The 123,772-nt window shown below is 42.6% G+C and overlaps 1 protein-coding gene across 1 annotated transcript; it reads left to right on the plus strand.

The window, feature by feature from the left end:
• Positions 1–40,977: 40,977 nt before the first annotated feature.
• Positions 40,978–114,029, plus strand: LOC126248464 (uncharacterized). Its single transcript, XM_049949469.1, has 3 exons — positions 40,978–41,241; positions 110,954–111,136; positions 113,625–114,029. The coding sequence occupies exons 1-3, from the start codon at positions 41,062–41,064 to the stop codon at positions 113,772–113,774; spliced, it is 513 nt and encodes a 170-aa protein (XP_049805426.1). The 5' UTR covers positions 40,978–41,061; the 3' UTR covers positions 113,775–114,029.
• The last annotated feature ends 9,743 nt before the right edge of the window (positions 114,030–123,772 follow it).

The raw sequence follows: 123,772 nt of genomic DNA on the forward strand, positions 1-123,772 counted from the left end.
TATTGCGTACTCTTCACGATAATCATCGCTTCTGCTTCCTCTACCTTGAGGTTTCTTGCAGCATCGACTGTGAGTCCTTTCAAGACAAATTTAAGCTGCATGTCTGTCAGGAGGATTAATAATTGTAATAAGCTGTAGTAAGCGACAACTGACGTGACAGAAATGACGACCTTTTAAAGACTACGTGGCATTAACAATATTTTCTTTTAATTGATTATGACAATTTTAAGCACTTTTACATTTAAAAATGGGTGTAATTTAAAAGAACTGATACAGCTAAACCTACCAACTAGTTTCATTATTGAAACTTCCAGGCAGATTAAAACTGTGCGCTCGACCAAGACTCGAACTCGGGACCTTTGCCTGTGAGGACCGGGCATGAGTCGTGCTTCGGTAGCTCAGATGGTAGAGCACTTGCCCGCGAAAGGCAAAGATCCCGAGTTCGAATCTCGGTCGGGCACACAGTTTTAATCTGCCAGGAAGTTTCATATCAGCGCACACTCCGCTGCAGAGTGAAAATCTCATTCTAGTTTCATTATTGGTGCATAATTTCTGTAAGTCAGTCTCAGTTCTGTGTTCATTTTCTGGCGTCATATTTCTCTGCTATTAAAGCAAGCAATTAACTGCAGTAAACTGTGGTTAACATTATTGGTGCATAATTTCTGTAAGTCAGTCTCAGTTCTGTGTTCATTTTCTGGCGTCATATTTCTCTGCTATTAAAGCAAGCAATTAACTGCAGTAAACTGTGGTTAACAACTGCTCCACGGAATTTCCCCGATGTATGGCCGGTATTATTCACGTTATTATTTAAATCTCGTGTAAAGAGCAACACTATTATTTATCCGAGCAGAAACCTTACTTTAAGGTAGGTGCTCTTAGAACAGACTTTGCAAATCGCAAAACTTATTCCACTCGCAACAGGTTGACATGAGTATAATGTAGCATCTTTCAGAAATACAGAGGCATTATTTTGCACAGATTTCTTGAAATTCAGAGTTCCTTCCTGAAGAAAGGAAGGTTAGAGTCTGTAGTTTTGCCGACATCGAGGTCGAAGGCACTGACGATGGACAGTAATCACAAGATGGTCAGCGAGAGGGAAGGAGATCAGCCTTCACTTTATTTAACCCTTTGCCTCCCCACAATATGAAAAAACAATAATTTTAAAATTTTTCGGAAAATTAACCTTTATTATGATAATAAGAAACGAATAACAGAAGAAATTGGTCAAAAGTAAACGTTAAATTGCTTTAAAGAGATGGTTCCACTTTGGCTCCATTATGACATACAGTTTTCAGCCACCCGTCGATTCATGCGTTATATTTGAAAGGAAATTCAATTTTTCCTAGACACATTCGCACATCCCGAAACTTCCATGAACTCATAATGCCTAAAACAAATTTTAGTTCTAAACAACAAACAAAAATGGACCTAAATTTTAATAAATTTTGTATCGAAACTACCCCACTACCTTCATTTCGAAACCACTCATAAAGGCATTAGTACAAACCCTATTTAAGTTACAGTAACTGGTAGAAGCCGACCTCGGAGAAGATCAGTTTGGATTCCGTATAAATGTTGAAGTACGTGAGGCAATACTGACGCTACGACTTATCTTAGAAAATAGATTAAGGAAAGGCAAACCTACGTTTCTAGCATTTGTAGTCTTACAGAAAGCTTTTGACAATGTTGACTGTAATACTCTCTTTCAAATTCTGAAGGAAGGGAGCGAAAGGGTACTTACAATCTGTACTGAAACCAGGTGGCAATTATAAGAGTCGAAGGGCATGAAAGAGAAGCAGTGGTTGGGAAGGGAGAGAGACAGGGTTGTAGCCTCTCCCCGATGTTATTCAATTTGTATAATAAGCAAGCAGTAAGGGAAACAAAAGAAAAATTTGGTGTAGGAATTAAAAATCCATGGAGAAGAAATAAAAACTTTGAGGTTTGCCGATAACATTGTAATTCAGTCAGAGATAGCAAAGGACCGACGAGAGCAGTTGAACGGAATGGACAGTGTCTTGAAAGGAGGATATAAGATGAACATCAACAAAAACAAAACGAGAATAATGGAATGTAGTCGAATTAAATCAGGTGATGCTGTGAAAATTAGATTACGAAATGAGACACTTAAAGTAGTAAATGAGTTTTACTATTTGGGAAGCAAAATAACTGATGATGGTCGAAGTAGAGAGGATATAAAATGCAGACTGGCAATGGCAAGGAAAGCGTTTCTGAAGAAGAGAAATTTGTTGACATCGAGTGTAGATTGAAGTGCCAGGAAGTCTTTTCTGAAAGAATTTGTATGGAGTGTAGCCCTGTATCCAAGTGAAACATGGACGATAAATAGTTTAGACAAGAAGAGAATACAAGCTTTCGAAACGTGGTGTTACATAAGAATACTGAAGATGAGATGGGTAGATCACGTAAGTAATGAGGAGGTACTGAATAGAATTGGGGAGAAGAGAAATTTGTGGCACAACTTCACTAGTAGAAGGGATTGGTTGATAGGACATGTTCTGAGGCATCAAGGTATCACCAATTTAGTATCAGAGGGCAGCGTGGAGGGTAAAAATCGTAGAGGGAGACCAAAAGATGAATACACTCAACAGATTCAGAAGGTCATAGGTTGCACTAGGTACTTGGAGATGAAGAAGCTTGCACAGGATAGAGTAGCATGGAGAGCTGCATCAAACCAGTCTCTGGGCTGAAGACCACAACAAACAGTAATATTAGGCATACTTACACTAATGGCCATTAAAATTGCTACACCACGAAGATGACGTGCTACAGACTCGAAATTTAACCGACAGGAAGAAGATGCTGTGATATGCAAATGATTAGCTTTTCAGAGCATTCACACAAGGTTGGCGCTGGTGGCAACAGCTACAACGTGCTGACATGAGGAACGTTTCCAACCGATTTTTCATACACAAAACAGCAGTTGACAGGCGTTGCCTGGGGAAACGTTGTTGTGATGCCTCGTGTAAGCAGGAGAGATGCGTACTTTGATAAAGGTCGGATTGTAGCCTATCGCGATTGGGGTTTATCGTATCGCGACATTGCTGCTCGCGTTGGTCGAGATCCAATGACTGTTGGCAGAATATGGAATCGGTGGGTTCAGGAGGGTAATACGGAACGCCGTGCTGGATCCCCACGGCCTCGTATCGCTAACAGTCGAGATGATAGGCATCATATCCGCATGGCTGTAACGTATCGTGCAGCCACCTCTCGATCCCTGAGTCAACAGATGGGGACGTTTGCAAGACAACAACCATCTGCACGAACAGTTCGACGACGTTTGCAGCAGCAAGGACTCTCAGCTCGGAGACCATGGCTGCGGTTACCCTTGACGCTGCACCACAGACAGGAGCGCCTGCGATGATGTACTCAACAAAGAACCTGGGTGCACGAATTGCAAAACGTCATTTTTTCGGATGAATCCAGGTTCTGTTTACAGCATCGTGATGTTCGCATCCGTGTTTAGCGACATCGCTGTGAACGCACACTGGAAGCGTGTATTCCTCATCGCCATACTGGCGTATCACCCGGCATGATGTTATGGATTGCCATTGGTTACACGTCTCGGTCACCTCTTGTTCGCATTGACGGCACTTTGAACAGTGGACGTTACATTTCAGATGTGTTACGACCCGTGGCTCTACCCTTCATTCGATCCCTGCGAAACCCTACATTTCAGCAGGATAATGCACGACCGCATGCTGCAGGTCCTGTACGGGCCTTTCTGCATACAGAAAATGTTCGACTGCTGCCCTGGCCAGCACGTTCTCCAGATCTCTCACCAATTGAAAACGTCTGGTCAATGGTAGCCGAGCAACTGGCTCGTCACAATACACCAGTCACTACTCTTGATGAACTGTGGTATCGTGTTGAAGCTGCATGGGCAGCTGTACCTGTACACGCCATCCAAGCTCTGTTTGACTCAATGCCCAGGCGTATCAAGGCCGTTATTACGGCCAGAGAAGGTTGTTCTGGGTACTGATTTCTCAGGATCTATGCACCCAAATTGCGTGAAAATGTAATCACATGTCGGTTCTAGTATAATATATTTGTCCAATGAATACCCGTTTATTATCTGTATTTCTTCTTGGTGTAGCAATTTTAATGGTCAGTAGTGTGCTTTCACTTTCAATTATGTCCTCAATATGGCCACTATAAAAAAACCGCGTATCACAATCTCCTGCAGTCGCGTAACACAATCTCCGAGCCAACTGTTGCTTTGAACGCTATAAGTGATTGCTACAATGCAATACATTTGTAGAAGTACTTCAGTGTAGACCTAGATATCTCTGTCTTACAACAGTATCGGAGGTTTCATGCTAGAGGCGCTGGTACTTCAAAAATAAAGTTAATAAAATGATGGTTTTGGGAAGAAACCACTGGTACTCGAGAGTGCTAAGGAACCATCCGAACATTCGTCTCAAGTGAGTGTACGCTTTCGAAAGGACGGGGATTCAAATACCTGTCCGGTCTTTCAGACATAGGTTTTTTATTTCCCTAAATCACAGAAGCCCAATTCCGGATGGTTCTTTAGAAAATGACGGGAGTGATATCATTCTCCAGTCAGCGCTTGAGTTCCGTCACTAATGACCTCGTTATTGATTGAGCATGAAACTCTAACCTATCTTCCCTCAAGTGATTCTGAAGAAACCACGCAAAACCGAGAGTAGGAATTTAATTAAACTTCGCTTCAATCGAATGCTAGTCCAGTGCCTTGATCTTTACGCCACCTCGTTACAGACTGTAGCACTATTATCTCTGACTTTATCGTTAGTTTTGCGCATAAGACATATAGGCTATCTGTTAGAGTTTTCTACGGTATGTAACGGCTAACAAACAATAGTTCTCCAACGAGGTAAAATGCAAGAAACGTAGTGGAACTGAATAACGACACAGTTGTGTATTGTACCTAGGCCTATACTACTTTTACTGACTGCATGATTTCAATTTTTTTTCTCACTGCCTCAGGCTACAGCCTCTGCTGGTACCTCTACGTAGTCGGCGATGATGTAATTATCCAACGTCTAACTAGTGTACTATTTCTTTCGGTTATAGTATCATGTGTCAGATTCTTACGTCAAATATGATGCTATCGCGAAGACTATTTGGGTGCTGGAATTAGGGCAAAAAACGGAATAACGATCTAATTCTTCGTCAGAGACAGTATCTCTAACTAAATAGTGTAACACTCAAGTAGAATTTAAAAATAATAATAATATGACTGCTAAGCTCCAGAGATGGAATTAATACTAAGCGTGTTCCAACTCTCTTTACATAACACAGCCTTTTTGTTCAGAAGCAAGTCCCAAAAAGCAAAATGACAGCGTACACACCTGTCGAAATATCGTTGTTTGCAGGCCTTGTTTGTTTATAATTTGTGTCTGTGCATAAGGGCGGTCACTTTGTGTTAAAAGCGCAGTTAAGACACTTTACAGTCCGAAATGGAAGGATGATGAGTTTAGAATTGCACACAATTAATTTCATTAACCAAATTGGAGTTCACCAAACTGCAGTGGTATAATGAATTAAACCGTGACAAGTCTATGCTACATGGCAACACATCTGTTATAAATCAACCCAAGAAATAATCACTCAGCACCAGATTCGGAGCAGTACTTCATTAACGTGAAACTGATACTAAATACGGTATTGAATTCATACATACACCCCATCCTAAATCGAATTCACAGTGACCTGCAACTAATTGAGAAATAACAAAAATAGAAAACTGACACAACCGTGACTCTCGGCAGACTGGTGACTATTTATCCAGTACATATTTGAGATAACTCTCGTTTACTCTTCCGTGTCAGCTGCACATTTTTCATTAGATTATATGTTTCGATCACTCGGGATCATCTTCAGATCGAAAAAAAGTAAAACTAAATATGTACCATCTAATATTTCACCAAAGTAGTAACGAACAGAATGACAGTATTATGAAAAGGTTAGATTGCTACTTACCATATAGCAGAGACGTTGAGTCGTAGATAGGCACAACAAAAACACTGTCAAACAAGTAAGCTTTCAGCCAAGAGGTCTTATTATGAATTAGACAAAACAAACATACACACACTCACGCAATCGCAACTCAAGCACACATTACCACTGTGTCTTGCTGCTGGTCTGGCCTCGGTTATCTACGACTCATCATATCCGCTATATGATGAGTAGCAGTCTATCCTTTTCGTAACATTGTCATTAAACCATCCTGGATTTTCCATTGTTTGAAAATGTACACAAATGTAGAATTTACTTGAGTAATTGCACCGGCAACCCGTCTTGTCCGCTCAGAACAACATATCAGAATACTGTATTTTGCAACAGCAGTCATTGTTTAAATAGGTATATGTTGGATGTAGGGAGAAGAAGGGGAAGGGTAAATGGAGTTAAGCTGATTGAAGAGGGGAAAGGAAGCGGGGAGGAAGTGGTGGGATGTCATGAGTTTAACAAGAGAGGTCGTGCTAAAATTGTAGAACTTATGCTCGTAATTATGCAAAAATTCTCGTTGAAGCACTAATAGTACAGAACAATGCGTATATAATATGTAAACGGCATCAAATAGTAAAAATTGGAAATTTGTGGTAAGGTCTTATGGGACCAAACTTCTGAGGTCATCGGTCCCTAAGCTTACGCATTACTTAATCAAACTTTAACTTACGCTAAGGCACACACGCATGCCCGAGGGAGGATTCGAACCTCCGACGGGAGGCATCAAATAGTGAAATTATAAAATGGAACAAGGCAGGAGGGCGGATTTAAGGGTCTTAAACTGTTTATCCGACTGCGGTGGCGGTCGACGTGGGGGTAAGCCGATTAGATTCCCGTTGACGGGAAAAATTTTCACTGCCAGTATTTGGCCGGTAAGGGGGACAGAGTTGGTGACGTGAAGTTCCTAATCACCAGACTTTGCGCCAATATCCTGGTTTAAATGCCAAAACTCGCCGCATTGTCTCATGAAGTGACTGCATGTGACACTGTTGATGATGATGCGTCCATCGGATAGGGACGTTGTTAAGCTTGGCGGCCCCGTGGTGCTATTCGTGAGGAGTAGGCTATGTGTCGGCACCGGGTTTCACCCTCTCCCTTCTCCCATCATCGTCATCAGCAGCAGCATCATACAACAAAAACGCTATAGCCGGCCGTTGTGGCCGAGCGGTTCTAGGCACTTCAGTCTGGAACCGCGCGACCGCTATGGTCGCAGGTTCGAATCCTGCCTCGAGCATGGACGTGTGTGATGTCCTTAGGTTAGTTAGGTTTAAGAAGTTCTAAGTTCTAGGGGACTGATGACCTCAGATGTTAAGTCCCATAGTGCTCAGAGCCATGTGAACCATTTGAACACAGATACATCTAGAGCAGTGGTTCCAAACCTGGGGGTAATTAACTCCTGACGCCTAAAATGAATATTTTTGATGGACAAAAACTCAACGATTCGATTCTGTTACAGTCATGAAGCTAAATTACACTGATCGCCTCGCCTGGGCCCGTCAACACTTTCATTGGACTGATGATGACTGGAAATATGTGGCCTGATCGGACGAGTCTCGTCTCAAATTGTATCGAGCGGATGGACATGTATGGGTATGGAGACAACCTCATGAATCCATGGACCCTGAATGTCAGCAGAGGACTGTTCAAGCCGGTGGAGACTCTGTAATGGTGTGGGGCGCTTGTAGTTGGAGTGATATGGGACCCCTGATAGGTCTAGATGCGACTCTGACAGATGACACGTACGTAAACATCCTGTCTGGTCACCTGCATCCATTCATGTCCACTGTGCAATCCGACGGACTTAGGCAATTCCAGCAGGACAATGAACACCCCACACGTGAAGAACTTTTACAGAGTGGCTCCAAGAACACTCTTCTGAGTTTAAACACCAGCCATCAACTCCCCAGTCACGAACATTATTGAGCATATCTGGGATGCCTCGCAACGTGCTGTTCAAAAGAGATCTCCATCCCCGCGCACTCTTACAGAGTTATGGACAGCGCTGCAGGATTCAAGATGTCAGTTCCCTCCATCACTACTTCAGACATTAGTCGAGTCCATGCCACGTCGTGTTGCGGCATTTCTGCGTGGTCTCCGGGGCCCTACACGATGTTAGAAATACTAAATATGTCAAGAAAAGTCTTCTATAAGTCGTAGATAGTACCTGCATTAGCCCACAAAAAAAACAGATAAATGAATTAATTGATAGCACGACACAGCAGTAACTACAGAAGGTCTATTATTGTGCTGTACACGGTATTATTGTTATTATCATTTTACTACTATTATTTTTAGTGGCTGTGGTCAGACACAAATTTTTACAGCTTGAAGACTCTCAATTTGTGCCAGTTAAGAAGTAAGGAGTGCAGCAATCAAGTTATTTACGAAAGTTGGGTAGTGCGCACATTTTAACTTGGTTGGTTTTAAATAGGGCTGCAGTGTGCAGGTCAAGCAAGTACAACAATGGAGAGAAGTAACGCAAGAGAAGTATATTTTGTAACAAGTGTCTACACTCAATGTGGATAGTTAGCTTTCTTATCTGAGAAGGAATTGCAGTAACATTTGCGATACGCCACGAATTCCTTCCTCATTCATTCTAACACACACACGAACACACACACACACACACACACACACACACACACACACACACACACACACACACACACACACACACACAAACTAAATATCATTCATCTTTCATCATTTTAAAAATAAAAGTGTTCCAAGAAAAGTCTTTCATCGTACAGTTTAGTTAGGTGCTAAAGTTGGTGATAATGTGGAGGAGGAGGGGGGCAACAGACATAATTTGGGGGGGGGGGGGGGAGGGAGAGAGCGGAGCTACTACCTAATGTCTAATTGCACTCAGTTGTAATGGTCTAAGAACGGTTTCGTAACGGTGATCTAGCGCATAGACAACAGACGACGAGGCCATTTTCAGTGGAGCCCAATCTCGGAAGGGATAATGATCGGGAAACATATACCTGTTTTCAATCCCGTTTTCCTACTCACTGCATTCTCCCCAAATCTTATTTATAGCGCAATAAGGGAAACGTGTCGTACATCGTCCAACATAGGAGCTGTAACCGAAAATCGTAACGTGCGCGTAGTCCGTCAGTCGCCCCATAAACAATGTTCCTTCCAGATTGACTATCACGACGTTGGCCTAATTCATTTATGGAAACCATGGAAAACGTAAATTTGGATGGCTAGACAGGAATTTAAACCGCACCCATTCCGCATGTTAGCCCAGTCCCTTAGCTGTTTCAACGCCACCCTTGACTATTTATGGCTTACTCCATTTAACTGTAAACCGTGCTGCATCATTATCAAAATGGTTCAAATGGCTCTGAGCACTATGGGACTTAACAGCTGAGGTCATCAGTCCCCTAGAACTTAGAACTACTTAAACCTAACTAACCTAAGGACATCACACACATCCATGCCCGAGGCAGGATTCGAACCTGCGTCGTAGCGGTCGCGCGGTTCCCGACTGTAGCGCCTAGAACCGCTCGGCCACACCGGCCGGCTGTATCATTATCGTTGAGTAATGTGTATGGTTTCATTTACGGCTCCCGCTAGTTTAAAAGCGGACCACATACCTGTTACACCACGATTTCTTAACGCAGTATGAGCGCGACCTGCACCGACATAATTTCGGAGGTTTTGTAGGGGTATTTTTTGTGAATTTTGGTATGAGGCATCAGTGATCATCGGCAGCTTCTTACACAGTAATTACATTTCTTCACTTTCTTCCCCCTTTACCTTTATTTGTATTGTCCAGAAAATGACAATACAACAGTGCAAATCTGCACGTCTCGACTGTATGCTCTGTGTGTCTTGTTTGGAAACAAACATGTTCCGTTCACTCACAGTACATGTTGTTGACAATAATTATGTGCACTTTACTCCTCGTCCTCAGGCTTGTATTCAGCACTATTGGGCTTCTTCATCTTCTTCTTTTCTTTTCTTTTTTTTTTTTTTTCGCCGCACTGTTAGTTGTGCGCTAACAGTGATACACAGGAGTACAGATAGTATGGATAGGTTAACTGATAAGGAGTTGACGGTGGTGTTCATCTCGTGTGTGTGCTCACCGACAAGTAAACCTACTCAAGTGATACACTTCGATTTTGATCGGCATTGAATCTGTTGTAGTGTAGACCAAAATAAATGAACCATATTTTTTAAACGTGCCCATACGGCTGTGAATGGGGTTATTTAATAAGTCTTTCCTAATTAAATATATTCTAAATATATATTCTACATACATTCTTTTAATTTTATGGTGTGCAAAATCAAAGTGAATTCAGCATTTTTTTACTTGAACAATTCTGTGCTTGCTCATTATTGTACAGGTGTAGCATAATGTTACAACAATGATCTACAAATAATTTCAAATATGACATAACAAAACTGAAGAGGACACAACTTGAAGACAAGAAAAAGTATACTAAATGAAAAAAGAAAACTCAAATACGACACAAGATATTTCATATTTCATAAGATTAAAAGAAAATATTTATAGAACGATATATCTAGAACATATATCTAAAACATATTTATATGGGAAAGACTTATTAAACAACCCAACATGATAATAGGTATTAAAGTGGACACATATCGGGTGCGCATACTGTGATACAGAGAAAATTCTAGCTTATTTCTGACAAATGTGTCTTTGGAATACCACTTCATCATGTATGATTGAATTTGGTCTTAACGGTGCGACACAATACTGAGCTGATCCCGCAGCGACGGCAAACAAATCACTGTACCAAAACGCGGCGGTTGTGATTACCTTACCCGGCTACATTCCCGTAAGTTATTTGAACACATCACTGTCCTTTTGCATCTGTATGTATGTTCATATGCTTGTGTTGCTCGTCTTAGTGACGGCACTATTACAGACTTTTTCATTATTTTGAAAGTATAAGGGGCGATCAAAAAGTTTCCGTTCGAAGGCCACACAGTCCGTAATCAGTATGCCAAACAGGCAAAATCGCCCTGAGCATTGAGGCAATTATCCCACCGAAGCACTATGTTGAAGATACCCGTTTGGTAAAACACCGTGTCCGGCTGTGTGAAAAAGTCTGTAACTGTCTGTCGAACATCCTCGTCTGATAGGAATCGTCGACCCTTCGAGGCATTATTTAAGGAAACCAAGGCGTGATAATCCCATGGTGAGAGATCAGGCCTACAGGGCGGATGCTCGAGCGTCTTTCCTTTGATGTGGAGTAGCTTCTGCCTTACGACACTTGCGATATGGGTGCCCATGTTATCACGAATGAACAGCAACACTTGTCGCAGTTTTCCACAACGGTAGTTTTCAACAGATATTATGCCCCACAAACATTCTTCATCCTCCAGTGGATATTTGTTTGTCCTTCCGCAGTCAAGAAAAGAATAACAGCACTTTGGTCTTGTTTGGACGCATGTAGTAACAACGTCGCCATAGTTCACGTTGCAGCATTTACCCCGCACGCACGTCGGCAAGACACGAATGCCACACTAATCCCTCGCTTTATGTCGGTGCTTCCATACATGTACTGGAGTAGCGCTACATTGCATACACGCTACAGCAACGCCCTCAAACGGAAACGTTTTGATCGTCCCTTATACAGGGTGTTACAAAAAGGTACGGCCAAACTTTCAGGAAACATTCCTCACACACAAACAAAGAAAATATGTTATGTGGACATGTGTCCGGGAACGCTTAATTTCCATGTTAGAGCTCATTTTAGTTTCGTCAGTATGTACTGTACTTCCTCGATTCACCGCCATGATTTCATACGGGATACTCTACCTGTGCTGCTACAACATGTGCCTTTACAAGTACGACACAACATGTGGTTCATGCACGATGGAGCTCCTGCACATTTCAGTCGAAGTGTTCGTACGCTTCTCAACAATAGATTCGGTGACCGATGGATTGGTAGAGGCGGACCAATTCCATGGCCTCCACGCTCTCCTGACCTCAACCCTCTTGACTTTCATTTATGGGGGCATTTGAAAGCGGTACCAAATGTAGAGACTCTTCGTGCTCGTATTGCGGACGGCTGTGATACAATACGCCATTCTCCAGGGCTGCATCAGCGCATCAGAGATTCCATGCGACGGAGGGTGGATGCATGTATCCTCGCTAACGGAGGACATTTTGAACATTTCCTGTAACAAAGTGTTTGAAGTCACGCTGGTACGTTCAGTTGCTGTGTGTTTCCATTCCATGATAAATGTGATTTGAAGAGAAGTAATAAAATGAGCTCTAACATGGAAAGTAAGCGTTTCCGGACACATGTCCACATAACATATTTTCTTTCTTTGTGTGTGAGGAATGTTTCCCGAAAGTTTGGCCGTACCTTTTTGTAACACCCTGTATATTCACGGAAACAAATGTAATTGGGGTAACAAACCGAATAAATCAAAATCACATTTTTGCTCTGTAACGAGCCACCAGAGACCACGTGTCTCTTGTATCAAAATACTTGGAAAATATTCCTGAACAACCTCCGAAGTTTTGATGTTGAAGTTCGGGTTCAATCTGTATTCTTAAGTTATCAACTCTTCTGTGGAAGTGTACTGATATTGACTTGCTGAGCAAAAAACCTAGTTACATTGAAGTCGTTTTATGTATCTGTATGTGATGTGGAACAAGCCAGAGCCTGGAAAACTTCATCTGGAGGATTAGATTAAGTTTCGGAGTGTTTACGGAGTTAATACAGTTGCCTGTCACTTTCGCCGTGTGTAGCATGAGGCGCAAGGTCGATGTGCCAGAGTGGCAAAAAGCGTTGATTGCCTTCGGGAGTATCAAAGGTCATTCCGTGGAGGAAGTGGTGCACTTCACGGTCTGACACCGTCCTACAGGTTTACTGCTTGTAAGGAACTCACATCAGAATTGCGGTCGAGAGGCGATCTTAGTCCACTGGGGCCACCGCCATCTTTCGTGGCTCTTAGTTATCCAATACTCCTGCTGCGAGGCAGGAATTTCTGCAAGACATCAACGCTTCTCTGTCCTGACCGATTTATGAAACAGATGTCTAGAGATAATCACATAAGATGGACAATACAGCAGAACTGCACACAGTAGACCATTGCTCGCTTCGTCCTAAAATTCGTTGTGTTACGGTGGACGAAGAGAAGCTTCAGTCCGTAAGGACAGGAAACATAGTTATAAAATAGATGGTTAGTCATGTACATCAATGATACACAGAATAGGGTTCATAATAGGAGTCAGGAACATTCTTGGAGGACTAGACGTGTTTTAATTACACGGAAATTTATTCTTCGTTTTGAGTGACTTGTACATTTATTACAACTGCAGTTCACCGGAGCATTAGCAGTACTAGCTCTGTCCTTGGAGTAGACACTCGTAGTAGTTTTAACAGTAGAACTAAAAATAAGAGAAAAAAATTACGAAAAACTCAATCTTAATTTCTCCATTTACCTTATGATTCACGACATGCCACTACCTAAATTTAGAATTTTTCGCCCTTTTAGAAGCACGTCACAGATTTTGTTATACGTGCATGTGCACTAAAACGTTTATAAAGTCCACAAAAATCGCAAATAGCGATCTAAACAACGAACATACTTTTTCTTTATTTTAAATACTATCCTCTTCGTAGATGTAGAAAATTTTGTGTTGGTCTGCTTGCATGCACTATACTTTTTAGTAGGCAATCACGCTGCCAAAATTGCAACAAAATTTTCTATAGCGTTTCGGTCATTAAAAATCGAGAGCTTGAAAACAGCTAAAAATTTACAGCTGTGTCTAAATTTACATTTAGTACCTATAGGTCCGCAAACAAAATAGTGAAAGGCTTTTTATTAACAAATAAGTATCACAAGAAAGCCTGAAACTGAAACACGATTAACAGAACATAATAACTTCATAGAACACATAAAAACCACATTTCTTTAAATTTTATAGTGATAATAAGCTTCTGCTGATCTCACTTTTGGCAAGTATTTACCTATTAGTAAGACTAATCGGTGTTGCAACTGTTCAAATATAATTATTCACGCAGGAACTTTAATTCAAAGCCAAGGATGTCACTTTGATCACCGCACTCGTAGACATCGTGGTTAATGAATAACTATGGAGTTTATTATACAGAATTTCTTCATGGTACTGGTCGAAGCTTGCGACGTATTAACCTTTAAATAGTCGGGCTGTTGTACTGCATTCACCACATCTCCATGTTTGCTTATTCCTTGAAGAAATTGTGTTGCTCAACCTTGACCACTCACCTGTCGTATCACTTAAGCTAGCATCTTTCCCGGTATGTGTAGTTTAGATTTATATTTCTTGGTTTTTATTATGTTTAATTACTGAACTTTTTTTGCTGAACCTTCTTTTCTTACAAGCTAAACTCACTGTATGCCTACAATAACCATAAATGGCCGCAACTACGTAATTTTAGGACCTAAAATGTCAATCAGGAGGATGATGTACTCAGTACACCACGCGAGCGATTCTAAACCTGTGTTGTTCTATACTGGGTCCACTCAGAGTGCGCCAAACCGATTTAATGTTGGAAAACTTTAATCTTATGTGCGAGAACGTATCTCCTTCAATAACCAAGTACTTTACTGTCTTTTATGTCACATTTCGCGCTCGCTGATATCACCGTAGTAAAGTTGTACATCATTACCTGTGGTAATGTAACTGAACTGAGCGCAGCTCAACAGCAATAATGTCACATTTGTTGTGGACAAGTGAAGGATAAGCTGTGTACAGAAATTTAGATGCGTGCAAAATATACTTGCTTCAGTTCATGCCCTACCACTGTATTTAGACCTCGTACGTAGAGACATTCTCGCGTGACAAGTTAAACGAGCCTTCTTTACACTTCTTGGATAACTTTCACAGAAGAAAATATCGGACGAAGATGAGGAAACAAACAAATATTCCGTGTTAGATTGTACTCTGTTTCTCTTAAGTAACCTTCTTCCAGTACTACAATAAGATGTTACTTTTTTCTCTGAAGATAGTGAGTGATACGCAGAAGCCTCCATTAGATACAACTTCATCAAAAATATTAAGAAGCTTCATCAATAATTTAAAACAAATGTAAGAATATACACCAATGCATCTTCTAAAATGTCGAAAGTGTCATTACGAATACTGCAACTTGTGTTACTGTCTTACCACCATGATCGAGCTTCCCATTGTTTCTTAAATCAATATACGAAATCTCTTCAAATTTCTCCATAAAATATTTCTCTTCGATTGTCAAAATCATCTCAGTTACGTAGGTAATTCAGGAAGTAAGTTGTACATACCCTCCCACGCTAAAACCGATGTGCAACAAGAATAACGCGTTGCCAAAAGAGAGTACATGTTTCTATCTCCTGCAGAGACAGTTCTGCTGATGGTGCCAATAATTTGACCAAGCCCGTAAAGATGTGTGTGATGCTGATCAGGAAATCCAGATTTCGCACCATGCGTTTTTCCATCTTTTCGGCAAGCTGAAAGACCGTCTGGGGGAAAGAGATTTTCCAACGATGAAAAAATTCACACAGCGGTTATCGAATGGCTACGTCGCCAATAAGCGGATTTTTATCGTCGAGGAATTGAGCGACTGATGGAGAATTTCGATTTGATGACTGTGATGAAAAATAGTGTCATGTATCCGTGTTACATTGCAGTGTAGTGCAACATTTAATAAAAGTTACTTGGCCTGCCACTACTTTAAGCCCCTGGTAGATAGCCTCTCAACAAGCAAAACTGTTAAAATGAGGTTGTACTTTGCCATAGATGACAGAACTAAATTTCAGCGAAGCCGCATCTCCAGCCTTAAACACACAGCAAAATCGCGCTATTTCCTTTCTTTCTAAAAGTTGCCACTCCAGCAAAAATGTCATCAAGGTCAGTCTCAGAATCATCTACTGCAAACAATGGCGTTTTTACGGTATATCAGTCGCTTTTGCAACATAAGCTATTCTCGCCAGACAGTAACAGCCGATACGCAGTGTGGTTTCGCTCGTAAGAGGATAGCCTCTCCCCAAGCACCGTGCATGTAATTTCATACTGCGCCCGTCTCACATCTCGTGCTGATTCTTTTTTACCCTGTCTTTGCTTTAGGCCTTGACACGTGTTCTGGCGATGCAAGGAATGGAAAAGAACTGGAGTAAAAATATCCTTGCGAGATAATGTAACATTATAGGCTTTCGACTTTTATATGTTGTTTCGTGATGTTATTCAGTAGTTTTTTGGACTGACTACAATTATGTTTATAAGTGACGATAGTCTATGTTGTTGTTGTTACGGTCTTCAGTCCGAAGACGAGTTTGATGGAGCTCTCCATGCTAGTCTATCCTGTGCCAGCATCTTCATCTCCGAATAACTACTGCAACCCACATCCATTTGAACCTGCTTACTATCCTCGCCTCTTGGTCTTCCTCTGCAGTAAACTGACGATTCCTTGATTTTAGTCAAGTTATGCCACTTTTTTTTTCATTAACGTTCATCTACCGTCCTCTTTTCAAGACAATGTCCATTCCGTTCAGTTTCAATTTCAAGTACTGAGAACGATACTGTTATCTGTGGCTTAATTACATTACTGAAATTCTGCATACGAATTTGTGATAAAGGGCTAACAAAAAAGCAAAAATCACACAAATATCAATAAAAAAAGAACTCTGTTGTACATTCATGAGCAACTGACCCAAATCACCAAACTAGTAACGTGTTTCATCTATTTTCGCCCTGATGATGGTGATTACGATGTGTCTTGCCACGAGACACTGAAAGCGGTGGGGAGCCATCATGATCCATGACCGCTCAACCTCCGCCCGTAACTCACAGAGATTGGTCGGAGCTTTCCCGAAGGCGACTGCATCTCGCTCAGTGGTTTCTCAAAAGTACTCAACAGGAATCAGGTAAGGTGAACGTGGAGAGGGCGGTTTGCAAGCATTCACGTGTCCTTGGTGTGGTTCTCAAACCATTTGAGCACAATTCGGCAGCAATGGGGAGGGGCAGCAGGGATGGGGTGAGGAGCGGGGAGTACCGCTATGCTCAAGGTACAGACCGCTTGAGGGCTGCAGAAGATGAACAAATGGATGCACATGGTATCTCTGTCGTCCGCCAAAGTAGGTGATTTCAGTCGTATCAAGCGTCCGATTTAGGACTATGTACGAATAAACTTCCCTACATTAGAATACCACCAGTCTCCACAACCGACCTAAAGGGTGCCCTACTCGGGAACGTGTTGCATCGACGTTTGTTGTTTCCGAAGTATTCGTATCCAGCCTCCAGAATGTACCAACGTGTATCACGTCTCATCAGTGCAAGCAACGCTTACTCATGCTGCAAGCAATGGCGACGTTTCTGCGTCCATTTGCCTTGTGATGTACGATGGGAAGGTCACGTGATCATAAGTATCGGGATACCTGGCTGAAAATGACTTACAAGTTCCTGGCGCCCTCCATCGGTAATTCTGGAATTCAATATGGTGTAGACCCATATTTAGCCTTGATGACAGCTTCCACTCTCGCAGGCATACGTTCAGTTAGGTGCTGGAAGGTTTCTTGGGGAATGGCAGCCCATTCTTCACGGAGTGCTGCACTGAGGAGAGGTATCAATATCTGTCGGTGAGGCCTAGCACAAAGTTAGCATTCCAAAACATCCCAAAGGTTTTCTATAGGATTCAGGTCAGGACTCTGTGCAGGCCAGTCCATTACAGGAATGTTATTGCCATGTAACCACTCCATCACAGGCCGTGCATTATGAACAGGCGTTCGATGGTGTTAAAAGATGCAATCGCCATCCCCGAATCGCTCTTCAACAGTGGGAAGCAAGAAGGTGCTTAAAACATCAATGTAGGCCTGTGCGGTGATAGTGCCACGCAAAAGAATAAGGGTCTAAGCCACCTCCATGAAAAACACGACCATAGCATAACACCACCGCCTCCGAATTTTACTGTTGGCACTACACACGCTGACAGATGATGTTCACCGGGCATTCGCCATACCCACACCCTGCCATCGGATCGCTACATTGTGTACCGTGATTCGTCACTCCACACAGCGTTTTTCCACTGTTCAATCGTCCAATGCTTACGTTCCTTACACCAAGCGAGGCGTCGTTTGGCATTTACCGGTGTGATGCGTGGCTTATGGGCAGCCGCTCGACCATAAACTCCAAGTGTTTTCATCTCCCGCCTAACTCTCATAGTACTTGCAGTGATCCAGATGCAGTTTTGAATTCCTGTGTGTTGGTCTGGATAAATGTCTGCCTATTAAACATTACTACCCTCTTCAACTGTTGGCGGTCTGTGTCATTCAACAGACAAGGTCGGCCTGTACGCTTTTGCGCTGTACGTGTCCCTTCACGTTTCCACTTCCCTATCACATCGGAAACAGTAGACCTATGGATGTTTAGGTGTGCGGAAATCTCGCGTACAGACGTATGACACAAGTGACACCCAATCACCTGACCACGTTCGAAGTCCGTGAGTTCCGCGGAGCGCCCCATTCTGCTCTCTCACGGCGCCTAATGACTACTGAGGTCGCTGATATGGAGTACCTGGCAGTGTTTTCATCTCCCGCCTAACGTGAAAAACGTATGTTTTTGGGGGTGTCCGGATACTTCTGATCACATCGTGTACATCTGAAGCACCACGACTTGTATACGCTACAGTGATGTCTAGTACTAATTACATTTTTGCTCATGTACTTGACTCTGGCAGTAGTGGTATTTTTCAATCAGAAGTGCTGATGGTACACCCTTGACTCGACGTCATGAGTGAAACCCTGTGCCTGCAAGGCCTTAGACACAGAGTTCCATGCATAAGGCACTTCAGTCTGACTGTGGTAAAAAACACTGATTTTCTGAGACTTGCTCATCCAGCGCGCGAGTGTCGCGTTAATTGGCGATACAAGACTGACGACATCCCATTCAAATAACAATTGGAACAATTCTATTCACTGTGGTACAAGAGCGCCGTTTCCAACACAACAGCTATCTCTAATGGAATTGCTCATGAATCTACATTCAAATATGTGGCACCCACCACTTTACATCACAATTGCCTCCATTATTGGCGTTTGTTGCGAGCTGAGCTGGTTAGCCAATCCAGTTAAACAGCGAGTACGTCGGAGTTTCCGGCCACTGCGCTCCCTCCAGTTATCTCCGGTGCTATCGTAGGAAGCGATGAGAAAATGGATGCCTCAGGCGGCCAGAGAATACGTACTTACCGACTAGCGTGCTCGCAACTGGTATTTACTGTGTTGTCGTGGTAGGTGTTAAGAAAATGGAGGAAGCGCTCATTTGACGGAAACGATCTAACGGACTTTCACACTGTGTGTTGTGGTATGCTTTACATTCTCTATACAGCAGCATTTTTCTCTCAAAATGCTATTGTATTTGTAATTATGAAACATATTCCGTTTAGGCAGTACCAAATGGTGTGGCTCGATTTCTCAGAAAGGCCAGACTTCATAGCCATAGTCAGCCTCAGACTAGTTTCCTCAATCACATATCGCTTTCATCTCCGGAAATGATTTTTTAAAATGAAATATGCGAAGTTGCACCATGGCAGAGGGGGGCTTAAATCGCGCAAGTAAACACACGAACTGTGCCTGAGCTACGTGTTTTCTTACGTTTGGTACAGTAGACAGTACGATAAAATGCAAAATGGTTAAGGCAAATGCAGGACTGTAGAAGCATGTATGATTAGGTGACACCACCTGTACAAATACAGTTTCATGAGCACAGATCGCTAACCGGTACTATGCAAGGAAGAAAAAGCTGAAAGATGGGTGGAATATATAGAAAGACTATACAAGGGAAGCGAACTTGAAGACATTATAGAAGAAAAAGAGGAAGTAAATAAAACTAAGATGGGAGATATGGAATTGTGAGAAGAATTTGACAGAATATTGGAAGACATAAATCAAAACAACGCGCTTGGAATAGACGAGATTCCTTCAGAATTATTCAGATCCTTAGGGCAGCCAACCAGGACAAAATTTTCCACCTGTTATGCAAGATACGAGTATGAAACACGCCATATATCCTCAGACTTCGAGAGGAATCTAATAATAGCAATTCCAAAAGAAAGTGGGTGCTGATAGGTGTGAATATTACTGAATTATCAGTTTAATAAATCATGGTTTCAAAATACTAATTCAAATTGTTTGCAGAATTATGGAAAAACTGGCAGAGGTAAACCTCAGGGAAAATCAATTTAGGTTCCAGAGAAATGTGCGAACGCACAAGGGCATACAGACCCTGCGACTTATCTTAGTTGACAGATTAAAGAAAATAAAATACGTTTATATCATTTGTAGATTTAAAGAAACTTTTTGGCAATTCTGACTGGAATACACGCTTTGAAATTCCGAAGGTAGGCAAGGTAAAATACACAAAGCGAAAATTTATCTATAACTTGTACAGAAGGGAGTGGGAAGTGGTTGTAGCCTCTCCACAATGTTATTCAATCCCTCCATTGAGCAAGCTCTGAAGGAAACCAAGGAGAAATTTGGAGAGAGAGTGAAGTTCAGCAAGAAGAAATAAGAACTTTGAGGCTTACTAATAACACTGTAATTCTATCAGAGACGGCAAAGGACTTGGAAGAGCCTCTTGAAAAGAGGTTATAAGATTAACACAAAGAAAATAAAACAAGGGTAATGGAAATTAGTCGAATTAAATCAGGTGATCCTGAGGGAATTAGATTAGGAAGTGAGACACTAAAACTAGTAGATGAATTTTGCTATTTGGACATTAAAATAACTGATGATGGCAAAGCAGAGAGGATGTGAAATGTAGACTAGGAATAGCAAGAAAAGAATTTCTGAAAAAGAAAAATTTTGTAATATCTAATATAAATTTATATGTTAGGGACGCTTTTCTGAAGGTATTTGTCTTCTGTGTAGCCTCCTAAGGAAGTGAAACGTGAACGATACACACTAAGAGAATTTAAAGTTTCGACATACAGTGCTACAGAAGAATGTTGAGAATTATATGGGTAAATTGAATACCTAATGAGGGGTTGCTGAATCGAATTGAGATAAAAAGAAGGCTTCGATTGACAGGGCATATCCAGAGTAATCAAGAAATAGTTGATTTGATAATGGAAGGAAGTGTGAGGGAGAGAAAGTTGTAGGTAGAGACCAAGGCTTGAATACAGCAAGCTAATTCAAATGGATATAGATTGCGGTAGTCATGCAGAGATTAAGGAAGCTGCACAGGATACATTACTGTAGAGAGCTGCATCAAAACATTCCTGAGACTTAAGACCATAACAACGTAAGACAGTAGTACGGACGATTGTCAGCTCTCTTCCCCTGACGATGGGACAGTAAAATGGTTCAGATGGCTCTGAGCACTATGGGACTTAACATCTGAGGTCATCAGTCCCCTAGAAATTAGGACTACTTGAACCTAACTAACCTAAGGACATCATACACATCCATGCCCGAGGCAGGATTCGAGCCTGCGACCGTAGCGGTAGCGCGGTTCCAGACTAAAGCGCCTACAACCGCTCGGCCACACCGGCCGGCACGATGGGACAGTAGTTAGCGGTGTTGTCTTGTTACTCTATGATCAAGTTCCACACACGTTATATCATTAAAGTCTTCTTCGAAGGCTATATCCAATGCCACAGAAAAAAATTAAGGTCCGTTAAGAAACAAAGTCGCTGTCATATTTCGGCCGTTCCAAGTGTTAAAAATTACTTGAGTGCGCCAGGGAATTCGCCACATTGTTCACTACAACTGAGCAATAATAGTACCTCGCTATATTTCTTCCTTCTGGATATTATTGAGGTGGCCTGTCTTAGCTGCATCGCCCCGCATAAGATACTTCACCACAATCACGCTACAGGCTAAACTATGTCGTGATCGTCGGTCCCTCGAAACACAAGAACTTTCATTGTCGCACCTAAAGGTTGTCGCTGAATCAGGGTCAAAATTTATGGTAACAGAGGACTAGCAATGCCGACTAGTCCTCCCAAGCCAACTCCATAGTCAGTCATCAATGTCTCGACTCCTTTGTCACACTCGCAGTTAAACGCCACGAATAGCTTATGAATATAACGATGGATGCTTTGTGATTGTTGGTGTGAGGTGTGATAACGATGGTGATGGCGAATGTTACGTTCATAAACATGGAACGACCCTTCAGTGGTTACAAAATCGTTTCAAGTTTACAAAGACCTTGGTACTATGAGCTCATTGATCAGTATGACGTTGCATCCCTCTGGCATGGATGCATCCTCTGACTCGCTTGGAAAGGGTATAACAAAGCTGCTGAATCTTCTCCTGAGGCAAGCTACCCCACAACTATTTTAATTTGTGCTTGATATCCCGGATACTGGCACTAGGACGAGGTTAACGTCCGAGCTGGTTACACACACGTTCTGTCAGGGTCGTATCTGGCGTACTACCTCTACATCATGAAGACAGTTCATAGAGATACGTACCGTGTGTGGAGCAAGCATTGTCCTACTGAAAAATTTTAAGACGATACTGTCGCTTGGGAGGTAACACATGAGGACTGAAGATATCCGTGACGTACCATTGTACCGTCAGAGTTCCCTGAAGTCATAACAGATGGTTTCGCACACCATGATGCCATGAGCACCACCGCTATGCCTATGCTGTGTACGGAACTACGATTCATCGCTAAACTCAATGTGACTGAGCCCTTTTTTTGTGGTGTTGACGGCAGCCTTAGAATAGGACGGTAGTTCCCTAGTCCATCTGCTGATAGTGTCCGACCAATGATACGGAATGGCACATAATGTTGCAGGGAGAATCCATTACTTGTTCTCGGATGGCAGGCGCAGATATGAAGGGGTTAAAATGTTCCTGATGCACAATACGACTATCTCCACTTGTGGTGGTCAGACCTGGTCGACGAGAACATTGACGACGAGTATACTAGTCCCCACGACCTCACGCAGTTCAACGTCTGGCCACTGTCACATTGGACTGCCCCATAAATCTTGATATTGCTCGACTCGACCAGCATGCCAAATGGAAACCCACAATGAGGCTCGTTTCAAACTCCGTCAGATATCGATAACGTTGCACGCATCATCCCCGTGTCTTGCACAGCGAACACTCAACAAGGCCCACGAGAAATACGAGCCTCACAATGAACTTGTGACGTCACACTAGCCAGCTCGAGGCCCACGAGAAAGACAGGCCGTGGCGTGTACGTTACAGCACGGGACACTGCAGGTCTTACGAGTGCCAGCAGACGTCTCTGGCGGGGACTGAGTAAATACCTCAGAGGAGTTAAATAATTCTTGCCTGCGTGTTCAAATGGATGTGCTTGATATGCGACAAAATGAAGAGTTTCAGCGGGAACCTTTCCAATAAATACTGATTTCCCGTGGGCCCCTGCACGGCCCCAATAGTTCGCGAAATGTGGCGGACAAGCCGCCTAGTGTGACATAACAAGTTCGTTGCAAGACCCGTATGTCTCGTTGCCCACTAGTCGGCTTGCTCACCATACATCGAGAACGCTCGGATCCGGGCAGGACACATGGGAAATCAGTGTCTCATCCGAAAGGTACACGCTAAAGATCTTAACTCTGTAGTGTGTTATGGACAGGTTGCACGCATTTCAACGCTCAGTCAAGAATTATTATACTCGTTTGAAATAGTTATTCGCTCCTCGCCAGAGACAGTTGCTGGCATTCGTAAGACCTGCAGTGTCACGTGCTGTGACGTACGAGCCACGACCTATCTTTCTCGCGGCCATCGATCACTAAAGATCTGACGCTGTACGCGGCTCCTACACTGAAGCTCCAAAGAAACTGGTATACGCATGTGTATTCAAATACAGAGATATGTAAACAGGTAGAATACGGCACTGCGGTCGGCAATGCCTATATAAGACAACACGTGTGTGGCGCAGTTGTTAGAACGGTTACTGCTGCTACAATGGCAGGTTATCAAGATTTATGTGTGTTTGAACGTGATGTTATAGTCGGCACACGAGCGATGGGACGCAGCATCTGCGACGTAGCGATGAAGTGCGGATTTTCCAGTGCGACCATTTCACGAGTGTACCGTGAATATCAGGAATCCGCTAAGACATCAAATCTCAACATCGCTGCGGCCGGAAAAGATCCTGGAAGAACGGGACGAGCGACGACTGAAGAGAATCGTTCAACGTGACGGAAGTGCAACCCTTCCGCAAATTGCTGCAGATTTCGATGCTGGGCCATCAACAAGTGTCACCGTGCGAACCATTCAACGAAACATCATCGATATGGGTTTTCAGAGCCGAAGGTCCATTCGTGTGCCATTGATGACTGCATGACATAAAGCTTTACGCCTCGCCTGGGCCCGTCAACACCGGCATGGGACTGTTTATGACTGGAAACATGTTGCCTGGTCGGACGAGGGTCTCGTTTCAAATTGTAACGAGAGGATGGACGTGTACGGGTATGGAGACAACCTAATGAATCCACGGACCCTGCATGTCAGCAGGGGACTGTTCAAGCTGGTGGGAACTCCATAATGGTGTGGGGCGTGTGCAGCTGGAGTGATATGGGACCCCTGATACGTCTAGATACGACTCTGACAGGTGACATGTACGTAAGCATCCGACTGATCACCTGCATCCATTCATGTCCATTTAGCATTCCAGCAGGACAATGCGACACCCCACACGTCCAGAATTGCTACAGAGTGGCTCCATTAACACTCTTCTGAGTTTAAACACTTCCACTGGACATCAAACTCCCGAGACATGAACATTATTGATGCCTCGCAAAGTGCTGTTCAGGAGGGATCTCCAGCCCCTCGTACTCTTGCGGATTAATGGACAGCCCTGCAGAATTCATGGGGTCATGCACTCTGATAGTCGTTCTACCTGCCACAGAGAATTGCAATTAGAAATCATTCAGATGCTTATCAGTGGTCTGTACTTGACGAAATTACGTTGTCATCCGACCATGTCGTTCAAATGGTTCAAATGGCTCTAAGCACTATGAGACTTAACATCTGAGGTCATCAGTCCCCTAGACTTACAACTACTTAAAGCTAACTAACCTAAGGACGTCTCACACATCCACCCCCGAGGCAGGATTCGAACCTGCGACCGCAGGAGCAGCGCGGTTCCGGACTGAAGCGCCTAGAACCGGTAGGCCACAGCGGCCGGCGACCACGTCGTCTGACTGCTTCATTCTTTTTTTTTGTGTGTGTGTGTGACAATGTAGTAAAGCTCTGATGTCACAGCCACTGCTATGTAATTTAATGACGTACACTTGCCAATAGGTCACTGACTCTTCTCTTGACGATAGTGGTCAGCTATGTAACGATGAGAATACCGCATTTGCTATGTTATTTTACTATCCGATGTAATACAGGTAGCACATTAGGATGATCAGACTGCAGAACTGTAAACTGCAGCTGTGGCTGATAAAAGTTAATGTAATTCACATATTTCGACCAAGTATTAAATTTTCTTGTGACTTTTTCTTCCTAGTCTTACTCAAGGCCTGACTACCGCATTGGGCAAGCCTACTCTCACAGCTGAGAGGGCTGTTGCATGTTGCGATCGGTTGGCTGTTTTCATTAAGGAATTATTCAAGCGGTCTTATTCCATGATAAATATACCATGCAAAAATTTGTAGGATGTCGTACCAAAAGTGGAAACAAAGTTCCATAAAAAAAACTGTTATAATTACCAAAGTAGAGATTCATTTGTCAAAATTATCAAAGGCACTTAGACTGTGCTGGTGCTAGTAGGGGGTCATAAAGTTAACTATTATTATTGTTCTTCGATCATGGCAGATAACTAAACGTTGGTCGTATCAGTTTCAAGGCAAAACGCTTCGAACAAACCTGCATGGTTCACAAACGCAATTATCCTCTTATATCCATTTAACTGCAGGTGAACTTGCGTTATGAATAACTTTGTTTCCAACATCTTTGTGACACTTTTTTTACTTATTTATCCAGGATATACCGTGAATGAAACTTTTATCTCACTGATATTCAGCCCAGCTTACGATGCAGTAATAGACGTCTTTCTTCAGTTACCGTTCAACACTGCATTTTAACTAATTCAGAGCGTTGATACACACACACGCCATCTCCAAAGAAGGCCCACTGGTTTTAAATACAGTACATACATACAGAGAGAAGGAGAGTTGTGGTACCTTCTAGCAGCATGAATGAGACAAGTGCAATAATTCTACGTATTTCCTGATCTCCCTACTGTATCCCAGACATATTGCGACAACTGCAATAATTCTATGTATTTCCTGATCTCCCTACAGTGCCCCAGACATATTTCAAGGCATTCGCATCGCACAAACCTACCAATATTTGATTAGTACCCCCATCCCACCAGTCTAGTGACATTTTTGGTGCCAAATATCAATCATGGAAAAGATTTAGAACTGTTTTGGTACCGTAGTCTCCGTGATGAAAATCAATCTTTCGCTGAAACGCAGTTATCGGTTCGCAGAGAATCGTAAAGACTGGTCGCACGGACCCTGGTTTAAAATCCAGATGGAACTATTCACGTCATCTTAACACATTGTATCCACTGGATATTTTTCTGTGGGTGCAGGAAAAGCAACACTGAGAGAGGTAGTTCATGCATTCGCTGGATCATCTACTACATCCTGAATGCAACCTGTAGTATTAGCAATACGATACACCTCCTCGTCGATCCCCAACTGTGTCCAGATCGTTCGAGGAATATTCAACGTCCATGAGGTTGCTTGCCTGCCCCCTTGAGTTTTCCTGACCACAATCCTATTGAGTATTTTAGGGACGTCATCGACCGAGATATGCTCTCAGTAGACACAATTCACTGTTCGCATCAATCTCAGTGTGTTTGGAGGGAAAAGTGGAGGATGGGGCGTGGAGGGGGGGGGGGAGGAAGGTGGCGCAAATATATACACATACAACACAAGCCACCGTACAGTGCGTGGTGGAGGGTACCCTATGCCACTTCTAGTCATTCTCTTTCCCATTCCACCCGCAAATAGAGCGAGGGAAAAACGGCTGTCTGTATGCTTCTGTATGAGCCCTAATTTCTCGTATCTTATCTTCGCGCTCCTTACACGAATCGTATGTATGCGGCACTACAATCATTCTGCAGTCAGTTTGAAATGATGGTTCTCTAACTTTTCTCAATAATATTCCTTTAAAAGAACGTTACCCTCCCTCCACTGTTTCACATTTGTGTTCAACAAGCATTGCCTTAATACCTGAGTGTTGTTCGAACCTACCGGCAACAAACCTAGAAGCCCGCCTGTAAATTGTCTCGATGCCTTCCTTTAATCCGACATGGTGCGTATCACAAACATTAGAGAAGTATTCAAGAATAGGCCACACTAGCGTCCCATATGGCGTCTCTTTTACAGATAAACCACACTTACCCGAAAATTCTCCCAATAAACCACCATTCACCTTCCCCACCACAATCCTCAGATGCTTGTTCCATTTCATATCGCTCTGCAGCGCTACGCACAAATATTTAAACAACGTGACTGTGTCAAGCAGGACACTATTAATGCTGTATCCTTATATTACGGGTTTGTTTTTTCTACTTATCCGCATTAACTTACATTTTCTGCATTTACAGCTAGCTGTCATTCATCACACCAACTAGAAATTTTATCTAAGTCATATTGTATCCTCCTACACTCACCCAACTTCGACACCTTCCCGTACACCACAGCATCATCAGCAAACAACCACAGATTCCTGCCCACCCTGATCCACTCAAGGAATGCCACGAAAACATTCCTCAGACCATAACGCTCCGACGATTGTTGCAGGGTGTTTGCTTTCCAAAGTTATACGCCGTACGCGCCAATGGCCATCTGTCAGCATAACATAAACCACGACTCATCTGAAAAGGACAGCTGTCGTCACACAGTGGACATCCATTGTCGGTACTAGCGTGAAATTTCCAACCTTCGTCGGCGATGAACAGCAGTCGGCATAAGTGCATGAACCAGGCACCTGCTGCTGACAAGGGAACCTCCCCATCGCACCCCCCTCAGATTTAGTTATAAGTTGGCACATTCGATAGGCCTTGAAAAACTAAACACAGATCAATCGAGGAAACAGGAAGAAGTTGTGTGGAACTATGAAAAAATAAGCAAAATATACAAACTGAGTAGTCCATGTGCAAGATAGGCAACATCAAGGATAACGTGACGTCAGGAGCGCCGTGGTCTCGTGGTAAGCGTGAGCAGCTGCGGAATGAGAAGTCCTTGGTTCAAGTCTTCCCTCGGGTGAAAAGTTTACGTTATTTATTTTCGCAAAGTTATGATCTGTCCGTTCGTTCATTGACGTCTCTGTTCACTGTAATAAGTTTAGTGTCTGTGTTTTGCGACCGCACCGAAAAACCGTGCAGTTAGTAGACGAAAGGACGTGCCTCTCCAATGGGAACCGAAAACATTTGATCGCAAGGTCATAGGTCAACCGATTCCTCCGCAGGAAAACACGTCTGATATATTCTATACGACACTGGTCACGGCATGTGCGTCACATGACAGGAATATGTTGTCGACTCACCTAACTTGTACACTTGGCGAATGGGTAAAAAGATTCTTCTACCTTGCCCGATTTAGGTTTTCCTGTGGATGTGATAATCAATTCCAAAAAAGTGATGAAAACATAAGCGTTTGTCATATAAACTGATAAAAACTTTTCACCCGAGGGAAGGCTTGAAGCAAAGAGCTCTCGTTCCGCAGCTGCTCACGCTAACCACGGGACCACGGCACTCCTGATCTTGCTTCTTCCTTGTTGTTGCTTATCTTGCGCATGGACTACTCAGTTTGTATATTTTGCTTATTTTTTCATAGTTTGAAACGTCCCCTTAGAAAAATTATACAAGACTGTGCTTAAACTGACGCACAATATTTTTAGCGCAACTCAATCTGACTTTCAAAAAACCCCTACAAAAGAATGGCCCTGACTAACATTAACCTATACCTTTCACAAATCACTTACCTCACCAAAAATCGTTACTCGAACTACTGCAATACAGCGAGCGCCACTACTGCCAGCTAAATAAAAGATTCAAACTACGGAAGGCACTAACTACTGATAGGCATAGTTAGCAAATGAAAGATTTTAATACAGAACAAACAATGTATTTACCTTAATAGTCATAATTGACATCCAGTCTTACAAATTTCAAAACTCCGCCATCTCTCTCCCCACATCCACCACTGCTGGCGGCTCACCTCCAACTGCGCAACGCTACGCGCTGTTAACATCCAGCTGCCGCTGCCCAACACTACAATGGCAGACAACAATGCAAACTAGCCACAGACTGCACACAGCACAGCCAGTGATTCTCATACAGAGCGCTACGTAACGTTGCCAATAAGAAAACATAAACAGCCTACTTACATAGCCCCCATGCTCCCCACAAGAAAATTTTACAAATTTTTTGGGCACTGGCCAATACAGATTTGAAAAAATTTTTCATAATTACAGTAAGAAAGATATCAAATGCACACACTTCTTGATACAATGTTGGTCAAAAGCTAAAATTTTCTCACAGTCCATAAAGACAGTCCTGATCATTCATCACAGTAACATTGCAGTGTTTTTCTCAAAGTCTGAGCAGTAAAAGAAAATGCACACGGAAGTAGTGGATTTCCATGCAATCTTGAAGAAGTAGTGTTGTCCTTCCAACGGAAAGACAGTGCTGACTCTTGACATGCAGACAGGTATTGGTCCACAACAGAGCAAACCCACAGCAGAGTCAGTCGAAATTTGGAAGAGTATTGGTAGGTAGGTCATCACAGAGCAGACCCACTGTAGTCCTGGTAGAGATTACGGTATTGGTGGGCCACCAGAGGTGCAGACCCACTGCAGTCCTTGTAGAAATAATGGTACTGGTGAGTCTGCAAAGACGCAGACCCACTGTAGTCCTTGTAGAAATAATGGTATTGGTGGGTCATCAAAGGTGCAGACCCACTGTAGTCCTTGTAGAGACGGCCAGCATCCATCTGTTGCAAATGTGCAGGTGCACAATCACCATCGAAGAGTCTTGCGGACAATATAGCAAGTCCATAAACCACCACTTGTGCACTCACAAAGTTTTTTAATTGTCCTTAGAACCAGCAATGCTGTTATCCAGTCCCTTGCTGAATTATTAACACACGTGCAAACACTAACAGTCCCTACTTCTCACATATTGTCCATATACTATGACCAACAGAAGCGTGTGCAGTGAAATGGAACTTACAAGTTACTTAATTTGATGACCTGGTGTCAATTACAATTTTATAACATAAGAATACAATTACAAAGGTACAAAATACATCATTAAATAACATAACAATAGAGAAAACATTTGTAGTACAGGCTTTACAAAAGAATCGAAATAACATATACGTCAGTGTTACAGGAATTATGACATGAGTACATACATAAAAGATCAGAATAACTTTCGAAACATCAACTTCACACATGCGCATTAAAACAAAACAGAATAAATAATGTCTAAACATCTTAACAAAGAAAATAACATAGTATTTGAAAAATTCTACAACATATCTCTTATCAGATAAACACATAAAGACAGGAAAAACACAAATACACAAGAGTGCACAAACACATACCAGAATAACACAGGAGGAAAGGACAGGGTTTGTTTTCAGTGTAACATTTGGTACTGCAGTCCAACCCAAAACTTCATTCCATAGATCTTTCGTCTTATTTCAACATTTGTTTCCACCAAAAAAATCCTATCCAATCATGCTTTCTGTATTCTGTTCATATCCTCTTTCAGAAATAGTTTTTCTCCACTGTACACTACTTTTTTGGCCAAACCATTTTCTTATAGCTTCTCAATGCATTTCTTCCAATCCATCATAGTTAGTTTCTTATATAGTCTACCCTCTCTTAAGCTAACTTAAATCTACTGAGCTCAGATACTAAACTAAGGGACGAGGCAATGCAGCAGCATAAAACAATTAATACAAACAGCAATAAAAAAATGGAAGTTGTCAAAGCAAGCTGCAGTAAATCTAAATTACCAAGCAATGCAACATTATAACTAATATGAGCCAATGTGCAGCAACAAGAAAAATAAATCAGTAGTAAAACTAGATTAACAGAGCAATACAAAGTGAAATTTAGTAGCACTATGCCTGGCAAACAGCAGCAGCGCTGTGTCTAGACAAGACAGTCAAGACACAAGGGAGGTAGCCGAAAGGGCACGCATCAACTCAAGCCGTCTTGCGTTAAGTCTGGAACAGGATACGTTATGAATGCTATAAAGAAAATAACGGAGTTTCTCGTATACTTAACTTTAATTCTTTGTGGTACATTTCTCTTGATAATACAAGTGAGACTCTCTCCAGATATGGTTAATGGCGCCTTGTTAGGTCGTAGCCATGGACTTAGCTGAAGGCTATTCTAACTGTCTCTCGGCAAATGAGAGAAACGCTTAGTACGTGTAGTCGCTAGCAATGTCGTCCGTACAACTGGGGCGAGTGCTAGTACGTCTCTCGAGACCTGCCTTGTGGTGGCGCTCGGTCTGCGATCCTGACAGTGGCGACACGCGGGTCCGATATGTACTAATGGACCGCGGCCGATTTAAGCTACCACCTAGCAAGTGTGGTGTCTGGCGGTGACACCACAAGCAGAAAATACAGTAACTTATACCTAAACATGACATAGGTCAAGCAGAAAAAATATTACACTAAAGACAACAATGCAGATAAGGGAAATGTCTATTCACATCTTAATGTCTATGTAATTAGAGTGGTGCATCACAACCTTTCTTACTGTAATTATGAAAAATTTTTTCAAATCTGCATTGGCCAGTGCCCAAAACAATTTGTAAAATTTTTTTGTGGGGAGCATGGGGGATATGTAAGTAGGCTGTTTATGTTTCCTTATTGGCAACGTTACGTAGCGCTCTGTATGAAAATCACTGGCTGTGCTGTGTGCAGTCTGTGGCTAGTTTGCATTGTTGTCTGCCATTGTAGTGTTGGGCAGCGGCAGCTGCATGTTAACAGCGCGTAGCGTTGCGCAGTTGGAGGTGAGCCGCCAGCAGTGGTGGATGTGGGGAGAGAGATGGCGGAGTTTTAAAGTTTGTAAGACTGGATGTCATGAACTGCTATATATATTATGACTATTAAGGTAAATGCATTGTTTGTTCTCTATTAAAATCTTCCATTTGCTAACTATGCCTATCAGTGGTTGGTACCTTCCGTAGTTTGAATCTTTTATTTGGCTGGCAGTGGTGGCGCTCGCTGTGTTGCGGTGGTTCGAGTAACGAGGATTTTTGTGAGGTAAGTGATTTGTGAAAGGTATAGGTTAATGTTAGTCAGGGCCATTCTTTTGTAGGGATTATTGAAGGTCAGATTGCGTTGCGCTAAAAAAATGTTGTGTGTCAGTTTAAGCACAGTCATGTACAATTGTTCAAGGGGGACGTTTCAAGTTCCACACAACTTCTTCCTGTTTTCTCGATTGATCTGTGTTCAGTTTTTCAAGGCCTATCCACTGTGGCAGCTTATAACTAAATCTGAGGAGGGTGCGATGGGGAGGTTCCCTTGTGAGACCCATACGTAGCAATGTTCGTTGACGGTCGTTGGCGTGACAATGCTGGTAGCCCCTTGGTTCATCTGGGCGATCAGATGCTCAACAGTTGCACGTCTGTTCGCCCCTACACATCTCCGCAGCCATCATTCATCTCTGTCACCTATGGTCCGCAGTGCACGACAGCTGCCTCGGCGTCGGTTTTGGTTCAAATGGTTCTAAGCACCATGGGACTTAACATCTGAGGTCATCAGTCCCCTAGACTTAGAACTGCTCAAACCTAACCAACCTAAGAACATGACACACATCCATGGCCGAGGCAGGATTCGAAACTGCGACCGTAGCAGCAGCGCGGTTCCAAACTGAAGGGCCTAGAACCGCTCGGCCACAGCGGCCGGCGTAGGTTTTGGATAGTGCCATTTCGCCATTCACGGTATACTTTAACCACGACGGCACGCGAACAGTTCACAAACTTAGCAGTTTTTGGAAATGCTTCTGTGGTGTCACCGCTAGACACCACACTTGCTAGGTGGTAACTTAAATCGGCCGCGGTCCTGTAGTACATGTCGGACCCGCGTGTCGCCACTGTGTACTCGCAATCCTAGCGCCACCACATGGCAGGTCACAAGACACGGACATGACCTCGCCCCAGTTGTACGGACGACATAGCTTGCGACTAGACCTATCAAGTATTCCTCTCATTTGCCGAGAGACAGATTAAATAGCCTTCAGCTAGTCCATCGCTACTACCTAGCAAGGCGCCATGTGTATCATTGCTAATTGCTTACTACTATGCAAGAGATGTATTTCAACAAGAACAAGACTACATTAAAGTTAAGTATATTAAAATCTCTCTTCTTTTCTTTATAGTTTTCATCCAGTCTCCTGTTTCAGAATTTACGCCCGTCTGCGTTAGTTTCGCGTGCACCTAGCCACTCATTGTGTCGAGACCTTAGGGAATCGACACAACAATATTTTGGCGCCGAGGAGTGGTGCCGCGCCCACGTTGCAGTCTTTGTGTTCTATTTGCTCTAATTTGCTTGTGTCATGGCTTCGCCGCATTCTCCAGATGTACTGTCCGAATTTTTTCGCTTGCAGAATCAGCAGACGCAGGCGTTATTGGAAGCCCTTGGACAGCTCGTCCAGGGTCAACGTGCGCTGCAAACCGATGCGGCGGCAGCCGCTTCTTCGCTACCGCAGCCACACAACGCTGTCGCACCGCCATTTAGGCCCTATGAGGCCACAACCGAAAGCTGGACTGAGTGGGCCGATCAGTTCAGCTTTCACCTTGCAGCCTATGGAATTCAAGGTAAAGAGCGGCAGCCGTTTTTGCTTTCTTGTGTCGGTGTGTCTACCTACCGTGTGATAGTGAAATTATTTCCCCGACGCGACGTAGCAACTCTGTCCTACGAAGAAATTTTGTCTGCTTTGGATGCCTATTTCAAAGAAACAGTAAATGTAGTTGCCAAACGGTATACGTTTTTTCGTACAAAACGTACGGCCGGTCAGACTAATAGGGAGTGGGTAGCAACTTTGCAAGGCCTTACTAGAGACTGCGCGTTTGCCTGTGAATGTGGCCTCCCATATTCAGATACTATGGTGCGTGATGCAATTGCACAGAACGTTTCTGATGTTCGCATAAGGGAACAGATTTTGAAACTCGTTAATCCCTCCCTGCAACAAGTGATAGACATATTGGACAGGCAAGACACACTTGACTTTGCTCAGGCATCATTTGAAACTTCGCCAGCAGTGTGTCACATTAATCGGCCCGCCGGGCCCGCTGCACGGGACGCTAAGCGGCCCTCGCGCCCGACTTCGCAGCGGCCGCCTAGCTTGCAACCACGTGCGCCGCGTAAGCAAGCAAATGCAGTGAAATCTTGCCCGCGGTGTGCAACTAGACATTCGCGTGAAAATTGCCCGTCACGCCAAGCTATTTGCTTTTACTGTCAAATGAAAGGACATGTACAAAGTGTTTGCCAGAAAAAGCTTAGGTCAGACAATCACACAAATTCCAGGCCCTTTGCTTCGCGCCGGAATCGAACCCAGGACAATCAGGCTCGGGGACCTTCGCCCATGGACATTCATGTCGTTCATTCCCACCCGTCCAGTGACACTTTAGCTAACGGTGACTGTGTTCGTCCCACCCAAAGTGTGCGTCGACGTCGCCGGAAATCCCGTAAAGTTGCAAGTGCTTCTGGACCTGTATCAGTTCAAATTGCACGAGACAGTCGCTCTTGTCGTCGACAAGACAATAAACTTTTTGTGGACTTAGACTTTGCAGGAAAAGTGATACCATTCCAGCTCGATACCGGAGCTGCAGTTTCCTTGCTCAATCACGACACGTACAAACAACTGGGCGCCCCGCCATTGCGTGCCGCAAATGTTAAGTTAACTAGTTACTCAGGACAGCCGATCCCTGTGTTAGGACAGTGCAGCCTTCTTGCCACATACAAGGGACAGACAAAACTTGTGTCATTTTATGTTCTTCGTTCCTCTAGTGCAGTGAACTTGTTTGGTTTAGATTTGTTTCAATTGTTTAATATGTCTATTGTAAATCAGGTCCTATCAGTGAATCAGACTGTGCCTTCCGCCAGTGTTTCTAGTCTTTGTGAAGAATTTGCAGACATTTTTGCACCGGGCCTTGGTTGCGCTAAGAACTATGAAGCGCATTTGGAACTGAAAGACAACGCGCACCCGAAATTTTTCAGAGCGCGCAATGTTCCCCACGCATTGCGTGATGAGGTCGCACGAACATTGCACGATTTAGAATCTCAAGGTGTAATTGAACGTGTGCAGGCTTCTCTCTGGGCCTCACCCTTAGTAATTTTGCCAAAACCGTCCGGAAAATTGAGACTTTGCGTGGACTTCAAAGCAACTGTGAATCCACAACTAGTGACTGCTACTTTTCCTTTGCCCCGCCCGGAAGATCTTTTTGACAAACTGTGCCCGGGAAAATATTTTTCAAAATTGGACCTAGCAGATGCGTACTTGCAAATACCTGTGGACGAAGAATCCCAGCGCGTCTTGGTGGTAAACACGCATCTTGGCTTGTATCGCTTCAAAAGACTGCCATTCGGGTGTGCATCCGCCCCTGCTTTATTTCAGCAATATTTACAAACTATTTGTGCGTCGGTCCCTACTGCTGCGAACTATCTGGACGATATTGTGCTCTCAGGAAAGACAGAAGCCGAACATTTGCAGAATCTCCGGACGTTATTTCAGGTCTTGCGTCGGAATGGTCTTCGCTTGAGGAAGGACAAATGTGTGTTTTTGCTCGTGACTTACCGTACCTGGGCCATGTCATAAACGCCCAAGGTATACATCCGAGTCCAGAGCACCTTCGTGCCATTCAGGACTTGCCGTCACCGCAGAACTTAAAACAGCTACAGGGTGTGCTGGGTCAGGTAAATTATTATCACCGATTTGTGCGCAATGCTTCTTCCATTTCAGCTCCGCTTCATCGCTTACGCCGTAAAGGTGTTCCGTTCGTCTGGACGACGGAATGCGAACACGCATTTCGCCAGTTGAAATCGGCGTTACTTTCAAATACTTGCCTTACGCCATTCGATCCCCGAAAACCCCTTTTGTTGATGGTCGATGCATCGGATTTCGGGATCGGTGCTGTGCTTGCGCACAAGGATGGCTCGCATGATCGCCCTATTGCCTTTGCGTCCAAATTGCTCTCATCTGCGCAAAGAACTTATTCACAAATAGAGAAGGAAGCTTTGGCTCTTGTGTTTGGTGTTACCAAGTTTCATGACTTCTTGTATGGTCGTCACTTTACAATCATCACCGACCACAAACCTTTGACATCGCTTTTTCATCCGAACAAGCCTGTGCCTCCACGTACAGCGCAGAAATTCATTCGCTGGTCACTTTTTCTCTCGCAGTACCGCTACGATATCTTGTATCGGTCCACTGCTAAGCACGGAAACGCTGATGCGTTGTCCCGTTTGCCTGTTGCTGAGGATAAAGCATTCGATTCTTCCGAACTTGCTTGCATGTTCATTGATTCGGAAGCCGATGACGTGGTCGCATCGTTTCCGATTGATTTTCGTCGTGTAGCTACTGCCACAGCTGCTGACCCTGTCCTTGCTTCCGTTTTGCGTTTTGTTGCTTCGCAATGGCCCTTGTCAAAGTCACGGATCGAGGATCCTTTGGTTCGCCGTTTTTTTGCTCACAAGGAGAGACTTTTTGTCCGACGTGGTGTTTTGTTGTTGCGTTCCGATAATGATCAATCCCGAGTCGTGGTCCCACGTTCGTTACAGTCCTCTGTCTTACGGCTTCTTCACCAAGGACGTTGGGGTATAGTGCGAACGAAACAACTTGCTCGACAGCACTGTACTTGGTTCGGAATCGATGCTGCGATTGCGAATATGTGCTCCTCTTGCGTGGCGTGTGCCGAACAACAATCCGCACCGCCGCGGAAATTCTTTGCTTGGCCGAAAGCCACTTCCCCTTGGCAACGCTTGCACATCGATTTTGCTGGTCCATTCTGGAATGCTCGATGGTTGGTTGTGGTCGATGCTTTCAGTAATTTTCCTTTTGTTGTCCGGATGTCTTCCACGACGTCTTCTGCCACAATCCAAGCCTTGTCTGCTATCTTTTGCATTGAGGGTCTTCCGCAGACTATTGTTTCCGACAATGGCCCACAATTCATGTCCGCAGAATTTCAGTCGTTCTGCAAGGCCAATGGTATTCAACATCTGACATCCGCGCCGTTTTCGCCTCAGTCAAACGGTGCCGCTGAACGATTGGTCCGGACTTTCAAGTCACAGATGTTGAAGTTGAAAGAGTCGCATTCTCGGGAGGACGCTTTGTTGCTCTTTTTGTCCTCATATCGCTCTCAGCCCCGCGATGGTCGCTCGCCGGCTGAATTGCTCCATGGTCGTCCTCATCGAACTCTGATGTCTTTGCTGCATCCGCCACATCAGGTTCCTGTGCAGCGGCAGACTCCTGCTTTTGCTCCTGGCGACGTTGTCTATTATCGCAACTATCGCGGTTCACAGCGTTGGCTCGCAGGGCGCATTCTTCGCTGCCTCGGCCGCGCGATGTATTTGGTTTTGGGGGCCTCTGGTGAGGTGCGTCGGCATCTCAATCAGCTGCGCCTCTGTCGTCGCCTGGGTTCTGCCGCTCCCCGTCTGCTTTCAGCGACGGAGCCGTCAGGTCAGCGCCCTGGGGACCCATCTACTGGCTCGCCTCATCCCCAGGTGTTACCGACGATGCCTTCCATTTTGCCTCATGGCGTCGCGCCGCCGCAGCCGCCGCCGGCGCCGCCAGCAGCGGACGCTTCGCTGCAGCCGCCTCGCGCCTCCCTGGGTCACGCGCCGCCGCTTGCTTCCCGTGACCAGCCGTCCTCCGCCATGGACCTCTTGCCCGCTCCGGACCAGATGTCGTCTTCGCCCGTCGGGTGCTCCGACCACATGGAGGTCGACCCCGCGGCTCCTCTTATATCATTACGTGCGCATACACCTCATGTTGACGTGCACCCTGGACTAGGTTTGCAGGCGTTTCCTAGCTCCCCTCGGACCGAATGGCCGGGTGCGGGTGGCACAGCCTCGCCTGTTGTTAGGCTCCCCACCTCATCGCATACGTCAACATGGGGTCCTCCCCACGGCGGGCGGAAGCCTTATCTCACGACCGTTCGCCGATTTGCGGGGGAGGAATGTGGTGTCACCGCTAGACACCACACTTGCTAGGTGGTAACTTAAATCGGCCGCGGTCCTGTAGTACATGTCGGACCCGCGTGTCGCCACTGTGTACTCGCAATCCTAGCGCCACCACATGGCAGGTCACAAGACACGGACATGACCTCGCCCCAGTTGTACGGACGACATAGCTTGCGACTAGACCTATCAAGTATTCCTCTCATTTGCCGAGAGACAGATTAAATAGCCTTCAGCTAGTCCATCGCTACTACCTAGCAAGGCGCCATGTGTATCATTGCTAATTGCTTACTACTATGCAAGAGATGTATTTCAACAAGAACAAGACTACATTAAAGTTAAGTATATTAAAATCTCTCTTCTTTTCTTTATAGTTTTCATCCAGTCTCCTGTTTCAGAATTTACGCCCGTCTGCGTTAGTTTCGCGTGCACCTAGCCACTCATTGTGTCGAGACCTTAGGGAATCGACACAACAGCTTCCACCTTTCGCCCGAAAGCCCATGATTATACCGTTTTGGACGACGGATAAATTGCTCCGTTTCCGCATTATGACAACGATCGCACTATCATCCGCGTCCCGCCAGCACTCTTTATACAGGGTGTCGGAAATTCCTGTTACAAACTTCTAAAAGTTGAGTGCACAATATTTTGAATAGCAGCCCATGTTAGGAACCGTACAGTTTCCATTCTATGACAGTTTCAATTCAGATGTTTAACTCATTCATTTCTGCCTGAGGAATTAACTTAGGGGTGACGGAGTACAGTTATTATGTAACAATTCGAAAAGAGAGACAAAGAAACATTCTTTTATCACTTAAGCACATTTGTTTGTATTAACATTAGAACATTACATGTTGACGTTTTTCCGAAACAAAAAGACTCCAGCATACCGCACGTACAGAAGAATACTGATGCATTACGTCTACAACATCGGGTCGATGTTGTGACCGCCGAGGTTGATACAGACGTTGTACCTACGAAGCATGCTCTGGTACACACTCTCTATCCCACGTGGTGTCTCTTCAATTTCTAGTGAAGCAGCCAGAACAGGTGCCTGCAGATCTTCCTCTGTCTCTACAGAGTCTCTTAAATTAAACTTTGTAAGGCAGACGTTGAGTGACATCAGGTGACCGTCTGACGTAGTACGCGTCGTTCTGTGTACTCTATTGCATACGAGCACAAGCAGATCTGAGACTTTTCTCTTTCCCTCAGCAGACATGGTCGGCATTCAAAATATTTAGTACTCACTTCCCTCTTCAAGTCCTAGAATTCTGGAACAGGAATTTTCGAACGCCCTATACGGGGTGTTACAAAAATGTACGGCCAAACTCTCAGGAAACATTCCTCAAACACAAAGAAAGAAAATATGTTATGTGGACATGTGTCCGGAAACGCTTACTTTCCATGTTAGAGCTCATTTTATTACTTCTCTTCAAATCACATTTATCATGGAATGGAAACACACAGCAACTGAACGTACCAGCGTGACTTCAAACACTTTGTTACAGGAAATGTTCAAAATGTCCTCCGTTAGCGAGGATACATGCATCCACCCTCCGTCGCATGGAATCCCTGATGCGCTGATGCAGCCCTGGAGAATGGCGTATTGTATCACAGCCGTCCACAATACGAGCACGAAGGGTCTCTACATTTGGTACCGCTTTCAAATGCCCCCATAAATGAAAGTCAAGAGGGTTGAGGTCAGGAGAGCGTGGAGGCCATGGAATTGGTCCGCTTCTACCAATCCATCGGTCACCGAATCTGTTGTTGAGAAGCGTACGAACACTTCGACTGAAATGTGCAGGAGCTCCATCGTGCATTAACCACAAAAAAAATGGTTCAAATGGCTCTGAGCACTATGGGACTCAACTGCTGAGGTCATTAGTCCCCTAGAACTTAGAACTAGTTAAACCTAACTAACCTAAGGACATCACACACATCCATGCCCGAGGCAGGATTCGAACCTGCGACCGTAGCGGTCTCGCGGTTCATTAACCACATGTTGTGTCGTACTTGTAAAGGCACATGTTCTAGCAGCACAGGTAGAATATCCCCTATGAAATCATGATAACGTGCTCCATTGAGCGTAGGTGGAAGAATATGGGGCCCAATCAAGACATCACGAACAATGCCTGCCCAAACGTTCACAGAAAATCTGTGTTGATGACGTGATTGCACAATTGTGTGCGGATTCTCGTCAGCCCACACATGTGGCGATGAATCGAGGAAGTACAGTACATACAGACGAAACTAAAATGAGCTCTAACATGTAAATTAAGTGTTTCCAGACACATGTCCACATAACATCTTTTCTTTATTTGTGTGTGAGGAATGTTTCCTGAAAGTTTGGCCGTACCTTTTTGTAACACCCTGTATACGCCCCACTGCTAGTGCTCCCACCTGCCACCTGCAGTTTGACGTAGAGCATATGCCGTGCTCCCATTAACGTGACCGACCGTTTATTACACATCAGTGATCCTTGTAGACTGTCATCGTAATTGTTCTCCAAGCGGAAACAAAAGGTTTACGGCGTTCGATAAAGATCGTGTAGTTGTTTGTACACAGATAAAGTATGTGGCCTGCGGTTGCGGCACAGATAAGATACTCGGTGTGTCGGTTGCTACAATGGTAATATTGGTGTCGACTGACGGTGATTTTAGCACAGATGCGGAGCGGCAGTGGTCGCTATGCGGGTGTGCTGCGCGGAGACCCCGCAAGTGCGGCGGCGGGCCGGCTTTTTGTACGGCAAGGTCGCGGAAACCTCACGTTTTCCCTTTCTCCGCGGCGGCGGCGGCGGCGGCGGCAGCGGCGGCGCCGGAGCAGGGTCTGCGGCAGCGGCGCTTTCACTGCCAGTTGACATGCGGCCACGCGCGCTCGCACCTGCCATGGGCTGATGGCTGCTGCCGCCGCCGTCCAGGACCCGGAGCTCGCCTTCCGCTTCTACGACAGGTGGAGGAGGCGCAACGAGGCGCTGGCCCGCCGCTGGCTCAACGAGCCTCTCTGCCAGGAGGGGCAGCCGCCTGCCATCTTCCACAGCCTGCACTGCAAGATCCAGCTGCTGCGACAGGAGATTGTGCGTACACCTCTCATCTGCTCTCCTCCTAAGATAAGTGAACTGTGTTCGAACCCAGTTTAAAAGTTCCGAGCTTCGCTTTTTTGTGTTGTCGCTGTATGTGGTACTAGCCCGGTGCTACCAATGTAGGTCGGTAGGGAAGCGGCTTCGTGCAGTAAGCAGCCTCGCCTGTCCTGTTGAATCTAGATCGTAACACGGAAACGTTAGTGTGTAAGACACAGTGCATATCGCATCTTTTTTTAGCTATACGTCACTTCTCAGTCAGTCATCAAAATGATAATGAGCGTTTTCTGTGACCTCTACATTCTTTTTTATATGCGTTAACGAATTACCTATCGAAAATGCTGCTTCTATGGCACACGACACTGGCTTTTGTACGTTAATGCAGCAGCAACTGTCATTTCGAAAACCGTGTCTGATAAGGACGAATGTATTGCCTTAGCAGTATATTTCCAATATTAATAACTTTGTTTTCCCCGAGGTAAGCTAGACAAATAGCAATAACGAAGAATGCAAAGCAAACGTAATGTTTTAATTCCTAAGACTCAAGATGAGCAGCGAGTCTACAATTCTAAATGACGCCGACGGTTTTATCATAATGCTTTTTGCTTGAATCTTCATCATCCTAGTGTACTTGTCTCTGTCATCGGCACGCCCTCTTGTTCAGTTGAAGTGGACTGTGTGGGGTGTCTAGGGACACACACAATGAATTCTAATCTAGGTCAGCCTAGCTTGCGAGAAGATGCCAAGGTCTGAGGAAGTGCGCGAAACAGCCTTCACGCGGCTGGATTGCTGTTGCTTGCAGGCTCCCACACACTAACTTCATGCAATATAGGCTCTATTTGCAAGGCGGGATATTGTCCTCACGGAAATATTTCACATCGTTGCCTGTATTAGTTACGGTAGTAAGCAACCTTTCCGTCTCAATTCGAGCGTGGTCAGCCAACTGAAAGGAGTGTGTGTAACCACCATCTGGCAGTAGGAAAAAACAACAGATATTAATAATGTTGTCCTTAAGTACACGACATCGATCGAAAATGCGATAATTGGAGTGGCTCATGTCCCAGAAAACTGATCTTCTTTTTCAGTGTTAATATGTTTATGGGAAGTATCCCTCCCACCACATTTACAATATTACTGCAAAGAGAGACGTAAATCTGTATGCGAACGTCTATTCTTTGTATACACTACTGGAAAGCAAACTCTCTATAAGGGTTTCTTCTTTTATCGCGATATAATGCTGCAGCTGTAGCTGGGGTATGCGCCTGTTTTCTATGCGAATGGAGGAATAAATCGGTTGTAAACTGTTCGAGAAACCACATCGGCACCGTGATGAGCTTACGGGAAAACACGTTAGTCGGAGCAGGATTCGGACCACATATCTCCCAATTAGGGGAGCAGCCCTTTAGCGCTGCGCCATGTCGCTTTGTTGCCCGCCATTTACTCGGCCTTGCCAGCCAGATCTGAAAATGTTACTTCTGGGTCGCCTTTGGCGGCAGACAGTGACGTAGCGTTTCCGCATTCTCCGGACAGTCTGCACTGCGCAACAGGAGCCGCCGCTACGCAACGTCTCAGCGGATCACTGCCGCTGACACGGTTCCCAGTCCTGTCTCAGCTGCGCTTCGGTACTATTGTCGTAACCTGGCACAAAATTTTACAATTGTCTGTCTGTCTCTTCCATTATTGAAATGTGCCCGACATGACTTATCACAGATAAATCTGCTTTAGTAGTTGTCAACGAAATTGCAGTAGGTAGCTCTTATTACATTCCCTGTACGATTCGTAAGCGCTGTGTTTGCACACTGCTTGGCAGACCAGTTCAGATTACTGTCTCGAGGAAACGGCATAAGCAGAGTCAGGAAACAATTCTAAGGACGTTGAAAGTTCGTCTCTGAAGCAAATGAGAAAGCAGACTGAAAAATATGCTAACAAATTTGTTTCTAAAATGACAAATACACTTCGTCTACACGGAAAACAAAGAAATTAGTCAGAAAAATCTAGTCTGATGATCATCCGTAATCATCTTTCATGAATCTCTAATACGATTTTAAGTATATTAACGGCTTGTGTACAAAACATTTGTTCAGTCATGACTCCATCATTTGCGATACGACCGAGTGCGAGAACAATAATTTTTTTTTTTTTTTGCTCAGATCGTGCACTTCAAGACGCATGGACAGAAAGGTTTATTTTCAGTGCACTTATTGTATTTTAACATGAAACAGGATTCATTGAACGATACACTGTGAAAATACATTACATGCACTGATGATAAGGCGGTAAACCCTCGATAGCTGACTAGTCTAATAAAACTAATGACAAGCGATTGTGGTGCAACAAAAAAATCAAATGGCTCTGAGCACTATGGGACTTAACTTCTCAGGTCATCAGTCCCCTAGAACTTAGAATTACTTAAACCTAACTAACCTAAGGACAGCACACACATCCATGCCCGAGGTAGGATTCGAACCTGCGACCGTAGCGGTCGCGCGGTTCCAGACTGTAGCGCCTAGAACCGCTCGGCCACCCCGACCGGCCCGTGGTACAACAGTTCTGGTTTAATGAAAAACTTGTATATATGACTTGTTAATGAGACAAGGAAGTCTCCACCCTGGCACCGAGAGAGAAGTTACAGTGGCTAAGACTATGATTGGGCTGCCTACAACCAGCGATCCCGATTTCAGTTTCTGTGGGTCCCTACATCCTTTCAGAAGAATACTGTGATGGTTCAAATGGCTCTGAGCACTATGGGACTTAACTTCTCAGGTCATCAGCCCCCTAGAACTTAGAATTACTTAAACCTAACTAACCTAAGGACATCAAACACATCCATGCCCGAGGCAGGATTCGAACCTGCGACCGTAGCGGTCGTGCGGTTCCAGACTGTAGCGCCTAGAGCCGCTAGGCCACTCCGGCCGGCAATACTGTGATGATACCTTCCGAAATATCGCGGCTGATTTGCTACTCATACATGTCCTATCTGAGTTCGTGCTCCATCTCTAATAACATTGACATCGATGAACTTTAAACTCTACTCTTCCTTCCTTTGAAGCATATTTTGTAGATCAGCTTGTCACAAGCAAGTGCTAGTAGGTCATAAACGCTACTGTTTTGAAATTTGTGTTACGTTCCTATGGGAGCAAACTGCTTAGGTCATCGGCCCCTATAAACGCTACTGTTCCAAAGGTTGTGGCGGAAATGAATATACTCGAATAGTTCTGAATAGCAATGTCTATAAATAAAGCACTAAGAGAGAGAAACATTACTGCTACCGTAACAAACTGTTCCGGTTGCCGGCCGGAGTGGCCGAGCTGTTCTAGGCGCTTCAGTCTGGAACCACGCGACCGCTACGGTCGCAGGTTCAAATCCTGCCTCGGGCGTGGATGTGTGTGATGTCCTTAGGTTAGTTAGGTTTAAACAGTTCTATATTCTAGGGGAGTGATGACCTCAGATGTTAAGTCCCATAGCGCTCAGAGCCATTTTGATCCGTTCCGGTTCGGAAAGTTGTTTACTGCGTTATTTTTTCAATCTTTAGTAAGTTTAAGACCACCATAAAATGTTTAACAGTCAGCATGGTTCATTTTAACAGCAAACTAATCTTGGTAAGCCACCTTCTTCGGCAGAGAAATTTAAAACTCAAAAATGGATGCGCGTACTGTCCTTCTTTCTATTGTTAAGTCTATGAATTCTTCGTTGTTGCATGTTCTTATCTGGAAATAACCAGCAAAAATTGTTAATGTAAATTTTTGTTATTCACAGGATCACGATATTTACGGAACGTGGTACTGATTGCTTTAATCGGTATGAAAACAGAAAAAAGCAATTAGAAATTATTCGGATTTTAGTCACTATTTAATTTATTAGTTTCTCGTATTTGGAAAGATGCTTGGAGTTTAGGATCTCGTCGGCGTTGAGGTTTTTTGAGAACAGAGAATTTGCGCATATGAATAAGGATGAGTATTGAAGTGATTTTCACCTGTTTCAGAAAAATTCGCAGCATTTACCTGAATTAATTTAGGGGAAATCACAGATAACCTGAATTTGGACTGCCGGATTGTTCGATAACTCGAGTGTAGCGATCTCAGCGTAGTATGTTCCTAAGCGTGCTAAATGTCTCCCGATACTGTAAGCACCTTATCACCACAGACGCGGAAGCATATAAAGGATATTGCCTCACACGGCGGAAGTCTTATCTTAGCTCTTTGAAGCATGGTGTTCTGTTAACAATGGAACCTAAATCGGTGAAAGCTGCGTAAAAAATGAAATTTTGATGGAAATCAGACTAATTAGTTCTTATGCTTTCCGTTATTTTGCTACGGAGCTGAACCGTAACAGCTGAGGCGGCTGTCGTTTGTTCTCAGGCGTTGCACAAGTCAGCTGTGACCTTTCCAAACACCGGGAACACTGTTGGAACGGAACCCAAGACGCATACGCTGCTATTCCTTTGCTGGAAAAGTCAGCATAGCTCTGTCTCCTTGCTTGTACAAACTCTTGTAGTCGGAATTACGTCTTTAAATAATGAACTTGTCACAGCCATAATGAATAGTCGGTGACTTTCTTTTAGATGTGCGTTTACTATTCGCAGAATATTTATCTCTTTTGCGTTAGTTCGAAAAATGCGCCATAAATATATGCCAAAGGATTCATGATAAAATCTCACAAAGAGCAAAAATTTGCAAAAACGCATAATTTCTTATTTCTTTACATTACAAAAAGTATATGGCTAATGCAGCACAAAGCGCATCACACAGACCTGAACTAACGATCAGTTCGTTACACTGCAACTCGAAAAACTGTATAAAGACAGTAACTGACGTAGAGTTGCGCTATTTTAATATTTCGATTATCAGTGTGAGAAAATGAGAAGTCGATGTCTTTATTTTCGAGAACTTGCAGAGCTCTGCACTATTACTAATTTCTCTGATTTTTGCTGTTGGGAAGAACATTTTGAAGGTGCAATAAATCTACTAAAGAGACTGCCTACACTATGCTTGTCCGTCTTCTTCTGAGTATTGCTGCACGGTATGGATTTTACGAGTACCAGATAAAATTGACGGAGGACTCGAAAAAGTTCAAGGAAGGGTAGCTCGTTTTATATCACCACAGAATATGGGGCAGTGTGTCAGAGATATGATAAGCGAGTTTGGTGGCAATCATTAAAACGAAAGCGTTTTTCGTTGCGGCGAAATATTTTTCCATAAATTTTAATCAATTATTTTCTCTTCCGAATGTCAAAATATTTTGTTGACTTCCACCTGCAGAGGGATAAAATAAGAGTAACCAGAGCTCTTAAGGAAACATTCAGTTTTCCCTCGTGCCGTTCGAGAGTGGAACGGTACAGAAATAATCTGAAAGTGGTTCCATGCACCTTCTGCCAAACACTTAAGTGTGAACTGCAGGGTAATCATATTGTTATATATGTAAATGAAGGGAGAAGGCATGTAAGAACTCTGGAATGTATGACAATGTGTAATTTCCATGACATTTGGTCTAATATAGGAACGATTGGTCTTTCGATAACAACGTACTCCCTAGATTTATACTATCGCAAACATCTTTTTGTTAAAAAATCAAACAGATGTCTTTAAACATCCAGTACGTATTAGGCGAATAACAAGTTTCCTCTAGCGTACGACAAGAATGCTACCAGATACTGACACTGTAAGCTACTAAGCTTGCTCTTCTGTATGGTTGAGTCAGCTGACTTTCCTCAGCCTGATACGGCAGGGTATGCTTCAAGTCTCATCGAATGCTGAGAACTGCAGGCCACCACGTGTTTTTTTTTTTTTCACACGTCCCTCTTGTGACATTTTATTCGGCGTTCGACTCAACAGGCTCTTCAGAGGAGCACCATAGACACACGACGACACAAGCTAACTCTTCTTTCACAAGCATTAAAAATCACACACACTCACAGACCAAATTTTACTAAAACATGTTATCGTTGTCCTCTCTCATTATGCGGTAAGCTCACAAGACTCCACATACTCATTGTTGGTCTGCACACTTAAAACAACCATGAATAGATGATTTTGTCACGTTCCCCAACAGATGAATATACGAAATGATTTTGCTAAATGGGAACAAACGGCGGAGGTTCGAAGTCTCCCTCGGGCATGTGTGTGTGTGTGTGTGTGTGTGTGTGTGTGTGTGTGTGTGTGTGTGTGTGTTGTTCTTAGCATAAGTTAGTTGAAGTTAGTTTAAGTAGTGTGTAAGTCTAGGGACCGATGACCTCAGCAGTTTGGTCCCTTAGGAATTCACACACATTTGAATATCTTCTCAACGACGGTTTCCTGCAGTTTGTCCCCATTTAGCAAAATCATCCTGTAGAGTTAGTTAATTGATGTAGAACGACTACGTTTGCGGGCTACTGATACGTGAATTGTTTGTATGTTTGTTTACACTTCGCAACCCAGTGTACAGTGTGTGCCGGGTGTTATAGTATTATCACCATCCATTTCCTGTTCGATTCGCGGATGACACGCGCTATGAGAGACTGTCCATACCCCGCTCTATGAGCTCGGATGTCTATATTTTTTTAGCGTCGTCGTCATTAAGCAAGATTTATGGTGAAGAAAATAGACTATCTCTTGACTCGTTTTAGATTTTGTAAATCTCTCTGCGTTGCTCGTCGACGTACTTGCGGCGCCTCCTATTAGAAGTTTGTTGAGCACGCATGTGACAATCCCACACTGACTAAACAAATCTGTGACGAATCATGCAGCCCTTCTTTGAATCTGTTCTATCTCTTCCATTAACCCAACTTGGTAAGTGACTCATACCGACAAACTATACTCGTGAACTGGTTGAATGTTGGTTTTCCATCACTTTTCTCTCATCCATGAATTATACTTCCTCATAATTCTCCCAATAAATCTGAGTCTGACTATTGTCTTTCTCATGGATAAATTTAAGTGGTAGTTTCACGTCATATTGTTTCTGACTGATGCTTCTAGATAAACTATCTGATCAAAAGTATCCGGGCACTCCTATTTAATTTAGAATTGACCACTAGATGTCACGAGAGACGGGCCAGCCAGCAGAAAAAGAGGCAGCGAGTATTTCATTGTCAGTAGAGAAGCAATAACAGCGGAATCGGTCTTCTAGGAGAGCTCAGTGACTTAGAACGTGGATTGCTGATTGGATTTCACCTGAGTAACAAATCTATCAGGAACATTTCAAACCTTCTAAAGCTGCCCAGTTCGATTGTTGGTAATGTTACTATGAAGTGGAAACCCGATGCAACGACCACAGCTGAACCAAGACCAGGAAGACTTCATATACTGTGGAACACGGATTGTCGAGCATTGCAGAGAGTGACTGTAAAAAATCGGATGACATCAGCGGAATGAATCACTCGTGAGTCCCACAGCGCTACCAGCTAGCAAGATGACTGTGCGTAGTTAAAAATAATTGGCTACAATGCTCGAGCAGTTCCTCATAAGCCACACATTTCTCATGTCAGTGCTAAGCAACGCTTGAGGTGGTGTAAAGAGCTGCCTCACTGGACAGTGGGCACCTAGCAACGTGTGATTTGGAGCTATGAATCACACTATACACTGTAGCAATCATGTGGAAGGGTCTGGATTTGGTGAATGCCTGGAGATCACACGTAGACCTGTGGTCATGTGTAGTGGCAGCAGTCAAATATGAGGATGTGATTTCATTTTTGTTCTTAATAAAACTCTAAATGCTCAGAGATATGAATACTTTTTTACAGCATTGTGTACTGTGTACACTAGAGGAACAGTTCGGAGACGATGATTGTATCAGCAGTGCAATGCACCCTGTCATAAAGCGGCATATGTGAGGCAATGGTCTATGGACATTAAAATTCCTGAATTGGTCTGCCCTGACCAGAGTCCAGATCTGAACTCAGTGTAACACTAATTTTAATTTTAATAATCAACAGCCTCAGTTGCAGCGTACCTAGAACCTACCTAGCTTTCATTCGGGATAACCCAACCTTCTTCAGAATAACAGTAACTACCGTTTATCCGTAGTGGACATCGTCAAGCTAAAACTACATATCCATTAACTTTCGTCAGACTGTAAAAACTTATCTGAAACTGCCTCGGCCCCACTTCGCAGTTTCAGATAAGTTTTTACAGTCTGACGAAAGTTAATGGTTTTGTAGTTTTAGTTTGACGATGTGCACTATGGATAAACGGTAGTTACTGTTATTCTGAAGAAGGTTTTATTATCCCGACTGAAACCTAGGTAAATTCTAAATAAACGGTGCAACTGAGGCTGTTAATTATTAAAATTAAAATTAATATTTATGCAGTTGCTGACAGGGCCGCGAAATGTTGAAAATATTCAGTGTAACACCTTTGGGATGAGTTAGAACGTCGACTTCTTTCCAGATCCCAGCGTCCAACATCAGTATTATCTGTAGTTTCCGCTCTTATGGAAGAATGTGCTACCATTCCTACACAGACATTCAGACATCTCATGGAAAGTGTCCCCAGCAAAGTTCAAGCCATCATAAAGATGGAGGGTGGACACGCCCCATGTTAATGTGTCCCAATACTTTTGATAATATAGTGTACTTAACGTTTGTGGCTGACTCAAGTCAGTTACTACTACAAGTGGTCAAACGATATAGTACCTTTTCGTCTGTTTATACGCATTATATTTTATTTGTTTGTGTTTAGCGTCAGCTGCCAATATTTACACCAGATGTTAATAATTTGCAAGTCTATATTTTGTAAAAAGTTCTGACTCTGTCACATCTACGTACACAACTGCGTCCTCCGCAAAGAGCCTCAGTGCTACAGACGTTACTCGCCGGGCCACTGACATAAACAAAGTGATCAGCAGCGTTCTTGTCCATCTGTCTTCAGGTACGCCGGACGCCACATACCTTTCTGACGATGTTTCCCTTGGTTCGGGGACAGACATTTGAACCTCAGCATATATAAGTGTAACATAGTCGTCGTGCTTGTGGGAACTCTTGTGCCTCTGTCCCGTATCGGCGCAGGGTCGACATGGCTATTCACGGATTTGGCATGGTTACTTTAAGGAGTGGTCGGGCGCGCTTCCCATTGCTACCCCATGACCATTCAGGACGGAATTCGTGATCCTCAACTGTCTGCAAGTAGTGTTCTTCGTTTAAAACTGAGCGAAACTGTTCTAAATGTTTGCAATCGTGTAACTGGAGTAGGACTTACGTACCAGGCTAGTATTCACGTAGTGGGATGTAGGAAACAGTCTAAAAACCACATCTAGGTAGGCCGTTACACCGACCCTTGTCATTAATCCAACCAGCGGATTCGATTAGGGGCAGGCGCACCTTCCCATGCCGGAAACAGTGCTTTAACACGCCCAGCTATCCGGACGGTTCAACCAACCCCACCTGTAACAACTGTATAATATCTGGGGGTACTGTCCAGAGCTAACTAACATGGAACGACCACATTAAGCTAATTGTAGGAAAAGAACATTCCAGATTGAGATTCATTAGAAAGATCCTAAGGAAATGCAATTGACAAGCTCACAAAATTGTTATTCGATCGATTTTTTAGTGTTACCCTGCAATCTGGAACACTTACCAGGCATAATTAATAGAGGAAATCGAGAAAGTGGAAAGAAGAGCGGCACGTTTTGTCACGGATTCGTGTAATAAGCATGAGAACATGACGTTGATGCTCATCAAACTCCTGTGCGAGACGTTACAAGACGGACGCTATACATCACCGAGAGATTTACTGCAAAAATTCAGTGAGGGATCGTTGCAATAAGAGTCAGACATCATCTATTTCCTTCTGCGCTCGTGTCGTGAAATGACTACGACGGGAAAATCAGATCAATCGTTCTTCGTGTGCATCATTTGTAAGTGGAAGAGGGAATAACGTAAACCATAGTGGTACCAGAAGTACCCTCTGCCACACACAATAAGATGGCTTATGGGATACAGATAAGCTGTAGATTTCCTTCCAGGCGGAACTCAACACGTCGTTCTTAACGAAACAAGATCGATAGATAGGAAGGTAACGTGAGGAGTATACCAAGGAAGTGCGACAGGGCCGTAAGTGTTTACAAAATTTACAAATAATAATACGGTCGTGTGGATGAATGGCCAGGTGTAAGTCTTTCAATTGAACACCACTTCGGCAAATTGTGTATACCTAATCTGCCCATTTAACCAACCGAGGAAAGTGGACCTACCGTTTAATGTGGAATCCAACCCTCATGTCGTTTCTGGCGACTGCACACGTCGTCGAGAGACGAAGACTAGATTAAGGGCAGACTGAAAATTTTCGTAGTCCGGCCGGGAATCGAGCCCGTGGCCTGTCGGTTTCCCGATACAAGCTTCACCACTATACCGCCGGGCTCAACGGTATATATAAATGATCTAGTGGATAACGTCGGAAGCTCTATAAGGCTGTCCGCAGATCATGCTATTGTCTCTAAGGAGGTAGCAGCGCCAGAGGACTGTAACGAATAGCTGGAAGACTTGTAGAGGATCAATGATGGGTGCAAGGGCTGGCAATTCACCCTCAAAGTAAATAACTGTATTTCTAACACACTGCGCACAAAGAGGCGAAGAAATTCACGACTTTTCGAGTACGTTCTTGGCAACAAATCACTGTAAGCAGTATCTACCGTAAAGCACTTAGGGGCGACCATCCGGAACAACCTAAAATGGACTACATAAAACAAATTGTAAGAAAAGTAGATACCAAGCCTAGATTCATTAAGATAACCTTAAGAAAATGTAATTTATCCACGAAGAAAGTGGATTATGAAACACTTACTCGACAGATTTTTGAGCACTGCCGATCAGTCTTGTAAACTGACAGGTTTGGATTAATGGAAGAGATAGAGGAAGTCAAACAAAGAGAGATGCGTTTCGTCACGGGATCGTTTAGTGGGCGCAAGAGCATTACGGAAACGCTCAACAAACTATAGTGGCAGATGGTACAAGAGAGGCGTTGTGGATCACAGAGAGGTTCACTGTTGAAATTCCGAGAGATAACGTTCTGGGAAGAGACAGACAGCATATTACTTCCTCCCACGTTTATCTCACGAAATGACCATATCGAGAAAATACAATAAATTAGAGCTAGTACGGAGGTTTATCAACAATCATTCCTCTCAAACTCCTTTCGCAAATGGAACAGGAAAGGGGTAAACAGATATCGGTGCAACAAGTAACCTGTCCCACGCACCGCAAGGTGGTTTGTGTGTGTAGATGTAGATATAGATGCAAAGAGGCCTATTTGAGTGGGTACTAGAATTAAATCGATCTAAAACTGTTTAGTCTGATACTCTAAGTACCTAAGTCAGTAACATGGACTTAAGCTGGCTGAACTACACTCCTGGAAATGGAAAAAAGAACACATTGACACCGGTGTGTCAGACCCACCATACTTGCTCCGGACACTGCGAGAGGGCTGTATAAGCAATGATCACACGCACGCCACAGCGGACACACCAGGAACCGCGGTGTTGGCCGTCGAATGGCGCTAGCTGCGCAGCATTTGTGCACCGCCGCCGTCAGTGTCAGCCAGTTTGCCGTGGCATACGGAGCTCCATCGCAGTCTTTAACACTGGTAGCATGCCGCGACAGCGTGGACGTGAACCGTATGTGCAGTTGACGGACTTTGAGCGAGGGCGTATAGTGGGCATGCGGGAGGCCGGGTGGACGTACCGCCGAATTGCTCAACACGTGGGGCGTGAGGTCTCCACAGTACATCGATGTTGTCGCCAGTGGTCGGCGGAAGGTGCACGTGCCCGTCGACCTGGGACCGGACCGCAGCGACGCACGGATGCACGCCAAGACCGTAGGATCCTACGCAGTGCCGTAGGGGACCGCACCGCCACTTCCCAGCAGATTAGGGACACTGTTGCTCCTGGGGTATCGGCGAGGACCATTCGCAACCGTCTCCATGAAGCTGGGCTACGGTCCCGCACACCGTTAGGCCGTCTTCCGCTCACGCCCCAACATCGTGCAGCCCGCCTCCAGTGGTGTCGCGACAGGCGTGAATGGAGGGACGAATGGAGACGTGTCGTCTTCAGCGATGAGAGTCGCTTCTGCCTTGGTGCCAATGATGGTCGTATGCGTGTTTGGCGCCGTGCAGGTGAGCGCCACAATCAGGACTGCATACGACCGAGGCACACAGGGCCAACACCCGGCATCATGGTGTGGGGAGCGATCTCCTACACTGGCCGTACACCACTGGTGATCGTCGAGGGGACACTGAATAGTGCACGGTACATCCAAACCGTCATCGAACCCATCGTTCTACCATTCCTAGACCGGCAAGGGAACTTGCTGTTCCAACAGGACAATGCACGTCCGCATGTATCCCGTGCCACCCAACGTGCTCTTGAAGGTGTAAGTCAACTACCCTGGCCAGCAAGATCTCCGGATCTGTCCCCCATTGAGCATGTTTGGGACTGGATGAAGCGTCGTCTCACGCGGTCTGCACGTCCGGCACGAACGCTGGTCCAACTGAGGCGCCAGGTGGAAATGGCATGGCAAGCCGTTCCACAGGACTACATCCAGCATCTCTACGATCGTCTCCATGGGAGAATAGCAGCCTGCATTGCTGCGAAAGGTGGATATACACTGTACTAGTGCCGACATTGTGCATGCTCTGTTGCCTGTGTCTATGTGCCTGTGGTTCTGTCAGTGTGATCATGTGATGTATCTGACCCCAGGAATGTGTCAATAAAGTTTCCCCTTCCTGGGACAATGAATTCACGGTGTTCTTATTTCAATTTCCAGGAGTGTATTATACACGATTTTTATCACGCGACATTAACGTTCTTAAAGTAGACGTACGATAAGAAATACTAAAAAGTATTACTCAATATACATTTAAAAACAGTTTCTATTCACTTGCATACGATTAAAATGACTGAACTAAAGCTCTATACAAACTAAACACAGCCGCTGCTCTGCCGTTGACTGGCGATCATTCGTCAGTGACTGAAGCACTACTTATGGGTACATCTTTGACGGTTACAGATTACTAAATAGCACAGTGGTTCAAACTTAATAAAAGTGAACATGATACATTTCCCAGAAATATCTTTCGCTACTAACGTCTCTCTTGGTAGCTGTACACACCTCTGTCGTCTCCAATCTTTAATCATGGCGAACAAACAGGAAGAAATCAATACGTAAGACGACAATGCTCGTTCACACAGACCGTGTCTGGTCAATATTTGGAGGAAAACTGGGATGTCCAGCACGATCCTTATTATTATTTTACTTAAGATGTTTCAGACACACTTGGCCGAGAGTTTGCTACGCTTACCGCCATTTCTCGCAGCGAATTTAAAGTGGGAATGCGAATGTTTATCCCGGTAACAAAAGTCGTATTCTATGCAATTATCTGATATGCTGTAGGAATCACTCTCACTTATTGATTTTTATTTTAATCTGCAGAATCTTTTGACAACGATTAGTCCGTGATTTTGGAAATCTGCAACTCGATCTCGCCACAATTAAATTTGGCAAACCATTTTAAGTCTCGTATTACATAAAAGAACATTTACTACAAATATAAAATGTCTTGTGTGTCACAGAGATTATTCTGTCCTTTTTGAACCAAGATATCAAGATATCAGTGCCAAGCACGCCGCAACGAAATTGATGTCTGTGAAATGCATTCTTAACCGAAGCGCAAGCAATTTCTCGCCTTTCAGATAATAACAGAAACATGAAACAAGAGCCTATAGTAGCTTGAATAATGGCACGAGCTACTTTCCTACGTCACAGTAATTCACTGGCGGGATTAGTGATTGACATGAACCAGCAGGTTTCGTGAGAATTTTAGCTTGAAAGGAAATACAGGACGAAAGCAGCTAAAACAAGGAGGAACATGAGCAACTGTCAACTACATTACACACACTGGGGAGCGAAAATTGCCTTATTCTGGGATTCAGCATTAAATCCTGAAGATAGGGGGTGACCTTACCAGTCACGTCGTTTATTTTTTTCAAATGTGTTTTCTTTTAATTCCTTAAGTAAATCATAAGTTTCACGAGTTCCTTAGAAGTATAGTGCGTTGGGTTACGCATTACACAAGTAACTGTGGTGGCTTCCACAGCTCAGGAACCGCAGTCAGCTTGTTGCTGCCTACATCACGCTTTTACATTCAGCCGGGGGCATGGGAAAGCTGTCACCCGCGTGGATGTTTGCTCACCCATTGGCATGTAGTACAGCGTAGTACCTCAAATTTGGAGCCTAATTACTTTCGTCTTAATAAAGATTTATCATTGTTCGCAAATGGCCCCTAACTGGAAAGTAAGAGAGAATCGCTGACTGCCTTACCTACTGTATGTATTGCTTACATTTTCGTGGAATTTAATTTTAAATTTATCAAAAATTGAATAAATTCTGTGCTTCAAAAACGGTCGAGTGTAACAGGAAACGCATGACGAGCTTGTCTGAGAGCTGGAGTAAGTCTGTGAGCGTCTAGAGCTCAACGAAGCCGAGGTAGCGCGTCGTGCATAGCGTATTACCTTGTAAATTATAAGTTTGTTGAAAGAAGGGAGGAAATTTTTTTCAGATGTCGCAGCACTCGTGTGTGGTTTGGCATTGTCTTGCTGAAGGAGTGGGTGCTCCATATGTGGAGGAACTCTACGAATTCGAAACTCAGTTACAGCAAGCTGTTTCTCACTTCTCGAGGAGGAGGAGATTAGTGTTTAACGTCCCATCGACAACGAGGTCATTAGAGACGGAGCACAAGCTCGGGTTAGGGAAGGATGGGGAAGGAAATCGGCCGTGCCCTTTCAAAGTAACCATCCCGGCATTTGCCTGAAGTGATATAGGGAAATCACGGAAAACCTAAATCAGGATGGCCGGACGCGGGATTGAACCGTCGTCCTTCCGAATGCGAGTCCAGTGTGCTAACCACTGCGCCACCTCGCTCGGTCACTTCTCGACATAGTTACGTTACACACCGCTATGTTACACACTACAGTTCGGAACCATCTACTAGCAGAGTGCTGTAGATATGTAGTCATGAAGAATAAAGATGCAGAATGTTAATAACCTATGTTTTATTTAAAAAACTTTAAGAGTTTTCACTAAAGAAATTTGGAGGCATTACTTTCCAGCACGCACCATATTATTTTAGCTTTGGGATGCGACTGGTGGACGGATTTACAAATTTTCCAGTGTATCACAGATATTTGAGAGTGTGCATTAGAAGCAGCTCCACTTTAGTAAAAAATGTGATGATAGCTTCCCGAATTTTCGTGAGGAACTTTGCCTGACTGTAAGTTATTGAAGTCATATTTATGAAAGGTATATTGTCGATGTGGTGTCCTCTTTGTAAGAAACTGAGGGACAAAGATCCAGGAAGGAGGTCGAGATGAACGCGTCGCTGATTGGCGAGATTCGTACGTGATGAATGTTTCGCCTGACAGAATGCTGTCATACGTATCCGCGAGACTTAATTTCATAGCACAGCCTACATATGGGTAACGATCAGTTTCATCTGTGAGAAGCAGACTGATCAAGTTAATTACTGCACTGACAGACACAGGACAAGAAAAACACTCGCAAAATGAATGCGACCACTGCTGACAAAATTTTCGTTTACATTGCATATTTGGAACATGGGATGTACTCAAGTATGACTACTTTTTGATGATCGAGCACCACTTCTGTAAGAATCAGCATGGATTCTGCGAGCACCGGTCGTGAATCTAAGCTATTTATTTTCCCTAACTAGATATACAAAGCTGTAGATGTCATAATCAAGTGGTGCTGTGTTAATTCACTTCCACAAAACCTTTGATAGAGTTCCCCTTTACTGCCTAATAAGGAAAATACGCTGCACGTAATACCAGAGAACTGCATGCAGGAAGAACCGATCTGTAGGAAACTGGGGCAAAGACCAACAGCTGTTCGTCAACATAAGCAGATTTAATGTAATGCAAATAAATGGCGCCAAAGGCCCACTACTGATTAACTGCACAATAAAAGTCAGGTACATTCCAGAGGAAGTTTAACAGTAAAATTATGATGATATTTCACAGAACGGATGTTTGCAAGTTTCTAAGGACCATTATTTCAATCTCCATTGTCACAAATTAGTGTGTCATTACAAAATCTGCTCTTAAAGTATGCTTTTTATTTTCATGCTACCAATAATATGAACTTCACAGTAACATCATGCAGTTCTTGTGCAGTTCCTTCAGACATCCTTAGCCAAAAGAGTGAACAGATCTGAGGGCGCTGTAGGTTGCTGATAATGAAGCTAAGCCAGCACCGCAGCCCTGTATTTAAGGTCACTTTAGATTGGTTCTGTTAAATTACAGTTTGGCGGATTGCATCTTACTTGAAAGAGATGATACCGTTTGTGACAGTTACAACGAAAGTCTCAGTAACGAAATCAGCTACGTAAAATTTTGTCCCACGTCACTTTACACCATCTCACATGTGTCCTGTGTTCGCATGAATCCCAAAAATAGGTAATCTTCTGACGAGAATTCCTCATTCTAGACTATTTTGGGCAGTTGTTAGTTAGAAACAAACTTGTAAGGAAGTGATTTCAATTCTGAAGGTATTGACAAGTTTCCTTTTGCAGGCATGCTAAAAAAAAAACAGGCAAAGGAACATAAATAAAATATTAACTCGAAGACGGAGTTAATGTTCCTTTCTTCGTAAAGATTTTGTCTATAGAGTAATCACTGGAAATGATTACCCTCAGGTCAGAACAAGTTCTGCGTTCATTAGGTGTATCTAGTGACAACTTTCAACATTTTAACATTTTCTCTACACATACATCACGACTAGAACATGGCTGCAGATAAAGTACGATGGCTGTTCGTTTATTAAGGTCCAATCGGTCACGAAATGGAAACCACACTAAAAATGCAATGAAACTTTGCACAGATGTATTGGGCAGTGTCTACAGCGTGCCCGTCGATCGCGTCACGTCGCTCTTTTCAGTTCTGAGCGCACAGTAAGCACGTAAAGATGTCTAGAAAATAGTTTCTCCCTCCAAGTATGAGTACCTGCTGAGAGATTTCTCCTGATTTCTTGAAGCCCAAATGTCGTCATGGATTTCCTTCAACATGGCAACCCTCGGTCGCACAATGCAGGAACAATGAAGACGCTCCTGCAACGTTTTCAATGAGAAGCGTTTGATCACCCGCCATACAGCTCGTACTTAGCTCCCTCTGATTTTCAGCTCCGCTCACATGAACCACTGGCTATGAAGACAGTATTTTGGAACAAATAACAAACTGCGGATCAGTGTAGAGAACTGGCGGAAAGCACAGACGGCTACCTTCTATAACGAGAGTATTGGAAAGTTGATACAATACTACGATAAATGTCTAAGTCGGAGCGGCGACTATCTAGAGAAGTATCTGGAAGGTGTAGCAAACTGCTGTAAATAAAACATTTTTTATTTTCACTGTGATTTCAGTTCACGACCGACCGGACCTTAATAAATGAATAGCCCTCATACTTACAAGAAACTAACGCCGTCTTCATATAGGTCTTACCTAAATATCGTCATAAATACTCTCAGAAATAACAACTGCGCGTTTCATTTTAAAGCTAGCAGATCTACATTTTGTGTTTTCCAGAATGCAGCGAAACATGGGTCACAATGTGGCCAACTCTTGTTGAAATAGCGCGTATTAAACTTTCACTTTTACGTCACACGCTAAAAGAGAAATGTCTATTCATCCTTGATTCCATGACGAAATTATATGTATTCCTTAGCATCGACAATTAGGAAATCTCTGTTTGTTTCTGTAAGTGACTTATAAAGCTCGTACAATGTTTTGGGAAGCATTTTGTAGAATGACTAAATTAATGTACAGCTGCTAAACAAACATGCAGACCTCTCATTCCTAAGACAAGCAGACGTGAATTATTGTCTCATTAGTCGACGCGACAAATATTGCTATTGTCGTTGTTATTTTCTTTCTTACAGAGAGAGTAGTTGCACGACAAAAGTTTTGAAAAAACTCTTCCTCGTTAGGTGTACTTGAATCTTCGATCTTTTGTTTCGAATTCTACCGATGCACTGACAACAAAGTCGTTAAATGTTGGTTTAAGGATACAGAGTGTCCAGCAGCTTAGATTTTGATTCTCTTAAAAAGACAGTTCAGAATTAATGGGTTCTTAAAACCTTTGTAATGATAATGGTATCTTACCATTCAATGTAAGCTTCCACGACCGGTAATTACATTCTTGTTAATTTTACTTATACGAACGTTAGGCTGTGGTCTAAGTCATAGCTCTGTGCCTAAAGTTTCGTCTCCTAATGTTGAAGACATCCTCAAAAACTGTAAGGACTTCATTAGATGCTTTTCGAAAGCAAACAAGCTTCTTCTTCTTCTCTGGCTTGCGCCTTGTCCGGCAGTTTTCGCAGGGTCGGCATTGTTACAATCGGAGTTGGCATGGTTAATTTGAAGAGGTGGCCGGATGCCCTTCCTGCCGCCACCTCATACCCCCCGGGATGGAATCAGCGTACGCCAGCTGTCTGCGTTTGGTGTAAATCATGAAATAGTACGATAGTACGAACGTGTTGCAAATGTCTGCGAGTCGTGTAACTGAGGCGGAACGTGGGGACCAGCTCGGTATTCACCTAGTGGAATGTGGAAAACCGCCTGAAAACCACATCCAGGCTGGCCAGGACACCGGTCCTCGTCGTTAATCCGCCGGGCGGATTCGATCCGGGGCCGGCGCGCCTACCCGAGTCCAGGAAGCAGCGCATTAGTGCTCTCCGAAAGCAAATAAACTCATTTATACGTATAAAGAGTTTCTCTTGCATATGATGTTACAATGTTAGCCATTAAGTCTCATGTAAAACAATACATATACACACATGATAAAAGTTTTGCATCATCCCGACATGTCGCCGTAGCCGAGCGGTTCTAGGGGCTTCAGTCTGGAACCGAGCGACCGCTACGGTCACAGGTTCGAATCCTGCCTCGGGCATTGATGTGTGTGATGTCCTCAGGTTAGTTAGGTTTAAATAGCTCTAAGTTCTAGGGGACTGATGACCTCAAATGTTAAGTCCCATAGTGTTCAGAGCCGTTTGAACCATTCTGGACCGACATGTCGTGAAGGTGTTTTGCTATTGAGACTGTTCCTGTGCCGACTGGAAGGTCACCCCTGAAGTTCTTTGTAAACATACACACACTTATCGGAGCGTTACCTACAGGTAAAACGGTGCATTCGAAGGGACTGCAGCATTTCAGTTGAAACTGAAGCACCAAACTTCTGCGAAACAGCATAGTGAACATCCATCAAATCATGAAGGACAACTGTGACCAATGATCGGGTTCGCATCATCACGTTACGCGCGGAAAACTTGTCAACCAGGGAAGTTGCTCGACATGTGCACAAGAGTCAAAGTGATGTGGTGCGAACATTGAGTTGGTTCCAATTGACAGATAGTGTTAAGGACTTACACCACACAGGCCGTCCACGTTCGACAGGTGAACAGGATGATCGATATTTACGACTTCTGAATCAAATAAACTGTGGGTTGCGTGCTCCAGAACCTAATTTGGCGTTCGAAGAGGCTGCAGGACGTCTTGTATCAAGCTGTTAGAAGACGATTGCATGATGCGAATCTTTATTGCCGAAGACCATGGAGAGTATGACGTCGTACATCACTGCAACATGGACTCCGTTGCAGATGGCCAAGAAATCATGCAGAATGGACACACCAGGATTGACGTCGGGTGTTATTTACGGACGGAACTCCGATGTGTTTGTAACCTGATATTCGCAGAAAATGTGTTTGGAGATAACCCGGTAATATCGAACGCTTCCAACACTGTGTCTCACATGTGCAACAAAGTGGTAGTGGAGTGATGTTCTCGGGTGGCATCACATGTGGCAACCGTACATCTCTCGTGGTTGTTTATGGCAATCTCACTGCACTACTTTACAAGGAAGATATTCTGCAACCAACATTTCGGTGAAGATTTCATCTTGATGGATCATAACTCAAGTGCTCATCGAGCTGTTCTCGTGAACAAATTCCTTCAGCATGCTAGGATCGCCAGAATGGAGTGACCTGCCTGTTCCCCAGACATGAACCCAATAGAACATGTGAGGGCTCGATTAAAACTAGCTATTTTTGGATATCGTCAATGACCAAGCGTCGTTGAAGTGTGGGACTGTTTGGACCTTTATGATCTCATCGATGGTATGACACGGCAGATTCAAGCCTGCATCCGAGCAAGGGGACCACGTTTTGACGTTGCTCTGGAGTGCTGTGAAAATTCCCCCATGGGAAACAGACGATTTTGTCAATGTAAAAAGTTTTTTTTTTTTCATTTGGTAATCTGAACACATTGCAAATAAATATATGCACATGCTTCAAAGCCAATTTTTGTCTTCTGTTCAATGAATTTCGAAATGAAAGTTAGCCAGTTCTTCTAAGGAGTGAACTCTGTAAGATACTACCTAGCACGTATGGCACCATCGATATTGTCTTTATTGTACTGGGTTGTTGAACGAACTTTCGATGTTCGAACTGAATTGCCTACAAGCTATTCTGTAGGAATAAGAGCAGGTCAGACGATAAGATGTCAACAACCTAATCATAATGACTACAAAAACGACAAAATTTCGTCTACCTGCCAGGAAGAACGAAAGGAAAAACATTGACGTGGACATAACCGCCACAGTAAAACTAAAGTGAGATTGAAAACCGAATTTACTAAAGATGTTAGCTATGCTCTTGACTCTTCCTTACCAAAGCTGCCACATTGTTCTTCGTATTTCTGGAATTTTTGTGCCTGTACACCCGTCCTGTAGTTACGACGTCACCGTAATTGACGTGGAGTACTTTCGTTTGCGCCGCCAACCTGAAAATTATGTATGCCACGTTCTGTCTATTTTCATATGAATCTTTTGATATATTTTGGTTTTGAGGATGGCATGGCAATCAGTCCGACGTTAATAAATGCAGGTGTGACCCACGACCAGAAAAACACGCCTAGGCTGGCGAACGAACCAAAGCAACGGTCACTAATCCGGCTGTGCACTTTCTCTTAGTCAAAGCTAACGCTACACTCATTACGCTGTGGCATCAGGCGTGTCATCATTATTGGTTTGTTGCACACGAAATATCAGATACCTGGTTAAAGCTTCAGAAAGTCGGATGGTACTAGCCAATGTGAAAGTTACGTGAACAAGAAACCGGTTGCGTGTAGTATTCCACGTGACCGTACGGCCACGTGGAGGCAAGCTGAATTAATTAACTTCCTTCTAAAAACTGTTAGAATGCCGCTGCAACGTAGCAGAGGCAGCAGACGTTTCAAGAAAACGTAAGAGCTTTATCCACTAAATACGTCAATAAGGCGGTGATTGCTCAGAAAACTTCTGACCAGACTAAATGATCCTTTAACGAAGTACATTCTTGCATTGCCAGTTATCCTCGACGATAAATTGAAAATATTAATATCGTCTAACAAAAAAAATGGTTCAAATGGCTCTGAGCACTATGGGACTCAACTGCTGTGGTCATCAGTCCCCTAGAACTTAGAACTACTTAAACCTAACTAACCTAAGGACATCACACACATCCATGCCCGAGGCAGGATTCGAACCTGCGACCGTAGCAGTCTCACGGTTCCGGACTGCGCGCCTAGAACCGCGAGACCACCGCGGCCGGCTATCGTCTAACATATACCAAACTGTGAAGGATATAGGGACCTTAGATGGACTTACAATAAGGTGTTCGTAGTGTGACTTTCTGTATGTAACAGATGTAAAATGCTCAGTTATTATAAATGGCAGCGACAGTGCTACGAAAATTGATTACTGTATGATCACTCTGTGACAACTGTTTCTCTGGGCTCTAACTATGTTTTCTTCATACGAGGAACACAATGGCGAAAGATTCGTGGTATGCCTCTGGTATTGCCTAGCTATTGTGAAATGGATTAGTTTCATTTAAATTAAATTAACTGAAGATGGAGATCAAATCAGTGAAGATGCAATGACATAAGTGACAATAGAAGTTTGAGTCACACCAGGAGGTGTGCTGAAGTGGCTAAATGGGTAATGCGACTGCTCATGAAAACCAAAGTCTCATGTTCGATTCCCTTTGTAGAACAAATTTTCCCGTTTCACAACATATTCTTTACGCTGCTAGCCATTCGTTCGAAATAGAACGCTGAGACCCATTTTCACCTATTGTCGTGGTACATACTCAAAAACTAAAATGGAGTCACACTTCCTTCCTCGCTGCAGTGCGACAGATATGTATCTCTGACGTCTGATGTGTGTTTGTGTGTTGTAATGTAGTGTTGCGTTCGTGTTGCGATGATAACTGAATTGGAAATAAGGGAAGCGCGTGGCCCCGTGCTACCACGCAACATAATGTCAGTTTTTCTTTTCTTCTTCATTGTTGTTTTCGTTTTTATTGTTGTTGTTGCTATCATTTGAATTCCCGAAACTACGTACTCCTCACGAACAACACCAAGGCACCAATGACACCAGTGCGACAGGCGATTTCAGAATTAATCCACTTCACAGGTACACAATCAAGCGATCAGAAAGTGTACACCACCTCTCCTCCGCTTTCTGGGCATACTCTGACAATGGGGATCTTTTTCACCACCTAGATTCGAAACTTGTACCTCCAGACTTCAGATTTAAACTACTTCACTGGTGATCAGAAACTACAGACCACCTCTCCTCCGCTTTCTGAGCGTACTCTGACAGTGAGGACCTTTTTCGCCATCTACATTCGAAACTTGTACCTCCGGATCCGTCACCACCACATTGCCGTAGCCACCGAAGCGGAAAAGAGTGTTTCTGGAATTTTTCGGCATAATTTCTTGAAACAATGGATACTGACGAGCGCTGCATAATACTTGAAGAAATGCTGCGCGTTGTTCGTCCTAAATTTCTTACTAGAAATGAGGTTAACATATTCTAGGCAACGGCCGAGTCTCTCTCGGGCACTTGCATAGCTAGTGCCCGAGTGAGACTCGGGCGCCATCTCAAAGGGTTAACGATGTGACAACAGGAATCATTCACAAGAACAGAATCACCTTAATGGCTGTTGTCGACATCACTTGAAAACGCTACCACCTTACGCTTCTTTACAGTTCTATTGGTGTCACTGTCACTGGAATCGTCCTCAGAATCATAAAAACATTCACTCACACAGTTTTCCGGACCTTCAGTCTCACTAGGAACATTTGAATAATCTTCGTCAAAAACCTCTCACACAATGTCAGATTCGTTCATTTCCTTCCGTTTTCTCAACAGACCATCTCTGGAAGCAGGAGGACCTTCAAGACGAAAATAATAACTATTCGAAATATCAAAAAGTACATGAAGCCAATCAAGTTTGATACATTAACTATTGGTGCAAATTCTTAAATGGGCAAAATACTTACAATGTATCACAGCAGATGAAATCTACAGACAGCGTGTAGGAAACTCGAGGTATCTTTAGATCCGCCCGTCACGAATGGCGTTCGAAACACGAGTAAAATCGGGCTCCGCCCGCAATGTGTTAACTAGATAAAAAAAATGATCTTCAGGGGAAGCATCGATTATCTAAGTAAGCTTTAGTTAATATCTTTTTGCGAGTAGTACCTATTTGAGAAGAAAATAATTCCTTTCCACCTCGTTATGTCTCGCTTAAACTCGAAATTTCATGGACAACAACCTAATAGTATTACATTAATCGATAGTTAGCGCATCCCCTTATTTAGCTGAAAATTCAAGATGACAGAGTGCCTGAGGCCGATGGCGTCAGCTTCTTTGGCAATAAACCATGTGCACTTAAATGGCCATCAGACATTTGTTGCCGTAGGGGTGACGTCATGGGTGCGGGGAGGCTGAGGCGCGGGCGTCTGGAACGTGAGGCAACCTTGGCCGGCATGTCGCCTGGCGCCCACAGCGCACGTTCTCTCGTACACCCGGTCACGTCGCCATAATTCCGCGAATCACGTGCCGCTTCACTCACGAGAAATTTTTCTCTAACAACCAGATGCATACTCCGAAAAACGTCCTTACAGAGCACATTCCTGTTAGCTTTCACGAATCTTTCACCGCCGCGAGTAATTAATACCTGGAGACATTAGCCACATGCAGCAGTTCGTTTTCAGATACACTACACAGATTCGATAAGGCAAAAAAAGACACATCACGAAGGAATTACCCGAGTGGGACGGAAATCGGTAGATGTGATGTACACGTACAGACAAACAAATGATCACAATTTCAGAAAAATTCTGTGATTTATTCAAGAGAAAGCGATTCACAAATTGAGCAAGTTAATAACGTGCTGCTCCACCTCTCAGTTATTCAGCTTGACACTGATTGACAAAGCTGTTAGATGTCCTCCAGAGGGTTGAGTTGTTTTGGGGTAGGAGGCCAGACAGCGAGGTCATCGGTATCATCGGATTAGGGAAGGACGGGGAAGTAAGTCGGCCGTGCCCTTTGAAAGGAACCATCCCGGCATTTGCCTGGAGCGAATTAGGGAAATCACGGAAAACCTAAATCAGGATGGCCGGACGCGGGATTGAACCGTCGTCCTCCCGAATGCGAGTGCAGTGTTTAACCACTGCGCCACCTCGCTCGGTGTCCTCCTGAGTGATATTGTGCCAAATTCTGTCCAACTGACATGTTAGATCGTCAAAATTCCCAGATGGTTGGAAAGCCCTGCCCATAATGCCCCAAACGTTGTCAATTGAGGATAGATCCTGTGACCTTACTGACCAAAGTAGGGTATGGAAACTACGAAGACAAGCAGTAGAAACTCTCGCACTGTGGGTGCAGGCATTATCTTGCTGAAACGTAAGCCCAGGATGGCTTGCCATGAAGGGCCTCAAAACAGGGCTAAGAATATCGTAGACGTATCGCTTTGCTGCAAGGATGTCGCGATTGACAACCAAAGGCGTCCTGCTATGAAATGAAATAGCACCCCATACCGTCACTCCTGGCTGGCTCCGGGCCGGGCGACAGTCAGGTAGCTGTCCCACTACTGTCCGTTACGTCTGCAGACACATCTTCGACATGGAATCTCTCTGCGTGGAGTAGAATTGTTTACAGTGGCTAGCTCCACTTCGAACTGAACCTCTATGACCACAGAAGACATGTCTAGAGACGACCCGGAGAGCAGTGGAATACCAACCTGATTAACTGCTCCCGCCTTACGACCCGCAAACCGGGAGTGATGATTTAGAGTGCCATTTCTGTTCATAGTAGAACCCGTTTGATTGTCATACGCAGCACCCTAACAGCACAGCGGTACGTGGATGCTATTCTGCGCCCCGTTTTGTTGCCCATCAGGGCAGGCCATCCTGAGCTTACATTTCAGCAAGATAATGCCAGCCCCACACAGCGAGAGTTTCTACTGCTTGTCTTTGTGCATGCCAAACCCTACCTTGGCCGTCAAGGTCGGCACATCTCTCCACAATTGAGGACGTTTGGAGCATTATGGGCAGGGATTTCCAACCATCTCGGGATTTTGACGATATAACACGCCAATTGGACAGAATTTGGCACAATATCCCTCAGGAGGACTTCTAACAACTATGTCAGAGTCCTTACAGCAAAGCGGTACGTCTACGATATTTTACACCCTGTTTTGAGGCCCTTCACGGCAAGCCATCCTGGGCTTACATTTCAGCAGTGCTTGCTTAAGGGCCAGAGGTGGAGCAGCACATTATTAACTTGCTCAATTTGTGAAGCTCTTTCTACTAAATAAATCATTCAGTTTTTCTGAGACTGTAATATTTGTTTATCTGTAAGTGTACAGCAACTGAGTACGTTTGGAGCATTATGGGCAGGGCCCTCAAACTATCTTGGAATTTTGACTATCTAACGCCCCAGTTGGACTGAATTTGGCACGATATCCGTGAGGAGGCCAGCCAATAACTCTGTCAATCAATACCAAGCCGAATAACTGCTTGCGTAAAGACCGGAGATGGACCAACATGTCACTGACTTACTCAATTTGTGAAACTCTTTTTCTTGAATAAATCTTCCAGTTGTTCTGAAATTGGCCGGCCAGTGTGGTCGAGCGGTCGCAGGTTCGAGTTCTGCCTTGGGCATGGATGTGTGTGATGTCCTTAGGTTAGTTAGGTTTAAGTAGTTCTAAGTTCTAGGGGACTGATGACCTCAGCTGTTAAGTCCCATAGTGCTCAGAGCCATTTGAACCATTTTTGTTCTGAGATTGTAATTATTTCTTTGTCTGTACATATACATCAAATCTACCGATTTCCGTCCCATTTAGATAATTTCTTCGTGGTGCGTCTTTTTTCACCTTCTTAGATAGTATAAAAGAAAGAGGGCAACCATTTCAAGCAGTTCGAAAGCAATTTTGTAGTTAGAAAGTGTGAAACGACAATCTTCTACTGCCACTTACTTTCACTGTTTCACACCATGTATGAAACGTTTCACAAGAAATCAGAAATATACACAGGGGGGCTCACCGGTAATAGTACATTTTCAATTGACCATCCTGCTATGATGTAGACGGGCTCGTGGCATACACCGCATCTGATCGAACCCACATAGTATGCCATTCAGTTCAGCATCGAACGTTGGCAAGTGCAGGTGCGTACTGAGGCAGTCGAGGAGTTCTGTTGCGTGCACAGCGTTACGACTGTCCAACGCGCAATGCGCCCTGAAATACACTGCCATTTCCGAGTTTCGGAGAGAAGGACAATATCCAGGCGGATAAAATAATGGTGTGAGGTGATTCTGTAACCAGCGTGAACCATAAGAGACCTGGAACGATAATTCGAACGACGGAAAATATCCAGCGAATTCGAGCAGCACTGCAAAGTTTTTGGAAATTTGTGGTAAGGACTATGGGACCAAACTGATGAGGTCATCGGTCCCTAGGCTTACACACTACTTAATGTAACTTAAACCAACTTACGCTAAGGACAACACACACACCCACGCCCGTGGGAGGACTCGATCTCCGACGTGGGGAGCCGCGCCAACCGTGACAAGACGCCTGAGACCGGACGGCTACCCCACGCGGCTGCAGCACTGCAACGAAGCCCACAGCGATCTGTCATTCACCATTACAGAACATTATAAATTCGTCGCACGTCTTTTCAGAGATCTGTGAAACAGGATTTAAATTTTCATCATTATAAGATGCAAATGGCTCTATAGTTACAGCTGGGAGATAAAGTGAGTAGGCGCAATTTCTGCACAACGTAACTGGGCAGAATTGACCAGAATGACGTATTTCTGGCAAATCCTTTGGTATCTGATGATGCAAACTTTCATCTGAATGGGTTTGAAATAAACAAAACTTCCGATCTTACACTATCAGAAACGCGCAGCTTATTCGTAAAAAATCTGATGGTAGCCCAAAGATCGTCGTCTGGTGTGCTATTGGACAGTCCATTGGACTCGGTGGGCCGTATTTTGTTGAAGACAACAATGGCCGGGCAGTAAGTGTCAATTCCAAGCGATATGCGGTCATGATTATCAACTTCTTCATTACCCCTACATGGGGGATGATTACACTGAGGCACCACATCGATAACTCTAACGACTCGGCGACATTCCAAGGCCAGATGTTTCAGCCCTTGATGTTTTTCCTGTGGGGTTATGTAAGGAACAAAGTTTTTTTCACGGCAACTCCAAAATACTTATGAGATGAGCCGCATTCGGAAAGAGGTAGAGACCTTTCCTCAAGAAAGTATTAAGAACGTAATGACGAGCTTCCTCCAGCGCCTTCAGAAATGCGTCGACAATGATGGAAGCCATTTGTCTAACGTATTTTTAGGATTGGTTGTTCAGTAATGGCAATGTGCGTAGAACGGTTATCTATAAGTTATATTGGTGTAAATACACTGAAGAGCCAAAGAAATTGGTACACCTGCCTAATATCGTGCAGGGACCCCGCGAGCACGGAGAAATGCCGCAGTACGACGCGGCATGGACTCGACTAACGTCTGAAGTAGTGCTGGAGAGAATTGGCACCATGAATCCTGGAGGGCTCTCCATAAATCGGCAAGCGTACGAGAAGGTGGGGATCTCTTCTGATCAGCACGTTGCAAGGCATCCCTGTGCAGTCATCAAGTGTATACGAGTTAGCCTTCGGCTCCGAGAGCCCATATCGATGCTGTTTCGCCCAGTATAGAAATCTGCAGCAATTCGCGAAAGGGTTGCACTCTGTCACGTTGAATGATTCTCTTCAATCGTTGTTGGTCCCGTTCTTGCAGGATCTTTTTCCGGCCACAACGATGTCGGAGATGTGATGTTTTACCGGACTCTTGATATTCACGGTACACTCGTGAAATGGTCGTATTGGAAAATCCCCACTTCATCGCTACCTCGGAGACGATGCGTCCCATCGCTCGTGCGCGGACTATAACACCACGTCCAAACTCACTTAAATCTTGATAACCTGCCATTGTAGTAGCAGTAACCGATCCAACAACTGTGTCAGACACTTGTTGTCTTATACAGGCGTTGCCGACCGCACCGCCGTATTCTGACAGTTTACATATCTCTGTATTTCAATATGCATGTCGGTATCAGCTCCTTTGGCGCTTCAGTGTATATGCCAGACCTCATAGTAACCAGGTTAAAATGTGCTGTTTACACTGCGCCAACATACTTATTTTTGATGTCTCCGTCATCTTTTGTAAGGACACAATATGTTTAGGAGACACACAGCACATTAACTTAGAAACCAGCTCTTTCCATGAACCTCATTCTGCTTTACACAGGACATAAAAAGCAACGACACATTTAAACTGCCAATTGGCCTCTGTCTCGGGTTCTTCGGCCGACGTTCATCTAATGATTTTTCTGACGTTTCGCCAGCACGAGTGGCTGGCATTGTCAAAGCTTCACCCTCCATTGCCGGCAATGGAGGGTGAAGCTTTGACAATGCCAGCCACTCGTGCTGGCGAAACGTCAGAAAAATCATTAGATGAACGTCGGCCGAAGAACCCGAGACAGAGGCCAATTGGCAGTTTGTCAACAAGCGGCCACGAAAGCCTTAACAATTTTGTGACACATTTAAAGCTCATACTCGTGCATGTGGAAGGAACCGAAGCCACGAACTCCGCTTTACAAGGCAGTGTCGTTACCTAAAAACAGTCTGAAGGAAAGGCAAAGTTAAAGGGCGTCGCCGTCGATATCATTAGAGACTTAATAAAGTTACCTTCCAAATACTATTTCAATGGTTTAACCGGTAGACAACATTCTTTGGTAAGTATGTCGAGAAATAACTCAAGATTTCAGTTGATTCTTGCCTTTTTTAAAAGGACGTAATATAGTTCCCGTTCGCAATACTGAGTTTCCATCTTTCCACCGATCTTTCATGTTTAATATAAGACTTATTGTATGGTTTGCGCAGTCAGGCTCTCCATTTTATCTACCCGCGAGCTGATAAGCTTTGTCTTTACCGTTGAATATTGACTTTATCTTGCCTTCTGTTAAGATATGCGAAGTACAGTCATGGAAAAGAACTTATTCTACGACACACAGTTTCCTTCTCTGAGGTTAACTATGTACACGAAATACTCGTCTCAGTATTAGTATTTTGGTTCAATTTGGCTCTGAGCACTATGGGACTCAACTTCTGAGGTCATCAGTCCCTTAGAACTTAGAACTACTTAAACCTAACTAACCTAAGGACAACACACACATCCATGCCCGAGGCAGGATTCGAACCTGCGACCGTAGCGGTCGCGCGGGTCCAGACTGTAGCGCCTTGAACCGCTCGGCCACCCCGGCCGGCAGAGCATTTTGGGATCATTAATTGTGTTTATATCTGACCTATCAATCCACCAAGCCTCAGCTGCTCCAGTTGTTAGCTCACATATAGAGTGTCCCAAGAGCAATAGTCAGTATCCATGGATATGAGAGGAACGATCATTCGAAGCAAAAAAGCCTAGCAAACGTGGCTTCCGAAATGCTTACCTTAAGAGCTATGAGCACTTCGTCATCTTCGATACTGTGAAACGCATCTCTTCTACTGAACAAGTGCTCTCTCTTAAGCTATGCATTTTAGAGCCGATATTTACTAGACAGTTTTTTCTTGTTTTGGTCTACACTACCTCCTCCTAAAACGTGCACTAGAATAGATTTGTTTCAAAGTATCGAAGATAAAGAAGTACTCGTTGCTCTTAACGTATACATTTTACAATCCACGTTTACTAGACTTTTTTGCTTTGAATGATGCTTCCTGTCATATCCATGAATACTGACCATTTCTCCTGGAGCACCCTGTATATCTTTCTCAGCTGTATCCTTTCAAATACACTGAAGAGCCGAAGAAACTCGTACACCTGCCCAATATCGTGTAGGGCTTTCGCGAGCGCGCAGAAGTGCCGCAACACGACGTGGCATGGACTCCACTAACGTCTGAAGTAGTGCTGGAGAGAACTGGCACCATGAATCCTGCAGGGCTGTCCATAAATCCGCAAGCGTACGAAGAGGTGGTGATCTCCTCTGAACAGCACGTTGCAAGTCATCCCAGATATGCTCAATAATGTTCATGTCTGGGGAGTTTGGTGGCCGGCGGAAGTGTTTAAACTCAGAAGAGTGTTCCTGGAGCCATTCTGTAATTTCTCCTGGGGCACCCAGTATATCTTTCTCAGTTGTATCCTTTCAAATACACTGAAGAGCTGAAGAAACTTGTACACCTGCCTAATATCGAGTAGGGCCTCCGCGAGCACGCAGAAGTGCCGCAACACGACGTGGCATGGACTCCACTAACTTCTGAGATGGTGCTGGAGCAGCGCAGTATTCTGCCTGCTTACATATCTCTGTATTTGAATACGCATGCCTATACAAGTTTGTTTGGCTCTTCATTGTATGTTTGAGAGGCTCTGTACATATCTCATCTGATCAAAAGTATCCGGACACCAATTAGCTGACGTTAATATAGGGTGTGCCCACCGTTCGCTTTTATGACGACTTGATATCAGCTGAGGACATTTTCTGTGAGGTGTCTGAATGTCTGTGAAGGAAAAGCTGTCCATTCCTCCTCAAGAGACGAAACCAGAGTAGGTAGTGTTATTGGACGTCGGCGTGTTACACTAGGTTCAGATGGGGACTGTGGACAGGCCAGTCCATTTCAGGTAAGTTATTTTCCTCAAACCACTGTCTCAAATACGCTACCTTGTGACACGGTGTATTGTTATAGCTGATACAATCATCGTCTCTAAAGAGTGCCTCTGTTGTACGCGGTACATAATGCTGTAAAATGTATCCATATCCTTCGACATTTAGCGTTATCTTATGTGCAATAAGAGGACTGTACCATAACCACGAAAAACACTCCCGTACAGTAACACCACGTATTTAACTGTTGGCATTACGTATGATGACAAGCAACGTTCTCCAGGCATTCTCAAAATCAATTCCTTCCATCGGATTTCCACATGGTATGGCCTGATTTATCACTACGGATCACTCGTACCCTGTCATCCACGATCCAGTGGCATCGCTCTTTACATCACCTCAAGCGTTGTTTAGCACTGACGACAGAAATGTGTGGCTGACAAGGAGCTATTCTTTTTAATTCCCCACGCTCAGTCATGATGCTATCTGGACTGGTGGTAGCCCTTTGGAACTCACGAGTGATTCCTTCCTCCGATCATGCCGTTTCTTGCAACCATCCTCCACAACGCTTGATGGTTCCCGTCTTTCAGTACATGAGGCCTGTCTGCTTGGTCTTGATTTAGCTGTGGTCGTTCCTTTTCGTTCCCACTTCACAGTCACATCACTGACAGTCGACTTGACTAATTTTACTCTGGCCAAAATATCCCTGATGGATATGTTACTCAGGCGACATCCCAGGACTGGTGCACTTTCGAAGTCACTAAGCTCTTCTGATCAACCTGTTCTGCTGTTATTACTTCTCTTGTGGCAATACAATTCTTCCCACCTCCTTTTACAATGTCGGGTCCGCCTCTCGCGACAGCTAGTGGTCAATTCCTCATACACAGGGTGTCTTGGTACTATTGATCAGTAGTATAAGTAGGCTTCATTATTGTGGAATGAACAACTACAGTCATCTTTGATTTGTGTTACCTTCCGTCCAGTAAAAATTGCAGTAGATTCAGGGAATCACAGTAGTCTGCTTTGTTTCTAGCTATTAACTGCTGGACAAATTTCTGATGTAATTTCCTATTTTCCTTGGTTTTGCCCCAGTTTATCGCTTCTCATTGCTAAATATAGTTTCTTTTTCGTATATCATTTGAAGCTTTACTTCGTAAGAAACTGCTGTGAACTAAAGTCCGCCTAGCCTATATTGCTCATTGTCTTCCTACGACAGAAGAAACGATTGCACCACACTTATAATCATTATTTTCATACACGAGATAGTAAAGGGTCGCTTTCTGCATCTACATACATTTTTACTCCACAAGTCACCTTACGGTGTGTAGTCCTTTTTGTACTAATGTCACTTACCCACTTCCTGTTCCAGGCCCGAATGGTTCGCGTAAAGAACGATTGTTTTCGCTAGATATGCGTGGGAGTAAGGAATATAATGGTCCACTCTCATAATTTTAACAGTAAACCACAAACAGAACGCCTAACTTACAGCGTCTGCCACTGGAGCTGGCAGGTCATCTCCGTAACGCTTCAAATTCTGTCTAACACTGTTATTTATGTCATTGTGTAGGATTTCCGGCCATAGTAGCTCATTGTACGTTTGTCGAGTTCGCAGTGACAGAAACTCAAAATGGCAAATTATTTCTACGTTCCAGCTGCCCACCATCTTCTGATGTTCAGCTGAACTGCCGCGATGCCAGAGCCGTCGCCCCTGTAGAGGGTATTTCGAGAGGAATACTTAAGTTTTAGGACAAACTCGAATAAAACATTCCATGTAACATGTATCAAATTCGTATTGGTTACCGAGATGCAGCTGTTAGGAAGTGGCCAAAAAACATACTAACATAAGGTGTTAAGCAATGGCAAGTAATTAAATTCAAAATCGATATTCATAAATCATTAAGTATATAGTAAGTCAGTTTATAATACATTTCGTTGAGAGAGAAAAGCTTCTGTCCACAAATCAGCATTGATTTAGAAAGCATCGCTCGTGTGAAACTCGACTTCCGTTTTCTCGCACGACATCCTGCAAATCATGAATGAACACATAGATTCCATATTCCTAGATTTCCATAAAGCTTTTGACATAATGCCACGCTACAGACTGTAAACGATACGTGAGTGGAGAAGACTTTATAAGTAATAGAACCCAGTACGTTTGCGGCGTGGCGGGGTCAGTCGTCTGCATCCTCTCTTTCACTTATCGAAAGTCCACCTACCTCGATATGCTTCTTTCCAACGACCCTTCACTCTGTGGTAGCAGATACGTGCTAGGCAGTGTAAAGCAGCGTTGATGAAACCACTACCTAATACCTACCACACAGAGGCCGCGTAACTCGAGTTGAAAGTCCTGAAAGTTCATATTTAAAAAATCGATAATTTGGAGGATGCATTCTACTTGCAGAAATCCTTTAAAATTACAACTGAATCTGCTTTTTATTCATATGGAAACACTTGAAATAGCTGTCAAGTCCGTATTTAATATGGTAATGCTCAATCATTCAAAGTTCACTGTCTGTTCAACATAGTTTCACTCGAAAAGCAGCCAGAATTTTTGCCAGTCCGACCCGACTAATTTTCACGTTCTACCAGGTACCGACCCACAACTATTCGCGAGTTAAACATCCGGTCGTTCCAGTGGTCTTCTCCGAAAGAAGTGCTCGCCAAAGTATTCCGTACAGAGCACGAAACATGCCACATGGAATTCTTACTACGACCAGAAAGTTCATACGCTCATAACTCTCAAACTATTTAATTTAGAAACACCAAACTTTCATCAAAATGTTCGTAACACCAGTCGCTTCAGTCTCGAGGTATTCGAACCGCAATTAACTCCCTATTTCTTCATTTTTCGGAATATTTTTACGGAGTTATCTAACATGGTGTTATCCGTAGAGCGGTTAGCAAGCAACTATCTCGAACTGTTCTACTCATTGCCACTCCACTATATTCGCTCGGGAACAGCTTAATTCTGATTGGCTGTTGATCTAAACGACCAATCAGAATGTTCTTTCAAGATCATTCTCGCGGCAAAACTTGCCTTATCCAATCAATAATCTGATAATAATTAACGTCATTAAAATTTCAATTTCTGGTATATTGTTTAATCAAAATAAGCGAAGTACGAATTATTCTTCAAATTGATAAATAAACTTATTCCGCCTCTAAATTTCACTCTGGCTGCTTTCATACAAAAGCAACCTCACACCGACATACGACATCTGAGTCATGGTTGTACCATAACTTTCCCACGGTCTATTTGAACAAGGTTTTATGAAAAATGACATATTAAGTTTTAACGTATGTCCCACATACACTCTCTCAATCAATCTCACGCACTCACACAACAAAATATAATCAAATAATAATTTTGACCGATTTTTATATAATGCGTAATGCACAGTGACTAACGTGTTAGAAAAGAAAATTTTAACTAATTGATTTTTATGCAGTGATAACTTGGTAATGATTCAAATGATAATGAAAGTCAATCTGTATTTGTTCCTAACTTGGTTTTAAAAAACAAGCATTGGTTTTAGGACTTTTAGGTAATTTTTGTCTATCTCCGGAACTATAATAAATGAAAATCTGAAATTTTGACAGCATCATTCCATTAATAACAAAAGGCTGTGTTCCAGATTTGAACGAAATCGGATAATAACTATTATGGATTATTTGGATTCGTAGAGGGTATGAATCTTCGTCTTGGGTATGAATCTTCGTATTGACTGACTGTTACACTATGCAGTTCTCAAGGCAGGCAGCGTCAGCCGAGCTGTGAGCAAAGCGAAAAAACCGTAACCATCCTACAGCCACCGTACCAAACGGCTCCGTGCCTTACTGCAACGAATGTCATCTCGTAATAACTTGCTATGTTACTCGTTGTCATGGACGGCGACTATCCATTGGAGACAAGGATGTCGTCAGGAGTCCCCAGGGAAGTTTGATAGGACTGCTCTTGTTCGCTATATACATAAACGATCGGACATATAGGTGAGTCACAATCTGCGACTGTTTACTGATGACTGTAATGTACGGGAATGCGACGTCGAGTGACTACAGAAGGATGCGGGATGACGTGTACAGAATTTCTATTTGGTGTGATGAAGGGCAGCTTGCCCTAATTGTTGAGACATGAAAGATAATGCAGATGAGTAGGAAAAATAATCCCGTAATGTTCGAATCAGTATTAGGGGTGTGCTGCTTGACACGGGAGCGTCGATTAAATATCTTGACGTAACTAGCGAAAGAGACCTGAAATGAAACGAGCACGTAAGGTCGGAATATTCGACTTTGGCTTATTGGGAGAACTCTAGGAAAATGTAAGACACCTATAAAGAAGACAGGGTACAGTACACTTGCGTGACCCATTCTTAAGTACTCCATAAGTGTTTGGGATCCCCATCAGGTCAGATTAAACGAAAACATCGAAGCAATTCAGAGGCGTGCTGCTAAATTTGTCATTGGTAGGTTCCATCAATACGCAAGTATTAAGTAAACGCTCCGTGAACTGAAATGGAGACCCCTGGAGCGAAGAAGACGTTCTTTTCGCAAAAAACTATGGAGAAAGTTTAGCGAACCGGCATTTGTGACAGGTTATAAAAGGATTCTGCTCCCATCAACATACATCTCGTGTAAGAACCACGAAGATAAGATGAGAGAAACCAAGACTTGTTTTTCTGTCGCTCATTTTATGAGTGGAATAGGAAAGGGAATGACTAGCATTGGTACAAAATACCCTCCCCATGCATCTTATGGTTGCATGGGAAGTATTTATGTAGATGTAAATGTAAATTTCGTGCACTTTCGAATTCTCTTGACAAGTCTATGCGTAGCTCTCTTCTGACAGCGTCATGGCCTTCTTTAACCGAGAGTAGCGCTATTCATTACCCGGACGATCAATTGTCTGTTGTGTTTAACTTTTCTTTGAAGATTTCCCCTTTCAACCATCGTCACAGGCAAAAATCTATATTGGTAAGGTCTGGCGAGCTTGGTGGTCAAGAAACGTGAACATTTTTTCCGATTCATCATCCGAGTAACGTTAGATTTAGTTGATGTGTCACCTAACAAATGGAATGCGGGAGGGGGGGATCATGACAGAAGAACATACCCATCCTTACAAACAAAGGAACCTCTTCCAATAACGTTTGAAGCTCATTTTCAAAAAATTCTAGATAACAAATCCCTGTGGCGCGATGCAGTAAGACGACAGGCCCAGTCAGCTGGTAATTTATCACACCACGCCAAATAGCAACAGAGAAGCGTTCTTGAAAATGTTTTTCCATAAGGCATGTGGGTTTTCTTTGGACCACAGATGTGACTTAAGAGTAAAATTTCAAGAGAAAAATGGCTTTCCCAATAAACAGTGTTCATTGGATCACTCAGCGATTTGCAATTAGCCAAAGAATTCCAATCGTCCATCTTAGCTACTTCTCGGGGGCGCAGAATGAGCAGTAAATGATAAGGATAGCGGCAGTGCATACGTAACGTAATGACCACCAAATTCTTGTGTGTGGAACACGGAGACGTAGAAATTCTACGTGTGTTTGTTGAAAGACTGCGTTCTGCCAGCTGAGTAATTTCTTCAACATCATCCACACTTTGTTTATCTGCACGTTGAGATGAGATATGACTGCTGGGCACTGCACCAGTATCACGCAGTTTAGTAAAAACACGAGTAAACACTCTTGAGTCTGGTACTCTGAGGCTATGAAATCGTCCACCGTATTCTCTTCCAACAGCAGCAGCGTTCCCATTATAAGACACGTACACAAATGCTATATCGGCATCCTCAGCATTTGTAAATATTTGCGGTACGCTTAAATAATGCATTACAAATGGTTCAAATAGCTCTGAGCACTATGGGACTTAACATCTGAGGTCATCAGTCCCCTAGAACTTAGAACTACTTAAACCTAACTAACTTAAGGACATCACACACATCCATGCCCGAGGCAGGATTTGAACCTGCGACCGTAGCAGTCGCGCGGTTCCTTACTGAAGCGCCTAGAACCGCTCGGCCACCGCGGCCGGCAATAATGCATTACAACTGGCCAAAAATTCACAGATAGAGTTGAAACGTTGACTGTATGTAACTGCAAACACAACTTCACAAGTTGAACTCCAAAACAAAAATGACAATCGATAAATAAACCCATACCATCTGAAGTACCAATGTAAGAAAACATTCTCCAGACCATAACGCTCCGACGATCGTTACAGGGTGATTGCTTTCAGTTGTTTCACACGTACACGCCAAAGGCCATCTATCTGATGGAACATAATACGTGATTCGTCTGAAACGGCCACCCGTCGCCGCACAGTGGACATCCAGTTGCGGTACCGGCTTGTAAATTCGAGCCTTCGTCGCTGATGAACAGCATTAAGTATGAGTGCATGAACAAGCGCCTGCTATGGAGGCCCATATGCAGCAACGTTCGCTGAACGGTCGCTGAAGACACTCTGTTGGTAGCCCATTGGTTCATCTGTGCGGTTAGTTGCTCGAAAGTTGCTCATCTATTTGCCCGTACACATCTCCGCAGCCGTCGTTCACCCGTGCCATCTATGGCCTGTGGTGCGCCACAGTTGCTTCGGCGCCGGTTTTGGATAGCGCTATTTTGCCGTGCATGGTACACTTTAACGACGGCGGCACGTGGACAGTTTGCAAATTAGCCATTTCTGAAATGCTTCCACTCTTGTCCCGAAAGCCAATGATCATGCCCTTATGGACGTCACTTAAATCGCCGCACGGGATTAGCCGAGCGGTCTAAGGCGCTGCAGTCATGGACTGTGCGGCTGGTCCCGGCGGAGGTTCGAGTCCTCCCTCGGGCATGGGTGTGTGTGTTTGTCCTTAGGATAATTTAGGTTAAGTAGTGTGTAAGCTTAGGGACTGATGACAGCAGTTAAGCCCCATTAGAGCTCAAATGGCTCTGAGCACTATGGGACTTAACATCTGTGGTCATCAGTCCCCTAGAACTTTAGAACTACTTAAAACTAACTAACCTAAGGACATCAGACACATCCATGCCCGAGGCAGGATTCGAACCTGCGACCGTAGCAGTCCCGCGGTTCCGGACTGAGCGCCTGGAACCGCTAGACCACCGCGGCCGGCAGTCCCATAAGATTTCACACACATGTACACATATAGTCACTTAAATCGCTCCGTTTCCGCATTACGACAACGACTTCACTGTTTTATGCATACCCCCGAAACGATTTATATACCCTCCACTCGTAGTGCTTCCACCTATCGTCTGCGAGTGATTATTGGATGTTGACGTCGGACTTAGGCTGTGGTCACATTATTGTTATTGGGCTGTGTCCACCGCAATCAGGATTAAACCTGCTGCCGACTACGTCAGAAGCGTTGTGGGGCGATACATTTTAAAACGAAGTTCCATGTCGCCCTTAATAGAGGCCTTTGTCTGGGTTAATGAGATTATCTGATAATCTAATCTCCATCGCCTCCCTAAGGCCAATGTCCCAATTTCGAGTCGCACCAGATAGTTCTGACGGACGGCTCTGACGTCTCAGCAGTTCAGCTTAGCATTTGGCAGCCAGTTGAAACACAGATATATCATGTCAACCTGATTTTGAGATCAGACTGCAAATCCGATAAAGGTGTTATTTTGTTTTCTCTTGCTCAGTTTACAGGATTTAGAAACAGCACTACTGAAGATTCTGAGGTACTCCACCTCTTCCATTTCTTCCTGCATGTTAATCTATTTTACGAACTATAATATTTTTAATAAAAAAACCCTACATTCAGTCTCATGTCTGAGTTCTCTTTGTCAGTTAAATCACAAAATTTAATGAGCTTTCGTCTGTTCCTTCACCACCAACGAAACTTGCCTATTCATCCAATTATTGTGGCAGGAGAATAAAATACGCAATTATGTTAAATGTGCTATAAAAACCATAATCGTATCAGCAAAACGAATTACGGTAACTGTTCTGTACACACTACTTTCAGCACATGTAGAGACAAAGACAGATTAACATTAATGACTTGTCCATACCCTGTTGCCACAGTATGTGTTCCCGTTAGAGCGGATTCCTTGGACCTGTAATTCCTCTGATTGCTTGTGCGACTCTTGCATTAACTCTGTAATCTTCAGCACTATCCAATCCCCTGTTTAAATGCAGTTTAATTTGCAACTGCTTAAAACAGTTATCTATGTTCTTCTGTGTGGGGTCCTATTTTTACTCGGAGCTGCATCACTTCTCGCACGGAAAATTCCGGCCAACTAGAAGATTAACTTTTTTGCTTTATTAATAAAGAAAGTCAGAAACATATCATATTATTTATTTTCATTACTTTTTGGTTGGGAATGAACCCATATGGGCTTAGACCCGTAGACTGGCTTTCCTTTGTGAGCATTTTACTTACATTCTCTTGCGATGAGCTTTGTCCTTTCTTATATCGTTTTCTTAGGTTTTTCGTTCTACATCTACATCCATACTCCGCAAGCCACCTGACGGTGTGTGGCGGAGGGTACTTTGAGTACCTGTATCGGTTCTCCCTTCTATTCCAGCCTCATATTGTTCGAGGAAAGAAAGAAAGATTGTCGCTATGCCTCTGTGTGGGCTCTAATCTCTCTGGTTTTATCCTCATGGTCTCTTCGCGAGATATACGTAGGAGGGAGCAATATACTGCTTGACTCCTCGTTGAAGGTATGTCTCGAAACTTCAACAAAAGCCCGTACCGAGCTACTGAGCGTCTCTCCTGCAGAGTCTCCCACTGGAATTTATCTATCATCTCCGTAACGCTTTCGCGATTACTAAATGATCCTGTAACGAAGCGCGTTGGATCTTCTCTATCTCTTCTATCAACCCTATCTGGTACGGATCCCACACTGGTGAGCAATATTCAAGCAGTGGGCGAACAAGTGTACCGTAACCTTCTTCCTTTGTTTTCGGATTGCATTTCCTTAGGATTCTTCCAATGAATCTCAGTCTGTCATCCGCTTTACCGACGATCAACTTTATATGATCATTCCATTTTAAATCACTCCTCATGCCTACTCCCAGATAATTCATGGAATTAACTGCTTCCAGTTACTGACCTGCTATATTGTAGCTAAATGATAAAGGATTTTTCTATGTATTCGCAGCACATTACACTTGTCTACATTGAGATTCAATTGCCATTCCCTGCACCAGGCGTCAATTCGTTGCAGATCCTCCTGCATTTCAGAACAATTTTCCATTGTTACAACCTCTCGATATACCACAGAATCATCTGCAAAAATCCTCAGTGAACTTCCGATGTCATCCACCAGGTCATTTATGTATATTGTGAATAGCAACGTTCCTACGACACTCCCCTGCGGCACACCTGAAATCACTCTTACTTCGGAGAACTTCTCTCCATTGAGAATGACATGCTGCGTTCTGTTATCTAGGAACTCTTCAATCCAATCACACAATTGGTCTGATAGTCCATATGCTCTTACTTTGTTCATTAAACTACTGTGGGGAATTGTATCGAACGCGTTGCGGAAGTCGAGAAACACGGCATCTACCTGGGAACCCGTGTCTATGGCCCTCTGAGTCATCTCAACTAGTCATTTCTACATCTGCTCTTATATATGGGGTGGTCAGTGTGGTGTGCGTACTGTAAGACCTTCGGTACACACACCATCAGATTATTTGACTTGTCGCTCTAACGAAGTAGGCGAGTGTCAGCAGTATGTCTCGTGGTCTTATCGTGGCGTGTTTATCTTCTGCCTTTAGGTCAGACGATAGAAATGCCACTTGCACACTTAGAGTAGCAGATTGACGGTGACCAACTTTAAACAGAACTTGATTAATTTTCACACACATTTATTAAAATAATAAAAAGCATAGACATTACGCAACTTGATTCTGGATGTTGTTTACAATTGACAATCTGAAGTTCCTTTGGTCTTGGTACGTTAAGGCCGGCCGCGGTGGTCTAGCGGTTCTGGCGCTGCAGTTCGGATCCGCGGGACTGCTGCGGTCGCAGGTTCGAATCCTGCCTTGGGCATGGGTGTGTGTGATGTCCTTAGGTTAGTTAGGTTTAAGTAGTTCTAAGTTATAGGGGACTTATGACCTAAGATGTTGAGTCCCATAGTGCTCAGAGCCATTTGAACCATTTGGTACGTTAATCTTATTCTCACATATCTGTGATACTTGACAAAGTGTCTATACATTTCATGGCTATGTACAGGAATATGATAATCTTATTAGGCGCAGACTGAATCTTGACTATAGACTGTACAGACTAATGCAGACTGGTACAGACCAATGCAGACTGTTACAGACTGGTGCAGACAAATGCAGACTGACTAATCAGAGGTCTGTACACTCGTTATAATACCTCGCACGTTCAGGTATCACTGCGTGAGTGTGATCTGCGAGGAGAAAAGGTTCTACGTTTGCAGCAATCTCACTGGCTGCGTTAGATATTAATACGCTGATCAGCGGAAGCAGAATTTGGTCCGTCTCTAAGGCAGCGCCATCTCGTAGTGCGGAGACGGACGAGCGCTGCGCCTGCGCTGTTGTGCTTAGCGGGGCGCGCTCTAGTGGGAAAGTTGTGTACGCGCTGACTACGCGGAACTATCTACACAACAGTCAGAAATAGTCTGGAAAGTTTGTAAGGGTGTTACAGGGTAGGTTGTGCTGAGAAATAACTGTTAAGAAAAAAAAATCAATACGTTTAGCCGTTTCCGAATTAATTAGCATTGCAGATTCAAGTGGTCCACCAGATACAGTTAGTGTGAATTGTTCTCGTAGTGCAGGTAATATCGCACGTGACTGCTCAGCCTTAGGTCTGAGTTTCATCCTGACTGCAGTCCCACGTCCAATTTGTGTATCGCCTTCTTTATCGGTATGGCGACACTGGCTCTGGTGCGCCGCTTAAATTAGCACGCGCAGCGGCCTGACTGGCTAACTTCAAAGCTAATTAACCTGCAAATGGCGCAACATGTCGAATTTTTTTCTTTACAGTTATTTCTCAGCACAACCTACCCTGCAACACCCTTACAAGCTTTTCAGCTGTGTATGGCCACATTGTATAAAAGGTAAAGTCTGTGGCTGTGCTATAGGCCTGGCTGCAGATAGAGCGCAGCCTTCTTCACCGCGACAGCAGGAGGGGAGGAGTGCCGATCCATTGCCTCAGCCGCCTTTTATCCCCAGGAAAGATCTGCGGTACTTTTTTGATAGCAGACTGAGTGGACGGGCTGCCCTGGAGGAACAGGAATGAGGGAGAACCCCCACTCCGATCTGGGATTCAACCCAGAACCTTCAAGAATGGATTCAAATGCTCTACCCATTAGACTACCACAGCCACAGGATTTATTTTAAATATACAGAGTGTCAGGAGTATTGGTGAAGATATTGTTATTGGTTACTGAGGACAGTGTACTGAACAACATTACATCAATATTTACTTCATTTGCAAACTACTAATTATAGCTACTAGGAGTAGTATGTTTTTAAGTTGGTCAGAACCTATACGTACATGTGGCAAGAGCAAGCCATTAGTTCTTATTTTCCCCTGGGCAGCGGATCAGGTGCTGAAGTGTGGACTCATAGATGCAAAACGGTTAGTCTACACTGATAGGCTCAGTTCACTTATTGGCGCAGTAGCTACTGTGTAGAACACATCAGGTAGTAAATTATGTGACATGTTCGCAGAGACACTGTTAGATGCAGAGAAAAAACAGCTAACACACTGAAGTGGGTACATATTAAGGTATCAATGATCATTGTATCTGCAATTATATCCCTAACGTACATTCTTTCTCTCCTTATCTTCCATCGTCATTCCTACTTCTACCACACTAGTCTATGAATTAGAATCTATGATTGCTCCGGGCTCACCATTTTCTTGTTCTTTAAGTACCACCACTCGCTGACAGCCAGATAATTAGAGATAGAGCATAATGTCAGAAGGGCTGTGCGATTGCTCACACGCTTGCTGAACTGGCAAGAGAGTCTAACAGAAATTTTGCACCATCTTTAACTGTAAGATTCTCTAAAATAGACAGCGTGCATATCGCGAGAACTTGTGTAAGGAACTTCAAAACTCGTCTTTCAGAGCAAAAAAGTACGAATATTCCTTAGGACCCTTCGTATCTATCCCGAAGACAAAATTAGGAGAATAAAAGCTAACACGTTCTTACCATGCTCCAAGAGTGAATGGAAGGGGAAGAATCTTAATATGTGATACAGTTAAATGTATCCTTTGTCGCGCACTCCACAGTGGTTGGCAGAGTAGTTTTAGTTGTTAGTTGTGCAAAGATAGGAAAAGGAATCAGCAGGTGTCAGATTAAATAAATAATTTCACTGAGAAAATTTAAGTAAGGCAAGTATAATCTTAATCAGACTCGCTTAAACTGTCACTTGAATATGGCTGCTTCAGATACGGCTCTTCTCCTTTACCACTCCTGTTCCTCACATAATATTACAACTCATATTCTCCGTTCACGACATCCACTCGTTACAGAATGAAAATGAACACAAACAAATGGAGAAAAATCGACCACGAATTCTGCTGATCGGTATCGAAACGTTCATCGATACTAGAAAGTAACTTCAGTGTAACAGTCTTATTAAAACTTATATGTATCCGAACCATTCCGGCATTTTAGTAAGTGATTTAGGAAAACCATGTAAAATCTAAATATGGACTGCCCGATGAGTATTTCAGTCGCCCTTCTCGCGAATGCAAGTCCGTTGTCTTACCATACACCACCTCTCATAGGTGTGGGTGTTCGGCTTTCAAGTGTTCATTTATAGCCATAGCGAATAACTTACGGTAAACCTGACCCAAACATAGTCCTTCCATCTTAGCGTCAGGAGCACATGTGTGAAATAATACTGAGGTAGTGAAGGCTCTGAATCGTTAAGAATGACTCAGGTAAGTCGAAAATTCAATCTTTATCCTCCTCAGTAAAATTCCAGCCATGAAGCTGTTCACTGCTCGAAGCCATATTTCTGCAAAGGAGAGTATAATAAGCTGTCGTAATATTTGTGTGTTGAAGAATTTGTAAAGTTACACACCTATATACTTCATCGTTCGTGAAAAAATTCAACGTCATTTTTCTCAGCTAAAACCTCCTTCTTTGTTCTCTATTAAACACTGTCAAACTTGCAAAATGAATGACAAAAGAGTTTTTTCGATCATTATTTAATACGTTGTCACTGCTTTTTTTATACTTGAGCAAAATCCCAACGCTATCAGAATCACTATCTAATATTTCTGCTGTATAGTTGCAGGTAATTTCTATTTTTTACTCACTAAAATAAAATTTATTTGTTTTCAATTACACATCTATCTATTTTAATGGGAACATACTTGTAAAATCTTCCATTTCACAATGGATTTTACGTTATTACAACGGACTACGGTTAAATTTGGTATAATTTTTGGGGCTACGGTTTCCAACGATTTTTAATACAGATAGCGCGTAATAATTACTTTTTTTGTAATACTCTAACATCACATTGCAGATTCGAAATGAAGTGAAATAGTATCCATCAGAAACAGCATTACATGTCTCGCAAGAAGAACCTTACAAGAACCTGATTTAAGACGGAACGTCTCGCAAGGACATTTGCATGAGCAACGGGATCTGTTTCAAGGCCAGACACCTATGGTTGGGTAATACGACCGCTCTGGTAGAGAGTGTCATGTTCGCGTGGGTTTCATACTGTATTCAAATTCCTCAGAAAACTCTTTCGCGATGCTGTGAAGGTTATCCCAAATTGGCAGGATAGCTTCGCAGAAAAACCCGCCGGCGAGATCACGCTTACAGTGCAAGCCTTTTAAGTAAGTCTAATCCAGTACTGTTACGGATTTTCCACTCACTAATGCCAGACATGCTGTTGTTTTCTTATCGGTTGAGGAGATGTACTGCGAACGTTTAGCATCACGGTCACCGTTCATACTGTGGTTTACTCGAAATCAGCGCCATAACGGAATATCACAGTTAACTGCTATTTACTCTAAGAACATTTTATGTTTAACAATTCTCTTTCTTAGCTCCACTCACAAGGGGACCGCGCCTAGTCTGCATCAACGATTTCGTCCAGATTTGTGGAATACGCAGAGTCTGGCAAGAAATGAAAGTAACAGAAGTAGGAGCTCCAGATGGCTAAGCGTTTAGGGAAAAAAAGCAGTTTTGGCGCGAGTCGAGCGAACCATTTATGTTAGCCTAGTTTCCAGGTAGCGGTCGGTGCAGCGGAAAGAATACACAACGGTAATGCAAGCATCGCGGAGTAGAGTCCCCATGCGGGAACGTTTTTATTTTCAATTTTTACGATATTTACAGTGCAAATAAAACGAAATAATGCTCAGAATTTTGCATTTATTAATATTTTCATAAAAATCACGAAAAGGAAAATCTGAGATTGCAAATAAAGTTTCAGGAGGGGATTTTACCCTTAAGTACAGTCCCTTCTTGGAAAGTTATTTGCAGAGTCCTCGTGAATGCTGTAAATAAAATCCTTTCTTGGAAATTCATTTGTAATCCCAAATATTCCTTTGGCTTTTTTCATGTCTTTAATGAAAATATTAATAAATACAATATGCGGAGCATTTCTTCGGTTTAGCTGCGAGCAAGATAAAAGTTTAAAATAAAAAAATGTTTCCGCATAAGGAATCGATCCCACGAGCTTCCTATTATCGTTTTATACTCTATCCGCCGCGTCAACCGCTGCCTGGAATCCACGCTAACATAAATGGCTGATGCCTCACCCGACCCTCATCAAATATGCTATTTTTTCTAAACGCTTGGCCATCTGGTGCTCCTACTTCTGTCACTTTCATTTCTGGTCGAGCCCTGAACAGACCATAAATTTGGACGAGTAGGCCTGGTGGCCTTGTCAGTTCGTCTTCTCCTCTTGTCGTGGCACCACAAAGCGAGCTAGCACAGTGATAAGACGATGGACTCGTATTTAGGAGGACAGCGGCTCACATCATCGTCCAGTCACCCAGATTTAAAATGTGTATGATTTCCCAAAATCATTTAAAGCGAATGCCAGGATGATTCCTTTAGAAGGGGACGGCCGATTTCCTTCCATGTTCTTGCAACGGCCAGCTTGTGCTCCGTCTCTAATGACCTCGATGTCGCGGGACGATAAACCCTAATCTTCCTTCCTTGCTTCAGTCTACATTTTAACATAACGAAACGATTTCTCATTCACAAATTTACGGAACAGTTTTCTTTGCATCTCTGTACGTACAATCATAAGTGCTGTGTACCTCGAGCACTGGTCAGGGATGACGCTTGGGAGCTACCTCTGTGTTTCTGCGGCATCTTCTTGTAACGCGACGAGGTGACTGCGTCCTGGCGGCCTTCTCCAGAACTGGTGATATCACACCTTCTGTAGGACTCAGTTGCACAAGTGCTATCAGCTAGTTGGCAAGGCCAGCAATGTACGATGCGAAATTTCAGTGAGACGTTCTAACAACAAGACTCCGGTATCCACTGAATCTAGTATTATTTCGCAGGCTCTTAAAATACAACTTCCTTCATATAAAGCAACGAAACTTGTTATTTTATATTTTGTTGTTTGTGACATACCACCTTTTTAACTAGGACAAATTAAGAAACACAACAGCCTACATTCATCTCTAGAGACAATATACACAGCTGAATAACAAAATTACGTCACTAGAAATGAGTCACAAGAAAACTATGAAATGTGTGTCCTACATGGCTGATCAACGTCTAAAACTTTAAACTGACACAACTACATTTTAAGACGCCATCTCGAGCTGCAGTAAGCCATCAAATCAGAGAAGCAATAATATTTTTCGGAGTTATTATTGCCATGTTGTTTCAGTTCGAGCCCACAGATCATCGTCACTCGTACTGACTTACGGGCGGTTCCGATGGGCTAATTACTAATTGGACTTATTCGACATATTTTTAGCCAGCGACATATCAGGCTAGCAGGAAGATCAGGGAAGAAGAGGGGCACTATGTCAAAATTCTGTGCATCTAGCATGGGTGTGTGTGTGTTGTCCACAGCGTAAGTTCGTTTAAACGTTATCGTTCATTAGAAACGTCAGGGAAGCTCTTAACCAGTCATTGCTTTGGTTGGCCTTTTTTTCCCTCTACAACTCCCTCTAGTACGATGGATACCATTTCCTAATGTCTTAACAGCTGTCCTATCACCCTGTCCTTCTCCTTGGCCTATGAAATTAATGACAACCGGCGAAGTCAAAAGCTAATTTCACGATCCAATACTTAGTTATTATAGAGGACTTCAATTGAAACTCATTTTCAGAGGTCGGTGACACGACGTTCCATTGGGAAATAATTGCACTCTTCTTATATTCGTGCTATTGCCCAGTGGTTACGAATCACAAGAACGCATGCTTATCGTGGCCTGTGGTGGAACAAGACGCGCTAGTATTCGTCTGAGGATCATTGGAATAAAGTTTTCAATGAACATCCGACATATTCAACCTGCCTAGACTCATCACGGTACTCCAAAATGTCAGACCCCTCAAAATCATGTGAATCTTAAAATAATTACGCGTAATTTCTAAGAAACTAACACCTTTGCCGCAGTGGTAACACCGGTTCCCGCCAGATCAGCGAAGTTAAGTGCTGCCGTTCTAGGCTAGCACTAGGATGGGTGACCATCCGAGTCTGCCGAGCGCCGTTGGTAAGCAGGGTGCACTCAGCACTTGTGAGGCCAACTGAGGAGCTACTCGACTGAGAAGTAGCGACTCCGGTCACGAAAACTGACAACGGCAGGGAGAGAGGTGTGCTGGCCAACCATCCAGTGATGACACCGCGGTCAGTACCGTAGGACAAGCCGGGGCTTGTTGGGACGGAGATTAATTTCTATGAAAATGTAGCAGTTAGCAGCATGTTTTAAATAATTAAAGAATGAACAAGCACCTTATTATTCAAAATCGAAGGAGATATTACATTCAATTTCTTTAAAAACATAATATTTCGCGGTATTTCGAAAATCGGAATCCCTTAATTTTTTTAAAATAATATGTAAATGTTCGTGTCACATCTTTCACTTTGTGGCGGCACGCCAGCGTACCACCGGTTGCGAAACGCCCTAGAGCTGTTTTCGCTGGTTTGGGCGGGGACCATTACTTTTGGGTGATAGCAGAAAAGCGGAGGTATTTATAAAAACTCTATAGTCGATAGCGTGTTTTCCTCCGTGGAAACTTCTTGAAGTCGTACCTATCTTGTATCGGCATGATATTTTTCCTGTACAAAAGCACAGTGTTCAAAAAACAAAGGAGTATTTCCTTCAGTAGCCTACTCAAATCCACGACCTGTTTCCCATCTAACAACTCAGGAATGAACTAGAGCTTTGGTTGCATCCCAGATTTGCTGGTCCAAAAATATGGCATTAATTGTTCATCGTAAAATGGCTCTGAGCACTATGGGACTTAGAACTTAGAACTACTTAAACCTAACTAACCTAAGGACATCACACACATCCATGCCCGAGGCAGGATTCGAACCTGCGACCGTATCGGTCGCGAGGTTCCAGACCGAAGCGCCTAGAACCGCTCGGTCCCACCGGCCGCCTGTTCATCATATTTCAGGATGATTGGGAGCAAACAAGAATTTGGTGGTGGTGGTGGTGGTGGTTAGTGTTTAACGTCCCGTCGACAACGGGGTCATTAGAGACGGAGCGCAAGCTCGGGTTAGGGAAGAAGAATTTGGTAATAACAGATTAGTAGAAAACCTTCCTTGATGATACAACACTGTTAATTATGCCTTACATGTCTGGCGTCCTTGAACGAACAGCAATGGGTGTCTGAGGCCTTTAAGACACATAGTGTATATTCTTTGCTGCGTAGGTAGCTTCCACATTTCAGGAAATCATTAATAAAGTGCTGTCTTTTTTTAATCTTTCCCGAGGAGAATAAGATGAACGAAGGGTATGTCCTTCCCCTCCACTATTCCTCAGATTAGCAATTATTGGCAACATCCTTTGCTTGTAATGGCATAGATCGAGCGTAGCTGACACACATCACGCCTTAATGTGTAGTCTCTCCTGTGTATGTAGGTGGTTTTTTATTTATTTATTTTTTATTCCTCAGTCTTCTGACTACTTTGATATGGCCCGCCACGGATACGAGGTGCATTCAAGTTCTAAGGCCTCCGATTTTTTTTCTCCGGACTGGAAAGAGATAGAAACATGCGCATTGTTTTAAAATGCGGCCGCGTTCATTGTCAATACGTCCCAGAGATGGCAGATGGAATTTTACCGCCAGCGGCGAGAATGAGAACTGTTTTAAATACTTAAAATGGCGACGTTTTCCTTACTTGAACAGCGTGCAATCATTCGTTTTCTGAATTTGCTTGGTGTGAAACCAATTGAAATTCATCGACAGTTGAAGAAGACATGTGGTGATGGAGTTATGGATGTGTCGAAAGTGCATTCATGGGTGCGACAGTTTAATGAAGGCAGAACATCGTGTGACAACAAACCGAAACAACCTCGGGCTTGCACAAGCCGGTCTGACGACATGATCGAGAAAGTGGAGAGAATTGTTTTGGGGGATCGCCAAATGACTCTTGAACAGATCGCCTCCAGAGTTGGCATTTCTGTGGGTTCTGTGCACACAATCCTGCATGATGACCTGAAAATGCGAAAAGTGTCATCCAGGTGGGTGCCACAAATGCTGACGGACGACCACATGGCTGCCCGTGTGGCATGTTGCCAAGCAATGTTGACGCGCAACGACAGCATGAATGGGACTTTCTTTTTGTCGGTTGTGACAATGGATGAGACGTGGATGCCATTTTTCAATTCAGAAACAAAGCGCCAGTCTGCTCAATGGAAGCACACAGATTCACCGCCACCAAAAAAATTTCGGGTAACCGCCAGTGCTGAAAAAATGATGGTGTCCATGTTCTGGGACAGCGAGGGCGTAATCCTTACCCATTGCATTCCAAAGGGCACTACGGTAACAGGTGCATCCTACGAAAATGTTTTGAAGAACAAATTCCTTCCTGGACTGCAACAAAAACGTCCGGGAAGGGCTGCGTGTGTGCTGTTTCACTAAGACAACGCACCCGCACATCGAGCTAACGTTACGCAACAGTTTCTTCATGATAACAACTTTGAAGTGATTCCTCATGCTCCCTACTCACCTGACCTGGCTCCGAGTGACTTTTGGCTTTTTCCAACAATGAAAGACACTCTCCATGGCCGCACATTCACCAGCCGTGCTGCTATTGCCTCAGCAATTTTCCAGTGGTCAAAACAGACTCCTAAAGAAGCCTTCGCCGCTGCCATGGAATCATGGCGTCAGTGTTGTGAAAAATGTGTACGTCTGCAGGGCAATTACGTCGAGAAGTAACGCCAGTTTCATCGATTTCGGGTGAGTAGTTAATTAGAAAAAAAATCGGAGGCCTTAGAACTTGAATGCACCTCGTACGTCCTTTGTATCAGAGTAGCACTTGCTCTCGTCGTCCTCAATTACTTTTAGGTTTATTTCAATCTCTGTCTTCCGCTGCAGTTTTTAAACTCCCTCTAGTAGGCCTACAATGAAAGTAATATTCACCGATGTCTTAACACGTGTTCTGTCATCTGGTCCTGTCTTCTTCTCAGTGTTTCCCACGTTTCTTTCTTACTGATTCTGCGGAGAACCTCATCATTCCTTATCTTATCAGTTTATTTTAATTTCAACATCCTTCTATAGCACTAAATTTCAAACACTTCGATTCTCTTCTATTCCGGTTTCCCTGCGGTCCATGATTCAACACCATACATAGAATGCTGCGCTCCAAACGTACAATCTCAGAAATTTCTTCCTTAAATTAAGGATTACGTTTCATACTAGTAAACCTCTTGTGACCAGGAACGCCCCCTTTGCCTTTGTTAGCCTGTTTCTTACGTCTTCCTTGCTTCGTTCGTCATGTGTTATTTTGTTTCCAAGGTAGTAGAATTCCTTAATTTCATCTTCTTCATGGTCACCAATTTTTATGTTAAGTTTCACGCTAGTCTCATTTCTGCCGCTCCTCTTTACTCTCGTTTTTCTTCGGTTTACCTTCAATCCATATTCGGTACTCATTATACTGTTCATTCCATTCAACAGGTCCTGTAATTCTTCTTCACTTTCACTAAGAATAGCAATGTCATTAGCGAATCTTAAAATTGATATCCTTTCACCCTGAATTTTAAATTCACTCATGAACCTTTCTTTTATTTCCCTCATTACTTCTTCGATGTATAGATTAAGTATTAGACGCGAAAGACTGCACCCATGTCTTACACACTTTTTAATCCGAATACTTCATTCTTCATCTTCCATTTTATTTTTGCCTCTTGGTTCTTACACATTTTGTATATTACCCGCTTTTCCCTATTGCTTATTCCTATTTTTCTGAAAATTTCGAAAATCTTGTCCCATTTTACATTGTCAAACTTTTTTGTAGGTCAGCAAATCTAATGAACGCGTCTTGATTTTTCTTAGGCCTTGCTTTCATTATCAAGTGCAATGTCAGAATGGCCTCTCTAATGCCTTTACCTTTCCAAAAGCCGAACTGATCGTCATCTAACAAATCCTCCGTTTTCTTTCCATTCTTCTGCATATTCTTTTTCTCAGTAATCTGGATACATGAGACGTTACCCTTATTGTACGACAGGTCTCGCACTTACCTGCCCTTGCTGTCTTCGTGATTGTGCGGATGATATTTTTCCGAAAGACTGATGGTATGTCTCCAACCTCATTAGTCTCTACACACCAGCCTGAAAAGTCATTGGTTGCCACTTTCCCCATTTATTTTAGAAATCCCAATTTAAGGTTGTCTCTCTTCGGCCTTATTTGATCGCAAGTCTTCCAAAGCTCCGTTTAACTCCGACTTAATATTGAATCCCCTATGTCTTCCACCTCGATTCCCATTTCTTCTTCTATCACATCATTAGTCAAGTAGTTCGCCTGGTAGAGGCTCTCAGTGTATTCTTTCCATCTAGCTACTCTCTCCTCTGCGATTAATAGTGGAATCCCCGTTACGCTCTTAATGTTGACGCCCTCACTTTTAACTTCATCGATCATTTCATTTTCAATTTTTTTATATTTTTCCTGCAGCTATTCCACCTTGGCTTCCCTGTTCTTCCTATTTATTTCAATCCTAAGTGACTTATATTGCTGTATGCCTATCTTTCCCTGAACGTTTTTGTCCCTCCTCCTTCGTCGATCGGTTGAAGCATTTCTTCCTTTACCCGAAGTTTCTTCGCAATTACTTACCTTGTACCTATGCTTGTCTGTCGAACTTTTGTGATTGCCCCTTTTAGAATTGTCCAATCCTAATGAACCGCAAATTGGGTATTCACTAGCGCAGTATGTACGCCTCAGAGAAATTCAAACACTTTCCATCATCCTCAGAACTTCAGTATCGCACTTCTTTCCACATTGGTTTTTCCAGACTATTCTCTTAAATTAGAGTCTATTCTTCCTCATTACTAAGTTGTGATCTGAGTCTATATCTGCTCCTGAGTATGCCTTACAACCCAGCATCTGATTTCGGAATCTCTGACTGACCATGACGCAACCAGTCTTCCCATGTCTCCAGGCCTTTTCCAAATATATCTCCTCCGCTTGTGATTTTTGAACAATGTGTACGCTATTACTAACAGAAATTTATTGAAGGACTCAGTTATTCTTTCTTTCTTCTCTCTCATTCCAGTTATCAAGCCCAAATCCTCCAGGCACTCTGTCTTCTATTCATTCCCCTATTACCTCGTTCCAGTTCCCCATGATTATTAGATTATCATTTCCCTTTACGTACTGAATCATCCATTCAGTCCTCACATATTTTTTCTTTCTCTTCATCTTCTGTTTGTGACATTGGCATGTGCACTTGAACTATTATTGTTCACGTTGGTTTGTTGTCGATTCTGTTGAGAACGCCGGCCGGTGTGGCCGAGCGGTTCTAGGGGCTACAGTCTGGAACCGAACGACCGCTACGGTCGCAGGTTCGAATCCTGCCTCGGGCATGGGTATTTGTGGTGTCCTTAGGTTAGTTAGGTTTAAGTAGTTCTAGGGGACTGATGACTTCAGATGTTAAGTCCCATAGTGATCAGAGCCATTTGAACCATTTGCTGAGAACAACCGTATAGTTGAACTGTTCACAGTAACTCACTCTCTGTCCTATGTTTATATACATAATGGATCCTACTCCCGTTATACCATTTTCAGCTGCTATTGATATTACCCTATATTCTTCTGATCACAAATCCTTATCTCCTTACTATTTCACTTCACTGACACCCACCATATCTAGAACGAATCTTTGCATTTCCCTTTTTAGATTTTCTAGCTCCCATACCACGTTCAAACCTCTGGCGTTCCACGCTCGTATTCGTAGAATGTGACCCATTCACTGGTATTCAATATTTTTCTCACGGTTACCTCCCCCTTGGCAGTGCCCTCTCGGAGATCCGAATAGGGGGACTGGAATGTTTTGCCAACAGAGAGATCATCATGACACGTTTGTTTTCAGTTACAGGCCACCAGTCCTGTTGATACGCACTATGTATTTTTAATGCAGTGGTTTCCGTTGCCTTCTATATGCCGTGGATTACTGCTGATTCTTCCGCATTTTAGGATCATTTTCCGACCCTAAGGGCAAGACACTGCCCTGAAATTCTGTCCGCTCCTCCACCCTCATCGACAAGGTAGTTGGCAGAACGAGGATGACGCCATATACCGTAAGTCTTCGGCCACCATTTCTGATGATTTTTATTCAGAAATTAAGCAATGACTATGTGCGAACCCGGGACGCAGCACGTTTTGAATACTGATACTGTGTCCCGTCGCCAACATGAGTGCTGTGGCTGTATTCGTTACTGTTCGTGGCTGTAACCTGAAGTAGAGAAGGCGCGGATACTCGCACCAATATAGGTTTTGGAACCACGGCAATAGTGAGGTTAACCTCGAATAGAGATCTGGAGAAGTAAAATACATGGGAATTAAGCCGAGGATATGAAGGTGGAACTTGCTGCTGGTCACGGCAAGTCTGATATGACATGGAAGGCGCTAAACAGAATGTGGATTTGAGTGATGTGGTACGAGGAAAATCTAAGGAAGTAGGTTCAAATGGTTCAAATGGCTCTGAGCACTATGGGACTCAACTGCTGTGGTTATCAGTCCCCTAGAACTTAGAACTACTTAAACCTAACTAACCTAAGGACATCACACACATCCATGCCCGAGGGAGGATTCGAACCTGCGACCGTAGCAGTCGCACGGTTCCGGACTGCGCGCCTAGAACCGCGAGGCCACCGCGGCCGGCAAGGAAGTAGGGACAGGTCAATATATAGGCGCAATGAGTGTGCGGGTGAACTGCAAGACGTAAGACACTTTCTTGTCTGTAAGAGGCTGCGTGAACCCTATGTACGATCGACTTAACAGCTAACGAAAAAGCTGACCAAACAGCAGAATTTTGAGCTCGATGGTCAATTTGATATCTTTGCTTTTATAGTGGATTTATTTGATATGTATTGTTTGTAATATTGATTTTATTTGTACATTTCATTAATTGCTGTATAATTTCGTAATCGGATATCCTTGATGGTGAAAATGGTAATAGCACAAATAATAATTATTATAACAACTTTTCAGAGTTCGTCGTCCTAAAACTGTTCATACGTGGAAATGATCTATTTGTGATTGTGTATGGCCACCGTTAAATTTTTTACAGTTACTATTCAAATAAATCCACATAAAATAAGGAAGTCATACTCTCCACCTTCCACAAATATCCAATTATTTACAAGCGTTCCGTTGTGCCGGCTGCTGTCAGGCAATACTGAAGGAAATAAATCATTGTTTTAAGGTCCCGTGAACATCATCATTAAGAGACGAAGCACTGGCTTAGTTGAAGGAGAGGAAGATAAGGAAAGATCACATAATTCATCGGAAGGAATCTAGGAAAACTGGGAGAAACCTAAATCAACATCGTCAGAAGGGTTCAAATGGCTCTAAGCACTATGGGACTTAACATATCGCCAGAAGGGAATTTCCCATTTCATCGCATCATGGGCTCCGTATCACAGATCATTGTGCCACTGCAGTCGGTGTCATCCTAAAATGTCTATCAGTCACTGAAGAAAGGCCTTCTGTGTATTCTTCAGTCACGTGTCAGGCGGTCAGAACTTTCTTACAGTTCTAGTAAATTATCTGTTCATGTAATATGGACGATTTCTGGAAACGAAAATCTTGACAGTAGATGTTACAGATACTGTGAAGAGCTGCGGCGGGTCAGTCATCCTATGTGTGACTCTTGAGTGACTTTCCACACTCAAACAGACGAGAGCTATTGAACGTCTGTAAAATTATAGAAACACATTCGGCCCGATAAGTTAACAAAGTTTATATTTTCAGCTTCATCTGGAGGCCACTGAAAAATTATCATCTTTTGTGTGACAAGGCAACTATTTTTTTCGGTAAGTGTTCTTCCCTCCGATAATAATCAACTACAGATGCGTTACAGGTTAGCTGCTGTTACATAAGAGTTTAAGAGTTTAGAAACTCATTGGAATCTCGTTAGACCAGTCGTCTTCGCAGCTTCGACAGTAACAATTACGTAAATGAGACTTCATCATGTTTTTTTGGATATTTTGTAGCTGCTGCGACAGGGAGGTAACATTTGTGTTCGAGTACTGGGAATCATCAAGTTCTGCACCTGCGCTATGGCCACGCTGCTCACCTTGTGAAATCTTGTCGTATTAAAGGCAGCATGTGGCATGTACACTTTCTCTCATCATTGACGACTTTCACTCGGAACCAGAACCTCTTCCGGGCTTTTCCTGAATTCCGGACCAGAATATTGAAGTGAAAATCTTTAACACGCTTCTCGCTCCCCTGATTTATCAAAGCTCCCGACCATTACCTTTACACTACTGTAATGGCGTCCTCTCTGCCGTCGTCCTTCTCAAACGTAACAAAACTCAGTACTCCAGTTGATTAGCTTTAAATCGTGATACACGTCCTCTAAGCCTATAATTTCACTTCTGTACAGCAGGTACCCGTAAAACAATCAGCACCGGCGTGCGTCCATCAGTACCGAGGATTTGTAGCAGCTGCTCAGATTGAACGTCCCAGTAGTCACAAATGGCCTACCGTGGATTACATAGGAATCATTAAAATGCAGTTAAACAACATCATGTACGCTTGTCACCACAAAATGCAGTAAACTTTCTTCCCCTCATCCCATCGTATTTTTATTCAAATTTCTAGCAGTGACTGTATTCGAACCCGCGACGCTGGCTTAACTGACCTATCGCCAACCCGAAAGCAGTGGCTGTATTCGTTAGCTGACTGTAACATGAAGCAGAGACAACATACAAGAAGCAATTTTCATAAAAGTAATATTCATATATTTTATTAATTCTGGAAATATCTTCCGTCATTCGTTTGTAGCAACCGTCGCCAGAAACGTGCGTTCAATGTCATACTTCTATTGTTTCTGTGCAACTACCAGGGTCTTCCTCTTGCAAAAGTTAGCTACTTCGCATTCGATACTATATCTTGCTGATATTTTTATTTGTTTATCAGTTGATTTAAGAGAATATTTTTTATTCTACTACGATCGCATTTCAATAAAGCAGTAACTCCTCCATTACCCTCTGCCTCTGTAAAAAAACAATGGTGTTACGACAGCAAAGGATTCCGATAATTTTTTTCATTTACTGATAGTTTGTAAGTTTAGGCAAGTAAGTCTTTTGCACCTCAATACTGCTGAACAGCCGTGTTTTCCACTGAAACAAATTTTTCGGATTAACATGAACGATCTAAACTCTGCTCAGACAGCTTTATCATTTCCTTCGTCATTGCTAATTACTTTTTCTGTATATTGATTTAATTCAACGGACTGCATTTCCGAAGTATAATGCGCTCAGTTTCTTACATCGGGACCGCGATTTCCTGCTTTTAATACACTGCTGGCCGTTAAAGCTGCATCACCAGCAATAGCAACAAATAACGAAAATTTACTTATGTGCGTTTAGAGAATACTAAAAAGAATCCTTAATTAAATTTGGAAATGAACAGGGTGCAAAATTTAGTACACGGAGTTGCTACGTCTGATAGCAACAAAGGCGCTGACGCGTGTGGTCATCGAATCGAAATAAGCTTGCATCATTAGCCAATAAGGAAAAACTTCAAGGAAGAGGCACTAAAGATATCTTGAGCTACCTTTACTTTTATGGCAATAAAAAAAATCAAGTCACATGCAAAGTTTATTATTATAATATAAGGGCAAGGTTCCAATGACGACGTCATCTGGAGCCGTCCGCTGTGGCCGAGCAGTTCTAGGCGCTTCAGTCTGGAACAGCGCTGCTCCGTGTTGGCTCGAATTTCTCTTATCTTCTGTTCACGGCCTTTTCGCTAGATGTACGTGGGAGGAAGTTATACATTGGTTGACTCTTCTAGGAACACACACACACACGGAATTTTAATAGTAGACCGTACAATTATGCAGAACGCCCCTTCTGTAGCGTCTGCCACTGGAGCTGACTGAGCATGTCCGTAACGCTTTCGTGATTACTAAATGAACCCGTAACGAAACGTGCTGCTCTTCTTTGGATCTTCACTATTTCCTCTATCAATCCTATCTGGTGCAGATTCCAGACTGATGAGCAGTATTCAACTATTGGTCAAAAGAGTACCTTGTAAAGTCCTTTGTTAATAGACTACATTTCCTAATGATTCTTCTAGGGCATCTGTCTGGCATATGCCTTATCAGCAATTAATTTTATGCGGTCGTTCCACGTCAGATCACCCCGTACACATACTCCTGGATATTTTAAGGGAGTGACTGATTCCAGTGAGTGTTCTGCAAACGTGTGATCATACAATAAAGGGGCTTTCCGTCTCTGTATTCACAATACGTTGCATTTCTTTATGTTGAGAGTCAATTGCCACTCCCTGTACCAAGCGTCAATCCTCTTCAGGTCTTCCTGCATTTCGCCACAACTCTCTACAGTTTCCACTTTTCTGTATACAACAGCATCATCCGATAAAAGCCTCTTGGAACCTCCGACGTTATATACTATATCATTTATGTATATCGTCAAAAATAATGGTCCTATGACACTCCCTTGGAGAAAGCAGAAAGTTACTTTCCCTTCTAAAGACTTCTTTCCTTTGAGAACGACCTGTTCTGTCCTGTTGTCACAAACTCTTCAGTCCAGTCACACAGCTGGTCTCATAATAAGTACACTCGTGTTTTGCTCATTAGGAGGCAATGCGGAACTTTATCGAATGCCTTAAGGAATATGGCATCTACCTGGGCGCCCGTACCTACTGTTTCTACGTCTCGGTGGACGGACAGAGCAAGCTCGGCTTCGACGATCTTTGTTTTAGGAACCTATGTTGATTCCTACAGAGGAGACGAAATGATGATTTCCTAGAAATTTTTGTCAGAAATGTGGAAAAATGTGCTTTCATGCAGTAAAAGCAACATATACACTGATGAGCCAAAACATTATGAGCACCTATTTAAAAGAGTGCTGGTCCGCTTCCGGGCCGCAGTTCAGCAGTTATTCTGCGTGACATGGATTTGACAAGTATTTGATAGGTTGCCAGAGGTTTGTGCACCAGATGCCTACCCACAGGTCACACACTACCCGCAATTTAGTTGGAAGCGGAGCTGGCACCCGAAAGCGTCCCAGTGGCTTTCGTCGTATTCAGATAAGCCGAATTTGATGGCCAAGACATCAATGTGAGTTCACTCTCATGCTTCTCAGCACGATTCTGGCTTGTGACACGGACAATTATCCTTCAGGAAGATACCATTGCTGCTTAGGAAGATATCAAGCATAAGGGGTTACAGGTGGTCCACAATAATGTTCACGCAGTCCACAGCTGTCATGGTGCCTTCAATTACTACCACAGGTCCCATGGAAGCCCAGGTGAATGTCCCCCATAACATAATACTGCTGCCACCAGCTTGTGTCCGTGGCGTGCTACATGTTTCGAGCAGGCGCTAGCCTGGATGACCGCGGATGTAAACACGACCGTCGACCTGGTTTAACAATAAACGGGAGTCATTTCCCGTGCCCACTGTAATCACAAATGACGATGTTGTTGGATCAGCATGGGAATACGTAGGGGTCTTCTGCTGCGGAACACCATGTTCAACGCTGTGTGCTGAACGGTGTCTTCCAAAACGCTTGTGCCTGAGCCAGCACTGTACTGTCGTCAGATCTGCCACAGATCGCCGCCTATCCGGCTTTGGAGAGCGAGCAAGCCTTTGATCCGTATGTTCTGTGACGAGGTATGAACGTCCAACTTCTTGTCGCCTACTTGGGGTTTCAGCATTCTTCAACCACCTCCCATAGATGCTGACGAAAACAGCACGCGAACAGCCTACCAACTTCGCCGTTTCTGAGATGCTCGCTCCCAGGCACCGGGCCACAACAATCTGACTTTTGTCAAAGTCGCTTAAGTCGGCGGATTTCCGCATTTGTGCCACTTATCGTCGCTAGAATGAGTCCCCATTCGTCTCTGCTCCGCTCATATACTTCTCTTACCGCGTCACGTGCCCTCGCCACCACCAGGCAGCATACAACCGCGCGTTGGCCTGTGGTCATAATGTTTTAGCTCATCAATGTATATTCGCACATCACAAATACCAGAGTGAGTGATGTAAAAATTTCAGCGATACCAGTATGCTACTGAGAATGTCCAAAAGTTTGACAGTGCCAGCATCGAAATTTATAGAAGTGCACGGTTCGGTCATTCATTGGTAACAGATCAAGACAGGCAATTCTTTGTTTATACAGTTTCACGCTTCTCTGAATTCTAACACTAACAACTGGCTTCAAGTTTATCAACCGTTGCAACTTAGCGTTGCAAGCTGCAGACTATTCAGTGTTGAGCCGGCCGGAGTGACCGAGCGGTTATAGGCGCTTCAGATCGGGACCGCGCGACCGCTACGGTCGCAGGTTCGAATCCTGCCTCGGGAATGGATGTGTGTGATGTCCTTAGGTTATTTAGGTTTCAGTAGTTCTAAGTTCTAGGGGACTGATGACCTCAGTTGTTAAGTCCCCTAGTGCTCAGAGCCATTTGAACTATTCATTGTTGTCTGTTGCTCTACCTGCGTTAGGCTTCGGGGTTCTGACAATTGGTGAATGTTAGTAACGTCGAAGCAAATGTCAGAAATCAACAGATTAACGGATGACACCGGGAATTATTGAAATACTTGAGCAATTGTTTAAACTTAAAAAGTAGTGAGTGTTTTCGAGTGCGAATTGCTGAATGCTTTCCTGACATTTTTATTTGTGGATAGCTAGAATTTCGTGACGTTGGCAGCGAAGGAACGTGGAAACTGTATGGTGTTCACATAATACTTTCCAACACACAGATCTGAAGTGTTCTGTGACACAGTGAAGACAGTGCCGTGTTTAATGACAAGGCTAGAAACGCCACACAGCTATTGGGGGCGATGGTGGAGAAAAACGAAACACGTTTTTGTTTATTACTAGGATATTCTTCCAACAGGTCTTGGTCATTATGTAGTCGGAGCTTAATACAGAGAAGCGATATTGCATATCGAGGAAGCAACCTTGCGAGATAAACTCGGCCCAATTCACTAGAAATCACTGCGCACAAATATTCTATCGGACACCGCAGAGCCCTGTTGATAACCAGAATCTAAGGGCTTATCTAATCTGTGCTGTATCAGCTCGAGACAACGGGTATCATAATCCATCTGATTAGGCTACATATTTTCAGTCCTCTGTCGGGTTGTGAGCGAATTGCAGAGGAGCAAAGTTTTCGTCTGGTCTTCTTAATTTTCCTCTTACGTAACGTTGGAATGAAGCAGAGAAAAGCAATCCAGTATAAGATGAATGGGAAGCTTTGAGAGATGAAATAAAGAAGACAGCAAAGGATTACATACATAAAAAGTCAATGGCAAGCAGAAATCCTTGGATAACACAGGAGATACTGAATTTAATTGACGAAAACACAAAATGTAAAAATATGCAGCAAATGAAGCAGGCGAAAGAGAATATAAATGTCTAAAAATTGAAACTGACAGAAAATGTACAATGACTAAGCAGAAATGGTTAGAGTTCAAATGCAAGACTGTAGAAGCATGCATGACTAGGGGAAATATAGATACTGCCTATAGGAAAGTGAAAGAGACCTTCTAAAAAAGAGAAGCAACTGTATGAATATCAAGAGCTCAGATGGCAAACCAGTACTGAACAAAGAAGGGAAAATTTCAAGTCTCTAACTCATCGTGAAATGATAGTGGTAAACAAAGGACGACCCACCACATACTAGACAAAACAGCGAGTTAGTATTGCATTGCCATCCAGTTCTGAGCTATGTTTATAATTTCAAGTCTTTAGCTCATCGAGATTTAAGTTTAAAGTCAATTCCAAAATTTGAAAATTTGTCCACTCAAGTACGGCCTGGAATGCATTCCAAAACTATCCACACAACATGCAGATCGTGCAGGGCAGCCAAGACGTGAGGCGATACAAACATTTTTCACCCCCACCACTACCCCTACCAAACAGCCTGACAAGAAAGCCAATTCATATTGCATTGTCATCCAGTTCTGAGCTATGTTTAAAATTTCATATATCTACCTCTTTGTGAGATTAGTTTCTAGTCAACTGCAAAATTTGTACCGAATAGAGAGACAGAAACGAAACTGACCTAATAAAGACGTACGACCATACGACTTACTTAGAAGACAGTATAAAGAGAGGAAAACGTACCTTTATAACATTTATAGATTTAGAGAAAAATTTTGACAATATTGACAGGACTAAACTCTTGGTAATTTTGAAGGTAATAGGGATAAAATACAGAGAGATCAAGGTATCAGGAACCAAACTGCAACTGTAATAGTCAAAGGATCTGAAAAGGAAGCAGTAGCTGAGATGCGAGGAGACAGGATTGTAGATTATCGCTGTTGTCCAATCTGTACATACAGCAAACAGAAAAGAAGACCAAGAAGAAATTGAAAAAGAAATTAAAGTTCAGAGAGAAGAAACGAAAGCTTTGAGGTGTGCTGATGACGCTGTAATTTTTTCAGAGACAGCAAGAGCAGTTGAATGGAGTGGACAATGTATTGCAAAGAGGTTGTAAGATGAACATACACAAAAGTGAAATATGGGTAATAGAATGTAGCCGAATTAAACCAGGCAGTGCTGAGGGAATTAGATACTAAAAGTAGTAGATGAGTTTAGCTATTTGCGCATATGGCCAAAGTAGAGACAATATAAAATACGGTCTGACAATAGCAAGGAATGCATTTCCGGGAAAGAGGATTCTGTTAACACTGAATAAAATGTTCAGTGTTACGAAGTCTTCTCTGAACGTACTTGTCTGAAGTGTATACTTGAGGAAAATGAAACGTAGACGATAAGCAGTCAGACAAGAAGAAAATAGAGGCTTTCGCGATGTGGTGCTGTGAATACGGAAGATTAGACAGGTATATCGAATAACTGTGAAAGAGATAAAGAATTGAATTGGGAAGAAAAGAAATTTATGGCATAACTTGACTAAAAGAACGGATCGGTTGATAGGACACACCGTGCGACATCAGCGAATAGTCAATTTGGTAATGGAGAGAAGTGTAAGGGGTAAAATTTGTACAGGGAGACCTAGGCATGAATATAGTAAGCAGGTTCAAATGAAAAAAGACTCACCACGTAGGAATTGTCCGAATGGCAGGGAAGTCGGTAGATGTGATGTACACGTACAGACAAACGAATGACTACAATTTCAGAAAAGTTGGATTATTTACCTCTGGCCCTTATACAAGTAGTTATTCGGCTTGGCATTGACTGACAGAATTGTTGAATGTCCTTCTGAGTCATATCGTGCCAGATACCGTCTAGTAAGGTCATCCGAAGACCAGTATCAGTTGCAAAGCGATTTAGAAAAGATTGCTGTATGGTGTGGCAGGTGGCAGTTGACGCTAAATAACGAAAAGTGTGAGGTGATCCACATGAGTTCCAAAAGAAATCCGTTGGAATTCGATTACTCGATAAATGTACAATTCTCAAGGCTGTCAATTCAACTAAGTACCTGGGTGTTAAAATTACGAACAAATTCAGTTGGAAAGACCACATAGATAATATTGTGGGGAAGGCGAGCCAAAGGTTGCGTTTCATTGGCAGGACACTTAGAAGATGCAACAAGTCCACTAAAGAGACAGCTTGCACTACACTCGTTCGTCCTCTGTTAGAATATTGCTGCGCGGTGTGGGATCCTTACCAGGTGGGAATGACGGAGCACATCGAAAGGGTGCAAAAAAGGGCAGCTCGTTTTGTATTATCACGTAGTAGGGGAGAGAGTGTGGCAGATATGATACGCGGATTGGGATGGAAGTCATTACAGCAAAGACGTTTTTCGTCGCGGCGAGATCTACACTCCTGGAAATGGAAAAAAGAACACATTGACACCGGTGTGTCAGACCCACCATACTTGCTCCGGACACTGCGAGAGAGCTGTACAAGCAATGATCACACGCACGGCACAGCGGACACACCAGGAACCGCGGTGTTGGCCGTCGAATGGCGCTAGCTGCGCAGCATTTGTGCACCGCCGCCGTCAGTGTCAGCCAGTTTGCCGTGGCATACGGAGCTCCATCGCAGTCTTTAACACTGGTAGCATGCCGCGACAGCGTGGACGTGAACCGTATGTGCAGTTGACGGACTTTGAGCGAGGGCGTATAGTGGGCATGCGGGAGGCCGGGTGGACGTACCGCCGAATTGCTCAACACGTGGGGCGTGAGGTCTCCACAGTACATCGATGTTGTCGCCAGTGGTCGGCGTAAGGTGCACGTGCCCGTCGACCTGGGACCGGACCGCAGCGACGCACGGATGCTCGCCAAGACCGTAGGATCCTACGCAGTGCCGTAGGGGACCGCACCGCCACTTCCCAGCAAATTAGGGACACTGTTGCTCCTGGGGTATCGGCGAGGACCATTCGCAACCGTCTCCATGAAGCTGGGCTACGGTCCCGCACACCGTTAGGCCGTCTTCCGCTCACGCCCCAACATCGTGCAGCCCGCCTCCAGTGGTGTCGCGACAGGCGTGAATGGAGGGACGAATGGAGACGTGTCGTCTTCAGCGATGAGAGTCGCTTCTGCCTTGGTGCCAATGATGGTCGTATGCGTGTTTGGCGCCATGCAGGTGAGCGCCACAATCAGGACTGCATACGACCGAGGCACACAGGGCCAACACCCGGCATCATGGTGTGGGGAGCGATCTCCTACACTGGCCGTACACCACTGGTGATCGTCGAGGGGACACTGAATAGTGCACGGTACATCCAAACCGTCATCGAACCCATCGTTCTACCATTCCTAGACCGGCAAGGGAACTTGCTGTTCCAACAGGACAATGCACGTCCGCATGTATCCCGTGCCACCCAACGTGCTCTAGAAGGTGTAAGTCAACTACCCTGGCCAGCAAGATCTCCGGATCTGTCCCCCATTGAGCATGTTTGGGACTGGATGAAGCGTCGTCTCACGCGGTCTGCACGTCCAGCACGAACGCTGGTCCAACTGAGGCGCCAGGTGGAAATGGCATGGCAAGCCGTTCCACAGGACTACATCCAGCATCTCTACGATCGTCTCCATGGGAGAATAGCAACCTGCATTGCTGCGAAAGGTGGATATACACTGTACTAGTGCCGACATTGTGCATGCTCTGTTGCCTGTGTCTATGTGCCTGTGGTTCTGTCAGTGTGATCATGTGATGTATGTGACCCCAGGAATGTGTCAATAAAGTTTCCCCTTCCTGGGACAATGAATTCACGGTGTTCTTATTTCAATTTCCAGGAGTGTATTTACGAAATTTCAGTCACCATCTTTCTCTTCCGAATGCGAAAATATTTTGTTGAGCCCAACCTACATAGGTAGGAATGATCATCAAAATAAAATAAAAGAAATCAGAGCTCGAACAGAAAGGTTTAGGTGTTCGTTTTGCCCGCGTGCTGTTCGGGAGTGGAATGGTAGAGAGATAGTATGATTGTAGTTCGACGAATCCTCTGCCAAGCACTTAAATGTGAATTGCAGAGTAGTCATGTAGATGTAGATGTAAATTCTGTCCACCTGGAGCGTTAGATTGTCAGAATCCCGAGATGGCCTATAATGCTCCAAACGTTCTCAATTGGGGAGAGGTCTGGCGACCTTGCAGGCCAAGATAGAGTTTGGCAAGCTTGAAGACAAACAGTAAAAATTCTATCTGTACGGGTGCGGGCATTATCTTGTCGAAATGTAAGTCCAGGATGGCTTGCCATGAAAGCAACAAGAATATTGTCAACTAATGTAGGTTGATTCTTACAAAGAAGAAGACAGCAACCAGTCACTATTAATACTGCTATTTATTTAAGTAAATAGCACCGTAACCGGTTTCGAACTGACAAGTTCATCATCAGACGGCTGTTCACATGATTTGCAAGATACACTTTACATAATCGTCAGTTTTCAATTTTTATTCTTCCACTGTGGTGAAATATTCTTGGTAAAATCACTCATGATTAGATACCGTAGCACTACCGAATTGCCTGGATGTTGATTGCTACATTTTAAGCTCTGTTCTGAATAGTTGTAATCTGAAAAGTGAGCAACACTCATGATGACTAAGAATCAGTTTCCCCTCTAGTAGAGTATAAAAGTATACAGAGATTTATGTAGAATCTGTCCAATTGCATTTCTTGTGTTAGTATTAACAGTAACATCTGTATTCAATGTAGTGTTAATGCACTTTGCGGAAAATAAATGCTCCTTGGCATGTCTGTGCACTGCATTGCCAGTGATTCATTAGGAATGTTGATGAAGAGTCATATAACTTTGTGAAACACTCTGTAGTAGCTTCTTGTGATATGTTGAGGTCAACAGAGTGGGGATTCACCTGCCTACTTTTCAATCTCCAAACCTACGAAGGGGGGAAGTGCATGCATGATCACAATTCATCGATTGACTTTCTCTCATACTCCTACACTCCATTCCCCTTCCTCCACCTTGCTATACTACCAGAACACAATTTGGCCCTTAATGTGGCTCCAGATGGATGTGATACACACATTTAATATTTGTTCTTAAACCACTTCACTGAACAAGACACATAAATCTTTTACCATTAAAACACTATTTTTAATAATTTGTGATTTTTCCATTCCCTGCAATGTGGTAACAATTAGTCTTAAAAATTAATTAGATCTTTTTTGTATGAAATTTGATATATTTTAATTTTGTACAGCAAAATCTTTTCCCTCAATATGTGATCATTGACTGGACTAATCATCTAAGGATGCTATATGGCCATGATATCATGATACAAGCCCTGAAGATATCCATGGTAGTAAGCATTTCCATTGCTAACCTTTTTCCTAAATATATTATTAGCCTGTGGACAAGTAGCCTGACAAAGGATATGATAAACATTATTGACACTATTGTCACTGTCATCATTGTTGTCATGGTCATCATCCTCTCCAGCCTCCATAGCCTCTGGTCATTACTGTGTGTCTTTCCTCACTGTACATGGGTACAAGTCAAAAATTAAATGGATCTTGCTGACCGTCAGCATAGCTGAAAACCAAGTTTTAAATGGTAGCCATCATCACTTTGCACAAGTTCTACATTCCATAACTTATAAAGTCAGCTTCAGTCCTTATATGCCAGAATACAACCCTAGCTAAAAAGGCTTTCCATTAAGAGTGCTTGAAAAACCATTTGAGACATCCCAGGCATTAATGACATGTGGATGTTTGCTTTCTATAGATGTATGCAGAAGTGTTCTTCTCAGCATAAACATAGTTGCAAGCAGTTATACATTTATAAAGAGAAATAAGTTGTTAAATATCTGTAGCTTTATACAGAATCTATCATTGTTGCGTACTTCAAAACACAGAATCGAAACATCATTCCATGTTACTGCAGCTTGCCTGTAAGAGCCATTCACTATTAATTGTATTCAAGCTAATTTTGTATTAGAAAAATGATGTTCCTAAGCAATCATAAATATTATGCTGTCTTGGAAAGAGAGCAAGTTCAGTCTCTTACATCACATCTTATGACTGTTTGTATAACTTTCATTTTAAACAATCCCGGCACAAAAAATAGTAATTTTTGAGAACATTTCTCATGGGGAACAACAGCTTCTCATAGTGCTTTAAAATGAACATAAACAGCCTTGGCCACAAGAAACCTTTATTTTTGTTGTTACCAGTTTCGGTCAGCTACTGACCATCTTCAGACCTCATACACAAGAAGAGGAAAATAGCAGATGGGAAACCTTCATCAGCTACTGATTTCAAGGACCAGTATGCAGGCTGCAGTTAAACTGGGTATTGTCATCCATAATGTGATGTGCATATAGACACACTCCTTCCCTTTAAAAATAAGGGCAAGAACTGCATCTATACGAACATCACATTGCATAAATAAAGTAACTTACAGTTTTAACTCACTGAGAACTTTACTGCCTACTGAGCATAAATAATAGGTATGACAGAGACAGACAGATCATGGAAACCCCATAATTTTAAAACTGTGTAGTTCACATGATAGGGGTAGGATCACAAACTGAGTTTGGTATTATAATAAAATTAAAATTCACAATAATTAGGGTAGATTTTTTTCATGCATAACTTACAAAGCAAACTTAAGTTACAGTAGTGTAAAGTACAAATGCAGCCATATGTCCTATAATAACTTAAGTTTTTGTGGAATTAATACTGTTCAAAAAAAGGACTCCACAAGACAAACACATTTTCAACAGGCATCCACAACAACTGAAAACATTGTAGACTTTCAAACACTATATGAACTCCTTTTTTCCCATCACATGCCTTCTATTCAGTGCAGGAGTGTTAAATATCCACATAATTGTTTTGTGGGATCTGTTATTCCCTTAAATGAGTGGAAAATTTCATGTGCATGTACTTTTGATTCACTCAGTTATGTTATAGTAACTGTGTCTCACGGAAATGTACCAGAAACTAAGAAAATAATTAATAGAATAAAAAATCTGCTTCAGTTTCAATAGTTTCTTATTTATTGCACAACCAGTTTCAAAGCCTAAAGTGACATCTTCAGGTGCCAACAGCTGTGAAAAAGAGGAAGAGCTACTGTCATACAAGAACTATGGGGCCAACATACCAAAATGAAAGATAAAGCCATGAAAAGGGGTGTACTCACATAATTATAGAAACATAAATGTGTGGCAGTCAGGACAGTCAGACATGGGGGCACACCCACATCAAACAAACAAATGGCACTGGAACAAAGACGCTAACATAGAGGGAGTGATGTGTACAAAAATGAACTTTATAAACCAGACCCAGGCACTGGACCAGCAAGCATGGCACCCGTCTCAATAACACAACAAGGAAGCAACTAGTACAGCTGGCCAAGAAGCCAGCTGACTGCAGTGGTGGAAGTAACTGACATAGGGGCCAACTGAAGTAGAGAGCCAAGGAAGTGCAGGAAATGGGCTGACAGAATATACTGTCCAGAATGAAATTTTCACTCTGCTTCAGAGTGTGTGCTGATATGAAAGTTAATCTGCCAGGAAGTTTCAGAATATACTGTGTATATCATTCTAACCCTGACTAAGATTTTTATGCTAAGACTTCTTTTTTGCTCTTTAAGGTGAGTCTATACATAATTACTGGTCTTAACAGCTAGCATCATTCTCCTACCACACTTCACCTGTCATTGTCTAATTGCTCAATTTTTAGATATACTTTTTTATACAATCCATACTCCATGTTTTGGTTTCAATTTTATCTTTTTTATCTTTTTACTCTAATGCACTCAGTCAATTTGACTTTTAGGCATTTTTTTCTGCACGCTCATGTTTTATGTTATTATATTTATTCTTATTTTCTAGTTCTGTTTTGTATTGATCTTGCAAATCTCACTTACATAAGTGTACAGACTAGTCAGGCCATTTCTCACACATTTTTCGCTATCTACTTCAGTTCCCTGCCTCATTGGCTCCTACATAAGCTGTTTCCACTGCCACTGTCAGCTAGCTTCCTGGCCGGCTACACTAGTCACTGCCATGTTGTGCTGTTGACACAGTTGTCATTGTTGTTGGTCTTACATTTGAGTGCAGCTACTTATTTAGTTATTACTGAATTCATTTTTGTCCAGATCCCTCCCTCTCTGTTAGCATCTTTGTTCCATTCCCCTGCATTTGTTTGATATGGGTGTGACCCCCCCCCCCCCCCCCCAATTAATGATTGGCCCAACTGCCATAATTATATGAGCACACTACTTTTCACAGTTTTACCTTTAATTTAGGTATGTCAGCTCCACAGTTCTTGTATGCTAGTAGATCCTGCTCTTGTGTGAAGTTGGTGGCACCTGAAGATGAAGCTTTGTACATAAAAACTATGCAGGCTTGTTCAAATGGTTCAGTCATGCTGATTTTGGTTTTCCATTGTTTTCCCATATCATTCTAAGGCAATGCTGGGATGATTCCTATTGATACACAATAGCCAAAACTTGCCCTATTCCTCAAACATTATTAAATTTCATAATTTTAGTAACCATTGTTATTGTTCCTGTTGTTCTTGTTTCAACATTTGATAATTCACCAGTCATAAGTTCTTGATTTAAAAAAAAAATATTCTGGTTACATAGTGAGGTATTCTGTGTTCATGTGATACAGATAAAGAGATCTGTTTGAATAAAAATGAGCAAAGAAATAAATAAAATATTGTGTTTGTTTCAGGCAAGTTTAGTGGCAAAAGATACGGAAATATTTGAGCAACTTTTTGCTCTTCAAGAAGCTGTCTTGGATCTGAAAGACCAAGTGGACTATTCAAGTTCAAGTGAATCAGCATCACCATACCAGTCACCATCTTCAACTCGATCAAATTCTAGCAGTGAAGCTGACCGAAATGTTAGAACTAAGGTGAAGTAGAACATTTTAGTAGTGCAATTAGCAGTTCAACTGTTTTGTAATAATTTATGGATCTGAATAGATGTATTAACTATACACATGCACTTACAGTGACAATTCATGGATTTACTCTATAATATGATATTCTTCTGTTCAAGTGTCTATTTCTCTGTGTGCAAAATATAAATATAGACTGTAAGTAACTCTGCAAAATTAGTTATGCAGCTGAGTATATTTTACAAACTGTTGTTAAATACTCTGAAACAGAATATGATCCAAAAAATGATGTTAGTAACAGGAAAACAAGAACATTCTTCAGTGCTCTATAACAGACTTACAAGAAAATCATAATTCTGGACAGACTACTATCTTATTAAGGCTATTTATTTTTCAACACTCTCATCTTGCATAGTTTGTGTTTGTTTATAAGAAACTTGTTCCTCAATAATGTTTTCACCACAGTAAACCAGTTACATACTGTCACCTGTATAACGGAGATAAAAGTAACATGCTTTTTCTCAACACTTCAGTAGGATTTACTGTCTCCTGAATCATGAATGGAATGATGCAGCTCATGCTTACTGTTTAGTCTGTCAATATGCCTTTAACTGTTGTTTCTAGGTCAGACAGTGCTTGGGTAGTTGCTTTACTGCAATGAGGATTGTCAGCATGGGATGTCACCAAATCACAGTACACCACAACATCATTAAGACATTAACCTACTATCATGAGACACGAAACATTGAATATCTGCCTCACAGTGATCACCTGTGGTCAACATGAACTGATAACTGCTCCTAACAGATTATGGTTTGTATGAATCCCACGAAGAATGCAACAGAACTGTGTGTTGTCTTCTGGGGGCAATGGGAGGGCTGTGTCAACTCGTAAACTAATACAGTGCACAGCCATCTCCACATTGTAAAATTGACCTCTAGGTATCTGTAACAAGCAACAACACAAACACCCAGCAATGTTGTGTGCAAAAAAGACAGTTGAGGGAACACTTAGTTTGGGATGTGGATTAAAGGCTTCAGGTTATCTTCACTAACAAGTTCACGACTTGTCTGTTAGCTGATGATTGTTGTAGAAGAGTGTGGAGGTGTCTAGTTACCACTGTACAGCTTAAACATGAACTCCCACAAGTTCAGCAGAGAGGTGGGTAAGTCACATTTTGGCTCATTATCATTAATAGATGTCAGCTGCCTCTCACCACTATCAATGGAAATATGATGACAGTGCAGTATCATGAAAGGATCCTCAAGCCTATTATCTGGTCCTACAGTCATCATTTCAGTGATGGGTTCATCTTTGAAGACAATGACACACGAGACTGCCACGACCACCTTGCGAACATTTTCCTCCAGGAGACAGGAATCAAAAAAATGTCACACCATGAATGGGAGAAATTGAATTGAGCATTGTGATGTCTCAGGAGCCCACCTCACACATTGGATGACCTCAGAAGGATCATTGTAAAGAAGTGGGTCAGGTGTGAGCAGCAACGTACTGACCACATTTTGGACAGGAAGACAAGGGGGATTGAAATATTTTACACTGAATTGGTTGAAGCAACACCATACTGAACATTACCCAAAAGCAGATTTTGATATCAGAGGTACACTATCTAAAAGGCTGCCTTTATTTTGCTTATTGCTTATTATTTATCTTATATTTTAGTTTTAGTTTCATAAGGCTTATTCTTTCATTCCTTGTTCTCCTTGAACCTAAATTCAAACAAGTTTACACATGATGCTAAACTTTTACTTTTTTGTGGGAGGGGGGGGGGGGGGGAGGATCAGTTTATGTGTGTACAATCATTTTGCTCATGTACCATGCACTAAGCCATGGGATAACTAAGGATTGTGCTTTCCAAAGCATATTTAGTCCAAACACCTTTTTCTGGCAGCTGAAAAAGTGAGTTAGGATTTCGTCAACTTGTGTATCTTTTGCACTTTTAAAAATTTCATCTGCCATAGAAATCTAAATTCATTCTATCTCATGGGATGCTATTAGCACTAACAATATATGGGCCAACAATGAAGCATCTTGGAGCTTCTGTACACACAAAAAATGTGATCTTCGCTGTTATGTAACTGTATCCTCATGAGAAAGGGCACAATGCGTACTTCATAGGAGGTTCAATGGCAGCTTTTAAAGGAGATGATGGATATTATCCTCACAGTTACAGCATTTTACACCACAGTTCTTCATACAGGGTGGTTATAAAACTACTGTTTACTTGTACCTGAGTTCATTCAAAATTAAATACCATTTTGTATTTTTATTCCAAATTAAAACATTTTTTTGTATTCATCAAATGAAATCTGTGACTTGTGAATAATAGTGTTATAGTGTTTAGCTGTATTTATTTACTTTATAAATTTTAAAATAATTGTTTTGTTTTAAGGTGTAAATTCATTTGTGTGTGTGTGTGTGTGTGTGTGCACAAGCACCCATGTGTACACATGCACAGTACTAATTGCTATCATCATTTCAGAGATCAGCTAGCTTCGTACGACAGCATGTGTCCTACCCACCTATAAAACGCAACCGATCTAATCGCATGAAAGCCACAACACCCCAACATGGCTGCCAAGATTCTTATGACTCTGGGATTCACACTTCAGATCATGAAATATTTGTGTGATTGCTCTCATGTACTGTGTATTATCAATGTGTACAGATCTTATTATCTGTAAATTGTTTTGGATTGAAGAGAGGAAAGAACTACAGTAAATATTCATTGTATAAATGGGTCAGTTCAGCAGCAACACAATAACACAATGTTACATATTTTCACATTATGATGTGAGCTACTTATAAGTACAAGTTCTGAGAAGGACTAATGTTTCATTATTACTGTGTTTATATTATGTTGGAAATAAAAATATTTATTTGAGAATGTCATCGTTTAAATGTTTTAAGTTTTGATAAATAGAAAAGTACATTGAAAGGGCATTTTTTATGGCAAGTAGTAGATATTAAGTTATGGTACTAGTACTACTAGTAGTTACATTCATCCATGGATCACATTTACAAAGATGCTGAGATTGTCATGACACTACAGTTTAAAAACATAAATATTAGTCTTATGTGCAGAGATTCACATAATTACTGGCCTACTTTGACAAGTGTGGGACATATGGTCAGCCATGGCATCATAGTAGGAAATGTCATATCATTTGTCTGAAGTTATTTAAGGAAGCAATGGAAAACATAAATCAGGATGGCCAGATGAAGATTAAAGACAGACTCCAACCTCATGAATGTACGACCAACCTGTTAAAAACTGTGCAGCCTGATTCATTTTATCCATAGTGTTCAGTTCTGTATTGTTTATAATTCTTCCAAATAAGTTATTTAATAACATAGGATGTCTCAGGAGAAATGGTCGGTATTCATGGACATTACAGAAATGATCATTCAAAGCAAAAAGTCTAGTAAACATGAGCTCTAACACGCATACCTTAAGAACTTTGAGCACTTCTTCATCTTTGATACTGTCAAACAAATCTCTTCTATTGTTTTACAGATTTTGAGAGGTATTAGTATAGACAAAATCAAGAAAAACATGTTCAGTAAACATGGGCTCTAAAACACATACCTTAAGAGCTACGAGCACTTATTCATCTTCACTATTGTGAAACACAACTCTTCTACCAACATGTGCTTATAGCTCTTAAGGTATGCATTTTATAGCCCATATTTACTAGAATTTATTTTCTTGTTTTGGTCTGTTGTGCCTCCTCCACAAATATGGAAAGCAAAGATCTTGCAGTAGAAGAGATTTGTTTCACAGTATTGAAGATGAAGAAATGCTAATATCTCTTAAGGTATGTACTTTATGGCTGATGTTCACTACAATTCCCCCCCCCCCCCCCCCCCCCGAATGATCATTCCTGTCCTATCCATAAATATTGGCTGTTCTTCCTGGAACACCTTGTATAAAAAGCTAATCCTACATCAATCATTCATTTCTCAAAATCAATCACTGCATCCACTACACAAATAATTTCACAATGCAAAAAGCTACTGTTACACTCTTCATTCATTTCTCAACATTAATCGCTGCTCATTTTGCACACATGCACTATACATCCAAATAATAATCTGACATCAGGGCCATTACAATGATATTTGGTTCCTATTTTGTGTACTATAACATCCCATTTGCTTGCCTAAAAAACTGAATCTGCATCTCTCCATAATAAGTGAGATGTTGAGTCAGAAAGAGGATGAGATGTTCACATTACCCATTGCAGAGGTATGATATAAGGTTTACCAGGATAATAAAAACATTCTAGTGCAAAAATTCCTTTTTTAAACAATTTTGTTTTATAATCTTCTTAGGCATTTGATAGTACAATTTTATTCATTGACAGGAAATACTCTTTAGAGTTTTATGTCTATTTTTTCTTAGCAAATGTATGTTTAGTCTAGATCTTATTCCAGAGTGATGTACAGAAGTGTTCCTGCAGTAATTAGGAGGGCTTTGCTATATGTAAAATTGACTGGTAAATGTACTCACATGGTGTAGTTCCCCAATATTTTGAACAGATTGTTACAGTAAGCCTGATTATTAGTTCTGGTTAATATTGTTATGGCCCTTTCCTGTAGTTGAACACTGCAATCCTATTTTGTGTATTTGTAACAAAGAAACAACTTCCACAGCTAAGAACTGATTGTGCATACAAATAGTAAAAGTCACAGATTGCTACACTACGTGAAAGGGCTCTAAGGGAATAATGTACTCATGGCACTCAGTTTATAAGTATATTTGTATGTTCACAGCACTAAAACAGACACCTAGTATTCACTTTTAGAATTATTGTTTGTTTTATAAACTATAAGGGTATCATCTATATTTAATTTGACAGTATCGTTTTCCCTCTTCACATTGAAAATCATGGAATTTGTTTTCTTTTTATGTTCAGTGTAACTTTACTGCATATTGATGAAGTGTAACCTTCCTTGCTCTGCAAGGAGTCTCTTATTTTTCTCAGTGACTATAATGTTGTTGTCAGCAGCATTGATAATTTTTTCCCTTGCTTAATATTATTGAGAAAGTCATTGATGTAGGTCACAAATAGTATTGGCACAAATATGATGCATGTATTAATGTATTTTGATTCTGATCAATGATTTACTAAGAGTTAAGGATTATATGATGTTTGTGTTATCTCCACTCTTTGTACCCTATTTGTTAGATATAAACAGAATTAGTCATTAGCTAGACTTCTTATTTCTAATTACTCTAGCTCCTTAGAGTAGATTATTATGGCCAATAATATGAAAACCCTTAAAGAAATCTAACACAATGTCTGTGACACACAAAAGCAACAAGCACCATTTTTTTTTTAAATAATTCTGCTACTATGGGTGAACCCAGACGTACAGGGCTATATTTGTTGAAGTAAGTAACTAATCTTTCATTTGTAATTGGTTCTTTTATTGTTTGAGACTGTAGTGAAATGGATTGGTAGTTTTCTATGTCATCTGCAGAGACACATCTCTTGCTAATGTTAAATATGCTGGAAATATCCCTGATGTGAATGATCCATTTATTATGATTGTTAAAGGAGCTCTATATGTATTGTTTCAGTACACAGATTGGTACTTTATTTGGCCCTGTTAACTTTTTTAGGCTTTTTGTACAGTTTTATTGACTTCCGCCCTTTTGCTGGTATAATATACATATCTGGATATAGATCAAAAGATAGCTTACTTCTTTCTGTAAATCAAGTATTCGATTTAATTTTTCCCTTTAAGTTCTACAGTTATATGTAAGGAAACATTTCAGTAGAATTAGTAACTACTGTTTAGACAGCAGCCTGCACCAGTTCGTTTTCCTCAGAACATTTCAAGTATATTTATGGAAACAATGCAACAATAGCAGGCACTGTGCTACCAATACACACATGAACAAGTGAACATACAACTAGCCTGCTTTGAGTTGGTCGCTGAATTCAAATCAGAATAGGACTCATAGGTATCTTTAGGCATTTTAAAGTAGGTTGTACAGCATATCAGGCAAAATTGTTTTCAAGGAGAAAATAAAACACATGTTGCAAATCAGTATAAATTAGTTGTGTGTGTATATGTGCACTGATTCATGACACCATGTCTAAATTTGTGGTACCAGATGTTTTAAACAAAAAAAATTAACCACAGGATATATATAACTATTATTTAACTTAAAGGATGAATAAAATTATTTAATACAAAGGAAAAATATGTGATTCATGCAGTAGATCTTTAGTAGAATATTTCTGAATGGGGAATCCATGATAAATAAATTTCATACCCAAACTTTGCCTAAGTAAGAAAATATGTGAACTCTAGTTTGGATTCTACATCCTTCACAGCAAATCTTGAGCAGCTCTTCATGCTTAACTTAATAATTCATTCACATCATAATACCTACTAGGCTTGTTTAAAAATATCTTTTAACTGTCTTACAGCATTTAGCATATCCTGCTTAGCTTGAAACTACATTATACTCACTACAGTCCTCTTTTCGGGTGTTCTGAATTTCAGGGTCTGTGCATTTGACTGCCCCTCCCGCATTTCGTAGTTTAGTTCTGTAGTGAGCTGATTGATGCCATCACATCCTCATGTATGCTAAGATGAGAATAAAAGTCATTTACAAAGGACCAACCCACCATCTTCCTTGATAAGTATGGAAAACAATTTAAAATCCACATTCAGGCTTGTCAGTGTGCTTGACAAACAGTTATTAAACTGGGCATTGACTTGACCAGTGTTTGGCTCATCTACCTGTCTCATGAGCTAGCACACTATATCACTGCACATAAATTTCTGGAGACTTGTCTTATGACTGTTGAAATACAATTGATCACATATGGTTGCATCTTTTAAAAGTAGCAAGATCATGGTAAATAAAAAAGATGTGTTATATAATGTGTATCAGAAATATTTTTTGCAAACTTTGAGGACTGAGGGGCAAGAGGGAGTGTGTGTGTGTGTGGGGGGGGGGGGGGGGGGCATTCAGCATCCTCAATGACAAGGTGTTGCTGTTGGAACATGATCACAGAAGACTTCTATACATTTGAACTTAGTCTGTGCAGAAAATTTCATGAGTGTTATAGTAGTGAAATACTTGAAAGTGTTCAGTTAACCATGGTAAGATATTCATTTTGTCAGCAAGCAGCTATGAGTTTGATGTATAGCTGCACAAATGGTAATGGTTGAATCAGAAAATGTTTCCAGAGAGAAGACAGCTGAGTTCTCCAGCTTTTGTAGCTGTTTATCATCCTGTTGGTGAGAAAGAGGTAAGGTGAGAATTTCTCATATTCCTGATCACTAAGAACACATTCTGCAGGTAATCACGGAAGACATGTGAATCAGCACACAACACATTGCTGTTGCATGTGGTACACCTCACAATACCATACCAATGGTACTCCAAAAGTAATTGTACACATATCTTCACTACTAGCATTTGCAGGGTTCACCTGCTGATCATCAACTACAGGAGAACTTTTTCCAATTTTTCCATACACAACCTGCTGATCCAGTGTTCATATTTTTACTTTTGTTTGCAGATGAGACAACATATGGAAGAGATAAAATAGCAAATGTTCACAAACAACATTTCTTGGGTGAATAAAAATCATGTGATTCAGGCTGGAGACAAGCAACAGTTTAAAATTAATGTGAGGGCTGGAATTTCAGGTGACTGTCTAATTGGTCCATATAGGGGATGGTCCATTATATGTAACTAAAAATATAAAGACAAGAGCAAGTGAAAGAGGGTACTGTGTTTCTTAGAGATGAAGCAATAGCTGAAAATGAATGTTGAAATATTTTTTGTAAAATCTTGTAGAAGTAGAATCAGTGTTTTGTTAGGTGCTACCTGTCCTACCTATATTATATTATGCTTTTGTCAACCTGTGCAACTTCTTGTTGACACTAAATTATTTTGTATTACATGACATTGACACTTCCTTTGATTTTTTATGCCAGCTGGAAAGTTGATATATTCCATTTTTATACAAAAAGGAATAAACTGTTATGTTTCCAATTGTATCATTTTTCTAGTTCCTTACTTTTATGGAAAACATTAATTTGTATGACTTAAGCACATTTTCTCTTTATTGAAAATGCACTCAACAAAAGCTAATACAGTTTTATGCAGTCAGTAGATATCATGTTAAGACAGCAATTCCCACAGCTTTGTCTGATTGATCAATGAATAATTTTTGAGAATACTTGTAGGTGTAACTTCTTTTTTTCAGCTTCATGGCTATATCATACTTAGCTATTTTGTTATAGTTTACAAAAGCAAGCAAGCATTTGCAGGATTTCAGTATTTTTGCAAGAATCTCTTAAATTTTGTTCACATAGAAAATGGTGTACCATTTTTTCACAGCTGACTGGTCGACATTGACCAGTATAAAGAAGAGGTATTACTTTATTCCTTTCCTTTTTGTGCAGGATGTTATGAATAAGGTCAGAGCCATAGACACTGTTAAAAGCAAAGTGTCGATTCTCCATAAATTTATTTGAAAATCTGTTTCATATAGTTTAAAAGATATGAGCCATCATGAAGTGGAAAGGTTGACGTTTTTTGAGTTGGTGAGTGCTGAGAACTTTCAGTAAGTGCAGTAGTGGTATCTGCTGTTTTCTTGTAAATGCCAAATAAGCTTTCAGTAGTTGTTGACCCACAGCTTGTATATATTTCTCAAAAATCATGCATCACCATCAGCATCTATGAAAATCTTTATTATTACTACAAGTTTTTATTGCTGATAATCATCAACAGGCACAAAACTGCATAACAAAACTCACTACAAAGATTTTAAAAATTGTTTGTAAGGATCAACGTGTCAGTGATATAATAGTAAACTGCATCCATTGTCTGGAGACTTGTACATTGTTGGAACAACATCACTGTTAGATGTCTTTACTAGATGTGTGTTCCTGAATAATGGGTACCTTTCTGTATCTAAGTTAGTGACTTTAAATATTTACATAGATTATTCTTATTTCTAATATTAATTCTCTCAGCGCAGTTGTTAGTTTGAAAAAGCGATGTTATTTATGACAAATTGCAAATTGCATATTGGGAAACAGTGGTTAGCTTCACACTGCAAATAATTTGTTTTGGATGCTTTTTAACTTGGAAAACTTTAGACTGGCTTGTTGAGTCATGCTAAAAAAAATGACCTTTTATGACATTATGGAATGGAAGTAAGCAAATTATGATACTTTGTTTATTTTTATGTCATCTATGTCTGACAGTGTCCAAATTGCAAAGAAATATATGTTTAGGTGCTACATCAGTTCTGTGTTATGCACATACCAATTGGATTTACTATCAAACTGTAATTTTCTAAAACTTCAACCTCTTCTATATGCCTTTCATCATATTTTAGACATACACTGGGAGAAAACCACTTATTAGTTCTGAAGTGCATATATTTGCATCTTTTTAAAGTTTGGTGACAAAGAATTGGCAAGGAACAATTTATTGCTGTGCATGAAAACTTCACTAAACAACCATTCTAAAAATACATTTGATTTGCTACTTATTGTATTGTTTTTTTCATGTGCAAATGAAACAAACTTGGCTTTTGGTAGTGTTACTGATGAAAGGTTGTTAATAAATACAAGAAAAAGTTATGTATGATGGAACATTGTGGGATGCAACATGTAATTACATCCCAGTTAGATGATGGCTGACAGTTCAATAGAGCACTCTTTGCTATTGATATCCTTTGGTTCTTGTCAGAGAAATTTGATCTTAAAAATTTTGTGGCATTTCCTTTTACGCCATAATATTCTAGTTTACTTAAAAGGATATTGTAATTTACACAGTCAAAAGGCTTTAATAGATCACAGAAGATACTTTTAATTTATTGTCTAATTAATTAACTAACTTTTCATGCTATATGTAAATAGCCTCTCAATACTGAAACCCCTTAGAAATGCAAACTGTTTATTTTACAATATATTATTCAAAATCAGATGGTTAAGAAACAACTTGTATGTTATCTTTCCTAAAATATTCTTGAACACTGATAAAAATGAATTTGGACAGAAGTATTATGGTATTTCATTATCTAATTTCCTATACAGAGGCTTAACTTAATCATATTTCAAACAATCTGAAATTGCTCCAATGATAAAGCAATGGTTACACAAATATCTTAATATATTACACAGTTCCAATAATCAGTGGAGGAATAAAAACTGGCAGCTTGGACATTACAAAGATTAACACCCATCAAATATTTGGACATTTCCATCAAAACATCAGAAGCTTTTTCAGTAACAAAAATGAAATTCTCACATCAAACAAAACATCCATCTAACACTATTTCTATAGATACGCTCTGCATAACAGATCATCATCTGGAAGTCACAGCAATTGAATAAATGCACGTAGGTGTATAGAAGTTAGTTCACAATGCTGTACCTATGTCTAATATGAGGAAAGGACAGTGTGGCTACATACACAAAAAGTGGAAGTCCCATGCCACAGAACTCAGTAAATACTACACTGAGCATCTATTTCAGTGTTGCAGTTCAGTAATACGGTATATTTGGAAACTTACAAGACAGCAGTTCAGACAGTCTACATGCTCCAAACAGGAAATGTTTTGATGTTCACTAAGCAGTTACAAGACTTACTACAAGGGTGAACCAAATGTAAACCGGAATTTTTGTATAGCACGCCTTTCAGTTCACAAGGGTGGTGTTATCTTTGCTCATTATTGCTTTCATTTCCAGCGAGCTTCCTCCACTGCTATAAAATTGTCATACTGTTTCTTTAGTCGGAATCACAATGTCAGAACAAGAGGTACCATCATCTGTTGCGCAATATGTTATAATCAAGTTTCTCACAAAGGCAGGCATAAAAGCATCCTGAAAGACTTGCAGTACAGTTTAGGTATGACACCCTGAAAAAGACTCAAGTGTATTCATGGCACAAGCAGTTTTTACAGGGCCAAGAAACAGCTGAGAATACAGCTCATCAACATCATTGAAGAACCAGCATGACCGAGGATAATATTTGTATTTTTAGCCAACTTATTGAAGACAATCACCAAATAACAGTTTCTGAAAGTGTTACTGAGGTTGGCATAAGCTACAGCAGTGGTCAGGTGATCATTACAGACAACATTGAATTTTGAAAAGTGTCCGCAAAGTGAGTGCCTCGTCTTCTCACCACAGAGCACAAAAAATTCAGGAATTGTTCTGGACCACACTAGAACATTCTCCCTACAATTCAGACTTATTACCCTGTGATTTTCATTTCTTTGGACTGCCAAAGGAAGCAGGTGGAGAACACAAATTTGGTGATGATTGTACTGTCAAAGTGTTCACGTGCAATTGCGTGCTGTCACAGCCACATTCATTTTATGAAAATGGGATCAAGAAATTGACAATCAACTAGGAAAATTGTGTTTCCCATTCAGGACCCTATAGAGAAAAATATATAAGTTTGTATGAATTTTTCTAAAGCTTAAATAAGCTCACAAACTAATTCCAGTTTATATTTGATTCACCCTCACAGTCAGACTCTGTAGAAATAAATATAAAATGATTCTATGTGGAGATTTCAATACAGATTTCATCTCTGGCACATTTACTAATGATTCTACACTGATCATCTAGAACATTATAACCACCATCCTACTATCGATATAAACCCATCCAGGTGATAGCAGCATCAGCTGGTGAGGAATGTCTGTTAGTCAGACACACTCATGATGCATGTAGTATCAGTGAGCATGCTATACATATGGAGAATGGGTAAGTTTGCCCAAGGGCAGATTGTGATGGCCCAGAGGCTCGGCATGAGCATCAATACATGGCGAAACCAAGGTGAAACCATGTCCAGACATCATGGGGTTTAGTGGCCACCCCTCATTACAAATGTCGGACATCGTACACTGGACAGACTGGTAAAACAGGACAGGTGGTGAACTGTGGCAGAACTAACATCAGACTTTAATGCTGGGCAGAGAGCATGTGTGTCTGAAGACACAGTACACCGAAGACTCCAAACGATGGGTCTCTGCAGCCGACAACCCACGCATTTGCCAATGTCAACACCACAACATCGGCAACTATGACTGAAACGAGCACATGATTATTGGCACTAGAAATTGGCCCAGTGGCAGAGCGTTGGATGGTCGGATGAAGCTCAATACCTCATCACCATGCTGATTGGATGGAATGAATCTCTCATCTTCCAGGGGAATATCTCCTTGACACCTGTACTGTGAGATGGAGACAAGCTGGCAGTGGCTTCATTATGTTCTGGGGGACATTCATGTGGACATCCAGGGGTCAAGTGGAGCTCATGCAAGGCACTGTGACATCCAAGGCATATCATACACTGGTTGCAGACCACAAACACCCCTTCATGACAATCAAGTTTCCTGATGGCACTGGCATTTTTCAACAGGGTAATGAGGCATGTCACAAGGCCACAAGTGTGATGTACTGGTTCAAGGAACACAGTGGTGAGTTCCAATTGATGTGCTGCCCCCCCCAACTCACCAGATCTGAACCCGGTCCAACACATTTGGGATATAATTGAGCATGGCATCAGAGCTCATCTCCCCCCCCCCCCCAAGCATTTATGGGAATTAGATAAATTGTGTGTGTAGA

This window comes from Schistocerca nitens, chromosome 3 (genome assembly GCF_023898315.1).
Source record: "Schistocerca nitens isolate TAMUIC-IGC-003100 chromosome 3, iqSchNite1.1, whole genome shotgun sequence".
NCBI classification, from domain to species: domain Eukaryota; kingdom Metazoa; phylum Arthropoda; class Insecta; order Orthoptera; family Acrididae; genus Schistocerca; species Schistocerca nitens.

Excerpts from the sequence above, each read along its gene's own strand:
- LOC126248464 (XM_049949469.1), top strand. The coding sequence starts at position 41,062 with ATGGCTGCTGCCGCCGCCGTCCAGGACCCGGAGCTCGCCTTCCGCTTC. Across the intron at positions 41,242-110,953 it reads AGCTGCTGCGACAGGAGATT|GCAAGTTTAGTGGCAAAAGA; the intron begins GTGCGTACACCT and ends TGTTTGTTTCAG. Across the intron at positions 111,137-113,624 it reads ACCGAAATGTTAGAACTAAG|AGATCAGCTAGCTTCGTACG; the intron begins GTGAAGTAGAAC and ends TCATCATTTCAG.